This window comes from Stegostoma tigrinum, chromosome 18, assembly GCF_030684315.1.
Source record: "Stegostoma tigrinum isolate sSteTig4 chromosome 18, sSteTig4.hap1, whole genome shotgun sequence".
NCBI classification, from domain to species: domain Eukaryota; kingdom Metazoa; phylum Chordata; class Chondrichthyes; order Orectolobiformes; family Stegostomatidae; genus Stegostoma; species Stegostoma tigrinum.
Window position 1 is genome coordinate 2,072,657 of NC_081371.1, and position 144,179 is coordinate 2,216,835.

The window sequence follows — 144,179 nt, forward strand, 5'->3', positions numbered from 1 at the left end:
AAAGGTCTGTTTCCATGCTGTACAGCTCTATGACTCTATGACTCTATGACTTTTCAGTGTCATATTGAATTTTCTTTTTGCCAAAGAATTGCGCAGCTTGTCGTGAATTCCCTTGGATTTTAGAGATAGCAGGAACTGCAGATGCTGGGGAATCTGAGACAACAAGGTGTAGAGCTGGATGAACACAGCAGGCCAAGCAGCATCAGAGGAGCAGGAAAGCTTGACATTTCGGGCCTAGACCCTTCTTCAGGAATGGGGGAGGGGGGGCTCCGAAATAAATAGGGAGTGATGGGGAGATGGATAAAGGAGAAGATAGGTGGAGAAGAGACAGACAGGTCAAAGAGGCGGGGATGGAGCCAGAAAAGGTTGCAGAAACGGCAACTCATATTCTGCTTGGGAACCCTGCAGCCCAATGGCATCAATGTGGGCTTCACAAGCTTCAAAATCTCCCCTCCGCCTACTGCATCCCAAAACCAGCCCAGCCCGTCCCTACCCCCCCAACCTGTCCTTCCTCTCACCTATCCCCTCCACCCATCCCAAGCCCCACCCCCATCTCCTACCTACTAACCTCATCCCACCCCCTTGACCTGTCTGTCCTCCCTGGACTGACCTATTTGCTCCCTACCTCCCCCACCTACACTCACCTTTACTGGCTCCATCCCCACCTCTTTGACCTGTCTGTCTTCTCTCCACCTATCTTCTCCTCTATCCACCTTCTATCCTCCTCCCCCTCTCTCCCTATTTATTTCAGAAACCCCATCCCCGCCCCATTTCTGAAAAAGGGTCTAAGCCCGAAACATCAGCCTTTCTGCTCCTCTGATGCTGCTTGGCCTGCTGTGTTCATCCAGCTCTACAGCTTGTTATCCCTTGGATATTACCCTATTGCTCCATAGAGATTGTTAAACATCAAGGGCACAAAGTCATCTCTATTTGCATAATGTTAAACTTTGATTTTAAGACAAATAATCTGGTCATTCTCAGATCTGTGAAGCCTGTTTTAAACATCAAGTGAGCCATTAGGCAATGTCCAATGTGTAAACTGCTGAATTGTAAAGTCAGCTTGCTGATGAAGGAAAAGGTTCGAGCAGTCATGATACTGTAAGATCTCTCTCAGGAAAATTCCTATCTCAGAAAATTACCCAGCTCTGTAAAATCCATCTCCAAGAAAAATCCTCTTTTGCAGATTTGCTGGCTTTGCAAAATCCCTCTCTCTCTTTCTACTTTCTTCCCTCTCCCTCTACTAAAATCCCTCTGCCCACAAAATAGCTCTCTCTGCAAAAGCTCTCTCTCTCTCTGCAACAAGTCTCTCTCTACAAAATTCCTCTTGACAAAATACTTTGTCTACAAAATTCTTCTTTCCGTTATCTGCTACCCAGTATGCACTCTCTGTAATCACACATTATCTGTGCTAAACCATCTTGTATGCCACCCCAAACTGTTTATTAGTCTTTGTCCACTATATCTCTCTCACTAGTCCAATTTCTGGCTATGAAAATATCTGCTTCCTCTAACTTTTTATGACAAACTTACATCAGATAGACACCTCTGTGATAGTAGAATGCAGTGTTTTGGGTGACAAGCACACATTTTAGGAGTGCTCGCAAAGTCACAACAGATCACACAGTTTTTCAGGGTTAATGATATCTCCAAGATGCAGGGGCAATCATCACACCTGTCACTAGAAATAACATCCACTCCTGAAAATGTTTCCATTGTGCCTCCGTTTACCTTTCTTTCTCCAATTCCATTGCTTCACCTCAATATTACCTGGAGGCTGCACTGAGAGAGGGTTGGCCAGTAACAGCTCAGTTTTGAAACTGGTTAAAGAATAGAACACAGTGTTTTGGAGAATATGTAAGGATAAGAGTAGTTCATATGGCTGTTTGAGCTTGCTCTGCCAGTCAGTACAATGATGGATATTTTTACATTCTTGCTCCCCATGTTCGTTGATTCTTTCAAATGCTAAACGTTTGACTACCTTAGCCTTAAAGACATTTAATGATGGGGCATTCTCAAATACCTGAAATGGAGGATTCCAAAGATTCACAGTGAAGTTATTTCTCTTCATCTCAGTTCTAAATGATTTGTCCGTAATCCTAAACCTGTGCCTCTTTGTTCTAGTTTCCATGCCCAGGGAAACCAACCTGTTGGTGTCAAGCCCCTGACAGGCCCCTTCAGAATCTTAAATGTTTCAATCGATCACCTTTCATAAACTCAAGAGAATATCAACCCAATTAACCCATCATGATCCCCAAAGAGTTAGTGGAGAAACTCAAGAGGAAGTAATATATAAAACTTTTTAGTGTTGTACTTTTATGATTTTCGGAACTTTTAGCCTTATTTATTGATTTTAGTTCTGGATTTGTGTTTTCTATCTATACTGTAACAGTGTCATTATTATTTCCCAATTTAATAACAAGCTCTTTTGCCTTGATTTCACTTTTTGATTAACTACATCTTCCCAAATTCAGTCCATTGAATTTAAAGACCTGAAACTCAGCTGTCCTGCTCCTCTGATGCTGCTTGGCCTGCTGTGTTCATCCAGCTCTACACCTTGTTATCTTAGCATTGAATTTAAAACTGTGTTTCTTTTGCTTTTGGATTAATCTTCCTTGAACTGTTTTCAGCTACATCACAAGCTTCCTTCTGTGGTGCATGTATTTTGACATAAGAATGACATGTTCAATAATGTTGTTGATGTTGTTCAATAGCTTTGTAGCTTTTACAGTCCAATCTGGAGCTGACTTGCCATCCACATGGATCACTGAACTGGCCAGCTCATGAATCGCATCCTCACTGTTTAGCCAGTGGCATTTTTATAACGATTTACTTCAGATCACAGTTTAAAGGTAGCTGCCGTTATCATTTTTTGGGAAAGTCACCACTGATCATCATGTTGTAATCTTATATTGTTATTCTTAACATAGAACTGTCACTCTCACACTGGATAGCTAAGTAGCATAGATTCAATTTTCTTGAAAATAGGTTTACTTAATTTCTGAAGTAATTACTTAATTTTACTTAATACTGGACTTGAAATGTTAACTCAGTTTCTCTCTCCACTGATACTGCCAGACCTGCTGAGTATCTCCAGCATTCTCTCTTCTTATTTTGGAATACCAGGATTCACAGACAAAATAACCTTTGTAATTCCCTCCTTATTTCTGTTGTTGTAGTATGTCCATTTGGCTTATTTTTCATCTGAAAATTTACTATAACCTGAAAGTACAACGGGATTGCCTTGTTTTAGTTCAGGAAACATTATAAGAATGCACGTGGTTTGATGAAGAAAAGAAAATATGATAAATGAGTACTTTTTATTCAGTGATGACCAGTGAGGCCAGCACAGTCCACTGATAATGGGTAATCACTTATATTTGCAGACATTGACAGTCAGGAGGTCTGAAAACTGGAGTTTAGAAGCTAGCACAGAACAGCAATATGTAATTTTGTTATCAAACACAGGAATTAAATGGACTATATATGTAAATAAATGAAAACTTCACCTTTTGAAGCTGGAATATTAGTAAACCTATGTGAAAGACACCAAAATCAGATTACATAAATCAGGAACAAAATATTGGTGCTTTGAAAACAGTTCACATCATAAAGGAAAATGTAAAGGTGGATGAATCTCCAGCACCTGGTCTATTGTATCCGAGGATGCTGTGGGAAGCTAGGGAGGAAATTATGAGGAAATATTAATATCATCTATAACAATGGTTGTGGTGCTGGATGAGTGGAGAGTGGTTAATGTTATGCCTTTATTTAAGGGGGGGTTGTAAAAAGCCTGGGGAATGGCAGACTCTGTGAGTCTGGCTTTGGTGGTCAGTAAGTTGTTGGAAATGATACTGAAAGATAGGATTTATATGCATTTGGAGAGGCAAGGAATGATTAGGGATAGTCAGCATGGTTTAGTGTGAGGGGAAATCGTGTTTCACAACTTGATTGATTTTTTTTGAGGAAGTAACCAAGAACATTGAGGGCAGAGTGTAGACATTGATTACTTGGACTTTAGTAAAGCCTTTGACAAGGTTCAACATGGTAGTCTAATTAGTAAAGATAGATCACATGGGATTCAGTGTAAGCTTGCCAATTGTTAACAAAATTGTCTTAGTGGTAGGAGACAGCGAGTGGTGGTAGAGGTAATGGGAACTGCAGATGCTGGAGAATCCGAGATAACAAAGTGTGGAGCTGGATGAACACAGCAGGCCAAGCACCATCTTAGGTAAAGGGTTGTTTTTTGGACTGAAGCCCTGTTACCAGCAGTGTTCCCATAGGGGTCAGTACTGGGTCCACTTATGTTTGTGATTTATATCAATGATTTAGATGAGAATATAGAAGAAACAGTTAGTAAGTTTGCAGATAACACCAGAATTGGTGGTATCGTGGACAGTGAAGATGGTTATCTAAAATTGCAAAGAGATCTTGATCAATTCGTTCGATAGCCGAGAGTGGCAGATGCAGTTTAATATGGATAATTGCGAGGTATTACATTTTGCTAAAACAAATAAGGGCAGGACTTATACAAGTTAAAGTAGGGCCTTGGATAGTGTTGTAGAACAGAGAGACTATTGTTTCAGGTACATTATTCTTTCAAGCTTATGTCACATGTTGATAGGGTGTTTCAGCATGCTTGCCTTCATTGCTCAGACTTTCGAGCATTGGCGTTGGGATGTCATGTTGAGGTTGTACAAGACTTTGGTGAGGCCTCTGTTGGAGTACTGTGTCCAGTTCTGGTCGTCCTATTATAGAAAGGATATTATTAAGCTGGAGAAGGTTCAGAAAAGATTTACCAGCATGTTGTTGGGAATGGAAGATTTGAATTATATGGAGAGGCTGGATTGGCTGGGACTATTTTTCATTGGACAGTAGGTGGTTGAGGGGTGACCTTATAGAGGCTTTATAAAATCTTGAGCTGTTGGATAAGGTGAATGGCAGGTTTCTTTTCTCTGGGGTGGGGGATTTCAAGAATAAGGGGCATATTTTTAAGGTGAGAGGAGAAAGGCTTACAAAGGACAGGAGGGGCATTTTTTTTACACAGAGAGTTGGTCATGTGCGGAATGAATGTCCAGAAGAATTGGTGGATGCGGGCACAGTTACAATATTTGAAAGACATTTGGATAAGTACATGAATAAGGAATGTTTGGAGGGATATGGGTCAAACACAGGTGGGTGAGACTAGTTTAGTTTAGCATTATGGTCAGCATAGATTGGTTGGAGAAAAGGGTCTGATTCTGTGCTGTAAGACTCTATGACTGTATCAGGGCATGGCATTAATTCTCATGGTTAAACAAGCTACTGAAATCCATTGCCTTGGACAAGATTTGCATGAATGGCTAACTGCTGTGGAATACTAACCCCATATACATCAGGACAGGATCAAAGCGAATTGGAACGAGAAATGAAAAATAAGAATCATCATTAGTGATTCATTTTCTTGTAAACTTGAAAAAACTGGGCCTTTGGGGGAAGAGCTCACTTTTCTGAGAATCAGTATTGAACCATAAAGAAAGCTTTCTCCACCAATAAGGAGAACAAAAGCTGAGCATATTAATGCAAGTCCTGTATTATGACATTTTTAAAAGATACCACTGTATCCTTTTTTTTATAATCGCACTATAATCCCCTGTCTGGCAGAAATCAGAGCGTGGGGATAAAAGGCTCTTTCTCAGGATGGCAGCCGGTGACAAGTGGTTTTCTACCAGGGTCAGTGTTGGGACCACAACTTTTCACTTTATACATTAATGATCTGGATGAAGGAACTGTGGGCACTCAAGCTAAGTTTGTAGGTGATACGAAGATAGGCAGAGGGACACGTAGTATTGAGGAGGTGGGGAGGCTGCAGAAGGATTTCGACAGGTGAGGACAGTAGGCAAAGAAGTGGCAGATGGAACACAACATTGGAAAGCTTGAGGTCACGCCCTTTGGTAAGAAGAATAAAAGCATGGACTATTTTCAAAATGGGGAGAAAATTTAGAAGCCTGAAGTGCAAAGAGACTTGGGAGCTCTTGTCCAGGATTCTCTCAAGGTAAACTTTCAGGTTAAGTCAGTGGTCAGGAAGGCAAATGCAGTGTTGGCATTTATATTGAGAGGACTTGAATATAAAAGCAGTGATGTACTACTGACACTTTATGAGGCTCTTGTCAGGCCACATTTGGAGTATTGTGTGCAGTTTTGGGTACCATATCTCAGGAAGGATGCGTTGGCCCTGAACTGGGTTCAGAGGAGGTTCACAAGAATAGTCCCAGGAATGGCAAGCTTAACATATGAGGAACGTTCGAGGACTCTGGGACTATACTCAGAATTTAGAAGGAAGAGGGGGGATCTAATTGAAACTTTCAGAATGCTGAATGGCCTGGACAAATGGATGTTGGGAAGATGCTTCCTTTGGTAGCATAGAAGGGACTGGGGTCATTCTGGCGAAGTTTGCCAATGATACCAAGATAGGTGGACAGGCAGGTAGTACTGAGGATGTGGGGAGGCAGCAGAAAGATTTAGACAGTTTAGGAGAGTGGTCCAGGAAATGGCTGATGAAATTCAACGTGAGCAAATGCAAGGTTTTGCACTTTGGAAAGAAGAATACAGGCATTGACTATTTTCTAAACGGTGACAAAATTCGTAAAGCAGAAGTACAAAGGAATCTGGGAGTGTTGGTCCAGGATTCCCTAAAGGTTAACTTGCAGGTAGAGTCCATGATTAAGAAAGCGAATGTAATGTTGTTGTTTATCTCAAGAGGGTTGGAATATAAAAACAGCAATGTGCTTCTGAGACTTTATAAAGCTCTAGTTAGGCCTCATTTATAATACTGTGTCCAATTTTGGGCTCCACACCTCAGGAAGGACATACTGGCCCTGGAGCGTGTCCAGCAGAGATTCACATGGATGATCCCTAGAATGGTAGGTTTAATGTACGATGAACAGCTGAGGATCCTGGGATTGTATTCATTAGAGTTTAGAAAGTTGAGGGGAGATCTACTAGAAACTTACAAGATAATGCATGGCTGAGAAGGGGTGGACGCTAGGAAGTTGTTTCCGTTAGGCGGGGAGACTAGGACCCGTGGGCACAGCCTTAAAATTAGAGGGGGTAAATTTAAAACTGAAATGAGACGACATTTCTTCAGCCAGACAGTGGTGGGCTTGTGGAATTCATTGCCACGGAGTGCAGTGGAGGCCGGGACGTTAAATGTCTTCAAGGCAGAGATTGATAAATTCTTGATCTCACAAGTAATCAAGGGCTACAGGGAGAGTGCAGGGAAGTGGAGTTGAAATGCCCATCAGCCATGATTAAATGGCGGAGTGGACTCGATGGGCTGAATGGCCTTACTTCCACTCCTATGTCTTATGGTCTTATGGTGGGAGAGTCTAGGACCCAAGGGCACAGCCTTAGAGTAAAGGGGAAGACGTTTTAGAACAGAGATAAGAAGAAACTTCTTCAGCCAGAGAGTGGTAAATCTATGGAATTCACTGCCACAGAACGCTGTGGAGGCGAGTTTATTGAGTATATTTAAGACTGAGCTTGATAGGTTCATGATTATCAAGAAGATCGATGGTTATGGGGAGAAATTGGGAGAATGGAGATGAGGAACTTATCAGAATTGATTGAATGGCAGAGCAGACACAATAGACTGAATGGCCTAATTTCTGCTCCTAGGTCTTATGGTATATTTGTTTACACATTATACATAAAATGCTAGACCTTTGTCAATTAGTGCACTAAGATACAACATACTGTAGAAGCAATGCATGTTGACAGCATGAAATTCTGGACTGAAGTTTGTCCCTTGATTGCACCATCACCTTTATCTTGGCAGATGAAACTGCCGTGTTGCAGCCTTGAGCCTGTTGATCTTACATTATGAAAAGTTATTCATTAACCAATTCTATTTGTTTTCTAAGACTATGTAAGAAGGGAGGGAAATTGAGAAGATGAAACTATAGGCCAGTTAAACTAACAGATCAAGTAATTTCCTCTGTAAGGTAATTTCAAGAGGACAGCATGGTGGCTCAGTGGTTAGCACTGTTGCCTCACCACCCCAATGCCCTGGGTTTGATTCCATCCTCTGGCAACTGTTGGTGTGGGGTTTGCGCATTCTTCTTGTGTCTGCGTGGGTTTCCTCCAGGTACTCCGGCTTCCTGCCACAGTCCAAAGATGTGCAGGCTGGGTGGATTGGCCATGCTAAATTAACCATAATATCTAGTGATGTTCAGGCTAAGTGGATTAGCCAAGGGAAATCTAAGGTTAGGGTGTGGGATGTTCTTCGCATGGTCAGTGTGGACTCAATGGGTCAAATGGCATGCCTCTGCACTGGGATTTCAATAAGAAAAAATGTTATCAAATTTTCAAGTGAGTAGTTCCATTGAGTCTGGAATCATGTGAAAGAGTTCAATAAAGTCAGAGAACTTGGAGGGTTCTGACTCACTTCAGCTAATAGCTAAATACTCAGGAAGGTTAAATAATTAAAAACTTGGCTATAAAAAGGACACCATACTTATCACTTAGCACCCCCCTCACTCCAACTACCACTTTCTCCAGTCCCAAGCATCCACTTACCTGACCACCTCCAATTCCTAACTACCTAATACACTTAACCTTTACATACCCACCTGGCACCTTACCATCTTGCCTTCTTTCCCCACACTTACCTTCCTTCAACCATTGTCAAAGTGCCTTTGGGATCCTTATCTCCTGCAATACGACAGCAAGTGTTATGAAAAAGGAATGTGTCTCAATCGGTAACACTACTCCTGCACTGAGTGGATATCTCCACGATCAGAGGCTTGAGAGAATAATCCAGTTGGACATGCCATTGCCATACTGAGGGAGCATTGCGTTGTCGGCTTATCAGTAATGAGGAAGTGCTGTACTGTCAGAGAGGCTGTACTGAGGGAGTGCTGCACTGTTGAACAGTCAGGATTGAGGGAGTGCTGCACTGTTGGAGAGTCAATGCTGAGGGAGTGCCGCATTCTCAGATGGTCAATACTGAGAGATCATTGCAAGTCAGAGGGTCACTACTGAGGAAGTGTCACACTTTTGAAGGGTCAACACTGAGGGAGCACTGCCCTGAGATAGGGTCAGTGCTGAGGGAATGCTTAAACTGTCAGAGGGTCAGTACTGAGGTGTGCTGTACCATCGGAGGGTCAATACTGATGGACTGCTACACTGTTAGAGGGTCAGCGCTGAGGGACTGCTGCCCTGTCGGAAGGTTAATAGTGAGGAAGAGCTGCACTACTGGAAGGACAGAACCAAGGGAGGGACACACTGTTGAGGTTCAATCTGAGGGAATGTTACACTGATCGAGAAACAATAATGAGGGAGCACTACACTGGGAGAAGGGTAACATTAGGCAAGCAGGGCACTGTTGGAGAGGCGAAACTGATGTTTCTTGCACTGACAAAAGCCTGCACTGCCAGTCGTAGCACTATCAGGTGCACTACATTATCTGAAATGTTGGTGCCTTGGGTGGGCATAAAGGAGTCCTGCACCAATGTGCCATTTCAAAGAAGATCAGAGTTTTTTTGTTGAACCTATTTTTGCAAATCTACCTGATCAGAGATGTTATTTCATAGAATTTCATAGATTTCAAGGAATCCCTACAGTGAGGAAACAGGCCCTTCGACCCAACAAATCCACACTGACCCTCAGAGCATCCCACCCAGACCCATCCCCATATGACCCGCCCAATCTGCACACCCCTGAACACTACGGGCAATTTAGCATGGCTAATCCACCTAACCTGCACATCTTTGGACTGTGGGAGGAAACCGGATCAAACCAACACAGACATGGGGAGATCGTGCAAACTCCACACAGTATTTACACACCTCTGGAGCAGTAAAACTGTTCAAGTAGTCTTTTATCACATTGCTGTTTTTGGAAACTTCCTTGTACGGATTGGCTGCCATGTTTCTTGAATTACCAAAGTGATAACCTCTCAAATTCCTCGCTGGCTACAAAATAGTATGTCCCCAGATGGGGACCGGTGCTATCTAAGTGAAAGTCACTTTCCTTTCGAGGGTACATTAGAAATATATTGGAACGGTGCTTTTAAAAAAAACTGAAAGAAGCAGATCCAAGCAAGAGGTTTATTTTGGTGTAGAGAATGTTACTTTAGTTTAAAAGGTCGCCGTGTATTTTAAAACAACATTGCGGCGCGCCGTGTGTTGGCTGTGGGCGACTGTGGGCATTGAGCTGGGAGCGGCAGTGGGTGACATGCGGGTTCGTGACCAGCGGCAGGGCTGGTTAAATCCAGGCTTGGAACGCCCTATAGCTCCAGGCTCCACCCGGAAAATATCGGGTTGTATTAAAAGCCTTAGCTCAGCGGCATCCATGAGAGCGGCAGAGATGGGCGATTCAGTGGATCCGTGGCGGGTTCCCTTCTGTGATGGGAACAGCATCCCAATCCTGGGATTGGGCACCTGCTCCTTGGACAAGGTGAGGAGGGACGGCTTGGCGATGAGAGAAGCTTGTGTTTTTTTTTATTTCCCAGTCAGCTAACAAACCTCTTGTTCGTTGGAGGAAGTTACTGCAGGGATTACAAACTGTCGCAATTCTCTAGGTTAACATTAATGCTGTCTGACCAATTATACTGGATTCTCACCGCAGCTATAACTTAACAGATCTTCACATTCTCAAAGCACATTTTTAAAAAGCTGTCCTGTAGCAATTCTGAAAGGAGCGTCAAGTTGCCAGAAGCCAGGATTGCTGCTCTTGTCGTTAGAGAGCGAGAGAACTAGTAACACGTTAATTCGGGTCATGAGTTGAGGGTTGAGGTTGCCCTTCAGCGAGAGAGATGTGAGGTGTTCATGGTACCATTAGATAGTGTGAGAATTGAACTGTTGGTATCTCACTGCATTATATCAATTGTACAGCCAAAAGTGTTACCAACTCTTGCAAGAAGCTTTAGAACACCTCATTTTCTACTTGGGGACCCTGCAGCCCTCTGAACTCAATATGGAGTTCAATAATTTTAGGGCCTAAACTGTCCCATGACCCAGCTCCCTAACCCACACACCAGACCTTGTAAACAGTGATACTGGGAACTGCAGATGCTGGAGAATCCAAGATAATGAAATGTGAGGCTGGATGAACACAGCAGGCCCAGCAGCATCTCAGGAGCACAAAAGCTGACGTTTCGGGACTAGACCCTTCATCAGAGAGGGGGATGGGGTGAGGGTTCGGGAATAAATAGGGAGAGACAGGGAGGTGGACCGAAGATGGAGAGAAAAGAAGATAGGTGGAGAGGAGAGTATAGGTAGGGAGGGGATAGGTCAGTCCAGGGAAGACGGACAGGTCAAGGAGGTGGGATGAGGTTGGTAGGTAGGAGATGGAGGTGCGGCTTGGGGTGGGAGGAAGGGATGGGTGAGAGGAAGAACAGTTTAGGGAGGCAGAGACAGGTTGGACTGGTCATGGGATGCAGTGGGTGGAGGGGAAGAGCTGGGCTGGTTTAGGGATGCGGTGGGGGGAGGGGAGATTTTGAAGCTGGTGAAGTCCACATTGATACCATTGGGCTGCAGGGTTCCCAAGCGGAATATGAGTTGCTGTTCCAGCAACCTTCGGGTGGCATCATTGTGGCACTGCAGGAGGCCCATGATGGACATGTCATCTAAAGAATGGGAGGGGGAGTGGAAATGGTTTGCGACTGGGAGGTGCAGTTGTTTGTTGCGAACCGAGCGGAGGTGTTCTGCAAAGTGGTCCCCAAGCCTCCGCTTGGTTTCCCCAATGTCGAGAAAGCCACACTGGGTACAATGGATGCAGTATCCACATGGCTTGCCATTACACACCACCTGTTGTTAGTATCTCATAGTCCCCATTAACAACTCTTCACCCTCCCAGCCTGATCGTTATCATGGCCTTTGTCTGTCTAACTGTTCTCTCTCTTTAGGCTCTATACTATTGTTTACGCCCCACCCAACCCCCATTTTCTACACATTAATTGATGTTTTCCCAACCACCATCAGTTCTCAGGAAGGGTCACCGGACCTGAAACATTAACTGATTTATTTTTCCTCGCAGATTCTATCAGACCTGCTGAGCTTTCCCAGCGCCTTTTGTTTTTGTTCTTGAAAGAAATGTAGCCTCGTGAAGGTGGACTGGGTTACTTCTCCACATCTCATTTCCTCAATGTAGAGGAGACCACATTGTGAGCAGCAAATACAGTAGACTAGACTGAGTGCAGGTACAGTGGAGGGAAAGCACTGCTTCACCTGGAAGGTGTGTTTAGGCCCTTGGATACTGAGGAAGGAGGAAGTAAACAGTTAGGTGTTACACCTAGAATAGAGTCTCCCTGTAAAGACTATTTCATTACCTGAGTTTCTCTGTCTCTGTGGCATCTGTTCTGATTATGCCAACTTTGACAAGGGGGCCTCTGAAATGTCCACTTTCTTCCTCAACCAAGGATTCCACAGCACCGTCATTAGCAGCCCCCAGCTGGGTCCAACCCATCTCCTGCACTTCGGCCCTCAACCCTGTTCCTCCGTCAACAGCAATAGGTTCCTCTTGTCCTTACTGACCATCCGACCAGCATCCACATCCATGGGATCATTAGCTACCATATCTGCCACCTCCAGCACGATGCCAACACCAGACACATATTCTCCTGTCCTCCCTTTACAGCCTTCTGCAGGGACCATTCCGTCTGGAACACCCTGATCTACTCCTCTTTCACTCCCAACACCCTCCCCACAGCTCCAAGGTAATTTGTCATGTAACCGTGAAAGGTGACCTGCCCCTTTACTTCCTCCCTGCTCATGATCCAAGGGCCCAAATATACCTTTCAGGTGAAGCAGCACTTTACCTGCACTCCCCACAATCTAGTCAACTGCATTCATTGCTCCCAATGTGGTCTCCTCTACATTGGAGAAACAAAGCATGGATTGGGTGACCACTTCACAGAACACCTATGTTCCGTCCACAAAAAAAAGACCCTGAGTTTCAGTTGCCTGCTATTTCAATGTTCTATGACCAACATCTGCCTCAGACTTGTTATGGTGCTCCAGTGAACCTCAGCACAAGCTGAAAGAAACAGCACCGCATTTTCTGCTGGGGAACCCTACAGACTTCTGGACTCAATACTGAGTTCAACAACTTTAGGGCTTTGGCTGTCCGTGTCCTTATCCCTATGCCTCCACACACCAGGCCTTGTTCTTCCATTGTGTGCAATTACACACAACCCATTGCTGACCACTGACAATCCCCATTCGTAGCTGTTCATTCTCCCAGCCTGATTGTTATCCACTCCTTTTGTCTGCCTAACTGTTCTCCTCTCTCAAAGAGCTCTATCAACATCTATTATTTATTCCATACTCCTTACCCCTTACCCCCTCTGCTCACCCTATCCTCTGCATCTAAAAATTGGCATTTGCTAACTACCATCACTTCTTAGAAAGGGCCACTGGACCTGAAACATTAACCATGATTTCTCTCCACAGTTGCTGCCAGATCTGCTGAGCTTTTCCAGCAATTTCTCTTTCTCTTTCTGATTTCCAGTATCCGTAGTTATTTTTAGATGGCTTTTTAAAGGGTTTAAGGAGCTAAAGGGATTGTGTATGATATGATAGTTCAAGCAGAACTAGCAGATAAACAGTTGACTGAATGGCCTCATATCACTAGTGGTAGGGTAGTTTATGCTTTGAAATGGTAGCATTTTCAGAATTTCTTTTTTTTTTCGTAAAACCTCTTTGGATGTCTTATTGTAAAAGCAGCATTTTCCAGTAAGTCTGAGGACCCCAAATGTGGGCTTTATTGGGGATTGTGTGGGGAGGTAGCAGTGTAGTCTTCCCATGGTGTCAGCACCCACTGATGCACCTTTCTGGCACACATCCCCCTGATTCGCTGCCCTATTAAAGATCGCAGGTAGGTAAGGATTGAGCTGATGCTGGTAGAGGCAGGGGTTAACCTTGAGATGGGTAAAACATTGGTGCAAAATGGCCTTGCTACAGTAATTCTCTGCCTCTGCAGAGTGAATAGTTGACCTGGTTCCCTGTCCTCCAGAGGCACAAAGGAGAGATTGCTACCCCTACTTTTCCAGCCTCTCCAATTCTGCTTTAATCTGGTCTCCATAGGACAGGGAAACTCCAGGTCACAATCTTTTTATAAAGACTCTGACTCGTTCAAAGTTAAATAAGCTGTTGACCATGTTAATAATATAACAAGCTGTATCAATTTTTAATAATTTGAACTTTGGATTATAATCAACAGATTTTGTGTAAAATAAGCAGTGTTCAGTCTGAAGTTTTGACCTCAGTTGACCTTCATTGGTGGTGAACTCTCTAAGGTGCTTCCAGGGGATAGAATCATAGAATTACTGCAGTGTAGATAAGGCCATTGGCCCATTGAGTCTGCACCGACCCTCCAAATAGCATCCCACCTTATTACAGTAACCCCACATTAAGCATGGCTAACTGGCCTAACCTACACATCCCTGGGCAATTTACCATTTCCCCACTTTACCTAATCTATACATCTTTGAACTGTAAGAGGAAACTAGAGCACCCAGGAGGAAACCCACACAGACATGGAGAGAAAGTCACGTACGGCTGGAATCAAACCCAGGTCCCTGGTGCTGTGAGGCAGCAGTGCTAATCACCCTGCAGTCGTGCCACCCAGGAATTGTAGGAATAGGAATTGACTTAGCTCCTCAAATCTCTTTAAACATGTGGTGATACTAAGGCTTATCTGTTACCAAACTCCACCTTTTGTCCCATTGTCATGGCTGAAAGAGCAAATTAATGCCACCTATAAATGCAAGTTCTTTCTTTCCAGCAACTTCTACATATTTCATACTCCCAACATTTTAAAACCTGTGTCTGATCTATCGAGCCACTTCAGAATCTTGCGTGTGCCCTGTTGGCCCAAGACGGTGCCTAGCCCGAGATGGCCTGCTGTCTGAGTTGGGTATTCTGGCTAGGGCATCATCTGCTTTCTGTGCTGAAACTGAGAAAGAGGCCTATAGAAATGAAACAGGGGTCCTGCCCTCCTCGCAAGAAGGGGAAACTGAAAATAATTGCTGTCCAGAAATGGGGATAAAGCCTACCTGGCAAGTGAAGCCTGAACTGAATGGATGGGTGTCGCTGTATATTTTGAGTGTAGCGTTAATGGGTGGTTTGTTTTGACAGCCTGTTAAAGGTGAGACGGTGAAAGCTGTAAAGGCTGGTATTGAAATTGGATATCGTCATTTTGATGGAGCCTTGATGTATGGCAATGAGGATGAAGTTGGTGAAGCCATTCGGGCAAAGATTGCTGATGGAACAGTGAAGAGGGAAGACATCTTTTACACCAGCAAGGTATGAAGTTTGATCCTCTTTTTGTAGACAGCCACTGGTAGGTGCAGTGTATTTGGATGAACTTCCAAACTTTGACGAGACTTTCCTCGAGTGTATAACAGTTTTCAAGATGAGAAACATCGATAAGTCAAGATTTATAAACTAAAAAAGGAAGATGAAATATCTTCTCTTTCTCAAATATTATTGTGTACATGTGTTGAAAGGGAATGAGCAGAGAGGGGAAGAGATGGAAAATGCAATGGATGCATCAGAAACTGCTGGAGGGGAACATCTGGAGAAGAGTTTTCTATCAAGGCTGAAACAAATTAAGATAAAGGAAGGAGGGGGAAAGAAAGGATTGGCAGTCTGGTAGAGAGAGCTTTTATTCTTTATTAGATGTGGACATTGCTGGCTGTGTCAACATTTATTGCCCAGAGTCCAGAACCAAATGTAGGTCTGACTGGATAAAGATAGCAAGAGTTCCTTGTCCAAAGGGCATTAAAGAACCAGTTGTGATTTTTAACGATCAACTATGACTATATAGCCACCATTAGACTAGCATTTTAAACCACACTTGTACTGCTTATAAATTTAACCATCTGCCATGGGAGGGGCTTGTAGAGGGAAGTGGATAAAGAATTGGGTAACCCATTAGGGAGGAGGAAGAGGAAAATGAATCTGAACAGAAGGATAGAGAGAAAGGAAGATCAAGGAAAAAGAACTGGAAAAAGATTGAAGGGGAGAAAAGAGGAACAGGAAGGATGCAGAAAAGATTGGCAGAACCTATGAGGAGAGTAGGGTGAAGGAAGGGGTTTTGGGGTAGAGAAGATATTTAATGTAAATTCAGGCTGAATTAGTAATGTTGTGTTTTGAGCATGATATGCAGTAGTGAGAAGATACAGGGACAACCTTAAACCTGGGTAGAATTTCAAAGGATATTTTCAATCTTTCCCAACTTGTCTTATGGAGGGACTTAGGAATGGGACTACACTGTTTAACCCATCAAACGCCTTCCAATTCAATCACCACCTGGGTGATCTGTGCCTTCCAACATTTGCACACCAGAACTGAATCTTCATGGAATTTTTTTAAAATAAGGATTTCAATCTAAATCTTGAAAGAACCAGTTGGTTTACTATCCAATATTGTGGAGAGAGAGAGAATTCCAGATTTCTGCTATTGTTTGAAACCTTTTTATTTCTCTCCCTTTCCTTCTTCTTAATGTGCTAACTCTTGCTTGGGTACAATTACAAATGGCAGAGAGAATCGTAAGTTTGGCTATTTAACCCATCAAACCCAGCCTGGTTCTGTCTAATGCAATGAGTGTAGTCCGTTCTTTTTAGCCCTACAAGTGAGTCATGAAGATCACATTGTGCCCCCGTTTTTTGTTTTGAAAGGACTGTCCAGTTAGTCTCACTTCCCCACTCTTTCCCTATGGCCATTTCATTTCAGACAATGCATTCCAGGTCAGGACAACTTGCTGTAATTTCTTTGCCCTCTTGTTGCCTCTGGTTCCTTTGCCGAATACCTTTTTAAACCTGGGAGATCCTCTGGTTACCAAGGTAGTTATCCCTGACCTTTCTTTTTCTTCACTCTTCCAAAATTAATGAATTTGAATGCTTCGGTCAATTCTTGCCTTAACCACTCTGCTCTAAGGAGAAGTCAAGTTTTATTTTTTAATCCTCTGGCCAGAATTGGTCACACACTCTTTCTGGTGCCTCCCTCCCTCCGTCATGTTTTATAAATGTTCCACATATCTTCTTTATGGCAATGTTAATTTTATAAAGTCAAGAATCCCACATCTCTTTCAACAGTCTTCTCAATTTGACATGACACCTTCGAAGATCTGTGGACTTTTTCTCCAAGATGTCTGTTCCTGTGCCCTTTCAACATTGGACCTTTTACTTATTATTGCCTCTTTCTAATTGTGATGATACTATGGCTTTAAGAGGCGTATTTCGTCCTTTTTGAGAGGTTTTAAGGCAGAGGTAACGAGCTGCCTATTTGAATCCAATAAAGTAAACCGCTTGTGAGGCCTTAGGTTCTCTTTTGAAGTTGGAACCAAAAAAAAGAGCCTGAATGGGGGAGGTCAAGCTCCCCCAGAGCCAGGATTTTTCGTTTCGGTTTTTCAGTAGCAGTTGTTGGGCTTTTGAAGCTAGGCTTGGAAACTGTAATGCATTCTTTCCCAGCTTTGCTGTCTCTCGCACTCCCTATCTCTTTCGGGCTCTCACACTCTCTTACTCTCTCGCTCTCACTCTCTCACGCGCTCTGTATTCTTGCTTGGTGTTTTTTCCTCCTGGACCGGAGAATTGCATGTGAGACTATCTGTTTTACTGAATTTGCCTTTGTCAAGGGTGTCTTTATGGGATGTTATTATTATTATTAGAACAGTTACTGTTTAGTAGTTAAATAATCTGTTACGCTGTCATCTATTATCCTGTCAAGTTATTCCAATTTCTTCCTTCTTTTGTTGTATTTTAACTGTTATCCGTGAATGAAGTGTGTTTTGCTTCAAGACTGGTAGTTTGACTAATTGAATTGGATCCATAATACGTTTGCCTGGCATTTGCCTTGGAAAGTAAGTTAGTCTGGATGCTGTCTTTATCATATAATCTGAGGGTTTGAGCTGGTCCATAACACATTCTTCGCACTATTTTCAAAATGTGTTCTGATTGCTACTTGTCATTGGCAGACATTAAAATGTTTTCCTGTTTACCAGAGTCTAGGTCATTAATTTGATGTGAAGAAGAGCAGCAGTCCCTGCAGTGTGCCTCTGAGAAAGCACTGTCCTCCCATTCTGAAACACAATTGTTTAGTGTCACTCTGCTCTCTGCCCTTTGGTCAATTGTGTAACGGTACACTAATGCTCCTTCTAATCCTGTGGCTATCCAGTCAGATAATGTCTTTTTAGTTAAAACTGCCTTTCAATGTCCACATGCATGTTAACTGCAGCCCCATTAGCTCTCCATTTCTTTAGCAAATAATTGACCAAATTAAACATTAACAAATCTCTACAGGCTTTAATTTTGCAAATGCCACTCGTGTTCTCGTTTCTCAAAGCTTTCCTTCCTCCAATGTTGATCTGACTAGTTTATTAATTACTGGGTTAATTTCTCTCTCTTACTTGGACACTGTGTGTATGAAAATCTCCAGTCGTCTGCCACCACTCGTGTGTGAGGAAGAATGGAAAGTTGTGCCCACAGCCTCTGCTATTCCATCACACTACATTTTAATACCCTTGAATGCTTCCCATTTGGACAGGTTCTTCTATTTTACAGCATGCAGAACCATTCATTACTTCCTGTTCTCCATTTTTAATAGATTTCTCTACTTTCTCCGCTTGTGCTGCGACATTGACACACCCTTAGTGAAGGCAAAGGCAAAATACTTGTACAGTATCTCAGCTACAATCTCTGTTTCCACAGGAAAACCTCATTCTTAGTCCCTAATCAGACATGCCCTGAGTACCTTTTGACTAATATGTTTATGGAATACTTCTAAATTCTACGGAAGAAAAGAGAATTCTGTCACACCTTTGGATCTTGCATTCATCAGGACAAGATGACCATCCCAAATCTCCAAAGGAATAACCATTTATACTTCTTGAGAAGAGAGTGTCGCTTTGTAGGCAGTGGACTTTGAAGAGAAACTGACTTGATGCAGTTTGTTGGATTACGTGTGTTGAACCTCCATGAGGATAGTGGAAGTAGGGCAACAGGATATTGACAGGATGCAGAGCTGGGCAAAGAAGTGGCAGATGGAATTCAACCCAAAAAAAGTGTGAAGTGATTCATTTTGGAAGGTTGAATTTGAATGCAGAATAAAAGGTTAATGGCAGGATTTTTGGCAGTGTGGAGGAACAGAGGGATCTTGGGGTCCATGTCCATAGATCCCTCAGAGTTGCTACCCAAGTTTATAGGGTTGTAAAGAAGGCATATGGTGTGTTGGGTTTCTTTGGTAGGGGAATAGACTTTAAGATCCGTTACGTTGTACTGCTGCTATACAAAACCCTGATTAGACCACACAAGGAATATTGTGTTCAGTTCTGGTCACCTCATTTCAGGCAAGATGTGGAAGCTTTAGAGGGGATGCAGAGGAGATTTACCAGAATGCTGACTGGACTGGAGGGCAGGTCTTGTGAGGAAAGGTTGAGGAAGTTGGGTTTTTTTTCATTGGAGCGGAGAAGGATGAGAGATGACTTGATAGAGGTGTACAAGATGATGAGAGGCATAGAGTGGATAGCCAGAGACTTCTTTCCAGGGTGGAAATGACCATTACGAGGTGGCATAATTTTAAGGTGACTGGAGGAAGGTATAGGGGAGATGTCAGAGGTACGTTCTTCACACAGGAGAATTGTGGGCACATGGAATGCACTGCCAGCAGTGTTAGTGGAGTCAGATACTTTAGAGACTTTTAAGCGACTTGATAGGCATATGGAGAATAGTAACATGTAGGGTATGCAGGATAGTTTGATCTTTAGTAGGATAATAGGTTAGCACAACATTGTGGGGCGCGAAAGGCCTGTAGTTGCTATACTGTTCTATGTTCAAACTCAGTGGAAGACGATGCTCCCCAAATATCCCCATCCTCAATGATGGAAGAGCTCAACATATGAGTACAAAAGATAAGGCTGAAGCATTTGCAACAATCTTCAGCTAGATGTGCTGAGTGGATGATTCACCTCAACCTCCTCCAGTGGTCCCCAACATTACAGATACCAGTCTTCAACCTATTTGAATCACTCCATGTGATATCAAGAAATAGTTGGAGACACTGGATACTGCAAAGTCAATGGACCCTGAAAACACTCCTAGCACTGAAGACTTGTCCTCCAGAGCTTGCTCCTCTAGCGAAGCACCCCCAGTACAGCTACAACACTGGCAACTCCCCGACAATATTAAAAATTGCCCAGGTATGTCCTGTACACACAAAGCAGGACAAATTTTGCTGCTTGGCCTGCTGTGTTCATCCAGCTCTACACCTTGTTATCTCAGATTCTCCAGCATCGGCAGTTCCTACTGTCTCTATAACAAATCCAACCCAACCAGTTACTGCTCCATCAGCCTACTCTCGGTCATCAGTAAACTGATGGAAGGTGTTGTCAACAGTGATGTCCAGCAGCACCTGCTCAGGAATAACCTGCTCAAAGGTTTTTGAGTAAGTCTGTAGCTCGTTTGGTTGGCTCATTGAGCTGGTTCGTCGTTCCACAGACATTTCGTTATCCTGCTGGGTAACGTCATCAGTGTCGCCTCCAATGAAGTGCTGTTGTGGTTTCCTGCTTGGTATTTAAACTCTGATGTCCATTTGAGCTGGATTACCTCACTTCTGGTTTTCCTTTGCAGTGGAGTGTATATATAAGGTCTATCTCTATGTGTTTGTTGATGGCCCTCTTAGTGCAGAACCAGGCCTCTAGGAATTCCCATGCTTGTCTCTGCTTGGCCTGTCCCAAGATCCTGGTGTTGTCTGATTCGAAACGGTGGTTTTCCTTATCCATATGGATTGAGATGAGTGAGTATTGGTCATGTCTTTTTGATGCTGGTTGGTGTTCATGTGCTCTTGTGGATAATTTTCTTCCGGCTTGTCACAGTGTCTGCAAGGAATCTTGTATATAACGCTGGTTCTGTACATGGTGGGTAATGAGTCTTTGGTTCGGGTTAGCTGTTGGTGTAGAGTTGATGTGGGTTTGTGTGCTACTTTGATGCCAGTGGTCGCATGAGTCTTGTGGCCAGTTCAGATATGTTCTTGATGTATGGTAGCATAATGAGTGTGTTCAGGCATGCAGTGACTTCCTATTGTTTGTGCAACAACACACTGCAGCAACCTGGAACTGCACCAAAAAGAAGAGTACCTCCTCCAAGTATTCAAGGACAATGGATCCCCAAACAACTGGGTCAGACAATGCCTATTACACAAACATCAGTACTGGTACCTTGAGGGATCACTGTGTATGCACGTCTTGCATTTGGTCTCTACATTGTGGAGGAAATAATCACCAGCAAGCTCCCAACACTGCTTCATCTGGAACAGATTGTTTGGGGTCTTGGACAATGAGGAGAGAGGAACTGAAAGGTGGGCGTTATCTTTCTTTAATTTGTATGGCAGGGCTATTATGGTAGGAACATAAGGGTGACTGAAGAGTGGACCAGGAGGGAATGGCCCATTTGAAATGTCTAAATGCTAAACTTATTTTCCCCATGCCGTCGCTGTCTCTCCCTGGCCAGAATTCTGAAGGGATGTGAGGAGAGAGGACTTGGAGGCAACTTTTCATTTTATTCCACTCATTGAGGCCTGGGAGAACATACACCTGGGAACCCCTGTGCCCTCTTCCACATGGTTTTCTGATTCCTGTTAACCTGCACCTCCACAGAATAAAATTGAGCATGTCTGGGGCACTTTCTTCCAAGTGAATTTGCAGAGTTGGGGATTTTCATGCAAGTATAAGAGCTCAAATTTGGTTCTGTGTCAGCCACTGTGTGATAGTCCTTCGATTGGGAACTTTCAGTCTGGGTCTCTTTCTCTACCGACTCCCTTCCTGTCTCCAGTGCTCAGCGTATTGTAGCATAGCAACTGTGCCCATGCTCAGTAACTGTAACTGGATTCTTTGAATGAAAAACTTTTTATTACCTTAGTGTCTTCCATATGCCTCCTACTTGTCAAATTGATTTAAGCTGATTCTTCTATGTTTCTAAAGTGTATCTTTCACGTCATTCTCAGTCTGTCCTCCAGTCTTGGAAGGCAGCATTTTTGAAAGCAAGATTTGCATTTTCAGGATCTACATTGTTGAGATACCCTCCCTTCCCCTCACTCTCCAATTCTCCGCAGCAATGCTTGTGCTTCAAACAAGGAACATTGTTTCCGAACCAGTCATTTGTTTATGGGTGTTGTCACCCAGCACGTAAGTAGAAATCAAACCATCCAGAGTTGTGATGTTTTTGGGACAAAGGTTGTTATATATCCAGCCAGAGGCATTTCAAATTCAAACTGAACAAGCGGTCAAATATGAATTGTTTATTATCTGTTTCTTGCAGATTCTTTCTGCTGGTACATGCATGTATACTAGCCTCAAACAGAGAATACACAGTTCAATTTTCAGTATATTGCAACAGTCACTCAACTTCATGTGAAGCTCAAGTAGCACTAATGGTTTGTGAAAGACCTAGTTCTACTGTCTCTCTGTCAGATTCCCCTAAGATCCTTGGAGTGATGATAGTTAGAACGCCTTTTTCCTTATCCTTATTGATCTGCTGGCAACATAAACTGGATGCTCTAAGTAACTGGCCTTTAAGGTTACTGGGAATTTTAAAAATGATTCTTGATTCCTTATTTGGAGAAACAAATGCTTTATAGTGGCAGCTATCAATTTTACAGCAGTAATTAACAGTGCTACAGAAATTCCCTCAGCTTTATGTGTAAGTGAAGACAGTAGCAATTGCTCTTTCAATATAGCAGTAGGGAAGGATTACATTGTTCAGCAATTACATTTTGGGTTTTGACCTATCAAATAGCTTATGTGCTCACCTCGTTACCAACTTTCACAAGACAAACATCAGGTTTATCAGATGCCTAACCTTGGAACTTGTTTTTCTCACATTATCTCCTTCCTGCTCCCTATGCACTTCACAACAATCTTGACCTAGCATGTGACTGTGCCTGTAGAGTTTAATCGCCTGTCTCCACTCACATGCATGTCCTGGCTATTGCTCTGGACCAGAACTTATTAATTCTACTTCCTTTTTCCTCTATTGTTATCCGACCCTTCATCCTGCTACCTTTCTTTTCACTACCATTGGGTACACCATCCTCTCAAACTGCATTCTTCAACGTGCCTCATCTTCCATATTTAACCAGCTGTAAGCCCAAATGTAACTCTCTTTCAAAAATCCTGCATCCTTCTTCTATGCCATCCACAAAATGGATCCTTGAGGCTTTTGTTTTGTAAGTTCATCACTTATTAACTTACACTTTCTGTACTTCTCTTTCCTTCACATGGTCCATCTCTAACACTCCCCTTGCCTTCACTGCTTCCATTACTGACGACATACATAACAAATCCACTGACTCCCACAGTTACCTGACTACACTTCCTCACGCCCTGCTTCCTGGAAGGCCTGCATTCTGTATTCCCAATTTCTTAGTTTCTGTCAAATCCATTTCCACTGAGCTACTTCTGACATTACCTCCTTCCCTTCAGCCGGGAACCCCCACCACCTGCAATGACTAGCTGAATCCAACTCATTCCCTGCACTTCTACCCTCACTCATTCCCCTCCCTCCCAGAATGACATTAGGTTCCCTTTGTTCCCACTTTCCACCTCACCAGTCTGTAAGTTTAAAGGATCTCTGTCGTTTCCACCACCAAGTAAACGGTGATGTTGTGTGGCAGTCAGCAGTAGGTTTCTTTGCCCATGAGACTTTGCGAGGTCACAGCTCCCAGGGTGACTCTGTCTCCTGACTGTATATACTGCTCTGCTGCCACCTCTGGTGGGACAGGATATCACCCAGGGATGTTCATGGTGTTGGATTGAACAGTATGTAAGGTTAAGTTCTGATTCCTAGCCTATCTTTATCCTTTTCCATAACTGCTTCAAATTTAACTGAATGATAAACGGCACCAAAATATTTTCTCAGTGCCGCATCCACTCTCCCTGAGAAGGTATGGGGCAGACCTATGGTACCTCCTGTGTGTTGATATAACTGTAACGTATGGAGCTTGTGTTACACTCATGTATGGCAAAGTACTAGTCTGACTGACAATCCTAAACTAGTTGTCAGTGTAATTCTCTGCACATTATGGATCCATTGCAGACAGAATCTGTATATATATTGTTCTGAGGAAAGGTCACCTCACACAAAACATTAATTCTGATTTTGTTTCTTCACAGATGCTGCCAGATTTGCTGAACTTGTGCAGCAACTTCTGTTTTTCTTCCTATGTATACATATTGTACCTGTTTCACCACAACAAAACATGTGACAGCTATTAGTTGGTTTATTTCTTGGGCAATGCCTTGACAAATCAGAACCAAGTTGCCTGATTCAAAATTTAAACAATGTTTGATAGTTCACTGTGAGTCATCATTCATTACAGCATTCTCCATGGCAACATCTCTAACAATAAATAATCTCCTCTCATATAGTATATGAGTTTGTTTCCCTTAACTTTGGTAGTCTTGCAAATTGTCCTGATGTGTGTAACAAAAATCATGAATGATATTTTTTTTCAGCAATGCCCAAGTTGGATGTCCGTTGTATTTCAGATGGTTATTAGTTGTGCTCAATTATGGAAGCAGAGCAAAAGAAATTCAGATTCATTTAGGGCTCTTGTGGTGCAATGGTGGTGTCCCTATCTCTGAGCCAGGCGGCCTGGATTCAAGTGTTTCCTGCTCCACAGATGTGGACTAACATCTCTGAACAGGTTCAATACAAAGTGTTTGCAAAACTTGCTCTGGAAGAAGGATGGTGAATTGCTTGCCTAGAAAAGTGTTCAGCTGAATCTGCTTTTAGGCCAAACTATCTTAAACAGATTCATTCTGTTCAATATGTAACTTTCAAAGCAGAAAGCAAGTAATTCCTTGTGAGCTGAAACCCTGACTCCAGAGGGAGTTGGATCTGCCCTACACATGAGTGTAACCCCCACCCCTCCTCCTCTTTAACAATATTTGTTACTCATATAAAGCATAACTATCCTATGGACAGTCCAAATTGAGTATATCAGAGATAGTAGGAACTGCAGATGCTGGAGAATCTGAGATAACAAGATGTAGAGCTGGATGAACACAACAGGCCAAGCAGCATCAGAGGAGCAAGGAGGCTGACATTTCGGGCCTAGACCCTTTTTCAGAAATTTTTGAAGAAGGGTCTAGGCCCGAAACGTCAGCCCCCTTGCTCTTCTGATGCTGCTTGGCCTGCTGTGTTCATCCAGCTCTACATCTTGTTGTCCCAAGTTGAGTGTACTTCAGTTTTAGTAACGTAATGTTGGATCCATTCTTGAGACCCCCAGACAGCAGAATGAAATATGAGCACATTTGGTGAACAGGTTTACAATTATACTAACTGGGTTGGGAGATCAGACAATACAATCTATTAATGTACTAGCAATGGTATGAGAGCTTGGAAAACTTGAAAGGGTTCAGAAAAGATTTACAAGGATGTTGCCAGGGTTAGAGGACTTGAGCAATAAGGAGATGGTGAATAGGCTGGGATATTTTCCCTGGAGTGTTCGAGTTGGCAGGATGACATTGTAGAAGTTAATAAAACTGCGAGGGGCATGGATCGGGTTAATCCTCAAGGTCTTTTCCCCAGGGTGGGGGAGTCCAAAACTAGAGGGCGTAGGTTTAAAGTGAGAGGGGAAAGATTTAAGAGACCAAAGGCACAACATTTTCATGCACAAAGTTGTGCATTGGTGAAACAAACTGCCAGAGGAAGTAGTGGAAATTGATACCAATTTCACATTTAAAAGGCCTCTTAGAGGGGTATATGAATAGGAACGGTTTATATTGATATGGGTCTACTGCTGGGAAATGAGATTAAATGAATTTACGAAATCTGGTGGTTAAGGAAGAGTTGGACCGAAGGATCTGTTTCTGTGCTGTAAGTCTCTATGACTCTAACAGCCTAATCAGAGAATTTTAAAGTACAGAAGAAGGCCATGTACCAGCTCCCAAAAGATATTTTGAATAAAAACTGGCAATGCTGGGTGGTTTTTAGATACAACTAACAGCCCTTGTTATGTTTTGATTTATAGTTATGGATGTCCTACCTCTCTCCTGCTCTGGTCCAGAAAGGCCTGGAACTGACATTGAAAAGCCTGAAGCTGGATTACATTGATCTATTCCTTATCCACTGGCCTACAGGGTTAGAGGTAAAATAAAAATGAGCCTGTGGAAGGTGGAGCTTGTAATGCCAAGTGGGTGAGCAGACTTGTCTGTAGTGGTGTTAAACAATTGAGAATTATCAGTTTAGGTCCTCCATCTTCACTGATTTAGCTGAGCTTGATCGGGCCAAAAATCAAGGTTTACCAACTAACTTTGGAGTTCCTGTGTTTTGAATGGAAAGTTAACCAGTCATAATAGTTATCCAATAATCCTAGTGATCGCTTCACCTCTGTGGATCCCATGGTGGCTAGTTTCCAGGAATAGGATCCAAACATGGCCATCTGAAAATATATTTTGAGCCAAGGGTTGACTTGAATTTAAACACTTGATTTGTTTTTTTTTATTATAGACACAGATGTGATTAAAAATTTGCACAGGCCTGAAATATTGATCCAAAATTAGCAACCAGTCTTTGTTCAGAAAGTAATTACCACTTTGGTATTTGCAATCTTTCTTGTATTTCTTTGGCCTTTTAGAAGTGACTCTTTAAGAACTGACGTTTTCACTAATAGTTAATTAAGTTAGAGAACGGGGAGATTGTCACCACCATTTGCAGCCAGATATCAAGAGTACAGAATTATTCTGTCTTTCACCCTGAAGTAACATAAGCCTGTGGGTGAGAAAGTGCAATGGGTGTTTGTTAATTTTGTACATTTTTATACAAAATTTGAAGTAATTGTACAGTTATTTGTGTTCTATGTGCTTTTACCGAACATCTAAAATAAGTTGACAACAGAAACAATACCTGATTCCCAAAGTAACATGTTTAAAAATTATGAAGATATTCCTTCTAGAATCTCAGTCCACTATCATCTCTCCTGGCTCTGTCCCCATGTTCTCCAGAGGGTGTACACACTGCTGTCACGTGGGAAGGGTGGCCTCTGTTGGTCACCCTCACAATGCCAGTATGAGCAGAATACATGTCCCTGTGATTAATGTCCACTTCTTTGAAGCTCTGAAACATTTTTGCCCCTAAGTTTTTAAAAAATATTTAATCTTTCACCATTTCTACGAATGATTTAGACATTAATATAGGAAGTACAGTCGGTATGTTTGCAGATAACACTAAAATTGGTGAGTGTTGTGGACAATGACAAAGGTTATCTCAGAGTACAATGGGACAATGATCAGATGGGCCAGTGGACCAATGAGTGGCAGATGGAGCTTAATGTAGATAAATGTGAGGTGCTGCATTTTGGAACAGCAAATCAGGACAGGAGTTAAACACTTAATGGTAAGGTTGAGGGGAGTGTTGCTGAACAAAGGGACCCAGGGTTGAAGGTGCATAGTTCTTTTGAATGTGAGGTGGCACATAAATAGGATGGTAAAGAAGGTGTTTGGCATGATTGTCTGTCCATTGAGTATTGGAATGTCATGTCGAGGCTGGACAAGACATTGGTGAGGCCACTTCGAATACTACATTCAGTTCTGGTCTCCTTGCTATAGGAAGGATGTCAATAAAGTTGAAAGGGTTCAGGAAGGATTAACAAAGATGTTGCCAGGATTGGAGGCTTTGAGCTTGAGACAGAGGCGTAATAGGCCGGGGCTTTTTTCTTTGGATCTTTGGAGGCTGAGAGGGTGGGACTTTTTATAGGTGTTTATAAAATCATGAAGAGCATGGATAGGCTGAATAACCAAAGTCTTTTTCTTGAGGTAGTGGAGTCCAGAACTAAAGAGCTTACCTTTAAGGTGAGAGGGGAAAGATTTAAAAGGGACCTGACTTCTTCATGCTGAGGTTAGTGAGTATATGGAATGAGCTGCGAGAGGAAATGATGATGGCGGGCACAATTAGAACATTTAAAAGATGTCTAGATGGGTTAATGAAAAGGAAGGATTTAGAGGGATTGGGCCAAATGCTGGCAAATGGGACTAGATCATTTTGGGATATCTGGTTGTTGTGGACAAGTTGGACTGACGGCTCTGTTTCCGTGCAGTATAGCTACCAGGCTTTATGGGTGTAATTGCTCTTCAGCTCCCAGTATCTCCTGAACAGGGCTCAGTAAATGATCATGGAATTGGCCATTTAGCTGATGGTTTTCTGTCAACACCAAGATATTCCAGTATCGAGTTTTGAGAAGATTTGTAGCTCAGGCTGAGGTTCTGGATGTGAGTTTGCTCGCTGAGCTGGAAGGTTAGTTTTCAGACGTTTTGTCACCATTCTAGGTAACATCATCAGTGAGCCTCCGACGAAGCGCTGGTGTTATGTCCCACTTTCTATTTATCTGGTTAGGTTTCCTTGGGTTGGTGATGTCATTTCCTGTTCTTTTTCTCAGGGGATGGTAGATTAACTTGGAGCCAATGCGTTTGTTGATGGAGTTCCGGTTGGAATGCCATGCTTCTAGGAATTCTCGTACATGTCTCTGTTTGGCTCGTCCTAGGATGGATGTGTTGTCCCAATCAAAGTGGTGTCCTTCCTCATCTGTATGTAAGGATACGAGTGATAGTGGACATGTCGTTTTCTGGCTAGTTGATGTTCATGTATCCTGGTGGCTAGCTTCCTGCCAGTTTGTCCAATGTAGTGTTTGTCACAGTTCTTGCAAGGTATTTTGTAGATGACGTTCGTTTTATTTGTTGTCTGTATAGGGTCTTTTAAGTTCATTAGCTGCTGTTTTAGTGCGTTGGTGGGTTTGTGGGCTACCCTGATGCCAAGGGGTCCGAGTAGTCTGGCAGTCGTTTTGGAAATGTCTTTGATGTAGGGGAGAGTGGTTTATGGTTTCTGGGCCTGTTTTGTCTGTTTGTTTGGGTTTATTGCTGAGGAATCGGTGGACTGTGTTCATAGGGTACCCATTCTTTTTGAATACGCGGTATAGGTGATTTTTCTCTGCTCTGCGTAGTTCCTCTGTGCTGCAGTGTGTGGTGACTCGTTGGAATAATGTTCTAACGCAGCTTCGTTTGTGGGTGTTGGGATGGTTGCTCCTGTAGTTCAGTATTTGGTCCGTATGCGTTGTTTTCCTGTAGACGCTGGTTTGAAGTTCCCCATTGACTGTTCGCTCTACTGTGACATCTAGGAATGGCAGTTTGTTGTTGTTTTCCTCCTGTTTTGTGAATGTTATGCCAGTAAAGGGTATTATTGATGGTCTTGAAGGTTTCCTCTAATTTGTTTTGTTTAGTGATGACAAAGGTGTCATCCACATAGCGGACCCAAAGTTTGGGTTGGATGATTTGCAGAGCTGTTTGTTCGAGTCTCTGCATTACTGCCTCTGCTAAGAACCCTGATATTGGAGATCCCATGGGTGTACCGTTGGTTTGTCTGTAGGTTTTGTTATTGAAAGTGAAGTGGGTGGTGAGGCATAGGTCCACTAGCTTGATGATGTTGTCCTTGCTGATGAAGTTGGTGGTGTCTGGTGTATGTGTCTTCTGTTCTTCTAACGAACAAACGAAGCTGCATTAGAACATTATTCCAACGAGCCACCACACACTGCAGCACAAAGGAACTACGCAGAGCAGAGGAAAATCACCTATACAGCGTATTCAAAAAGAATGGGTACCCTATGAACACAGTCCGCTGATTTCTCAGCAACAAACCCAAACAAACAGACAAAACAGGCCCAGAAACCGTAACCACTCTCCCCTACATCAAAGACATTTCCGAAATGACTGCCAGACTACTCGGACCCCTTGGCATCAGGGTAGCCCACAAACCCACCAACACACTAAAACAGCATCTAATGAACTTAAAAGACCCTATACAGACAACAAATAAAACGAACGTCATCTACAAAATACCTTGCAAGAACTGTGACAAACACTACATTGGACAAACTGGCAGGAAGCTAGCCACCAGGATACATGAACATCAACTAGCCACAAAACGACATGACCCACTATCACTAGTATCCTTACATACAGATGAGGAAGGACACCACTTTGATTGGGACAACACATCGATCCTAGGACAGGCCAAACAGAGACATGCACGAGAATTCCTAGAAGCATGGCATTCCAACAGGAACTCCATCAACAAACACATTGACTTGGAGCCAATCTACCATCCCCTGAGAAAAAGAACAGGAAATGACATCACCAACCCAAGGAAACCTAACCAGATAAATAGGAAGCGGGACATAACACCAGCGCTTCGTTGGAGGCTCTCTGATGATGTTACCTAGAATGGTGACGAAATGTCTGAAAACTAACCTTCCAGCTCAGCGAGCAAACTCACATCCATATTCCAGTATAAAGCTACTATGAAGCACAAAGTGGATACTAATGGCCTCTTCTATTCCTGTTCTGAATTGTTTGGGAAGAGGGAGCTGGTGAGAGATATATCAGAGATGGGAAGGGGCGAGGGTCAAAATTTCAACCCTCCAGGATTTCAGGATCAATATTCAAGACAATGATGTAATACACCTTGGAAGAAAATCACTTGGATGTAAAAAAAAATTTGTTTCTTCTCTGTTTTAGTGAACATTTCTAATTCGCATATGTCAAAAATATCGAAAATGGAGAGTGGTCCAGGGCGGCTGTGATGCTGAAAGTTGGCATCATCCATTGAATCTTTGCCTTCCCATGCCAGGTCAGGAAACAGCATATTGTGAGGATGGGTGTGTTGGCCAGTTAATGGCTGGAGGACAGCAGCAGCTCTATGTGATCAAGCCTTCAGCAATACACCCAGAGAAGGCAAACCAATGACTGCTCTTTTCACCATTTTCCAAAGATTGCTTCTCCAATTTCAAAAGATGCAAAAAGTAATATGAAAATTTGTGGTTTAAAGTAGCTTGTAAAACAGTAGTTTCATAGTCTTAACATGCATTGCAGTAAAGCTGTCCACAGTAGCCTTTGTCCAGATATTCTGAAGCTCCCCTCATCAAGCTTTGTATCTGAATATCTCTGAACTTGTTTCCTGTAGACCAGCCCCCACCCCCAAACTGCACCTGAACAAATAGCAGCCAACTGTACTTTTCTGGAAACTGTAACCCTGGGGTTGATGGCAGAATTGAAGGAACATGAGCTTTAGAATTACAGTGTATGACAAAAAAGTGTCCCTGGAAATTAACTCCACAAATCTTTCTAAGCAAATTTAGGAGCAGTTCGAAGTCAACCACATTGGGCCTGGTATCTCATGTAGGCCTTCCCTGGATAAGAGAGACTGACTTTCCTAAAGGACGTTAATTAACTAGATCAATTTTAAGACAATAGATCGCAGTCATGAAACTATGACTGAGATTACTTTTCAATCCTAGATGTATTAACTAACTGTGTTTGAATTTCACCATCTCTAGTGATAGGATTTGAATTGTTATCCCCAGAGGATTAGTCTTTGGAATCACAAGACCTTACCACTGCACCAGTGTCTCTCACGGGTTGGGAGAGGAATAAACACCAGGCTACAGGTATTGACATGATGAACCAAATGGCCTACTTCTGCCGTAAATAGCACTGACTAATAATTCCACTGGTGTGATATCACACCAAGTCTGGGTGGAGAGTAACAGGATAATTTGACTATGATCATCTTTTCCACCGAGAGTCATCGATTGCCATCTCTTCCAGTCATGCTCTCCCATCAGAACTCAGGTCAGTGATACCGTCTCTGCCATCACTAAAAGTGCACACACCTCTTGTTGAAAATGGAACTTTATTGTCCTTCTTCATCTCAGTGCTGGGCAATATATCATTTGAGGCCACTAAGGGAAGCTTTTCTTCAAAGAGCCAGTTAAATTGCAGTTGATTCAAACCTACCTCCTTCTTTGACATCTCCAAGGTAATTTTGATCATCAGTCCCATCTTGTTTCTTTGATCCTTATTTTTGTCCTAACAATTGTCTGAAACAGTCCTAAGCAATTCTCTAATGTCATTCTTTGTGACCTCTTTATAGCCTTCAGAATTGATTCCATCATCCTCCTCAGTGCCTCTCGAGTGTATTCCAGCTGCATGATATTGTACTGGTTTGGTTCCATTCTTTGTCTATGTAATCATGGCCAAATGACCAGCTACGATGGCTTCTCTTCCTGCTGCCACACTATTACCATTTTAGGTCCATCAAGGATTGATTCTTTGCCCCCTCCTGTTTCTTGTTTTGTGTACTGACTTGCATGGTGTAAACTGAAGGCATCACATGAAGTCCTACTCACTCCTCTCTTGGTAAATCCTGCTCTGGGCTACGCCACTGTCTCTCCAATGGCTGTCACGCTACTTGTCCTGGAATAGAGAGAACATCCAATTAAATATTGGAAGGACTGAAGCCATGCAGTTCTCGCATCAAATTCCATTTCCATTTCATTTGGCTGTCATTTCCATCCCTAACAACAAGCTGTCCAATGTTGAGTGTAACATTGTTTTCTTTGATCCTGGTGTGAACATCTGATCCCACATTGTTATTTCATTATTATGACTGCTTATATCCACATCTATCACAGACCCTGACTCCAACCATTCCTCAGCTCAATTGCTGCTGGAAACTTCAACCACTTGCCTCGATAATTAGCTCTCCAGGCCTCTTGTCTTTCAAGCTCCCATCCAAATTGTGTTGTCCTTATTCTACCTCATTCAAAGTCTTGTCTCTGGGCAGTTAGGGATAGGCAATAATTGCTGGTCCAATGCCAACATGCCATGAGTGAATTTTAAAAACAATTAGCTCTTATGAATGAAATAAGGGACACTTTGTGGAAATGGTGCAGATGACTACAGAGCTGAGGGATGGGGTGCTGATGAGGAAGTTGAGGATGTGAGGGGTGTCTGGAGGTCTTTTAATGTGACTGAAATGTAGATGTTCTGTCCTGGAGTCACCACGCTGTCATTTCCTGCTCCAATCACTCCCCTGCGGCCAATGGCTCACCAAGAAAAAGTCTGAGGCGAGGAAGCAGCTAGGCTTAGTGTCCCTACTTCAGGCTGTCCTGAAAATAAAGGACAATGAGTCAACAGAAGGGGCAGGTCTTCAACATACGGAACAATTGTACTCGCTGACCTTTACTACCTCCCAGGCTGATAAAGAATGAAGTAGTCCATCGTTTAATAGTCCATTGTTTATATCATTTCTGTGTTTGTAATTCTGATTTTAGTGCAGCAAAGATGTTTTCTAAATGTGTTCTGGTGTGGTTTGTTGTAGCTAAGCGAAGGTGTGCTGTTTCCTCAGGATGCAAGTGGAAAGATTCTACTCAGCGATGTGGATTTCTGTGAAACCTGGGCGGTAGGTAATCGCTGTTAGTACTAAATCACGTGACAGTTGGGAATATCCATAATGTGAAAGACTACAAAGTAGAAATTAATCTTTAAATTTTGATTTACTTGTTCATGTGATGTTGGTGTCACTGAATGGGGCAGTATTTATTGCCTGTCCCTTTCAATGTTTCAGCTTTTGAAATTTCATCTTGGATGGCAAATATCATTTGTAAGTTTGCAAATATCACTCCGTTACTTACAAGGGAGTCTGAATTCAGGATGCCAAATTGCAGCAAGTTTTTAAAAGCTTTCAGACGAGAATTGAGGAGAGCCTTTCTCGTCCAGTGGGTGGTAGGCATACCAGCTGTACCAGCTCTTTGAGCAAACTCAGTTTGAAAATTACATAATAAAATGTGAGGCTGGATGAACACAGCAGGCCAAGCAGCATCTCAGGAGCACAAAAGCTGACGTTTCGGGCCTAGACCCTTCATCAGAGAGGGGGATGGGGGGAGGGAACTGGAATAAATAGGGAGAGAGGGGGAGGCGGACCGAAGATGGAGAGTAAAGAAGATAGGTGGAGAGAGTGTAGGTGGGGAGGTAGGGAGGGGATAGGTCAGTCCAGGGAAGACGGACAGGTCAAGGAGGTGGGATGAGGTTAGTAGGTAGTGGGGGGTGCGGCTAGGGGTGGGAGGAAGGGATGGGTGAGAGGAAGAACCGATTAGGGAGGCAGAGACAGGTTGGACTGGTTTTGGGATGCAGTGGGTGGAGGGGAAGAGCTGGGCTGGTTGTGTGGTGCAGTGGGGGGAGGGGACGAACTGGGCTGGTTGAGGGATGCAGTAGGGGAAGGGGAGATTTTGAAACTGGTGAAGTCCACATTGATATCATATGGCTGCAGGGTTCCCAGGCGGAATATGAGTTGCTGTTCCTGCAACCTTCGGGTGGCATCATTGTGGCAGTGCAGGAGGCCCATGATGGACATGTCATCAAGAGAATGGGAGGGGGAGTGGAAATGGTTTGCGACTGGGAGGTGCAGTTGTTTGTTGCGAACTGAGCGGAGGTGTTCTGCAAAGCGGTCCCCAAGCCTCCGCTTGGTTTCCCCAATGTAGAGGAAGCCGCACCGGGTACAGTGGATGCAGTATACCACATTGGCAGATGTGCAGGTGAACCTCTGCTTGATGTGGAATGTCATCTTGGGGCCTGGGATGGGGGTGAGGGAGGAGGTGTGGGGACAAGTGTAGCATTTCCTGCGGTTGCAGGGGAAGGTGCCGGGTGTGGTGGGGTTGGAGGGCAGTGTGGAGCGAAGTCATCAAGAGAATGGGAGGGGGAGTGGAAATGGTTTGCGACTGGGAGGTGCGTCATCAAGAGAATGGGAGGGGGAGTGGAAATGGTTTGCGACTGGGAGGTGCGACATCAAGAGAATGGGAGGGGGAGTGGAAATGGTTTGCGACTGGGAGGTGCGTCATCAAGAGAATGGGAGGGGGAGTGGAAATGGTTTGCGACTGGGAGGTGCGTCATCAAGAGAATGGGAGGGGGAGTGGAAATGGTTTGCGACTGGGAGGTGCAATCCTGCCACAATGATGCCACCCGAAGGTTGCAGGAACAGCAACTCATATTCCGCCTGGGAACCCTGCAGCCATATGGTATCAATGTGGACTTCACCAGTTTCAAAATCTCCCCTTCCCCTACTGCATCCCTCAACCAGCCCAGTTCGTCCCCTCCCCCCACTGCACCACACAACCAGCCCAGCTCTTCCCCCCCCCACCCACTGCATCCCAAAACCAGTCCAACCTGTCTCTGCCTCCCTAATCGGTTCTTCCTCTCACCCATCCCTTCCTCCCACCCCTAGCCGCACCCCCCACTACCTACTAACCTCATCCCACCTCCTTGACCTGTCCGTCTTCCCTGGACTGACCTATCCCCTCCCTACCTCCCCACCTACACTCTCTCCGCCTATCTTCTTTACTCTCCATCTTCGGTCCGCCTCCCCCTCTCTCCCTATTTATTCCAGTTCCCTCCCCCCATCCCCTTCTCTGATGAAGGGTCTAGGCCCGAAATGTCAGCTTTTGTGCTCCTGAGATGCTGCTTGGCCTGCTGTGTTCATCCAGCCTCACATTTTATTATCTTGGAATCTCCAGCATCTGCAGTTCCCATTATCTTTGAAAATTACATAAATGTTCATTGCCCGTCCTGACAACTGAATAAAATAAATCTGTCCTTATCCCATATCCAGGTGTTTAGCCTATGATTTCAAATTTATGACATTGAGTCAATAACTCTCATGCAACTTTATAAGACTTTGGTTAGTCCACGCTTAGCGTAATTGTTTTCAGTTGTGATCGCCCACATGACTGGGAGGATGTTTAGGCGTTGGAGAGGGTGCAGAAGACGCTTACCAGGTTGCTGCCTGGATTTGAGGGTATGAACTATAAGGAGAGGCTAGAAAATACTTCGGTTGTTTTCTCTGGAGTGGCAGAGGCTGACTGAAGATTTGATTAGATAAAATTACAAGCTACAAAGATAGGGTTGATGGTCAGAATCTTTAAGCCAGAGTTGAAATGCCTAAAACTAGGGGGCATCCATTTAGGGTGAGAGGGGAAAAGTTTAAAAGGGATGTGAGGTGTAAGTCTTTTTTTGCACAAGAGTGGTAGGAGTCTGGAACACACTGCCAGGAGCGGTAGTGGAAGTGTAGAATACCCACAGTGTTGAAGCAGGCCATTCAGCCCAACAAATCCACACTGATATTCTGAAGAGCATCGCAGCCAGATCCGCCCCAGTTGCTGCAGCCTTGCATTTCCCATGGTAAATCCACATAACCTACACATCCATGGTCACTGTGGGCAATTTTGCCTGGCCAATCCACCTAATTTGCACATCTTTGGACTGTGGGAGGAAACTGGAGCACCTGGAGGAAAGCCACGTAGACAGGAAGAAACTGCAAACTCCACACAGTAGCCTGAGGGTGGAATGGAACCGAAGTCCCTGACTGTGCTAACCACTGAACCACTGTGCCATGTTTACGATATTATACAATAGGAGTGTTTAAGGGACTTTTAGGTAAGCACATGAGAACCAAGTAATGGAGGGATATGGTGCAAGGGGAGGCAGAAGGGATTATTTTAATTTGGCATCACGTATGGAACAACATATTGGGCTAAATACAGCCATTACTGTGCTGTACCATTCTATGTTCTATGTATGGGAACGCTTTTTGCCCCCCTTTCTTCCTCTTTTTTTTAAAACTTCGTTACCATGAAGACTGTTTAGTTCAGCTCTTTGACTTGGACCAAAGATAAGTCTTGAACATCTCCTCACAGCTACAGTTCCTCACCACTGGAAATGTCCAGGTAACCTTTGACAGTGTGCCTTTTTCTCGGGTCTTCACCTCTTCTTTCATGCATTGTGCTGCTCAACGTGTAGTAGATGGGAGTCCTGAAGGTCCCATTGAAAGGAGTGAGTTGGTAGCTGAGTTGACAGATGATGCAGGAGGTATTGTAAACTAACAGGTAAACTCAAGGATGTGGGCCAAAGGCAGTGATATGGAGTTAGGCCACCCTCAGGGGAGTGTTGATTATTTGGAAGGTTGCAATAATATAGAAATGGCACACAGGGGGACGCACGCATTTGGCACACGAGGAGGACAGGAATGAGTGAATTTTATAGCACAGGAGGATACCATTTGAGTTATCCTCTGGTGAGGAAAAAGCTACCTTATCCGTTAGACTCCCTCACTTAGTCTCGCAATGCATATCCTTTCTAATTATCGATCAAAATTTCCCTTTGAAAGGTGTTGTTAAATCTCACAGTGGCATCTTTTCGCGTAGTTCATTCTAGACCCAAGAGCTATCTTTATACAAAAGAATTCACTCCCAAACCTTGGAACGCTTCTAACACGTGCACACACACACACTTGTCCGACATTGAGTTGTTCATTTTACCATTTATAGGTGATGGAATCCTGCAAAGATGCTGGTTTAGTGCGATCTATCGGAGTGTCCAACTTTAACCACAAACAGCTAGAAACATTGCTCAGGATGCCCAAGCTGAAATACAGGCCGGTGTGTAACCAGGTAAGACACAAGAATCATTCAAACTGTTGCTGTATGTACTAACACTGGGGCCGTTTGTTTCTGCTGCTGGATGAGGCTCTGTTACTGAGTAATAAATGAGAAAAGGCTGTAAAGTTTCAAATTATACAGCCATTTGATACCTTCCCAGATGATCATCTTTCTTGCTGGAGCCTGGACAGTAAGTTTTATAGCAGGTTGAATTAAGTGACCTTGGAAACCATCAGTTGCTAATTTAGTACACACAGCAAGGATCACCATACAGCAATGTGATACAGAGTCATAAAACATCCTTTGAACCATCAAGTCAATGCAGTTGTCAAAAACCACCTAATTATTCCAATCCCACTTTCCAGCACCTGGCCCATAGCCTTGTATGTCTTGGCATTGCAAATGCACATTTAAATACTCTGTAAATATTTTGAGGGTTTCTGCCTCTACCACCCTTACAGGCAGTGAGCTGCAGGTTTCCACTACCCTGTACGTGAAAATCCTAATGCTCACACCTTCCTAGGCTCTGGACCATGTGCAGATAAGTGGGATTATTGTACTTAAGTGCTTGTTGGTTGACATAGATATGGTGGGCTGAAAGGCCTGTTCCAAGATGTATGGCTGTCCAACTAAACCTTGTGCCCCATATCTTTTAAATCTATACCCTCCTGGCTATTGATCCTTCCGTCAAAGGAAAATGTTTTTAACCTGTCTCCTCTACCTATGCCCCTCATAGTTTTATACATCTCAATCATGCCCACCCTCAATCTGCTCTAAGGAAAACAACTCCAGTCTGTCCAACATCTCTTCATGACTGAGACTCTCCAGTTCGGGCAACATCCTTTTGCGCCCTGTGCAGTGCTATCACATCCCTCCCATAATGTTGATTCCAGAAATACGCACAGTACTCTAGCTGTGGCCTAACCAACGTTTTATACAGTTCCAACATCACTACCTTGCTCTGAATCTCTATATGCCTCCAATAACAAAGCAAGCACTCCATATGCCTTTTTATCCACCTTTCCTGATATTTAAGGGACTGCTGAACATGGACACTAAGATACATGATTTATAACCCTTCATCTTTACATGTACTGGAGATCAGATTATATTTATGAATAGCTCTTTACTACTGGAACACGTGGATTGTACAGAAAATACTAAACATAGAACAAGGAAAAAGTGTCACTTTTGAAGAGAACCCCAACTTCCAACAGCAGATGCTGCTTAGTCCTGCATAAGCATTTCCAGCAGTTTCAGTTTGAAGTGGAAGTAGGTGAATTGGAGTCCTATTTGAAATTGTTGATGTTTAAGTTAAACATACTGTGTATCAGTCTGACTCAGTCGGTAATTCTCATTTTGAGCTCCAAGCTCAGGCTCAAGTGTGTATGAACTGACCAGGATTTCAGTGCCATACAAAGGGAGGTGCATTATCTTGAAAGTGCAGGGTTGCTAAACTGAAGCCCCAACTGCCTCCCCAGGTATATGTTCAAGCTCCTAGAACACACTTTGAATTTTCCTGATGTTGGGTCTTACATTCCCACCATGTCACTGCTGTTTGTGAGACATTGTTGTGGGAAGTCTCACTGCACTCTGTTAAGTCCTTTGGTTGTTTTGAGTGGAAGGACCTTTGTGACATTTTCATCTCACATTCTTTGAAATCTGAAAACTGTCTGTCCTTTTGAAGGTTGAATGTCACCCATACTTGAACCAGAGCAAACTTCTGAAATACTGTAAATCCAACAATATTGTTCTCGTGGGCTACAGTCCTCTGGGAACATCGCAAGATCCTGCATGGTAAGTTTATGAAATCAACGAGCTGAGAGGGGACACTGCAATGTGTAAAGCATGTTGTGCTATTTCTGCAACTTTTCCCTGGGTCTGGGTAGCTAGACGCCCAGAGTGTTAAGAGAACTTTAAGATCTGTGATCAGAGGTAATGGGAACTGCAGATGCTGGAGAATCCAAGATAACAAAGTGTGGAGCTGGATGAACACAGCAGGCCAAGCAGCATCTTAGGAGCACAAAAGCTGACGTTTCGGGCCTAGACCCGCTAGGCCAGAAACGTCAACTTTTGTGCTCCTAAGATGCTTGGCCTGCTGTGTACATCCAGCTCCACACTTTGTTATTTAAGATCTGTGATATCGGTTTCATTTTAAAGGAGCAGCAGTAGATGAACTGTCCTTCCAGCCTCTTCCATTGTTCAGTGCCATCCAGGTTAATCAATGGCCTGAAATCCACTTTCCTGCCAGCTCCCTATATCCCTCATTTCACTGATTTAAGCTGTTTCCGTTCCGCCATTTAATCCGTTCTGTTTCCAATGCCCCTCTTAACCCTTTCCCCTTCCATTCCAAAGTCACCTGCACCATTACACGTTGGATTTCAAGCATTGGCTGTGATTGTCTCACCGTCTTCAGAGACAGCCCCTCTCTCCTTCGCTGTTTGCCCTCTACTGTCTCTTCAACCATGGCCTGTTTGTGTCTTGGCCCATAAATGTACTGTGCCTTATTCTCTATGCCATACCTTGATCATACTTGGAGAGTTTTCACTGCAGCTGAATGTAACAGTGATTTGAACCTGAACTGATAAGAATAACAAAGCAGCAAGTACTTCCCCCAAAGGCCAAGACAAAAATGAAGGTGACAAAGTACACACCGGTGTCAAACAGTCAACTACCTGCAGTCAGATAAAAGAAGCTTTCTTAAGTGCATAAAGTTCACTTGGAAGGCTGACTTAATTGCAGTGAGTTGTGCTTTTAATGCACATAGTTAGGCATCAAGACGCTGACCGTCAGAATGGCCAACCTGACTTTTGAAGTTGGAGAACATTTTTAAGAGATACATTTTATTTCAATGATGAGAATATGAATTCCTGACTCTCATTCAATCATGTTGACTTGCTGCAACTGTCCTAGCTTACGCCTGGTCTGGGTGTCCAGAGTTAGGAGGTCTGGGAGTAGGCCATTGTCAATCCTCCAGGTCCAGTTTATCCCATCGAGGATTAGTGATAGGTCAATCAGGAACTGTGCAGAAAACAGCCAGGGGTCCTGTCCATTGTCGACCTTGGATCCTGTAGTGCATCTTTCCTATTTCTAATGCAGGTTCGACCCAAACAATCCCATCCTTTTGAACGATCCCGAGCTGAGAAAGATTGGTGAGAAACACAACAAAACAGCAGCTCAAGTAGCCCTCCGTTATCAGATACAACGTGACGTTGTCGTTATTCCAAAGAGTTTCAATCCTGGACGGATGAAGCAAAACAAAGAGGTAAAATATTCCTCCTATAAATGATTGCTCTTTTGGTTGTTTTCCGCTGTTTTTGCATGATTGCACCTGATCTCCAAATTTTACATTGCAAAGCGTGCAGTCTCTGGGAATGAATTTGCATGGTCAAATCCGAGTACTTTTTTCTAAAAGTTGACCTATTTTTCTGATCCACCTGTTCAGCAATGTTATTACACACCCCTGGGGCAGGTGGACCTTGAAGCTGGATGTCTCCTTTCAGGGTACAGACATTACCATTACACCACAAAACAGCTGAGTGCACATTTATTTGTCTGAAGATAGCCAAAGGCAGCATCGGTTGCTGAAGTCACACACAGCTTATCAGTCTACTGTTTAATGTCTGGTTGATCACGTTGTTAATATCTTCGTGATTCAGAGAAACAAGTGGTGGATATTAATTGCCTTTAAACACATATTAAAAGAGAGCCACTGTCATTCTGGCTATATTGGGAAAGAAGCCACTGCATTCCCTCCCCAAAGAAAGGACACATGTTAATTTCTACCTTGCCAGCTGGTTTGGAATCTATTTATAAACCCCCTCGGTGTCTTTTTTTGTTCTTTTATTTAACAACCATTTGATCGGGTGATAAAAGGTAGTTGCAGACCCCCAATATGGACTTGCATTTATGTAGCCCCTTTTCCTAGGGACAGAAAACCTCAAACGTTCAACATGTGACAGAGACAAATAAATAATCAGGAGTTTGACTGTTTTGCAGCTCTTAATTTTTAGATTTAACTATAGAATCTAACATAAATAATGTTAAGCACAACAAAGAGATTGTAAATAGACTAAAATAATAAAGCCAAACCAACTAAAGCAATATTAGAGAGAATGTAAAAGGTACATTTTTTTGTTAAGATGGACCTTTTGAGGAGGAAGGAGAGGGAATTTAAGAGTTTACGGTCTTAGTTTCTGAAAGCATGGCCATTGGTGCACTGAAGGGAAGGGAGAATGCATGAGATGAGAATTATCGGAATGCAAGTTTTTGGAAGAAAGGAAGCAAGGTTAATTAATTCCTTTTATAGAAGATGGAGATTGAGGCCAGGAGAGCCAAAGCCTGAATATAGTGAAGATTTGGCTAAGAATGACAAACTTCAGTTGTGAAGCCGATTCAATTGTAGCTTTCCACAACAAGCGGATAAATTTTTTTTTACAATGTATTGTGTAACTGCGTGTAATTAGAATATGCTGGGATGGGCACAATGGCCCCTTGACCACCTCTGTATTGGATCATTCTTATCCAGGTTTTTCAACAGAATCAGTGAAGAAATTTGTTCATTCATTGGATATGGGTGTTGCTGCAGTATTTATTAATCATCCCCATTACCATTGAAGTGAATAGCTTGCCAGGGCCCTTTCAGACGATAGTTAAGAGTTAAACACTAGGTTATGGGTCTGGAGACTTGTGTAGGGCAGATCAAATAAGGAGTTCCCTTCCTAAATTATCTTTAGTGACCAGATTGATCTTTTCAAGAATGGTTATGTGTTTACTGATAGATTAGCTTTAAATTCCAGACTTTCATTGATTCACATTTCACTACTGGTTCAAATCCTACTCCAGCCATTATCCCAGGATATTAGCCTCAGTCTCTAGATCAATAACCTAGTGACAACGCCATTACACAATTACCTCGACTTTGTTAGAGGTGGTTGATATACATCACGAAATGATTCTAAACTACAACGACAAATGATTGTGGTATAATATTTAAGAAAACCCAATAATTTCCAAATATTGTTCTGAAAGAATTAATTTCTGTACAAATGCAGATTTTTGACTTCCAGCTGACAAATGAAGAGATGAAAGCTATTGATGGAATAAACAAAAACTTGCGCTATATAACTCTGAAACAGTAAGTAATATTCTGAAGCGAATTGCAGTGGTGTGATCCTTTGATGTAAGGAATTCCTACGATGAAATCATTTTGGTTGGTTGGTTTCTGGTGGTACAAGTAACATTGGGATAATGTTATTGACACTTTTTTTCATGTCGTCTTTTTATTAAACATTCTGAACTTGAAAGTTTATGTTGATGCGTAGATTTCAGTTTGTTTTATTGATTCAATCTATAGTTGACTTGCTATGCACAGGTTGAATTGCTTGTTCCAGGATCAACCACCTTCAACCTTCACCATTGACACGTCATAGTAATAGTAGCAGCAGTGTGTACCAGCCTCAAAATGCACCGCAGAAACTCACCAATGTTCCTTCAACAGCAGCTTTCAAACCTGCATCCCCTACATTCTAGAAGGACACAACTGTGGATACATCAGAACACCACTGTTCAAAAGCTCTCCTCTGAGCGCACCATCCTGACTTAGAGCAATTTCACCACAAACTTCATTGTCACTGGGTGAATATCCTGGAATTTCTGAACAGCACAGTGCCTGACCCTACACACCTAGACTGCAGAGTTTCAAGTTGGCAGCTCACCACCACCTTCTCCATGGTGACAAATGCCAGCAACACTTGCATCCGCATGGAGAAATGCTTTCAAAAAGTTCTAGTCCTGCAGTAGTTTCTGGATGAATCTTTCTGAATCACTCCTCGTTTTGTTCTGATTGTAACTTGACTCTGCACAAAATTTCATAGATGACTTTTTCTAGGTTTTAACATACTGCTTGTAAAATTCCAAACCTAGTTGAAACAAATGTGAAGTCCACACTAGATATTCCTCCTGATACAGCGTCAGTAAATGAAATAATTCTATCTCTGATTTTAAATGTTTTACTCGTATTGTCCAGTTCTGTATCCTAGGAGAGCATGAACCAGAGGTTGTAATTGTTTAGATTCTCTCCAGTGTGGAAACAGGCCTTTCGGCCCAACAAGTCCATACTGCCCCTTGAAGAATCCTACCCAGACCCATTCCCCTATAACCCACTCACCCCTAAACCCTGCGGGCAACTTAGCATGGCCAATCCACCTAGCTTGCACATCTTTGGACTGTGGGAGGAAACCGGAGCACCTGGAGGAAACCCACGCAGACACGGGGAGAATGTGCAAACTCCACACAGACAATCGCCCGAGGCTGGAATCGAGCCCAGGTCCCTAGTGTTATGAGGCTACAGTGCTAACCACTGAGCTACCGTGCTGCCTAAATGCTGACAATCATTTGCTAACTCAACCTACTAGAGCAATCTTCTACACAAAAGTACATCAATCTTTTTTGGAAAAACTGCCTGCTGAGTGATATATTGGCTGTGATTTTTGAGGCTCCATAAAGTAGGCTGATGGATATAGGGCATATAAATTGGGTGTGACGGCTGAGAGTGGAATGTCTGCCGCCTTTGGCATTTTACCAGTGGTGTACAGCACGGATTCAGCTCTTCAGTGAGTCTGCGGTCATCCCATTTTTCAGCCCTTAGCACATAGCCTTGTATGCTTTACCGTCACGAGGGCATATCTAAGTACTACTTGATTGTTTTTGAAGTTTTCTGCCTCTATCACGCTCACAGGCAGTGAGTTCCAAATCCCCACCACACTCGAAGTGAAAACATTTTTCCTCACATCTCCTCTTAAACCTTCTGCCCCTTATCTTAAATTTATGATCCCTTGGTTATTGATCCCTCCACCAAGGGCAAATGTTTCTACCCATCACACTATTTATACCTCGCATCATTTTAATCTCAGTCATGACTTCACATCCCCACACCCCCAGTATCCTGAACTCAAGAGTAAGCACCCCCAGTCTGTTCAATTTGCTTCATACCTAAAAATATCCAGCCCAGACATGTCAGTAAATCTCTTCTGTACTCCCTCCGGTGCTATCACATCCCTCCTTTAATGTAAATTTCAGAAATGCACACGTTACTGTAAGCTGTGGCATAACCAAAATTTTATATTGTTTCCTACTCTTGAACTCTATGCCTCAGCAAATACAAGTAAGTATCCCATATGCCTTCTTAACCATCAGAGATAATGAAAACCGCAGATGCTGGAGAATCCGAGATAACAAAGTGTGAAGCTGGATGAACACGGGCCAAGCAGCATCTCCGGAGCACAAAAGCTGATGTTTTGGGCTTAGACGCTTCATCAGAGAGAGGCAGGGGGAGAGGTTTCTGAAATAAATAGGGAGAGAGGGGGAGGCAGACCGAAGATGGATAGAGGAGAAGATAGATGGAGAGGACAGTATAGGTGGGGAGGGGATAGGTCAGTCCGGGGACGGATGAGGTTAGTAGGTAGGAAATGGAGGTGCGGCTTGAGGTGGGAGGAGGGGATAGGTGAGAGGAAGAACAGGTTAGGGATGCGGGACGAGCTGGGCTGGTTTTGGAATACAGTGGGGGGAGGATAACTGCCCAGGAGAATACCCCTAGTCCTCACATACCACCCCACCAACCTCCTGGATACAACGTATCATCCACCAATACTTCTGCCATCTACAGTCTGATCCCACCACCCAAGACATTTTTCCATCCCCACCCCTGTCTGCCTTCTGGAGAGACCACTCTCTCCAGGAATCCCTTGTCCGCTCCACACTCCTTTCCAATGCCACCACACCCGGCACCTTCCCCTGCAACCGCAGGAAGTGCTACACTTGCCCCCACACCACCTCCCTCACTCCCATCCCAGGCCCCAAGATGATTTTCCATATCAAGCAAATGCTCACCTGCACATCTGCCAGTGTAGTATACTGCATCCACTGTAACCGTTGTGGCTCCCTCTACATTGGGGAAACCCAGCAGAGGCTTGGGGATCACTTTGCAGAACACCTGCGCTCGGTTAGCAGTAAACAACTCCACCTCCCAGTCGCGAACCATTTCAACTCCCCCTCCCATTCCTTAGACGACATGTCCATCCTGGGCCTCCTGTAGTGCCATAATGATGCCACCTGAAGGTTGCAGGAACAGCAACTCCTATTCCGTTTGGGAGCCCTGCAGCCCAATGGTATCAATATGGACTTCACAAGCTTCAAAATCTCCCCTTCCCCCACTGCATCCCAAAACCAGCCCAGCCCATCCCCACCTCCCTAACCTGTTCTTCCTCTCACCAATCCCCTCCCACCTCAAGCCGCACCTCCATTTCCTACCTACTAACCTCATCCCTTGCCCTGTCCGCCCTCCCCGGACTGACCTATCCCCTTCCTAACTGCCCACCTATACTCTCCTCTCCACCTATCTTCTCCACTGTTCATCTTCGGTCTGCCTCCCCCTCTATCCCTATTTATTTCAGAACCCTCTCCCCATCCCCCTGTCTGATGAAGGATCTAGGCCTGAAACGTCAGCTTTTGTCCTCTGAGATGCTGCTTGACCTGCTGTGTTCATCCAGCTCCACACTTTGTTATCTCTGCCTTCTTAACCATGTTATGCACTTGTCCTGAAAATTTTACTTAAATGACTGATGGATATGTACACCAAGGTCCTCCTGATCCTTAGTACTTCCCAGAGTCCTCATGTCCTAGTGCCAATTAACCATTCTGTTCCCATTGCTTGTATTTAACAGCAGTAGTTGGGGACATCACCAGGCATACTCTGCCAACCTTTCCACGAGCTTCAGTTTTGGGTAGGGGTGGTGGCGGGTGAAGATCTCCTTCTGCGCTGGTCTCACTATGGACCCCTTGCCTCCTCCCCATCCCCCAGTGACAAATGATGTATGACCCATTTTAAGCTTACATTTTTTTTCTGTTCCATCCTAGGCTTATTGATCACCCTAAATATCCATTTCATGAGGAATATTAATGAGATCTGCAGGTGATGGTGCCTCTCACTGATGCAACGTTCCTAAGTGGATATGTCAAGAGCAAATCTTAAATACCCTGGAGAAAATATTTTGACATAAAGATCAACAAAATATAAGCATTGTTAGAAATTTCTATGGCAAGAGTTTTTATTTAATGGTCAATAAACTGTGTCATCTTGTATTGTCATCTTTTTCTATTTCTGTTCTCCCGTTCCATATCCAGAACATTCTCTGCTCTTTTCTTGCTTTCCCACCCTGACTGTACTCATTTTAGAGCATTCATGTGGATGTCAAGAAGACCACCTTTGCAACATGATTGAAATGGATCATGCCTGAGGTATAACAGACTATCATACAGCCAAAATCTGACCCCTCATTCTTGATTTGGTCTATCTTTTTTAAAAAAACTGAAAGAACTGCAAATGCTGTAAATCAGGAGCAAAAACAAAAGTTGCTGGAAAAGCTCAGCAGGCCTGTCAGCATCTGTGAAGAAAAAAACAGAGTTAATGTTTTGGGTCTTGTGACCCTTCCTCAGAATGGATGCTGCTTGACCTGCTGAGCTTTCAGAGCAACTTTGTTTTTGTTCTTGATTTGGTCGAAGTTCCCTTAAAATTAATGTTTGACGAATTTGCCTGAGTTTCTTGAGAATATATTAGGCAGAGCTGATGAAGGGAAACTGGTAAATGCAATTTGTTTGGACTTCCGTGTGGAAATAACGTGGCTAATAAAATCAAGATACAACATACAGGTAACCCATGCTTCATTTGAGCAGCCATCTACTCTGAAGGAAATTCATCAGATTGAAGGTCCTTAGGTTGATGTTTTAAGGCACTTGCCTGATTCGGCCTGGAAGACCTCCACTGTGAAAGAATTTCAAAAGGATTAAGTATCCTCCAGAATGGACTGATGACTTGATTCAGCAGGAACAATATCCTGAGCAAAGGACATGTCAAGAGACAAAAGGCCAAGAAATGTGATGACAGGGGGTGGGGATGGGTAAAGAATATGGAAGGTCGTGTTCAGGCTCTAAAGTGAACTCTATTCAGTCCTGAAAACTGAGCAGCCCTCATGTTGAAAATGAGATGCTGTTATTCTAAATTAGCTCAGCTTGGCAGGGGCACTGCAGCAGCCTTGACAACTGTTGACCAGGGAAAGTAGTGGCGTGTTGAATTGGCAGGCAACTGGAAGCTCAGTCATGTTTATGGACAGGATATAGGTGTATCACAAAGTGTTCACCTTGTCTGTCTTTTCTCTTCCCCACATTGTGAGCAGCGAATGCAATAAACTTGATTGAGTGAGGTGCACATAAATCACTGCTTCGCCTGGAAGGTGTGTCTGGGGTCTTGGATAGTGAGGAGGGAAGACGTAAATGGGCAGGAGTTGCACCTTCTGTGATTGCATGGGAAGGTGTGAATAGTTGTTGGGAGTGGAGAAGGAGTGGTGTCCTAGACCAGGGTGTTCTGGAGGAAATGGGCCCTGCGGAAGGCTGACAATGTAGGGAAGGCAAATATGTACCTGGTGGCAGCAACCTGCTGGAGCTAGTAGAAATGATGGCTGATGATTCTTTGGAATGCAGAGGCTAGTGGGATGGGAAGTGATAACTGAGCAGCTTCTTATCTGTGATAACAAGGTGTAGAGCTGGATGAACGCAGCAGGCCAAGCAGCATCGTGGGATCAGGAAAGTTTGATGTTTTGGGCCTAGACCCTGCTTCAGAATAATGTGGGAGCAAGGAGAAGGAGTGAGGTCAGTAGAATGGGAGATGGGTCAGATATGTCAACTCTCATTTTTGAAGAAATGTCACTAGACTTGAAAACTGCTGTCTCTCCACAGATGCTGCTGAGTTTCTCCAGCAATTTCTGGTTTTGTCTCAGCTCTTAAGTTGTCTGTCCAAGGTCACTGCCCAGTTTCTAACTGAAGTTGAACAGGCTGCCAAGGTGCAAAAGAGAAGTCAGACTAACACTCAAACATATTATTATAGCAATGCCCATCTGATAAGCAATCTCTTTCACATGGAGACAAGATGGCTGTACAGGATATTGGTTGGGCCACTTACGGAAAACGGTTTGCGATTCTGGTCTTCCTGCTATAGGAAGAATGTTAACATAGAACATTACAGCACAGTACAGGCCCTTCGGTCCTTGATGTTGTGCCGACCTGTCATACCAATTTCAAGCCCATCTAACCTACACTATTCCATGTACGTCCATATGCTTGTCCAATGTCGACTTAAATGTACCTAAAGTTGGCGAATCTACTACCGTTGCAGGCAAAGCATTCCATTCCCTTCCTACTCTCTGAGTAAAGAAACTACCTCTGACATCTGTCCTATATCTTTCACCCATCAATTTAAAGCTATGCCCCCTCGTGCTCGCCGTCACCATCCGAGGAAAAAGGCTCTCCCCATCCACCCAATCTAACCCTCTGATTATTTTATATGTCTCAATTAAGTCACCTCTCAACCTTCTTCTCTCTAATGGAAACAACCCCAAGTCCCTCAGCCTCTCCTCGTAAGACCTTCCCTCCACACCAGGCAACATCCTAGTAAATCTCCTCTGCACCCTTTCCAAAGCTTCCACATCCTTCTTATAATGCGGTGACTAGAACTGTACACAATACTCCAAGTGCGGCCGAACCAGAGTTTTGTACAGCTTCACCATAACCTCTTGGTTCCGGAACTCGATCCCTCTATTAATAAAAGCTAAAACACTGTATGCCTTCTTAACAGCCCTGTCAACCTGGGTGGTAACTTTCAAGGATCTGTGTACATGGACACCGAGATCTCTCTGCTCATCTGCACTGCTAAGAATCTTACCATTAGCCCTGTACTTTGCCTTCCGGTTACTCCGACCAAAGTGCATCACCTCACACTTGTCTGCATTAAACTCCATTTGCCACCTCTCAGCCCAGCTCTGCAGCTTATCCATGTCTCTCTGCAACCTACAGCATCCTTTGTCACTATCCACAACTCCACCGACCTCAGTGTCATCTGCAAATTTACTAACCCATCCTTCTATGCCCTCATCCAGGTCATTTATAAAAATGACAAACAGCAGTGGACCCAACACCGACCCTTACGGTACACCACTAGTAACTAGTCTCCAGGATGAACATTTCCAATCAACTACCACCCTCTGTCTTCTTTCAGCAAGCCAATTCCAATCCAAACTGCTATATCTCCAACAATTCCATCCTTCCGGATTTTGTACAATAGCCTATTGTGGGGAACCATGTTGTGAAACTTGAAAGGGTTCATAAAAGAATTAAAAGCATGTTGGCAGGGTTGGATGGTTTGAGCTATAGGGAAGAGCCTGAATAGACTCGGTCGTCAGAATTCTGTGCCACAGAGAGTAGTGAAATCTGGGTTATTGAACTTATTCAGTGCTGAATTAAGCTAATGTTTGATGAACAGGAGACTCAAGAGTTGTGGGAGCCAGGCAGGAATGTGCAGTCAAGGCCACAGTTAAACAAAACTTGACATTGCCAAACAGTAAATCAGGCTTGATGAGCCAAATAGTCTACTCCTGCTCGTATTATATATAGTGTTTTTTTTCGAACAAGTTCTTTTGATTGTCCTCATTTATACTTGCAGGAAGTAATCGTTGGTCACAATGAATGTTTACATTCCTATTGGATCTTACAGCGCCTTGCTAAAGAGTCTTCCTGTATAGTTTGTAGTGAACCTTGTGACAATTTTTCTGTTGTTCCACACAGGCTGTTTGCTGAACACAAAACTATCTTTAGTTGCAGAACGTTACCCACTTACTGATGTTTAACTAAGATTAACGTCCAAGACATAAACTGCTGAATTACAAAAGTCAACTTGTTGTTTTCAAAAAAGCAAAATGTAAACATTGCAAAGTAACTCTCTGCAAAATCTCTCTCAATGGCTTCCTTATTTCTGAAAAATCGCACTCTCTGTAAAAATCGATCTCTAAGGATAACCCTCTCTCCGGAAAGTCACTCTTTCTAAATGCCTGTCTCTGTTATCCTGCTACCTGCTGTCCTGTAGTATGGAGATACCCTTTTTGTTATCCTACCGTCGGCAATCTCTCTCTGTCATTGCATTCTGCAACTCTGTCAGAGTTTCAAACTCTGTCCACTGTATTTCTCTCCATTATCCCACTTTCTCCACCATCCCCCTCTCTCTTCACCATCCGTCTCTCTCTCCAACATCTCGCTCTCCACCATCCCTGTCTCTTCATTATCTCTTTCGCCGTCTCTTTTTTTCTCCTATTCTGTGTCTGCAGCAATTCGCCCACTTTCAATCAGTGTACCCATGACATTGAAATCCCATTGAGGAAATAAGCTCATTTCTATGAATCTTTGCGTTTAAGGTGGTGAATGGCCTAAGTGGAGACTATCTTGTCTTCACAGCAACATGAGGACTGTTATGTGTGGACGGGTTTGCCCATTGCGCTGTCGGTGAATGAGCTGCATCCACTAGTGTCACCATCAAGATGAGTTGTTCACACTTGGGGTTTCTTACTTCCTCTGCAGCCATGTGGCAACGTGGCACCAATTAATTTCAGTTAATAATTATTTCATTTTGGAAAAAGAAACACTGGAGAATAAATGTGTAAAAGCTACAAGATGAATGAGGAAGGCAAAGAGTTAACAGTGGTGCGTTTATCCAGCGTTAAAAGTTAGACCCTCCTTTTCTGTATCGTATGCTTGCTAACAAAACATAGTTGGTTATTTGGTCGGAACCAGGAACAGAAATGGACCTAACAACACAAAATCATCGAATCCCTTTAAATGATGGAAACAGCATTCCGATCATTGGGCTGGGAACATACTCTACACCCAGAATAGTGAGTTTGTCTTCTACTTTCAATCCGTCTCCTTTGGCTTCTTACTGCGCTCGATCTCGAAAGGTTGGACATTGCTCCATTCATTATCTGCTGGTTGTAGTTTAGCACAAGACAGAGTAAACTGCTTAAGAATCAAAAGAACTGCAGATGCTGTAAATCAAGAACAAAAACAAAGTTGCTGGAAAAGCTCGGCAGGTCTGACAGCATCTGTGAAGGAGAAAACAGAGTTAACGTTTCGGGTCCGGCGACCCTTCCTCAGAACTGATGGTGGCTGGGAAAATGTCAGTTTATATGCAGAAAATAGGGATGTGGGTGGGGTAGGGAGTGAAGGATGGGATAGAGCCCAAAGAGAGAGAAAGACAATAGCAGGCTATGTGATAACAAGGCCTGGTGTGTGGGGTGGGAGGTTGGAAGTAAACTATTTGCATTTTGACTGCGCAGATAGATGTAGAGGCAGACAATTTTCTAGCTCACTCAACTTGTCTTGGGACAAATTACTCCCAATGGCTGGATTTTCACTCTCTGGTTTGGCAAGGATGCAAATAGGAAGCAGGAGAATGCTCTTTGTGGGTAACAACTGTCCGGCAGATATCAATAAAAAGCAGAAGGTGTGCTGCCAAAGACCAGCAATGAGGTTTCATTGTGCCCCTCCACACACGCGTGCACACACACAGACACAGACTCTCAGACAGGCATACAAACACAGACACACACATACAGTGATACTGGGAACTGCAGATGCTGGAGAATCCGAGATAACGAAATGTGAGGCTGGATGAACACAGCAGGCCAAGCAGCATCTCAGGAGCACAAAAGCTGACGTTTCGGGCCTAGACCCTTCATCAGAGAAGGGGATGGGGTGAGGGTTCTGGAATAAATAGGGTGAGAGGGGGAGGCGGACCGAAGATGGAGAGAAAAGAAGATAGGTGGAGAGGAGAGTATAGGTGAGGAGGTAGGGAGGGGATAGGTCAGTCCAGGGAAGACAGACAGGTTAAGGAGGTGGGATGAGGTTAGTAGGTAGGAGATGGGGGTGCGGCTTGAGGTGGGAGGAAGGGATGGGTGAGAGGAAGAACCGGTTAGGGAGGCAGAGACAGGCTGGACTGGTTTTGGGATGCAGTGGGTGGGGCGAAGAGCTGGGCTGGTTGTGTGGTGCAGTGGGGGGAGGGGACGAACTGGGCTGGTTTTGGGATGCGGTGGGGGAAGGGGAAATTTTGAAGCTGGTGAAGTCCACATTGATACCATTGGGCTGCAGCGTTCCCAAGCGGAATATGAGTTGCTGTTCCTGCAACCTTCGGGTGGCATCATCGTGACACTGCAGGAGGCCCATGATGGACATGTCATCTAAAGAATGGGAGGGGGAGTGGAAATGGTTTGCGACTGGGAGGTGCAGTTGTTTATTGCGAACTGAGCAGAGGTGTTCTGCAAAGCGGTCCGCTTGAATATTGCTGGCCAAAAAAAGTGCTCACTGACAAGCCTCTGACTGGTCTGATCATGGAACAATTCGATCAGAAATTAAATTTATGCAAATCGACGAAAGTGGCGATTTGTGGATTAATAAGCATTCATTCATGCCAGAAGTGAAACACAGTTTTCTTCAAAAGGAATCCTGGCTGGCTGCTCGAATGTTCCGTTTGAATAAAACACGTAACTACAAAACGAAACAAACCCGAAAGAACTGAGGATACAGGAATTCAGAAACAGAAATCGCTGGAAAGCCTCAGTAGGTCTGGCAGCATCTGCGGAGAGAAATCAGACCCAAATTTTCCGATCTAGTTTCGAGTTCTGAAGAAGGGTCACTGCACTCGAAATGCTGGCTCCAGTTTCTCTCCACTCGTCACTGCACAAGGGTTTCTGTCTAGTGGCAATTACAGCCTCAAACACAGGCAGTGGGTAAACCTGTTAGATAGCAGCTTCTAGCAGCCTATCAAGGTGTCATGTCAGAACAGAGCAGAATTGTTGTCAGCCTGGATTGTGACAATGGAAATCTCCCTAGCTTGAGATTTACACAGAAAAATGTAACAAAAACAGAAGTTGCTGGAAAAACGCAGCATGTGGGGCAGCATCTTTTTTTCTATTCGTTTTTGGGATGAAAACGTCGCTGGCTGTGCCTAGCATTTCTTGCCCATCCCTAGTTGCCCTTGAGAAGGTGGTGGTGGGCTGCATCCTTAAACTGCTGCAGTCCTCCTGCAGTGGGTTGACCCACAATGCTATTAGGGAGGAAATTGCAGGGTTTTGACCCAGCGACAAGGAAGGAATTGGCGATATATTTCCGAGTCAGAATGGTGAGGGTCTTGGGGTGGGAACGGGGAGTGGTGGCTTTCCCATGTGTCTGATGCCCTTGTCCTTCAAGATGGAAGTGGTCATGGGTTTGGAAGGTGGTCTCTGAGGATCTTTGGTGAATTTCTGCAGTGCAGCTTGTAGACAGTACACACTGCTGCTCCTGAGTGTCGGTGGTGGAGGGAGTGGATGCTTTAGAATGTGGCGCCAGTCAAACGGGCTGCTTTGTCCTGGATGGCGTCAAGATTCTTGAGTGTTGTTGGGGCTGCACCCATCCAGGCAAGTGGCAAGTATTCCATCACACTCCGGACTTGTGCCTTGTAAATGGTGGACAGACTTTGACAAGTCAGGAAGTGAGTTAGTCGCCGCAGTATTCCTAGCTTTTGGCAAGCTCTTGTAGCCACTGTGTTAACGTGGTGAGTCCAGTTGAATCTCTGGTCAATGGTAACCCCCAGGATGTTGACAGTGTGGGATTCAATGATGGTAACACCGTTGAATGTCAAAGGACGGTGGTTAGATTTTCTCTTGTTGGCGATCGTCATAGCCCTGGCATTTGTGTAGCATAAATGTTACTTGCCACTTGTCAGCCCAAACCTGGATGTTGTCCAGATCTTTTTGCATTTCACCATGGACTGCTTCAGTCTCTGAGGAGTCACAAATGGTGTGGAACATTGTGTAATCATTGGCAAGCATCCCCACTTCTGACCTTATGATAGAGGGAAGGTCATTGAGGAAAAAACTGAAGATGATTGTGCCTAGTACACTGCCCTGAGGAACTCTTGCAGAGATGTCCTGGTGCTGAGATGATTGATCTCCAATGACCATAATCATCTTCCCGTGTGTCAGGTATGACTCCAACCACTGGAGCATTTGCCCCCGATAGCCACTGATTCCAGTTTTCCTGGTTCTACTTAATGCCCAACTCAGTTGAATGCAGCCTTGAAATCAAGGGCTATCACTCTCACCTCACCTCTGGAATTCAGCTCTTTTGTCCATGTTTGAACCAAGGCTGCAATGAGGTAAGAAGCTGAGTGGCCCTGGCAGAACCCAAACTGGGTGTCACTGAGCAGGTTATTGCTGAGCAGGTGCTGCTTGATGGCACCGGTTGGTGACACCTTCCATTGCTTTAATGATGGCCGAGAGTAGACCGATGGAGCGGCAATTGGCCGGGTTGAGTGTGTCTGGTTTTTGTATACAGAAGGTACTTGGGCAATTTTCCATATTTTCGGTTAGATACCAATGTTGTAACTATGCTGGACCAGTTTGGCTAGGGGAGTGGCAAGTTCTGGAGCATAAGTCTTCAGTATTATTGCCGGAATGTTGTCAGGCCCATAGCCTTTGCAGTATCCAGTGTTTCCAATCACTTCTTAATATCATGTGGAGTGAATCAAATTTGCTGAAGACTGGTATCTGTAATGCTGGGGATGATTGGAGGATGCCAGGATGGATGATCCACTCGGCCCTTCTGGCTGAAGATTGCTGAAAATGCTTCAGCTTTAAAAGTGCAAAAGATGTGCTGGGCTCCTCCATCATTGAGGATGGATATATTTATTCTCCTCCAGTAAGTTGTTTAATTGTCCACTACCATTCACGACTGGATGTGGCAGGACTGAAGACCTTAGATCTGATCCATTGGTTGTGGGATAGCTTAGCTCCATCTATCACTTGCTGCTTTCACTGTTTGGTGTGCAAGTAGTCCTGTTTAGTGTCTTCACCAGCTTGACACCTCATCTTCAGAGATGCCTGGTGCTGCTCCTGGCATACCTTCCGGCACTCTCCATTGAATTAGTGTTGATCCCCTGGCTTGATGGTAAAGGTTATGCAATGGATATGCCAGGCCATGAGGTGACAGATTGTGCTGGAGTACAATTCTGCTGCTGTTAATGACCCACAGCACCTCATGGATGCCCAGTCTTGAGTTGCAAGATCTGTGCAAAGTCTGTCCCATTTAGCACGGTGATGGTGCCACACAACACGATGAAGGTTGTTCTCAGTGTGAGGGTGGGACTTTGTCTCCACAAGGACTGTGCAGACTCATACCCATACTGTCATGGACAGATGCAACTGCAGCTGGCAGATTAGTGAGGATGAGGTCAAGCTTGTTGGTTCCCTCACCACCTGCCGCAGACCCAGTCTAGCAGCTGTGTCCTTTAGGACCCGGCCAGCTCAATCTGTAGCGATGCTGCCGAGTCACTCTTGGCGATGGACATTGAAATCCCCCACCCAGAGGATATTTTGTGTCCTTCCCATCCTCAGTGCTTCCTCCAAGTGTTGTTCAATATGGAGGAGGATTGATGCATCAGCCGAGGGAGGAGGGTACGTGGTAATCAGCAGGAGGTCTCCTTACCCATGTTTAACTTGAAGCCATAAGACTTCATGGGGTCTGGAGTCAATGTTGAGGACTCCTGCAGCAACTCCCTCCTGACTGTATGTCACTGTGCGGCACCCCTCTGCTGGTGGGACAGGACATACACAGGGATGGTGATGGTAGTGTCTGGGACATTGTCTGTAAGGTATGATTCCGTGAGTATGACTAGGTCGGGCTGTTGCTTGACAAGTCTGTGAGACAACTCTCCCAATTTTGGCACTAACCCCCTGATGTTAATGAGGAGGACTTTGCAGGGTCGACAGGGCTGTTTCAGCCGTTGTCTTTTCCGGTGCCGAGGTCAATGCCAGATCATCTGTCCAGTTTAATTTCTTTGAGACTTTGTAGCAATTGGTACAACCGAATGGCTTGTGAGGCCATTTCAGAGGGCAATTGAGAGTCAACCACATTGCTGTGGGTCTGGAGTCACATGTAGGTCAGACCAAGTGAGGATAGCAGATTTCCTTTCCTGAAGGGCACTCGTGAACCAGATTGTGTTTTTTCTGACAATCGGTAAAGAACTCATGGTGATCAGTGGATTCTTAATTCCAGACTTTATTTATTGAATTCAAATTCCACCATCTGCTGTGGTGGCATTCGAATCTGTGAAGAGAAGTCAGAGTTAGCATTTCTGGTGTGGTGACACTTCCTCAAAACTCTTTCTATCTGAGCACGCCACTTCTAACGTCTGGCCTCGGCTCCTCCTCTTGTTTTGATTCATATATCTGTGCAGTCTAAATATAATGAACTTGGAAGCATAGTCTGGGATTTAGGCTCAGACTGTTCAGGAGAGATGTTTGAAAACACTTTGACACAAAAGTTACCCACTGATCTTATTCTTCACCTGACGAAGGAGCAACCTTCCGAGCCCTTGTGATTACAAATAAACCTGTTGGGCTCTAACTCGCTCAGAGATAGTAAGAACTGCCGATGGTGGAGCTAGAGGAACACAGCAGGTCAGGCAGCATCAGGGGAGCAGGAAAGTGACGTTTCGGGTCGGGACCCATCTTCAGAGAGAAAGAAGAGTTTCAGAAAGGTCCCGATCCGAGATGTCAGATTTCCAGCTTCTTTGATGGTGACTGGCCAGCTGTGTTCCTCCAGCTCCACACTGTGTTATCTGGTGGACTGCAACCTGGTGTCATGTCACTTCTGACCTTGTCCACCCCAGATCAAGACCGGCGCCTCCACGTCACGAATTTGTGCATTCGTTCACATCCTGAAAAGCAGTTGAATGACCCACAGTTGCTCAGTGTGTCAGCAGAAACATAGAAAATAGGTGCAGGAGTAGGTCATTCAGCCCTTCGAGCCTGCACCACCATTCAATATGATCATGCAATCTCAGTATCTCATTTTGCTTTCTCCCCTTACCCCTTGATCCATTCAGCCAGAAGGGCCACATTTCGCTCCCTCTTGAATATATCTAACGACCTGGATCCAAGATAACAAAGTGTGGAGCAGGATGAACACAGCGGGCCAAGCAGCATCTTAGGAGCACAAAAGCTGACGTTTCGGGCCTACTCCCTTCATCAGAAAAGGGGGAGGGGAGAGGATTCTGAAATAAATAGGGAGAGAGGGGGAGGCGGACCGAAGATGGATAGAGGAGAAGATAGGTGGAGAGGAGATTATAGGTGGGGAGGTAGGGAGGGGATAGGTCAGTCCAGGGAGGACAGCCAGGTCAAGGGGGTGGTCTGAAGTTAGTAGGTAGGAAATAGAGGTGCAGCTGGTGGTGGGAGCAGGGGATAGGTGAGAGGAAGAATAGGTTGGGCAGGCTGGGACGAGCTGGGCTGGTTTTGGGATGCACTGGGGGAAGGGGAGATTTTGAAGTTAGTGAAGTCCACATTGATACCATTGGACTGCAAGGTTCCCAAGCAGAATATGAGTTGCTGTTCCTGCAACCTTCGGGTGACATCATTATGGCACTGCAGGAGGCCCAGGATGGACATGTCATCTAAGGAATGGGAGGGGAGTTGGAATGGTTCGCGACTAGGAGGTGCAGTTGTTTACTGCGAACCAAGCGTAGGTGTTCTACAAAGCGGTCGCCTATTGCCCCACACCCTACCTCTTCCTCCACTACATTGATGACTGTATCAGCGTGGCCTCATGCTCCCAAGAGGAGCTCGAACAGTTCCTCCATTTCACCAACACCTTCCACCCCAACCTCAACTTCACCTGGACCATCTCCAACACATCTCTTACCTTCCTGGACCTTTCTGTCTCCATCTCAGGCAACCACCTACAAACCGATGTCCATTTCAAGCCCATCGACTCCCGCAGCTACCTGGAATACACCTCCTCCCACCCACCTTCCTGCAAAAATTCCATCCCCTATTGCCAATTCCTTCGCCTCTGCCGCATCTGCTCCCAGAATGAGGCATTCCACTCCTGTACATCCCAGATGTCCTCGTTCCTCAAGGACCACAACATCCCCCCCTGCCCCCGCTCCGGAGTGGTCGAGAATGCCCTCAACCATGTCTCCCGCATTTCTTGCAACTCATCCCTCACAACCCATCCCCACAATAACCGCCAAAAGAGAATCCCCCTCATCCTCACATATCACCCCACCAACCTCCAGATACAATACATCATCCTCCAACACTTCAGCCATCTAAAATGTGACCCCACCACCAAAGACATTTTTTCATCCCCACCCTTGTCTGCTTTCCGGAGGGACCACTGTCACCGTGACTCCCTTGTCCGCTCCACACTCCGCGCCAACCCCACCACACCCGGCACTTTCCCCTGAAACCGCAGGAAGTGCTACACCTGCCCCCACAGCTCCTTCCTCACCCCCATCCCAGGCCCCAAGAAGACTTTCCACATCAAGCAGATGTTCACCTGCACATCTGCCAATGTGGTATACTGCATCTGCTTTACCCGTTGTGGCCTCCTCTACATTGGGAAAACCAAGCGGAGACTTGGGGACCGCTTTGCAGAACACCTCCGCTTGGTTCGCAACAAACAATTGCACCTCCCAGTGGCAAACCATTTCAACTCCCCCTTCCATTCCTCAGACGACATGTCCATCATGGGCCTCCTGCAGTGCCACAATGATGCCACCCGAAGGTTGCAGGAACAGCAAATCCTAGTCCACTTGGAAATCCTGCAGCCCAATGGTATCAATGTGGATTTCACAAGCTTCAAACTTTCCCCTTCTCCCACTGCATCCCAAAACCAGCCCAGCTCGTCCCGGCCTCTCTAACCTGTTCTTCCTCTCACCTATCCCCTCCTCCCACCTCAAGCTGTACCTCCATTTCCTACCTACTAGCCCCTACCTACTAACCTCATCCCACCCCCTTGACCTGTCCATCCTCCCCGGACTGACCTATCCCCTCCCTACCTCCCCACCTATACTCTCTCCACCTATCTTCTTTTCTCTCCATCTTCGGTCCGCCTCCCCCTCTCTCCCTATTTATTCCAGTTCCCTCACCCCGTCCCCCTCTCTCATGAAGGGTCTAGGCCCGAAACGTCAGCTTTTGTGCTCCTAAGATGCTGCTTGGCCTGCTGTGTTCATCCAGCCTCACACTTTGTTATCTTGAATTCTCCAGCATCTGCAGTTCCCAGCATCTCTAACGACCTGGATCCAGCAGCTTTCTAATGAATAAACATGCCAGAGGCAGATAGATACTGCTGTGAAAGAGGGAGTATAACTTGTTTCGGCTGACTGCGCTGCCTTGTAGGGATTCTGCTCGATTAAAGGGACACTGCACATTTCCAAAGTTTCCACCACAAGTAAGCGAAGAACGTTGCAGGGTAAAAATTAGTTATGACAGCAGCAATCTGACAGTGCTTCCGCTTCCGCTGCTCTCGGAAGGTTTGGGCTATAAAACTGATTGAAAATGTGATAATACTTTGTATGTTAGAACAGTGTTTCAATTGTGATCTGAGCGCTGTCACATTCCGTTTTCCAACAGACTGCCAAAGATGCGTGTTATGATGCGATAAAAATAGCGATTGATGTTGGATACCGACACATCGATGGAGCCTTGGTTTACGGTAACGAAGATGAAATCGGAAGGGCCATTCAGGAAAAGATCGCTGATGGTACCGTGACACGAGAGGACCTCTATTACTGTGGCAAGGTAAATTCATCTGCTCCCTCTCCCTCTCTGCCTATCATACTCTTCCCCACCCCTGGAGCTGCTGACCTCCATTTGCTTTTGTTTCATACATTCTGCATTTTGACATTGGCCTCCAGATATTGAGCATTACTCAGCTGTTCTACTATAAGTGATCACCGGGAGTTTGATCTTAATCTCAGTTGGCTCACGCACTTACCTGTAATCACATAGTCAGCATACACAATTACATGCAAATGTATAACTCACATGCAAACTCACAAGGCCATATATGCACATACTGTTAACATAATAAAACAATGACACGCGCGCAGCACAGACACACACAGACACACACACAAACACACACGCACACACACGCATTCACACAGAACCACTGCACAGATAACCGTAGATAGTAAGAACTGCAGATGCTGGAGTCAGAGGCAACACAGCAGGCCAGGCAACATCAGAGGAGCAGGAAAGTTGACGTTCTGACTTGGGACCCTTCTTCACAAATGGGGAGGGGGAAGGGAGCTGGGAAATAGGAGGGGTGGGTCTGGGGAAGGTAGGTGGGATGGCGATAGGTGAGTGCAGGTAGGGAGTGGTGGGAATTTGTCAGTGGGATGGGTTGGGGTCAGATAGCGGGGCAAGAAGGGACAGATTGTGTCAGGTCAAGGAGGCGGGATGAGAGCAAGGGTTGGACATGGAATGAGGCTGGGGTGGGGGAGATATTAAAACTGGTCGATTCCATATTTAGGCCATCGGACTGTAGGCTCCTGAGGGGAAATATAAGGTGTTGCTCCTCCAGTTTGTGGGTGGTGTCATCGTGACACCGGAGGAGTCCCAGGAGGGACACGTCACCCAGGGAGAGTGGGGGGAGTTAAAATGGTTGACGGGAAGGTGTTGTCGTTTGTCACGTACAGAGCACAGATGAACTACAAAGTGGTCTCCAAGTCTACACTTAGTCTCACTGATGTCGAGGAGGTCATATCGGGAGCAGCGGATACATTAGAACAAGTTGACAAATGTACAGGTGAATCCCTGTCCAGAATGAAAGGTTTGTTTTCAGCCTTGAATGGAGGTGGGGGGGAGGTGTAGGAGCAGGTGTAGTACTTCCTGCGGTTGCAGGGAAAGGTGCCAGGTTGGGGGGGTAGTGGGGCTAGTGGGGAGTGTGGAATGAATGAGGGAGTTGCCGAGAGAGCAGTCCCTACAAAAGGCAGATGGGATGGGGAGGGAAATTTCTCTGATTGTGGGTTGGGATTGTAGCTGTTCAAGCTCCTCAATCTCCCACCTCTTCCTCCACGACATCAATGACTGTATCAGCAGTGCCTCATGGTCCCATAAGGAGCTTGTACAGTTCATCAACCTTACTAGCACCTTTTGCCCCAACCTCAAATTCACCTGGACAATCTCTGATACCTTTCTTTCCTGCTTGGGCCTCTCCAGCATCATCCCTGGTGATCACCTCGAAAGTGATGTCTATTTCAAGTAAACCGAATCCCACAGCTACCCGGTCTAAACCTCCTCTCACCCACCCTCCTGCAAGAATGCGAACCCCTACTCCCAACTCCTCCATCTCTGCCACGTCTGCTCCCAAGATGGGGTGTTCCACTCCCGAACATCCCAAATGTCCTCCTATTTCAAGGACTACAACTTGCCCCTCTGGTGATGAAAAATGCCCTCAGCCACATCTCTTGCATTCCCCACACTTCTTCTCTCACACCCTCTCCTCCCAACAAAAATAAAGACAGAATCCCCCTAGTCCTCACATATCACCCCACCAACCTCCACATCCAGTGTATCATTCTCTGCTACTTCTGCCACTTACAATCTAAACCCACAACCAAAGAGATATTTCCCTCCCCACCCACATCTGCTTTTCATAGTGACTGCTGTCTCCACAACTCCCTCATCTGCTCCACACTCTCCACTAACCCCACTATACTTGGCACCTTTCCCTGCAACCGCAGGAAGTGCTACACCTGCCCCTACACCTCTCCCCTTACTACCACTCAAGGCTCAAAGCCAAACTTTCATACTAGACAGCAGTTCACTGGACATCTGTCAACTTGGTCTACTGTATCCGCTGCTCCTGATGTGGCCTCCTCTACAAACGTAGACTTGGAGACTGTTTTGTGGTGCATCTGTGCTCTGTACCTGACAAATCACAACACCATCTAGTCGCCAACCATTTTAACTCCTCCTCCCACTTGCTGGGTGACATGTCCATCCTGGGCCTCCTCCAGTGTCACAATGACACCAACCGCAAACTGGAAGAACAACACCTCGTATTCTGCCTTGGAGGGCTTCAGCCCAATGGCCTAAATTCACCAGTTTTAAAATCTCCCCAACCCGGCCTCATCCCATGTCCAACTCTTCCTCTCACTCCTGCCTCCTTGACCTGGCACAACCTGTGTTGGCACAGATACCAAGCTGTTTGCGATCCACGATTTGAACTGTGAATATAGTTGCAGTTATAGAGAAAGTTGTGAAGTCTTGAAAAACAGATTGTCACAGGCTACTGCGCTGCAGAATATGACAGTGCTGCTTCAGTTTGACAGAGTCACTTCACAATTTCAGCTGTGGAACACCTTTCACCCACCGGAACTGGTACAACCCAGCCTGGAGAAATCCCTCAAATTGTTAAAGTTTGATTACATCGACCTGTACATCATTGAGCTTCCTCTGGCCTTTAAGGTGAGTCAATGCCCTTCTTGGGGCTGTTCTTTCACCGCTTTTCTTCTTGATTCCCAATCTAATTTCTTACATTCCCCTTGACCATGCTGCCTCTTATTGCTGTCCAGTTTCTCAGACACTCTCTGTACTACACCATCTCATCCAAATCTTCATACTTCACCGGTCAGTCTAGATACTGAGCACCAGTTGGCCCTTCAAATATAGGAGCTGTACAGTTGCACTTAATGATCCCTGCACCAGAAATGAAGGGGGATCTACAGATTTTGATCAGGAAAAGAAATACATGCTAAATGAGCGCAGAAGCCAGAGTTTTCTACAGTAACTGTTGAAGTTTGGAGTATTTTATCAAATTATGGCTGTCCCTTTCCCAGGCACAGTTTGTCCTATTGAAGATGTACGCCAGAGGAAGACACAATAGTAGTTCTTGATTTGACTGGATCCATTAGGAAGGTAATAAGTAAAAAGCTGGGTCACATTAATCTGCCAAAATCCTGTCACCACAGGATCTGTCTCAAAATTAGAACTGTACAATGGAGAAGTCAACTACTTGTCTCAATGTGATAAGGACTGATGTTCCTGTCTCCACATTAATTCTGTGGGCTACTGCTCATCTCTTCTCACTCACCTCCCATTGCGCTCCCTCTCAGCACTTGCCCATGGACAAGTTAACTTTTTACAAAGTCCCTGGTCCATTGACATACCCTACGAGTGCCTGAGGTTCAAAGGAATTATTCCAAAGGGGACTTTGGTCCTCAGGCTCCTCTCCTAAGGCTGTATGCTGAGGGGCCCGATCATTTTGGTTTGTTTTTCAGGCACTGTTGAACTTGGACCTCATTAGCTTTGTTCCACCTGATTGACACAGATCTCTGCAGACTCCTCTCTGCAACAGTTCATTCTCCAGCATTGCCCAGCGATCTAATTACATCTTTAAGCAAACATCTCTGGGCAAGCTTTTAATTACCTGTCTTAATATCTCCTTCGTATTGCTCACTGTAATATTTAGTTTCATAACATCTCCATAAAGTATATGATGCATTTATGTCAGAGATGCTATATAAATGCAAATTGCTGTTGTTGTTCATTGCTTATAACTCTTTGCATTTGCCCATTGCAGCCGGGAGATGTGTTTTATCCCCGTGATGAAAGTGGGAAGCATTTGTACCATCCAACTGATCTGTGTGCTACCTGGGAGGTAAGCTGGGAGCGTCCTGAGTTTATTCACCCTCCAAGCAATACAAACTGCTTCTTGCTGAGGACTCAGAAACTGGTCAGCAGCAAAACAACAGCCTCAGACAAGAGTCACAGCCTAGCTGATGCATTTGTGAATTTATAGACAATCTGCTATATGTCTCAGCCAATAAGGTTCAATGCAATAACTGAGAGCTTCTTCTTGTATTCATGTCAGGTATAATTCAATTAAAACATCCAATACATGTCATAAAATGATTTTCTCAGAGACCTTTCAATGTTCCACTTCAAATCAGAGCAACTCTGAACAATTAATTTCATTCCTCAATAATGTGTGCAGTATCTGTTTGTTCTTCTTTGGTGAAATCCTTTAAAATTTATTCATGGAAGATTCATATTTATGTTCAGACCATATCATTAGTCAATCCCTTCCAATTGTTAGTCAGAAATTGCGCTGTCTTCATTGACCACATGGGACATTCAGAAGACTCACTGCTTGTCAGATTTCAAAATAGTCCCAATATTCAACACTCAGGTAAATGTAATGGAAGGACTATATACAGCAAAGGGTGAAAGCACCTTTAGCATGTCCGTCTTTTAAAGTACCATTATGCAATGAACTGCCCAAAGCAAAAAAGGGACGATCCCTAACATGGCAGATGATGAAACCAAATCTGAGGAAGAGGATGATTTTGTAGGGTCACAGGGAATGGGAATTCCCTGCTAAGGCATGTGATTAGACAGTATTTATCCAAATTGACAATCAAATTGGTTAGATCAATTCCTCATGATTATTTGGAATTAATTGCAAAATCTAACATTGAGCAGCTGATGGAAATAAATGATAAATGATAGAATATATTCTTGCCTCTGGACCAGGAGACTGATTCAAGTCCCACCTGTTCAGGGATGAGTAATAATATCTCTGAACAGGTTAGTTAGAAAACGTTGTTATCATGCATCCTTGTGTGTTTGCGATGGGGTCCTGAGGCACAGAATGTGTTGGAGATGAGTTAAAGCTAAATAATAAAAGAATGATTACTTATTGTCACTTGCATTCGCTGGAGTGAATAATACAGTAAAATACAGAGAAAAGCTTCAACAGTTGCCACAATCCAGTGCCATTTTGAATAGATTAAGAATAAAAAGGATGAACGATCCAACTGAAAGAGAGTCATGAGCCCCGAGTTGACTCACCAACAACACCTGCACTATCACCCTTTCTCTACCACCTCACCGCCACCCGCGCCAGCCCTACCAATGTAGGAATTGCCAATCTATAGGTGCCATCTCTTTACCAGAAGGCTCATTTCACTGCCGCTGCCAATGCTAGGTCCTGTGCTGAATCTACAATCACCCTGCAACCAGGAGTCCCCAGCTCAGCTGCTGCCCTGATAACATCAGGAGTTCTGGCTCCAAGCATATCTTGCTGCCATCACTGCAGCTGCCAACTTACCAACGCCAGGAGTCCCCACTCTGGGTATTACAACTAGAAGTCCCTGGCTCTGCTGCCAGACCATGTTGCCGTCACCATCTTGCCAAGTGTCCTACTCCAGCTTCCCTCCTCCGAGGTGTCACCTTGCCACCGCTGCCATCTTGAAATGTCCACTGCTGCCATTGCCTCAGAGCACTGGAGGTGCTTTGCCACTCCTGCTGCTACTGTCATCACCAGCCCCAACAGCAGGAGGATGTCCCTGCTGCTTCTGCAGCTACCACTTCCAGTCGCCATGAGGAGCCGTGTCCACCACCGCCTCTGGCCAGCAGTAGGAGCCGCCATTCTGCACACAGCTCCTGTAGCTGCCACATCAACTTTGAGTACTAACCTGCTGCAAAAGGTTTCACAGAAAATAGGAATGAAAGAAAAATTAATGGGTTATTAATGAGTCTGATTGAATATGATTCCACTTGCAGTGAAGACCAATGTCAGATCCTTTGACACAAGAAATGTGATACCCAGACAGGAAACTCTAAATGTGATCCCAGCTATCTGGGAGATGTCTTACACACTGGACTGCAGTCTCCTGTAAGTTTTTGTACATCCTGTTTAGCCGTATGATTAATACAAAGTGTGCAGATAGAAAACTCCATCATATGGAAATGGTTAGCCTATATGGATCTTCACACAATGAATGACTTGGTATGTAACTAAATAAAATAATTTTCACAAGATTCAGACCCAAGCTAAAATATTGCAGCTGACGCCAATGCAAAATTGAAAGTGAAAACAATTTTTATTCAGAAAACAAAAAATACTAGAACTACTCAGCAGACCTGCTGCATGTGTATCGAGAAACAAACTGAACTTTTCAGTCAATTTTTAAGTGATGGAATCTGCAATGCTTTGTTACTGTATCAGGATCTTTACTTGCTAGGCCCTGGAAGCACTGAAAGATGCTGGTTTGGTCAAATCAATTGGGGTGTCCAATTTTAATCGCAGGCAGTTGGAGCTGATCCTGAACAAACCCGGTCTGAAGTACAAGCCAGCAGTAAACCAGGTACTGTTTGTTCCAACATTTAATGGTTTAGTGTTTCAATCTGATTTATTTAAGCTGATATGGTGAAACCTGAGGGAGCTCTCTTCGACCTGATATTATGTTCTACCACTCACCTCGTTCAGACAATTGAGTGGATGTTATTGCTAATCACACCTTGGTCTGTAGCCCTCAGTCTGTAACACCTTCTCCTCCTTTGTGTATCTGTCTTTCATCAAACCTCTGACATCTCACTCAAGATCATAATCCTCACCCAAATGTATTGTAAAATTTCTCACCAAGATACCTTCACAGCTTTCTTACTGAGTAACGCTGTTGTGAAAGTGCCAATGTTGAACTGCAATGGACAACGTCAGAAGTCGTACAACACCAGATTATAGTCCAATAGGTAAAACCTTTCAGAGCACTGCTGAAGCTGAGGCTGATCCAAATCTCCATCCTGCTCATTATATCCTTTATTTCCCTGAATCCCATATCCCCCCACTAAACTGCATCCTCAAAATAAACTCTGTCTCACATTAATGACCAACTGCATTGGGCCATATGGAGCCTCAAGCCTCCTCCATCACTAGTAAACTCTTGGCTGACCCTCCATTCTATATTTTGTTCCACATCTTTTGACTGCCTTAGAATTAAACAATTCCCAACTTCTCTCTATTTTGAATCAAAACAGCCCACCCTTTATTCTAAGACTGAGTCTCCTTGTTGCAGACTCTCTAATCAGGGGACAGTCTCTAAACATCTGTCATTTGATGCCCCCTTAAATTATTTATGCTTTAGTCAGATTGTTCACATACTTCTCTAGGGTACAAACCCATCACACTTCAACTCTTATTAATAGATAATACTCTCATTCTAGATATCAATGTTCTAACCCTTTTCTGCACAATCTCTCAGGTAAGCATAATCCTTCCGCAGCAATGGAGCAAGACTGTACACAATATTTGACGGTGGTCCCTCCAAACACCTGGACAACTGCTGCAAGGCCTCAATTAAAATAAAACTAAGAACTGTGGCTGCTGGAAATCTGAAACACAAACAGAAATTGCCGGAGAAACTCAGTAGTTCTGGCAGCATCTGTGGAGAGAAAACAAAGTTAACATTTTGGGTCCAGTTACCCTTCTTCAGAACTCAGGCTTTGATTTTATACTGTATCATTTGTCTCTTTGATTACTTTCTGTATGTGTGTTAACTTGCAGGAGGTTGCCAAATCTATCTAAGTACAATATTTAGAGGTTTATCATTTAAAACATTTTGCATTTCTATTCTGAGCAAAATTCATACACTCACACTTGCCAGGATTACACTCCATCTACCAACTTTCTTTCATTTAACCCATGTATTTACCCATCTTAAAGTTTCAGCAAAATGTGGATGTATTGTCTCAGTAATATTGGTTTAAAAAGTAGATAAGTTCCTGTATTGGCCATATCACACTGATCAGAAACAAGCAACCAGTTGGCAAATAATCTTGTTTTCTGCTCTTTAACAAATCCTCATTCTATCCTTAAATATTTTCCTCAACCTTTCACATAGCACTTTGCCACATGTCTTTTGAAAATCAGAATGCACTGGTTCCACTAGCAGTTACATCCCTCAAAAAAATCATTCATTTGTAAAGTAGGCCCCTGCTTGATCATACTCTGATTTTCTAAGTGCCCTGTTGCTGCTCCTTTTTTCATGGGTTTTCTCAGTGATTAATGCCAGACTAAAACGGGATGGTAGCTCCCTGTTTGCTGCCTTCTGTAGTCATGTTACGTTTGCTTATTTATGGTTCACTGGCACTTATCTCAATTCTGAGAAATCTATTCTGGGCAAATACATGTGTTAAATATTTCTGCCCTTTCTTTAACAAGCCCACATTGATATTCATTCCTGTCCTCCACGTTTGTATATTTATGGATGCTCTGACAATCTTTTTTTTCTTGTTTTCCCCTCATTTAAGAAGTATTTAAATGTACACTGGCACAAAGCATACAAGGTTCTGGGCCACGTCCTGGAAAATAGATTGGGCTAGTTAGGTTGTTGTTTGTGATTGGTGTTACACAATGGGCTTTTACTGTGCTGTAGATCACTATGACTCAATGACTCATTGACTCTGACATTTCATTTTTCCCCTCTTTATCAATCTATGATTGTCCTTTGCTGTACACTGGTCAAAATGACAGCAACTTTCACTTTTTGTTTTCCTTCTGCTCAGATCGAATGTCACCCATATTTTACCCAGCCCAAGTTCAAGGAGTTTTGTGACTCCCATGGCATTGTCATCGTGGGCTACAGCCCTCTAGGAACCTGTCGGGATTCACTCTGGTAAGCAATCTTCTTACCTTTACCTCATTGACTCTCTAAGATGTTGACTCTTTTCCAGAATTAGAATTAACTTTATTGTCACATTTACTCACATGAGTGCAGTGAAAAGTTGACAAAGTTGGTGCAATCTGAGGCTCAAAGATACCTAGGTACAGTATCTTAGGAATAAAATTAAAAATGAAAAGTTCAGCCTTACAGTCCTTCAAGCACACCATGTCGAGCCTCACCTCCAGACTGCACCAGGTCTCACCTCCAGACCAGGTCAGGCCTTGGCCTGGACCACACCAAGCCAAGCCTCCAGGCCGCACCAAGTATCACCTCCAGACCGCATCAGGCCTTACCCCCAGACCATGCTGAGCTGAGCCTCCAGTCTGCACCAGGCCCTTCCTCCAGATTGGGTTAGGCCCCTAGCATGCCAGACTGCGCTGAACCAAGCCTTCAGTCTGCACCAGGCCTTGCTACCAGACTGCGCTGGGCCTTGCCTCCTGTCCACACTGGGACCTCACCTCATATTGCTCCAGGCCTTGCCTCCAGTGCAAACCTGGCTCCACCCCAGATCAAATTGGGCCTTGCCTCCAGTTTGCACTAGGATTTTGCCTCCATCACAATCCAGGCCTTGTCTCCAGTCCTCACCAGGCCTTGCCCCAATATTGTGGTGGGCCTCGCCCCCAATCCACACCAGCCTTCGCCCACAGACAGTACCAGGCCTTGCTCCAGCCCGTACCAGGCTTCACTCCCAGGCTGTGCCGGGCCTTGCCTCCAGTCCACATCAGGTCTTGTCTCCATTCTGAATCAAGCTCAACAGCCAATCACCCACTGAGTTCCCAAGTCCAGGCTCAGATCTATTGAAGCCAAGGGTACCCGAGCCAGGCACCGCCATCACTGCTGCTGACAACAGTCCGATACCAATCCGGATAGCTATAACAGCAGAATATGAAAGAAAAGAGAAAGATGAAGACAGAAAAGAAGAGAGAGGGAGAGAGAAGAATGCAGACTACTTGGAGCATAGGGTTCAGGAGTCCCTGTACTCCCTCCCATGCCAGCGCTACCATCTTGGTAAATGGGGCATGGTTCCAGGATTATGATTCTCCTTGTGCGAGGGCAGGACGGTGGAGAGGGCTGGGAGGGGGGATTAAGGGTGATGAGGGAGGGTGAGAGGACAAGAGGTGGTGTTTCCATTTCCCTGCCATACACTTGGCATTTTAACCAGTGATGGCTCCAGCCCAAAGGCTAATTTTGTCTTTTACGTTACCAACTAAGGACTTCAATCCACTGGTAGTTTAGCAGTGGCAGATTTGTCTATCACCACCACAAAGTGAGACCCTCAGCGGGCACAAGAGACTAGGTGGAATGTGTTGAGCAGTAATCACGTCAGAGTGGTGAGGAAGGCGTTTGGTATACTTGCCTTCACTGGTCAGTGCATTAAGTATAGGAGTTGAGATATCATGTTGCGACTGCACAGGACATTGGTTAGGCCAGTTTTCGAATACTGTGTTCAGTTCTAGGTGCCTTCTATAGGAAAGATGTTTTTAAGCTTCAAAGGGTGCAGAAAAAAAATGTACAAGGATGTTGCTAGTGCTGGAATGTTTTGGCAATAGAGAGAAGCTGAATAGACTGGGGCTTTTTTCTCTGGAGCATCAGAGGCTGAGGGGTGACCTTATAGAGGTTTATAAAATCATGAAAAACATGGATAAGGTGAATAGCCAAGGTCTTTTCCCCAGGTTTGCAGAGTCCAAAAGTAGAGGGCATTGGTTTAAGGTGAAAGAACAAAGATTTACAAAGTACCTGACGAGTAACTTTTTCACACAGAGGGTGGTGTGTGTATGAAACAAGCTGCCAGAGGAAATGGTGGAGGTGGCTACAATCACAAAAGTTAAAAGGCGGCTGCGTGTGTATTTGAATAGGAAGGGTTTAGAGGGATATGGGCCAAATGCTGACAAATGGGTCTGGGTCAAATTGGGGTGTCTGGTTAGCATGGACGAATTTGACTGAAGGGTCTGTTTCCGTGCTGTATGACTCTGTCCTGTCCCATTGTCAGGACAGACCCAGCAGAGGTGGTGACGCAGCAGCATAGTTGGGAGGGAGTTGCCCTGTGAGCCCTTAACATTAACTCTGGACCCCATGAAGTCTCATGGCCTCAGGTTAAACATGAGTAAGGAAACCTTCTGCTGATTATAACGTATCATTCTCTCCTGGTTGATGATTCAGCACTGACGGTGGCAACGGTACAAAATATAACTCTGGTCGGGAGATTTCAAAGTCTACTAACGAGTGGCACATCAGCAGCATAGATTCAGAGTCATACAGCATGGAAACAGACTCTTCAATCCAACAAGTCCATACCAATCGTAATCCCAAACTAAACTAGTCTAAAGCCTGCGCTCACCCCATATTCCTCCAAACCTTTCCTATCCATGTACTTACCCAAATGTCTTTTAAACATTGTAACTGTACCTGCACTCACCACTTCCTCTGGAAGTTTATTCCATACACAAACCACTCTCTCTATATAAAGAGGTTTACCCTCATGTCCTGGTCAGATTGAAAAGGACACTGCTGCTAGACCAGCAGGATGGCAGGGTGGCACTGTGGCTCAGTGGTTAGCACTGCTGCCTCACAGCAGCAGGGACCCAGGTTCGATTCCACCCTCAGGCTGTGTGGAGTTTGCACATTCTCACTGTGTCTGCATGGGTTTCCTCCCACAGTCCAAAGATGTGCAGTTCAGGTGGTTTGGCCAGGCAAAATTGTCCAGTGTTCAGGGATGTGTAGATTTGGTGGGTTACAGGGGGATGGGTCGGTGTGGGCTTGTTGGACTAAAGGACCAATAGGGATTCTATGAAACCGAATCTGCAGCAGGTGGTGAGGAAACCAATAAGAGGGGAAAAAAAACATACTTGACCTCATCCTTACCCACTGCTGGCAGCAGATGCATATTGGTAAGAGTGACCACCACACAGTCCTGTGGAGACAAAGTCCTGCCTTCACATTGAGAATACCCTCCAATCTGTTCTGAGGCATTATCACAGTGCTAAATGGGACAGACTCCGAATAGCAACACAAGACTGGGCATCCATGAGGTGCTGTGGGCCATCACCTAGGAGCAGAATTGTACCCCTGCACAATCTGCACCTTCATGGCCTGGCATATTCCCCACTCAACTACTACTATCAAGCCAGCGAATCAACCCTGGTTCAATGGAGGGTGCAGGAGCAGCACCAGATATAACAAAAAATGGTAGCTTCACCAGGTTGACATTTCTGAAAGGACTACTTGCATGACGAATGGCATAAGCAACAAATGATGGAGCTAACTGATCCTACAGCAATGGATCAGATCTAAACTCTGCAGTCCTGCCACATCCTGTCATAAATGACCAACAGTTAAATAACTGACTGGAGGAGGAGGCTCTGCAAATATCCCTATTTTTAATGATGGAAGAGCCCAGCATACCAGTGCAAAATATTAGGCTGAAGTACTCACCACAATCTTCAACCAGAAATGCCAAATGGATCATTCATCTTAGCCTCCTCCAGTAACCCCCAACATGACAGATAGCAGTCTTCAGTCAATTTGATTCACTCCATGTGATATCAAGAAACAGTTGGAGACAGTGGATACTGCAAAGGCCTTGACAACATTCCGGCAATAGTACTGAGAAGCAGTGCTCCAGAATTTGCTGCTCCCCCAGCCAAGTTCTTCCTGTAAAGTTACAAAATTGGCATCAAACTGACAATGTGTAAAATTGCCCAGGTATGTCATGTGCACAAAAAGCAATCCAGACAATTACCGTCCCGTCAGTAAAGTGATGATAGGGGTCAGTGCTGTGAGGCAGCATCTGCTCGGCAATAATCTGCCCCCTTCTCTGGACTGCAGTCCCCAATCCTATGAATATGTTCTCAAGCATCCTTTCTGGAGCACTGCTCCCCACCCTCACTTGTTTCATCTCAATTTCCTTTTCCCAAGTTTCTCTGGCTGGTCCTGATGGACTGACAGTGGCCCCCGCTTTGAGTGGCTGAACTAGACAATCCTAGAGGACAGGTGCCCAGACCCCTGTGTGATTGCTGTACATTTCCCTGACTGTTAATCCTAGACCCAGACTGACTGTAACTACTCCCTGGACTGCAGTGTCACAGTCTCTCTCATGGACAACACTCCAACTGGGCACCTGACCATGATCAATCCCCTGCACTGGTCTTGGAGACTGTCCTTGACTCTCTGTGCCAGGGAATCCCCCTGACGGATGGCTGCCTTCATGGGCTTTGGTGGGGACTACTGCTGTCAGACTTTAAGAGAAACCTGCCCACTTGCTGCAAACTCAATGTGTTTATGGTGTAAGCTACTGACACATGGAGTGGGTATGTGGTTGATGCAGTGGACTGCTATACAAAAAGATGTCCAACTCCTTTGACAGAGGACAGGAGGGCAGGCTGCCTGGCTATTGGTAGGGAAGAAAGGACAAGAAATGGTTGCTGTGAGCAGGCAGGTAAGCTGTAAATGAGTAAGCACGAACAGAACAAACAGGCAGTCCTGAGGTGCTGTCTAGTCCAATCCCTGTACACAAGGTGCCCTTTAAAGCAATCTTTTGATGCTAGTTGCTGGTGTGGTTTGCAAAGCAGCTCTGTACTCCCCCAGTGACCTTGAACAGGATCAGAGAGGCTCTTCACAAATATTCATCAAATAACTCCTCTCACCTCCATGTCGAGATTTCTCCATCTAGCTTGTTTGGGGTTTTGGTAAAACCGGGAACTAAGTTTTTTTTTGTTTTACCCGGAAGTACTATTATACACAACTGAGGCCACCAAAATCACAATGACTTTTCTTTTTCCATTTTTTAACTATTAATTGCCACCAGTAAAAATATCCACATAGCCAAATGGTTATTTACTAGGAAAACCCATTATGGACAATGCAAGCCATCAAAGATGAGGGCAGTGTAGGGAAAGCGGGAAGGAACTAAATCAAAACGGAGGGGAAAAAATAATTCATTATTTTAATTTTTTTAAGCAAGAGAGCTGATCATGCAATACTTACCCCGGTCTGGCAGCCAAGTGAAGATTTACAAATTGATTAACTTGAGAACCCTCCTAGTGGCACAGTGGCAGTGTTCCTACCATTGAACCAGGACACCTGGCTTCAAGCCCCACCTGCTCTAGAGGTGTGTAATAACATCTCGTCAGGCTGATTAGAAAAACAGGTTAAATTTTTAAAAAATCGATGATCAGCTTGTTAGGGACACATGCTATGTTCAGCAATTCCTGAAGCGGGACTTGAGCCTAAAGTTTCTGGCCTAGAGCTAATGTTAGTAACATTACTTAGGAAGATGGTTGTAGTTGTTGGAGGTGAATCATCTCAGCTCCAGGACATCTCTGCAGGAGTTCTTCAGGGTAGTGTCCCAGGCCCAACCATCTTCAGCTGCTTCATCAATAACCCTTCCTCTATCATAAGGTCAGAAGTAGGGATGTTTGCCGACGATTGCACAGTGTTTGGCACCATTTGTAATTCCTCAGATACTGATGCAGTCCATGTTCAAATGCAAAAAGATCTGGACAATATCCAGGCTTGGGCTGACAAGTGGCAAGTGATATTCATGCCACACAAATGCCAGGCTATGACCATCACCAATGAGAGACAATCTAACTACCATCCCTCACCATTCAATGGTGTTACCATCACTGAAGCCCCCACTATCAAAATCCTGGGTGCGTTACGTGACCAGAAAATCAACTGGACCCACCACATAAACACAGTGGCTACAATAGCAGTCCAGAAGCTAGGAATACTGTGACAAGTAACTCACGTCCTGACTCCTCAAAGCCTGTCCACCATCTACAAGGCACAAGTCAGGAGTGTGATGGAATACTCCCCGCTTGCCTGGATGATGGCAGCACCCCCAACACTCAAGAAGCTTGACATCATCCAGGACAAAGCAGCCCGTTGATTGGCACTACATCCTAAAGCATCCACTCCCTCCACCACTGACAATCAGTAGCAGCAGTGTGTGCTATCTACAAGATGACTGCAGAAAATCACCAAAGATCCTCAGACAGCACCTCCCAAACCCACAATCACTTCCATCTCGAAGCACAAGGGCATCAGACATATGGAAACACCACCATCTCCAAGCCACTCACCATCCTGATTGCGGAAATATATCGCTGTTTCTTCACTGTTGCTGGGCTAAAATCCTGGAAATCCCTCCCTGATAGCATTGGGGTCAACCCACAGCAGGAGGACAGCATCAGTTTAAGAAGGCAGGTCACTACAACCTTCTCAATGGCAACTAGGGATGGGCAAGAAGTACTGGACAACCAGCAACACCCACATCCCATAAATGAATACAGAAAAAGTAAACTGCACCACAAGATTGTTGCTCAATATTTAGCTGCCCCAGAACAGATTACCAGTCAGCTTATTGCCTTGGTGTTTGTGGGATTTTACTGTGGTCATTTTGACTACTGTATTTCTTCAACAGGGCACTTTTAAAATGTTTAATATCTGTAATTGACTGACTTGATTGATCAGTGTTCACTAACCACAGTCAAGGTAATACAGCAATCCCACATGGGCTTCAGTGAGACGATCCAAGATTCTGCACTGGCTATTTCTCGTCAGACTGATTGTTAACTAAAGATCCCTTCTGGGTAGCATAAGTGTGGGCTGACAGTGAGTGAGGATTTGGCTGTGAGACCCTCAACCGTTAAAGGGCTCTATAACCATACCCATCCTCACTCAGGGAATTGTATCCAACAAGGTGAAACATTATGAAGGGGATACAATTTAGGAGGAATCTTTAAGAAGAAATGTAGAGCATGTCTTTGTCTGCAGGGTGAACATTAAGATTCCCTCTCTGCTGGATGATCCTGTGTTAAACTCTGTGGCAGCAAAATACAAGAAAACCAGCGCCCAAGTAGCCCTGCGTTTCCAGCTTCAGCGAAACATTGTCATCATTCCAAAAAGTTTTAACCCAGAGCGTATCAAACAAAACTTTGAGGTATGAATCTGGTTAGCTGTTTTACTTTGAGCTGCGGCTTTGTTTCATTGTATTTATCGTTGTGATCTAGCTGACTGAGGTCTCACTGATCTATGCTGATGTCTCTACTCCATGTGAGCCTCCTGTCATCTATCTTCATCTAAGCCTTTCAAAGTAGCTTTAATCTCTTTCTTGCTCATCAATGAAAGGCATTCTGTAATATTCACAACAACAGTTTCTTACTGTCACAAGTTGCACATTTATAATCATTTTCTGACAAGAGGTTTTTCCTGAATTGTGATTAATTAGTCACAATGCTATTTTCATGGTTTTGGAATCTTCTCCATAAAGAATCTTCTATAGGTTCAGCCTTCCATTTTAAGAACAGCCATTCAGCCCCTGATACCTAAGCATGACAGAATATTGATAACCCATTGATCTCAGAAGGATACAACATCGATAGAGAGCTGTTTTTAACATCCCTATGTAAATAAAGAGTTCAGACTGCGATGGATAGAGGAAATTTTACTTCACATTAGGAACAGCTAGACAGTGCACGAATGAAAAGAGCAAACACAAACATTTCTGCAGTCAGGGCGCAATCCACAGCCAATTTTTGATGAGAGTAGTTAGCCCTGGTTGTCTCTAAAGCCACAGGAGATCACAGTCCAATTTGTCCTTCCTTACCTTACTCCCTTAAAAAAACTGTAGCTTGATATTCCCTTGGTCATTTCATATGTGATGTTCCAGGTGTCCTATCCAAACAGTCACTGAAGTTACATCCACAGTCATCTTTGGCTCTAATTTCAAGCCGAATATACCTGTAAGTGATTTGGGGTTAGGATCCATTAACGAGACAGTACACAGGACAGCACCCATAATCTTATTCAGCATTTTCTGTTCCTGATCATGGGGTTTTAATTATCAATGCAACTGAACCCCACCACCCAAGCCTCCTCCCACAACCTGCATACCAATCTCCATGAACGTCCAATATTTCCATTTTGGAAGTCTTCTGTTATATCCTTATCATACCAAACACGAATGGTGTCATATCAGCCTGTGCTGAATCCATTTACAAGAGTTTATCCAATTACTTAGTCTATCAGCATCTCTGTCATTCTGTCTTTTCATCTACACCGCACACAATACCACTTATTTTTGTCTCATCAACTCATTTGGATAAATGATTTTTATTTATTCCATCAAAACAATTAAGGTTCTACAACAGATTTTTGAAAGACACAAATGAATACACTCTGCCTGCTGGACTATCAGCCTGTTCTCCTATTCTCTACCTTCTGCTCCTTAGCCAATTTCCAAACCAGGTCAATATAATTTTTCTTTACAGTAATTTCATAGGTTATAAATGTCTTTAACAGTCACTTGTAGAGTCACGGAGTCAAAAAGATCTATAGTACCCAAAAAAAGCCATTTGACCCTTCACATCCCAAACCAGGTAAAAACAACCACTATTCCAACTACTTGAACCCCATTTTCCAGCACTTGGCCCTGAGCCTTGGCATTGCAAGTGCACATCTAAATACTCCTTTGATGTTATGAGGGTTTCTGCCTTGACCACTCTTATAGGCAGTGAGTTCCAGATTCCCATCGTCCTCTGTATGAAAACGTTTTTCCTCAAATCCCCTACAAACCATCTGCCCCTTACATAATCTATTTTGTCTGATTATTGATCCTTCCATCAAGGGCAAAAATTTCTTCCTGTATACCCTGTATATGCTGCTCATAATGTTATGCAGATCAATAATGTCCCCTCTCAATCTCCACGGCTCTAAGGAAATCCACGCCACTTTGTCCAATCTCTCTTCATAACAGAAATGTTCCAGCCCAGACATCCTGGTAAATCTCCACTGCACCTCCCTAGTGCTATTGCAACGGTCCTATAATGTGGATTCCAGAACTGCAAACAATACTATAGCTGTAGCCTAACCAACATTTTATATAATTACACCATAGCCTCCCTGCTCTCAAACTCCAAGCCTCAGCTAATACAAGCAAGTATTCCATCTGCCTTCTTAACCATTTTATCCACCTGTCCTGATACCTCGGGGACCAGTGGACATGGACACCAGGGTCCCTCTGATCCTTGGTGCTTCCCAGGGTCCTACTGTTCATCATGTATTACCCTGTCCTGATTGCCTGCCCAGATGCATCACCTCACATTTATCCAGATTGAATTCTGTTTGCCACTGATCAGTCCATCTGACCAGCCGATCTACATCCTCTTGTAACCTAAGGCTAAGTTCCTCATAGTTTACCAAACCACCAATCTTTGTATCATCTGTGAACTTACCAGTTAGCCCTGCTACAATCAATTCTAAATCATTTATATGATCCACAAATAGCAAGGGCCCAACATTGACCCCTGTGAGATCCCACTAAATACAGATTTTCAACCATCACCCTTTGCTTCCTGACAGTTAGCCTAATTGTGGAGTCAATATTGTGTGGAGCTGGAGGAACACAGCAGGGAGAGCAGCATCAGAAGTCCTGATGAAGGGTTCCCACCTGAAACAATGACTTTTCTGCTCCTCTGATGCTGCCTGACTTGCTGTCTTCCTGCACACTGTGTTGACTCTGACTCCAGTATCTTTAGTTCTTGCTATCTCCAAGTGACTAAAAGCCCAATTGTAGATCCAATTTGCCAAATTTGCTTGGATCCCATGGGCTTTTCCTTTGCTATTAGTCCCCTTGTGGGACATTATCAAATGCCTTGATGAAGTCCAAGTAGACTACATCAAAAGTAATGCCCTCTTCCACATGCCTGGTCCCCTTTAGAAGAAATTCAATCAAATTGATCTTACATGACCTCATTTTATCAAAACGATGCTGATTGTTCTTTACTAATCCCTGCCTTTACAAATGATCCTGTCCTTCAGAATTGCTTCCAATATATTCTGTACATTGATGGCTAGCCTGTAGTTTCCTGGTTATGCCTTGCTCCCTTCTTGAATAACAGTACCAGACTAGCTGTCCTCCAGTCCCCTGGCACCCCTTCGGCAGCCAGAGAGGAAGTAAAAACTTTTGCAACTTTCCCTGCTATTTCCTCCCTGCTTCACTTAATAACCTGGGATACATTTCATCTAGCCCTGAATAATTATCTATTTTTAAGCTTGCCAAACCTCCTTCTCTATCTATGCTAATTTATTTAATTGTATCACAGACCTTCTCCCTGGTTTCTACACCCATGCCACCTTTTTCACGAGTGAACAATGACATACAGTATTAATTTAGAATCCAACCAATGTCCTGTGGCTCCACAGGAGCTCTTAACCATCGTGGCTCTTAACAGGGTCTACTCTTTCCCTGGTTATCCCTTTACTCTTACTGCACCTACAAAGTAACTCAGGATTTTCCTTTATTTTCCCTGCCAGCATCCTTTCAAATCCACTTTAAGTTTCCTAATCTCCCTTTTAAGTTCCCTGTTGCATATTCTATACTCCCCCAGACTTCGGCTGTTTTCAACCTTTGATTTTCGCAATAAGCCTTTTTCTTTGAATCCAATCCTGACTATTCCTCAATATCTAGAGCTTACAGAATTTGGCGGTTCCACCCTTTCACTTAATTGGAACATACACCGAACTTTATCAAAGATCTCCTGGAAGTCCTTCATAATAAGATGCATAGATATTTCACTGTCCATTACTTTAGTCACATCTTCAAAATGATCAGCTTCATGAGGCATGATCTACCCTTTACAAATGCATGCTAGCTCTTCCTGATAGGCTGAAAAAATCAAAGCGACTCAAACCTTCAATAATTCCAGCCATTTCCCAACAACACATGTTGGGCTACCTGGTCTATATCCTCACATTTCCTGTCTCACTGTTCTTAAATAGCTGGATGATATGCTTTCATTTCTACAGGAATGGCTCATGTACTGAATGAACTTTGGAAGATTAAAGTTAGGGGACCCGTAGCGTTCTCACCTAGATGCTGGAATGAAAACCATCTGTATCTGGGGTGAGGTAGAGGGCTGTCACTCTTCAGCATCGTTATTTTCTTCATTATTGTTGCTTTGCTTATGCTAACCTTTTTTGAGTTCCTGTCCCTGATTCATTATGATTTCTGTTGTGTGTCTGATGAGATGCCCTTTTCCTTTTCTTCCCCTAAATTTGATCTTCTCAGGGTTCAATATTTGTTTTTCTTTCTTTCTTAGATTTTTGACTTTTCTTTGACAAGTGAAGAAATGAAAATGATTAGTGCTCTCAACAGGAATGAACGATATGTGGAACTTTTGATGTAAGTTTCTTGTTCCCTATCAGAAACATGATGTTTCACATCGAACACAGTCTCCACACACTCAATGTAAAATCCTAACTAATCCTGATGACTCATCAAAAGATATGTTCCATTTACTGCGTTATAGGTCAAGAAGGGGCTAATCTCAACCTCCAACATCACTGCCCAACGGCAGTCATTGTATAATCATCAGTAGTAAGTTGATAACCTGTTTATCCACACCACTGGCACCGAGGTCAGTTGGACCATCTTTATTGCCACTCAGCTGAGACTGACCAACTCAGCAAACCAAGACTTTCATGTGTTGGCTTCCCCTAACCGCCAGTCTTTGTTCCGTCCCTGCAGGTGGAAGGATCACCCAGAATACCCATTCAACGATGAATACTGAGCTCCAAAGTTTGTTGTCAGAGGTGGCTAGGAGCAAGAGTAGGAGAAACGCCAGATTCCTGGATGAAAAGAGATAAAACCAAATTGGAGCCAAAGTTCAAAACAAAGTAAAAGCCAAAGTACAACAGAGAAAAGTAGTTGAAAATAAAAACAAGCCTGAATGAATCTTTTCTTTTCCTACCTTGTCACATCTATAATTGCAAGCGATTAACAGATAATCCATTGAAGTGCAATGACTCTTCAAGAAACAGATTGCAAGAGTCATTTCAAATCAGACAGCAGGTTTTTCTGTACTTATTATTGCTAACTAGCAATAGAGAGAAAGTAAATTTCCATCGTCCGAGGGGAATATTTTGAAGTTCAGTTTAGTTACTGAATGTTGGCCATTTCTGACTTGCCATGCATGACAAACATGGGCAACATCACTTTGTTTTGTTGAGCATCTCCATGTAGCACTGGCTTTGTTTGTGACACGAGTTTCTTCAGAGGTGGAAGCGCTAACTTTGGCTCTTACTCTCTCTCTCTCCTCACAGACACTCCTTCCCCACCATTCCCCAAGTCTTTTTCTTCTTCTCTCTCCCCACCCCTTGATTCTCTCTGTCGCTCCTCACAGTTCGTCCCTCTTTCCAAATTTTTCTCCCTCTGTCTCCTCTCAAGATCCTATGTCTCTCATCCCAGACTTTCTCTCTTGCCCCAATCTTTCTTTCTTTCCCCAGCTTACTTTCTCAGCCCAGTCCTTCTCCCTTGCCGTTCTATCTCATTTGCCTCCACACAACCTGCTTGCCAATCTCTTTATCCTAGATCTCCCTGTTGCCCCCATTCTCTCTCTCTCTCTCTCCCTCCCGCTCTACATCACCCCCCACCCCGCCCCACCCCCAATCCCACCATTTATCTTCATCCAGTCTCTCACTGGTGAGGTTTAGAAATGGTGTGAATCTCATTCAGAATGCAATGCCGACACACCACTGAACCTTAGCATGAATGTCACAGGGAGTTGAGTCAGAATGCAGTCTTTGACTTGGGGCATGGAAATGGTGCCAACCACAGCCTTCTCTAATTGTGTCTGGGTGGGTTCCCTCCTGTGGATTGTCTTCAGAGTAAGAGCATCAGTATTTGTATTCTTTTTGCCTGGCCTGTACCAGATTTGGTATTCAAACTGTGTGAGTTCAGTTGCCCATTAGGTTACTGTCTTGGTGGATATTCGTAAGTAGCTAAATGGATTGTTGTCAGTAAACACATCAAACTCTGGGCAAATCAGAAAGTCTCTAAACTTCTGGGAAATAGGCCACCTCAAAATGATCAGATTGAGTTTCATACTGGAGTAATTCTCCATGTTCCTCTCACTCATTCAGAGACTCCAATTGACATGAGGAATAACCATTCTCTCCTGCTTGAACCTATGACAGTGCCACTCCTTGGCCAAGAAAATTGGTGGTGGTTTACAGTACATAAGGGAGTTGGAAATTCAAGCAATCAAGTCTGACTGATGATATGAGCTTCTGTTTGAGGCTGTAAAACAGTCTTCACATACTAGGCTCTAAGCCCTCTAATGCTCATGAATTATCACTCCTCATATAGCATTTCCAACAGGCTCTTAAAGCTTTTTCTTATTCATTTTCAGCAAATCATGGAATGGGTCAGTCAACCGGGCACAGCCTTGTATAAACCTCCAATAGTAACCAGCTAGACCAAGGAACCTACACTGGTCGCTCTGTTCCTTAGGCCAGGGCCACTCCTCTATCACTCAGATTTTCTCATCATCACCAAGAATGTCTTCCTTGGTAACAGCGTGCCCAAGGATTGAACCTTAAAATATTGGCACTTCTCTGGTTTGACATTCAAATTAAGCTTCAAGAAGTAGGCTAAGATAATGTCCAGTCTTACAAAGATTTCCATGAGAGTCAAGCTGAAAGTAAGTACATCACCTAGATACACAAGGAGGGAGTGGAAATTAAAGTCACCAGAAGCTTTATCCAATCCTCACATGAAAGTGGCATTCTTGTGTATTGTAAACTTCCCAATGCCTGTTGGGAATGGCTGTTTCTTTGATATTATGTTCAGCGATGAGAAGCTTATTATAACCACTAGCCAAATCAAGAGTTCAGAAACAGTGAGAATGGGTAATGCTTCCTTGATCCAAGGTGAGCATTCTTACGAGGCTTTGCATTGAATACCTGATCATTGATGTAGATGTTTGGTTTTCTATCCTCCTTCCTCATGGCAATTTAGAGGGAAATGGATGAACTTGTTGAGATCTGAATGACATCTTGTTCCAAAGGTAGCCCTGGACTTCCTCCCCAGTGATGGGCTGGGATCCTGCGGTAAGGAATCATTACTTCACTCACAATCCTTTAGCTCACCAGAGAACAATATCCAACATAATCATCATCTTTACTGTAAGTTGTCACCTACTTGTTGAGAGGGAATCAAGCTGTCTCATCTGGGGCTCCTCCAATTTCTATCTCTAAAATGAGGTTATTAATATCTCCTTCCCTCAGTCCACTGACCACAGCAGCAGCAGATTTAGGGATACCTCTGGGTTTTCCTGGTTGTTATCATCTCCTACATTGTCTCCACTTTTTGAGTAACCACATCTTTCCACATTTGATCCTTGTCCTTAATTATTTAGTGTAAAACCCACTCTACAACCCTCATAATGGGGCTGACCAGAACATTGGCCCTAGCACAATTTAGTTGCAGGCTGCGTCAGGAGTACTGGCCCAGTCTGCAATGCCAGTTCCAGCACCCCATCACCTAAAGGCAATCTCTCCGACTCAAAACATTGAGCCAGGTCTTCATCTCATTGATGCCAATCCATTACTGAAATTGATGATCGACCTAAGTGGCCTCCCCCTTTCTCTCTCTGCGATGAGGACAGCTCCCAGAGTTACATCAAGTGGGACCTCTGCTACATGTGACATGTGATGTGCTGGCAAGGCCTGACGTTGACCAGCTGGAGATTGCTGGCGTGAGATTTCAAGACCAATGATCACTGGGGCAGCGGATTTTAAAAAGCCCAATTCCCTGCTATCTGAACAGTTATATAGACATGTACATGTCAATTGCACTGAGAAAGATCAAGGATGACTGTGCCCTATATGCCAACCTTGTGATGTGCAGTCATCATACATGATTTTTAACAATGCCCAAATATCTCTTAATATATTCAACACCAACCCCATGGGTATTCTCAGCATCCTCATTTCCAATGGAGTGTCGATTGAGTCGCAATCTACCAGAAAACCCACAGTATAAACAGTGTGAATGAGAGCTTCCTATTCTTCTTAAAATGTCATACCTCTCTCAATATTCAGGATCCACTCAATAGCTAACCGTAACCATGTCCCTATAAAGTCTATCTGATCCAATTTATTTATTTGAATGTGCACAGTGTGTTCACATTGTTCTGAATTTTACACACATTCAGATACAGAGCCTTCCATTTTCTTTTTGTCTTAATTGTTGATGCAGTCTTTGCTTTTTACCTGTCTCTTCCTGCCATCCTCTGACCCTTCCTTCCCAGATGACTGTTTTCAGCTCCTATATTGTCTCCACTTTTTGAGTAACCACATTTTTCCACACTTGATCCTTGACCTTCATTATTTAATGTAAAACCCACTCTACAACCCTCATAATGGGGCTGACCAGAACATTGGCCCTAGCACAATTTAGTTGCAGGCTGGACATGTACAGATCTATATAACTGTTCAGGTAGCAGGGAATTAGGCTTTTTTAAATCCACTGCCAGTGTTCCAGCACCCCATCACCTAGAGGCAATCTCTCCGACTCAAAACAGTGAGCCAGATCTTCATCTCATTGATGCCAATCTCCAGCCTTTTCCCTTTGTTCTGATTTAAATTGGAAACTAATATCCTCCTAAATGTATCAATTGAGTCTGCCTTCACTGCATTCCAAATCTAAACTATTTCTTTGTTTTCTTCACTGCTCACAGTTAGCTTATTTTTCAAAACACAGTTTAGTGACCCTTGTCCTCAATCCTCCTGAGAGCAGGAACAGTTATTTCAGCATTCATTTGTCCAGACTCCTCATGATTTTGCAAACTTCTATCAGATCTCCTCTCTGCCTCCTCCTTTCCAAGTCTCAACTTCTCCACTCTGTCCTCAGAAGTGAATTTTCTCATCCCTGGAACCTGCCTCATCAACTTCTTCTGCAATATCTCCACTGCATTCACATTTTCATGATGATGTGTTATTGATGGCAGTCCACAATATTCCAGCTATGGTCTAACTAGTATCATAGGCACCATAAATACAGCATAGAGCTGGAGGAACACAGCAGGTCAGGCAGCATCAGTGGAGCAGGAGAGACGATGTTTCAGGTAAGGGCCCTTCTTCATGCCTCGGCACCGCATAACTTCTCTGCTGTTGTACTCAATATTTCTGTGAACAAAGACTAATAGCTCTCTACTTGTCCTGCCACCTTTAATTAATTACTACATTTACAACTAGGTCTCTCTGCTTCTGTACACCATATACAATAAGGCAATGTTTGCTGACACTGGAACTGCAGAGAAACTGTATGTGCACGCTCACTCGGAAACTCGCACGTGCATGGTTCTAGACTCGTTACATCATTGCTTCATTCTTAAAGTCTACACTGCGCACATGTACACAGAACAGATGTAACATTGAAATGGGAATCAGATGGGGGTGGGGGGGAAGGTGACAAGGAGTGCCTGGGAGTCGGGTACGTGTCTGTATATGTGTATCTTTGTCTGTTTGTGTGCTCTGTTTGCATCTATGTGTGCTCTGTTTGTACCCATGTATGTACTTCTGTTCATGTGTATCTCCAAACATGTGCAAGGGTGTTCTGTTTATATCTATCTGTGTTTGAGCATGCCTGTGTGTGGGTGGGTCTGTGTGGATGTGTATATGTCTGTTTGTATCTATGTTGTGTATGTGTCTGTCTCTGTGTTCTGTTTGTATCTATGTTTGTATCCCTCTGTCCCCCTCTTCTCAAATCCCAATCTCCCATCTTGCCCCTGCTCCCTGTATGCTCATGTATGTTTAAAACTGGCGTCTACGTGCTGGAGTCAGCAAACACAGTTTAAAACAGAGCATTATTGGAAGACTATCTCTCCATGTTCTTTGCACCAAAAACTACCACTGTTCTCTGTGCTAAAGTGCATCCTGCCACCTGTCTGCCCACTCTACCAACTTGTCAAAGTCCTTTTTGGGTTTCATACAATCCTCCTTTCATACTCCCAAACTCTGTATTATCTACAGGCTTTGAAATTGTCACCTATACACCAAAATCTAGTTAATGCATATCGAGGAAAAATTTTACTATGATGATATTTGTTACTCTGTGGTGACTGATACTTTTTCTTCAATATGACTTATCGGTTATATGTATGGAATGCACTGAAAGAGGGCACGGGGAGGATATGGCTCTTCAAGTGCACAACATACATATGGTATGGCGGCTTGCCGTAATGGCCATTTGTGATTACCTGTGCAGTGGCAGAGTTAGACTGAGTAATGTCACTGTGTTGTGAGGAGACAGAGCTACTTAGCCTTGCAGAATGAAGAAGATAGTTTTGCAGTCCTTTTCATGGTACTGAAATGTGCTGTGATTGCACCCAGACCGGAGAGTTGGTGGCATGGCCTCTTGGGGCCATGCCCCAGGATCATGATGGACCTTCTCTTGGTAACTCCATCTGTATTCCCAAGAGATGGCTGCACCTTCTTGATAGGCATTTCTGGGGTTTTGGACAGTGACGGTCACAGGTTTCTGGAAATTCTCTGATTTGCAGCAACTCTCCAGTTGGCCTATAAATGTGATACCAGCACCTTAAAATCTAGAGAGTCCTGCCAGGTTGTTTTTGACACATTCAATTTGCCAAATTACATGCTCAATGGCATAGATGATGAACTGAGTAGCAGGTCATTAAATGAGATGGCTCTCCCTGAGTATTGATGGGTAGCACACCATTTCAACCAATAATCCCCCCCCATCCTTTCTCTTCAAAATAAAAAATCATGGTCAACATTTCTCTGCTTTCATATTTCTCTCTTTTGTTTCTCCTCCTGTGTTCTTCCAAAGTTTTGTGTTTTTCTGTTTTGCTTCATTGCTGTTGGATTTCCCTTTTTTCCTCTTTCTCACTTCATTTCTCTCTTCCCAGTGTCTTTTTGTTTCTAGCTATCAGCTGACCATGGTTTCAGTTTTCTGCTCAGAGTTATAACCTCGTGCCAGAGATAATAGGAACAGCACGGGCTGAAGAATCCGAGATAACAACGTGTAGAGCTGGATGAACACAGCAGACCAAGCAGCATCAGAGGAGTAAGAAGGCTGACGTTTCAGGCCTAGATACTTCTTCAGAAATGGGGGAGAGGGAGGGGGTTCTGAAATAAATAGGGAGAGAGGGGGAGGTGGATTGAAGATGGATAGAGGAGAAGATAGGTGGAGAGGAGACAGACAAGTCAAAGAGGCGGAGATGGAGCCAGTAGAGGTGAGTGTTAGTGGGGAGGTAGGGAGGGGATAGGTCAGTCCAGGGAGGATGGACAGGTCAAGGGGGTGGGATGAGGTTAGGTAGGAAATAGGGATGCGGCTTGAGGTGGGAGGAGGGAATAAGTGAGAGGAAAAACAGGTTAGGGGGACGGGGACGAGCTGGGCTGGTTTTTGGAAAGATATCTGAGCAGAGTTACACACCAGCATTTGTCCGAATCGGGAAATGGGATGAGATTTGGTTGGACCTAAACGTCCAAGATTAGGTAAAATCTATTTCTCAAATAAATAAGGAGAGTTATTTTAGCCCCATTTCACTATTCATGAGAACAGAATATGATAAGAAAGCAGTAGGAAAAGGCAACTTGACCTCTGAGTTCACTCCTCTAACCTATAAGATCATTGTTATTTGTGGCCTCAGTTCACAATCTGCCCACACATTCTATGTGATTCTCTTGTAGATCAAAAATCTCTCTTGCTCTGCCTTAAATATTATCAGTAGCCCAGTCTCCAATACTCTAAGAAAAGAATTCTAAAGACAAGTGACAGTCTGAGAAAATAAATTCCTCCTCATATTCATTTTGAATGATGTTGGCATGTTACACCAAGCCCACATTGTTATAGCAACATGTTTTGTTGTGTGCGGTGTGGTTTGAAGCTGCGGATAGTGATAGTAGAAACTCTAAGAATCTTTCCATCAAATCACTGATGAGCTGTGCCTCCCAATCTTACCTGGCTTTCAGTGTGTGGGAAGGGTTTGAGGATAAGTGCTAATCTAGTTGGCTGCAGTATCATCATACATCAAATCTTGGGGTGAAACTCTAACCTGAAGCTACTGTCTCGAGGAGGGAGGTCATTATTTTGAAACTGCACCACATCTGCCCCCCGCCCCCCACCCCGGGGACAATAGCTGATCTCTCTCTCAAATTCTATTTATCCACATTAACTCCATGTCACTTCCCATTGAAGTCTATCAGTTCAGAAAATTTCAATAGACTCTTTCAGTCACCATAACCTTTCAAGGAAGAGAATTCTTTCCAATTAAAGGTTTTTCATCCAATCATTTCTGATCCATTGATTTCATGTCCTCAGGCCTACTTCACCCGAAGAGTCTTTGAGCTGGTTTTGTGAAAGGTTGTGTCGACTCTGGAGATCTTTAAAAATGGCAGGAGGACCTGGATGCAGAGTTACTCTCCCCATTTTGGAAGTTTCCATTTCAGTTGACAGGGGGAAAAGGCACGAGTGGTAATCTACTTTTTGACAAATCTAACTATCTTCTCCCTTTCTCAGGAGCAATAGTTTTATGCATTCCTCTCTAACTAACAGCCCTGTAGGACTCCTCAGATCAAAACTAAAACCAGAAGTTTTTTTAAGCTATGGACATTTATCAAAAATAATAAGTACATAATCTTCCAAAAGAAAGTCTAACAGAGAACACTGCGTGATTCATTTGCTTGTAAACTCTCCCAATGTAAACATTGGAGGCTATCCCTCAAACTCTTTCAAACTAAATTACCATGGCCAGAAATACGCAGAAGTTAATACATACACGTTATACTTCCATTTAATACTTACCAGTTAACACACAAAATCCTGAGCGGGTTTGATTGGATGGATGCTGAAAGGATGTTTTCTCTTGTAAGAGAATCTAGAATTAGGCATCATAATTTAAAAACAAGGGTCACCCATTAAAGACAGAGCTAGAGTCACAGTTACATATCACAGAAATTGAGCCATCAGTCCAATCAGTCTGCACCAACCACAATTGCAAACTAAACTAGTCCCACCTCCCTGCACTTAGCCCATGTCCCTCCAAACTTCTCCTATGCATGTACCTATCCACATGCACAGAAAACCAACTTGTCACCAACTTAAAATGCAAACATCCAAACTCAAAGATGAATGAGTTGATAAATGTGGAGCTAGAAAAACACAGCCTGTCAGACAGCAACCGAGGAGCAGGAAAGTCAACATTTCAGGCCAAAGGATGACAAAGGATCTCAGTCCAAATTGTTGACTTTCCTGCTTATTAGATGCTGTCTGACCAACTTTTCCAGCTCCACATTTATTGACTCTACATTCCATCATGTGCAGTCCTTACCATTTCCAAGTCAAAGATAAATGATATTGGAATATAGATAAATCACTCACCTTATATCATGTGTGAACCATATGATGTAGGAGCAGAAGTAGGCCATTCAGCCCATTGTGTCTGCTTTGCCTTTGAATGAGATAGCAGCTGATCTGATAAGCAATGTTCCTTCACTTTGCCCAAGATCCTTGATTCCATTACTGATTCAAAACCTATCTCAACCTTGAATATATTTAATGTCCCAGCATCAACAATTCTCAATGGTAAAGAATTTCAAAAATTCCCACTTTGAGAGAAGAACTTCCTCATGAATTTATTTGGAGGCTATAAGCACTATATATGGGCATTTAAGGTGCTTTAAGTGTTATGGCCTAAAATTATTTCAATTCCTAGCCTTTTAAACATTAAAAAATAGACGATAAATAGCAAAGTAATAAAAACAAACACCCCAAATTTTTGATAGGGTTTCGTGAAAGGGTTTTGTTGATTTTGGGTATGTACAAGTAAGAACTGTCATAAATGGTCAGAATTTTATCCCATTTCTCCCCACACTGTGGATATTAGGTCAACGGCTGTGCAAATGGCATGGAAGTTTCAGGTGGCATGTGGAAGTCTGCAGGCCCATTATAATCACTCCTCACACTCATGACCCCAAAACATAAAGAAAACACCCGAAAGGTTGCCTCCGTGGAGTCTGGGCAACAGAGATTGGAGGTTTTCTAACACCAGCTTTCAACCTCCACAGCAGATATCCAAACTTCGGGAAATCAACTAGAATCTTCTAGGCTATTTAGTGTCTGCAAGCATTTCATGTCAACCAAATATGATCTTACATCACCATTTTTATGTCAGGTTTTAAGCCAATTTTTACCATCGTATATTTTTGCATGCAGCTTATACCAGAAAGAATCTGAGCAAACTTGTAATGCTGTAATGACATAATATAGCCAGCAGGTGATGATGTTTTCCTTCCCTTTGAATTAAAATGCTGTCTGATTAAGGTCAATTTTCATTTCTTTCTTGTATCTGATTTTTGAACAGTGTCCACTGTAAAACTAACTGCATAATTCACAAACACATTTTCCACTGATCTATCATTTGAACCTTTGATGTCCTTATTATTCAAGGTGGGATTTCCCACACTCCCACATTTTTTTAGGCATCTCTGGCAATGCCTAGAAAAGTGAGAAACACAAACCAATGGAGTCAGCCAGTCAGAAACATGCATGGAATGTACACTGAATACCAGTCAAAACGGAGCCCGAACTATGCACAAGGCTGTGATTACATAACAAGATAAATAATTAGTGTTGTTAATAATTATTCATCTCATCAAGAACCCACCAAAAGTGCTATGTTATTAATCCAGAAACCCAGGTAACATTCTGGGGACCTGGGTTCCAATCTCACTATGGTAGATGGTGGAATTTGAAGTCAATAAAAAATGTGGAATTAAGAGTCAAATGATGACAATGAAACCATTGTCAATAGTGAACCATCTGGTTCACTAATATCCTTCAAGGGAGAAAACTGCCATTCTTACTTGGTCTGGCCATCGTGCGACTCCAGACCTACAGCAATGTGGTTGACCACTTGACTGCCCTCTGGGCAAATAGGGATGGGCAATAAATGCTGGCCTGGCCAGCCATGTCCTCATCCCATGAATGAAGAAAATAAATGGACTGAGACAGGGCAACTACAACAGAGGAACAATTGTGAAAACTTATTCTGCCTTTAAAAAAGGGAAGGCCATGCCTGATCTCATATTACAAGTCCTGAAATCATCTCCAATCTAAATATGCAATCCTTAGGCAAATTGCAGATATAAAGAACATTACCGAAAGCCATTTTTTATATTAACAAGGCCTTACATCTGTCTCGATGACAGTAACTTCTGAAATAGCAAAACAAGAAAATGAAAACTTAAAAAACACATGATGGCAACTACTTTTTTAGTTCTGAAGAAGGGTCCCGGCCTGAAACGTCAACACTGCTGCTCCTCTAATGCTGCCTGACTGCTGTGTTCCTCCAACTCCACACTGTGACTCCAGTACCTGCAGTTCTTGCTATTACCAACAGCACTAGATTTTTCCTTTTTATAGTACAAATACCACCTACAGCCGCAAGTTTGCACCTTTGAAAACAGCAGCTGTAAAGTTCTCAGCAGAGAGGTAACAAACAACGAAAAACAGAAAAAGTATAAAACTGTAATACAGATTTTTATACAGGCATCTTTAAAAAGTAAAGTTGGAAAGAAAATTTTAGCCCTTGACTGCCCGGGCAAACTGCTGGACACTCTCCGGGCTCAGGAAACCGTCCGTGCTGTCTTCCGGGTGGCATCCACCCCCCCACCCCCGTCGGGGGTACGGAGGCAGGAGAGTCCGGCTCTGGGTCAGGTTGGGGGCACGTTGTTTCCTGCTTCCCGCCTGCAGGTTCTGGGGGCTCTCCAGGGCCCCAGCGGCGCGTGGCTGGGTGTGGGAGGGAACCTCAGGACACCTCCCGTCCCCTGGAAGCGGGGAGCTGCTTTCCTTCTCAGCGGAAGTCTTCAGCTTCTGCTTTGGGCGGGTCTCCTCCGAATCTCCCTCGTCAGAAGAGCTCTTATAGCCCCCCTGTAGCTGCCTCTTCCCGCCTGATGGTTGTGGAACTGGGGCCCTTGGGCGCACCTTCCTCCTTGCCTTCCGGAATGTTGCCACCTCCTCCATCGACTCCGGGTTGTTGGCGGGGACCAGAGCCTGCAGGGGTGCTTTGCTGACCTCGGGTCCATCCTGCGGAGCTGGTCTCTCCTGCACGACCTGGCCCTCCTGCACACTAGGGGGGTCCTTGTAGGGGCCTGGTGCCTTCCTCTCCTCCGGAGGGGCTTGCCCCACATTGCCCCTGCTGGCAACCTGGGTGTAGGTGGTCCCCCACCACGGGCATGCCCTGTAGATGTGTGGTAGATAGGCTCCATGCTCCTAGAAGCATGGCATTCCAACCGGAACTCCATCAACAAACACATTGATTTGGAGCCTATCTACCATCCTCTGAGAAAAAGAACAGGAAATAACATCACCAATGCAGGAAATGACATCACCAACCCAAGGAAACTTAAACAGATAAATAGAAAGCAGGACATAACACCAGCGCTTCACCGGAGGCTCACTGATGATGTTATCTAGAATGGCGACAAAACATCTGGGAACAAACCTTCCAGCTCAGTGAACCAGCTTACATCCGGAACAAAATAAAGGCCCACTCTCTTGTGGACCGAGAAGAGGAGAGCGTGACTGTGTTGGAGGTGGAAGGAAGACATCGGGTTGGCTGTGCACCCTTGCGACCAGTGGATCTTAATGCTGGCTTCGGCCTAATGCTGGTTCAGGGGAGCAGCCAACCTGCAACGATGGCTGCGGTGAGTGCTCGTGCCCCAGGTCAGGGGGTCCGGAACACCATCCGTGTTTCCGTGAAGAAGGTGGATGAAGGTGCACCTGTGGACCGCACCTTCTTCGTGAAGAGGGTCCTGTTGGACTGTTGTGGGTTCGCTGCTGCGGACATTTACTACCTGCAGGATTTCCCCGGAGGAGGTTTCTATGATGTAACCTTCAGGAGTGCCAAGCTTTGCGAGCGCTTCCTAGAGGTTTTCAAGGAGAAAGGAGGTGCAAGCCCCCTCTCTGTACTAACCGCTGTCCCGCTGTTTGTGATGCCGGCGCAGAGGAGCCGTATGGTGACTGTACACATGCACAATCCGCATGTGCCAGCAGTTGATGTCCTGACCGTCCTCGGAAGGTACGTGAAGGTGGAAGGGGACCTAACCAACATCATGGACCCCTTCGGGATCTGGACCAGTAAGAGGCAGATCAGGGTGACGCTGAGGACGGGCGCAGACGGGAACATCATACACCCACCGTCCAGCTTTGCGATCAGCGGGAGCAAGGGCTACCTGACCTATGCAGGGCAACCTAAAGTCTGCCATGCCTGTGGTAGGTCAGGTCACGTGGCGGCCGACTGCAAAGCCACCATCTGCAGGGAGGAGGGACACCTTGCAAAGCATTGCCCACAAGAAAAAAGCTGCAACCTTTGCGGGGAAGCAGGCCACCTCTATAGGGCATGCCCGTGGCGGGGGACCACCTATGCCCAGGTTGCTGGCAGGGGCAATGTGGGGCAAGCCCCCCCACCGGAGGAGAGGAAGGCACCAGGGCCCTGCAGGCACCCCACTAATGTGCAGGAGGGCCTGGTCGTGCAGGAAGGCCCAGCCCCGCAGGACGGACCCGAGGACAGCAAAGCGCCCCTGCAGGCTCCGCTCCCCCTGCCCCAACAACCCGGAGTCGATGAAGGAGGCGACAGGTGACCCAGGGGAGTGGACGACATTCTGGAAAGCGAGGAGGAAGGTGCGCCGGCGGGCCCAGGTACCGCAACCATCAGGTGGGAAGAGGCAGCTACAGGGGGACTATAAGAGCTCCTCTGACGAAGGAGATTCGGAGGAGGCCCGCCCAAAGCAGAAGCTAAAGATCTCAAGTGAGAAGGAAAGCAGCACCCCGCTTCCAGGTGACGGGAGGCATCCTGAGGCTCCATCCGACACCCAGCCACGCACCGCTGGGGCCCTGGAGGGTCCCCCGGAGCTTTCAGGCAGGAAGGAGGAAACAGCGTGTCCCCAGCCTGACCCAGAGCCTCTCCTGCCTCAGTACCCCCAACGGGAGGATGCCACCTGGAAGGCAGCACGGAAGGTTTCCTCAGCCTGGAGAGCGTCCAGCAGTTAGCCCCGGCAATGGGCATGAAGGGACAGATGGAGGGGCTGGACCTTGGACTTGGAGAGGGTACTGTGGTCACTGCCCACAATGGGGGTACGAGTTGCGAGCATGAATGTGCTCAGCGTCAAGTCCACCGCAAGATGTGTGTCCATGTTGGCCTACCTAACCACCGTCAAGGTGGACCTCCTATTTCTGCAGAAGTGCGGGATACCGCACCTCAGCAGTTACGGGAAATGGTCCGGCGCCTGGACCTGTGGGCCTTCAATCTGGTCGGGGGGTAACGACTGTCGGTCCTCAGGCCTGGCTATCCTGCTGCAGGGGCGCAACTTCACCATCTCTCAAGTTCAGGAGGTGGTGGGGGGGGCGCCTCCTAGTGGCTGATGTCACCTACAGGAACGCTTCCCTGAGGCTGATCAACGTGTACGCCCCAGCGGTACGGAGTGAGCGGTTGGCCATCCTGCAGCGGCTTCCACCCCTGCTGGCTACGTCCAGGCCGGTCATCCTAGGTGGAGACTTCAACTGCATCATTGATGCAGATGGAAGATCCAGCGTGGGGACAGCGGGTGCGCAGAGTCAACTGGACGTCACGAAGCACCAAGCTGCACAACGTCTTCAGCACCCCTGCAGATGGAGCGCAGCGGAGATACACATGGTCATGGCCAGACGGGTCTATCCGCTCAAGGATAGACATCCTGTTTGTGTCAAGGGCATTCTCGGAAGGTCCACCAGCGTCGAGCCGGTGTTCTTCTCTGACCACTGCCTCCTGCTGGCCGACTGTCACTTACAGGACGACCAGCAGGCCGGCAAGGGGACATGGAAGCTCAACATGACTCTGTTGACCCCAGAGAATGTCGAGGAGCTTAAGCGGGAGGACACTGGTTGGAGAACCGTGAAACCCCTCTTTGAGTCTCCGGGCAACTGGTGGGAGACAGTGAAGGAGAACATCAAGAGGTTCTTTGTCCTCAAGGGTGTTCGGAAGGCAAGAGAGAGGCGGGGAAAGCTGTCGCGACTACAGAAAAGGGTGCAGAACCTGCTCCTTCTGCAGTTGATGGGGGTCGATGTCACGGAGGACCTCCGCGAGGTGATGGGCCAGCAAGCGTCGCTCTTCGCCGCGGAGGCCTCCAGGATAATCTTCTGGTCCAGGGTCCGCTCCGTGGAGCAGGACGAGACGTGCTCACGTTTCTTCTTTCAGAAGGTGCACAAAGAGAGCTCTGTGCTTAGCCGGCTGAAGGAGGACGATGGCTCGGTGACGTCGTCTCAGCCCGACATTTTGAGGATCAGCACATCCTTCTATGCTGGACTGTATGACGCGACGCCCACAGACAGCACGGCCTCTGCGTCATTCCCGTCGTCTATCACGGAGGTCTTAGACGACGGCACGAGGGAGTGGCTGAACCGGCCGATATCCCTGGACGAGCTGACCAGAGCCCTCAAGTCCTTGGAGACGAATAAGACTCCCGGGAGCGACGGCTTACCGGTCGAGCTGTATTCCGCTCTGTGGGACCTGGTTGGCCAGGACCTGCTGGAGGTGTATGATAGTGCCTTCAGGCAGGGGAAATGTGCAAGTCCATGAGGAAGGGCATCATCACCCTCATTTACAAGAGGAAGGGGGAGAGGGAAGAAATTAAGAATTGGCATCCCATTTCACTATTGAACATGGACTACAGAATCCTGGCCAAGGTCATAGCCCATCCGGGTCAGGTCTGTCCTGGAGTCGGTGATTCACCCTGACCAAACCTGTGCTGTGCTGGGCAGGAAGGTCGCTGAGAGCCTCGCGCTCATCAGGGATACGATCGCCTACGTGCAGGACAGGCGGGTGGACACCTGCCTTGTCAGCCTGGAACAGGAGAAGGCCTTTGACAGGGTCTCTCATGCTTACATAAGGGATGCCCTCTCCAAATTGGGGTTCAGGGAGAGCATCCTCAATTGGATCCGGCTGCTCTACACCAACATCATTAGCGCAGTCTCGATCAACGGGTGGGAATCGGACAGTTTTCCCATCAGATCTGGAGTCAGGCAGGGCTGCCCACTCTCTCCTGCCTTGCTTGTGTGCTGTGTGGAGCCCTTCGCCGCTTCTATCAGGAAGGACGTGAGCCTGAAGGGCGTGACTATCCCAGGCAGTGGAGGCCTTCAGGTCAAGACCTCCCTGTACATGGACGACGTTGCCGTCTTCTGCACGATCGTCAGTCAGTGAGTAGGCTGTTGGACATCTGCGGCCCGTTTGAACTGGCCTCGGGTGCCAAAGTCAATAGGGGTAAGAGCGAGGCCATGTTCTTCGGGAACTGGGACGACCGCTCCTTCATCCCCTTCACCGTCAGGACAGACTACCTGAAGGTGCTGGGTATTTGGTTTGGTGGAGCTGGGGCATGCACTAAGACTTGGGAGGAGCGTATCACCAAACTGAAGCAGAAGCTGGGCAGGTGGACACTCCGGTCCCTCTCCATCACGGGTAAGAACCTGGTTGTCAGGTGCGAGGGGCTTTCGGTACTGTTGTATGTGGCGCAGGCCTGGCCTATTCCCTGGACCTGCGCCGCTGCGGTCACCCGGGGCATCTTCCACTTCATTTGGGGGTCAAGGATGGACCAGGTCCACAGGGACACTATGTACAAAGACCTGGAAAATGGTGGAAAGGGCGTACCGAACGCCACCCTCGCCCTGATGGCTACCTTTGTGTGCGGCTGCATCAAACTGTGCGTAGATCCTCAGTACGCAAACACCAAGTGTCACTACTTACTGAGGTTCTACCTGTCCCTGGTGTTGCGAAGGATGGGTCTGGCCTCGTTGCCGCGGAACGCTCCGAGTAATTGGACCGTCCCGTACCACCTGTCCTTCATGGAGAAAGTTTTGAAGGGAAACACCTTTGACCACAAGGCCATCAGGCAGTGGTCAGCACGTAGTATCCTCGAGACCCTTCGGGAAAAGGAGAGGATGGATCCCGTCGTGTGGTTCCCCACGCAGACTGCCAAAGTCGTTTGGCAGAATGCCTCATCGCCAGAACTTTCAAACAAGCTGCTGCCGGTGCCTTCCATTTCTGGTTGCAGCAGCGGCGCGAGCGGGAGCTTGGAGCAGGAGCCTGTCGGGAAGGCGGTGAGTCACTGTTTTTGAATCTACAAAAAGCTTACGTTGTCAATAGGCGGGAGTACGGTGAGCAGGAGCCGACACGGGACTGGTGAGTGAGTGAGGTAATATGCTTGTGTGGTTGCGTTACCCAAAACGCTACGCAGGTAATGTCTCCCACCCATCCTCCTTCTCCAACCAAAAAAAAGGTTCTGTGCGCCTGATTGGTAAGGTAACAAGTTTATTTTTTATTCTTTATTTTTTAACAGTGTCTTTGGGAATTTAGAATAATGGGAACGGAGGTCAGGGCAGTTGAATGCTCCTCCTGCAGAATGTGGGAGGTAAGGGTCACCACTCGTGTCCCTGCTGACTACATCTGCGGGAAGTGCACCCAACTCCAGCTCCTTGAAAACCGCGTTAGGGAACTGGAGCTGGAGCTGAATGAACTTCGGATCATTCGGAAGGCAGAGGGGGTTATTGAGAGGAGTTACAGGGAGGTAGTCACTCCTCAGGAACAAGAAAAAGGCAGATGGGTTACGGTCAGGGGGCGGAAAGGGAACCGGCAAGCAGTGCAGGGATCCCCTGTGGCCATTCCCCTCAACAATAAGTATACCGTTTTGGATACTGTTGGAGGGTACGACTTACCAGGGGAAATCAGTGGGGCACAGGTCCCTGGCACAGAGTCTGTCCCTACTGCTCAGAAGGGAAGGGGGAAGAGGAGCAGAGCATGAGTCACTGGGGACTCCATAGTTAGGGGGACAGATAGGAGGTTCTGTGGGGACGACAGAGACTCACGGTTGGTGTGTTGCCTCCCAGGTGCCAGAGTGCGTGATGTCTCTGATCGTGTTTTTGGGAACCTTAAGGGGGAGGGGGAGCAGCCCCAAGTCGTGGTCCACTTTGACACCAATGACACAGGTAGGAAGAGAGATGGGGATTTAAGGCAGAAATTCAGGGAGCTAGGATGGAAGCTTAGAGCCAGGACGAACAGAGTTGTTGTCTCTGGTTTGTTGCCTGTGCCACGTGCTAGTGAGGTGAGGAATAGGGAGAGAAAGGAGTTGAACACGTGGCTACAGGGATGGTGCAGGAGGGAGGGTTTTGGATTCTTGGATAATTTGGGCTCTTTCTGGGGTAGGTGGGACCTCTACAAGTAGGATGGTCTTCACCTGAACCTGAGGGGTACCGATATCCTGGGGGGGAAATTTGCTAAGGCTATTCGTGTGGGATTAAACTAATTCAGCAGGGGGATGGGCACCAAAATTGTAGTTTGACTATAGAAAAGGTTGAGAGTAGGGTGGTCTGAAATAATGTTTCAGGGAAGCAAGATGGCACTGGCAAGCAAGAAGTTGGTTTGAAGTGTGTCTACTTCAATGCCAGGAGTGTCTGGAATAAGGTGGGTGAACTTGCAGCATGGGTTAGTACCTGGGACTTCGACGTTGTGGCCATTTCGGAGACATGGATAGAGCAGGGACAGGAATGGTTGTTGCAGGTTCCAGGATTTAGATGTTTCAGTAAGAACAGAGAAGATGGTAAAAGGGGTGGAGGTGTGGCATTGTTAGTCAAGGACAGTATTAGAGTTGCAGAAAGGATGTTTGGGGACTCGTCAACTGAGGTAGTATGGGCTGAGGTTAGAAACAGCAAAGAGAGGTCACCGTGTTGGGAGTTTTCTATAGGCCTCCGAATAGTTCCAGAGATGTAGAGGAAAGGATAGCAAAGATGATTCTTGATAGGAGTGAGAGAGACAGGGTAGTTGTCATGGGGGACTTCAACTTTCCAAATATTGACTGGGAACACTATAGTTCGAGTACTATAGATGGGTCAGTTTTTGTCCAATGTGTACAGGAGGGCTTCCTGACACAGTAGGTAGATAGGCCAACAAGGGACGAAGCCACACTAGATTTGGTGTTAGATTTAGAAGCAGGTGCGCACTTTGGTGATTGCGATCACAATTCTGTTATGTTTACTTCAGTGATGGAAAGGGATAGGTGTATACCACTGGGCAAGAGTTATAGCTGGGGGAAAGGCAATTACGATGAGATTAGGCAAGATTTAGGAAGCATAGGATGGGAAAGGAAACTGCAGAAGATGGGCACATTAGAAATGTGGAGCTTATTCAAGGAAAAGCTCCGGTGTGTCCTAGATAAATATGTACCTGTCAGGCAGGGAGGAAGCTGCAGAACACAGGAGCCGTGGTTTACGAAGGAGGTGGAATCTCTGGTCAAGAGGAAGAAGGCTTATGTTAGGACGAGATGTGAAGGCTCAGTTAGGGCACTTGAGGGCTACGAAGTAGCCAGGAAAGACCTAAAGAGAGAACTCAGAAGAGCCAGGAGGAGACATGAGAAGTTGTTGGCGGATAGGATCAGGGTAAACCCTAAGGCTTTCTATAGGTATTTAAGGAATAAAAGAATGACAAAAGTAAGATTAGGCCCAATCAAGGATAGTAGTGGGAAGTTGTGTGTGGAGTCAGATGAGATAGGGGAAGTGCTAACTGAATATTTTTCAACAGTATTCACTCTAGAAAACGACAATGTTATCGAGGAGAATACTGAGATACAGGCTACTGGACTAGGTGGGATTGAGGTTCACAAGGAAGAGGTATTAGAAATCCTTCAGAGGGTGAAGATAGATAAGTCCCCTGGGCCGGATGGGATTTATCCTCGGGTCCTCTGGGAAGCCAGGGAGGAGATTGCCGAGCCTTTGGCATTGATCTTTAACTCGTCATTGTCTACAGGAATAGTGCCAGATGACTGGAGGATAGCAAATGTGGTTCCCCTGTTCAAGAAGGGGAGTAGAGACAACCCTGGTAATTATAGACCAGTGAGCCTTACCTCAGTTGTTGGTAAAGTGTTGGAAAAGGTTATAAGGGATAGGATTTATAATCATCTAGAAAAGAATAAATTGATTAGGGATAGTCAGCACGGTTTTGTGAAGGGAAGGTCGTGCCTCACAAACCTTATTGAGTTCTTTGAGAAGGTGACCAAACAGGTAGATGAGAGTAAACCCGTTGATGTGGTGTATATGGATTTCAGCAAGGCGTTCGATAAGGTTCCCCACAATAGGCTATTGTACAAAATGAGGAGGAATGGAATTGTGGGAGACATAGCAATTTGGATCAGAAATTGGCTCGCTGAAAGAAGACAGAGGGCGGTAGTTGATGGGAAATGTTCATCCTGAAGAGCAGTTACTAGTGGTGTACCGTAAGGGTCGGTGTTAGGTCCACTGCTGTTTGTCATTTTTATAGATGACCTGGATGAGGGCGTAGAAGGATGGGTTAGTAAATTTGCAGACGACACTAAGGTCGGTGGAGTTGTGGATAGTGACGAAGGATGCTGTAGGTTGCAGAGAGACATAGATAAGCTGCAGAGCTGGGCCGGGAGGTGGCAATTGAAGTTTAATGCAGTCAAGTGTGAGGTGATGCACTTTGGTAGGAGTAACCGGAAGGCAAAGTACAGGGCTAATGGTAAGATTCTTAGTAGTGTAGATGAGCAGAGAGATCTCGGTGTCCATGTACACAGATCCTTGAAAGTTGCCACCCAGGTTGACACAGGGCTGTTAAGAAGGCATACAGTGTTTTAGCTTTTATTAATAGAGGGATCGAGTTCCGGAACCAAGAGGTTATGGTGAAGCTGTACAAAACTCTGGTGCGGCCGCACTTGGAGTATTGTGTACAGTTCTGGTCACCGCATTATAAGAAGGATGTGGAAGCTTTGGAAAGGGTGCAGAGGAGTTTTACTAGGATGTTGCCTGGTATCGAGGGAAGGTCTTACGAGGAAAGGCTGAGGGACTTGAGGCTGTTTTCATTAGAGAGAAGAAGGTTGAGAGGTGACTTAATTGAATCATATAAAATAATCAGAGGGTTAGATAGGGTGGATAGGGAGAGCCTTTTTGCTAGGATGGTGATGGCGAGCACGAGGGGGCAGGACAGATACAGGACAGATGTCAGAGGTAGTTTCTTTACTCAGAGAGTAGTAAGGGAATGGAACACTTTGCCTGCAACAGTAGATTCGGCAACTTTGGGTACATTTATGCGTCATTGGATAAGCATATGGACGTACATGGAATAGTGTAGGTTAGATGGGCTTGAGATTGGTATGACAGGTCGCAACAACATCGAAGGCCGAAGGGCCTGTACTGTGCTGTAATGTTCTATGTTTAAGCACAAGGACATTGCTTGGCTGGCGGTGAGAGGGGCTCTGCTAGTGAGATTCTTTATGCATGCCCGGAATCTCTGCGACACCGTACGTTGCCCTCGAGGCGGCTGCCGGGGGACGAGACTGTCGATCACCTCCTTCTGGAGTGTGCCTATGCGCAGGAGGTCTGGAAGGGGATGCAGTGGTATTTGTCGAGGTTTGTCCCGAGCAGCTCCGCGACGTGGGACTCCATGCTCTACGGGCTGTTTCCCGGGACACACACTGAGACCAACATCAACTGTGCCTGGAGGACCATCAATGCGGTGAAAGACACTCTTTGGGCTGCCCGCAACTTGCTGGTCTGCCAGCTGAAAGAACTGACCCCGACCAAATGTTGCAGACTGGCGCACTCCAAGGTTCAGGACTATGTGCTGAGGGACGCGCTAAAGCTTGGGGCAGCCGCTGCCAAGGCGCGGTGGGGAAAGACCACCATATGAAACCCCTCATCCAGAATAGAAAAAAGGGCCCTATCTGGTAACTGGGCCCAGCTGGCGCCTTCCCCAACTGGTCAGGGGGCCAACAGGGACTGTGCGGGGAGACGACTGCCGGGGTAATCTTTTTCTTTGTTTTGTTTTTTCCTTTAGTTGGTGTTTGTACCCCCTGGGTAACCCAGAGCGGCTAGAATAAATTATACTTTTTCAAATAAAAAAAAGGTGATCAAACGTCTGAAAATGAATCTTCCAGCTTAGCAAGCAAACTCACATCCAGAACCTCAACCTGACCTACAAATCTTCTCAAAACTCGCTAGGGATAGTGATTGAGAAGCTGCAAGCATCGTTCAGGATACATGGACTCACGCAGGTGTTGGTCACAGACAAACATAATTTACCAGCAAGGAATCTGAATATTTCCTGAAGTCAAATGGCATTCAGCACATAAGGAGAACTCCATACCATCCATTAAACAATGGCTAGCAGAAAGAGCGTTCTAAATGTTAGAGGCATGCTTAAAGAAGCAGCCTGCAGCATCATTTGATACCAAACTGTCCTGGTTCCTGTTTAATTATCCTGCACGCAACAACAGGAATAGCGGCAGCGGAATTGCCGATGGGTAGAAGACTCTGCACCAGGCTAGCCCAGATATTTCCAGATCCAGGGAGGGGGGTGAAACAGCTGCAGGAAAGGCAATGCTGCACATGTGCTTCCTCTAAACGACAGAGACAGTTTAATTCAGGGAACAAAGTTTGGTGTCAGAACCATGGAAATGGCACTGTATGGGTACGAGGCAAGCTTGATGCAAGGTCAGGACCTTTGATTTACAAAGTTTAGGTGATACAGTCCTGAACAAACACATGGATCACCCGAAAGCTGTTACCTCACAAGCAGGGCAATAGCAAAACCTACCTGGCCCCTCAGGAGACCAGCTAGAAACTGCAGGCTCTCTCCCGCCATCTAGCATTAAGGAAACCTCAGAGTCTGTGATGGATGCAGCCTTGATACTCTCACCGCCAGAAGAAGAGGAAGAAACTCTCCCAAAGCACTCTGGACACAAGAGATGGGCTATAATCCAGTACACGTTGCCCGTGTCAAAGTCCGAGTCAGGGGAACTGGGCTTGGGCTGAAAATGTCACAAGAAATGCTACAAGAGAAAGACTAGGCCTACCTGCTTGGATTTAGGGAGGAGGGATTTGGCTGTTGGAACCAGCTGGACTTGTTGATTACAGGATCCCTGATTGGGGTTATTAACCTAGGCCAATCAGGAAAGCCCTGGCTGACCTATATAACCAAGAGACTAGAATCACCTTAGTTCAGGGGGATTAACTGAGTGACCCGACCCGACCTGACCCACCATCTTCAGCAGTATGTGCCATGCTTTTTAATGTAAACATCACTGAATCAGATTGGGTTCTCTCCATAATCAACAACTGTATAATTGTTATTGTCAGACCTATAAATCCAGACTTCTATTGAATTCAAATCCATGATCTGCCTTGACAGGATTCAAAATCAAATCCTGTGAAAATTGTGGTCAGAGATAATGGGAACTGCAGATGCTGGAGAATCTGAGCTAACAAAGTGTGGGGCTGGATGAACACAGCAGGCCAAGCAGCATCTTTAGGAGCACAAAAGCTGATGTTTCAGGCCTAGACCCTTCCTGAAATGTCAGTTTTTGTGCTCCTGAGATGCTGCTTGGCCTGCTGTGTTCATCCAGCCCCACACTTTGTTATCCTGTGAAAATTGGCTGAGTGTCTAAATTAACTGCCTAGAAATAATACCATTAGGCCATCAGCTGCCTACATACAAGACACATTGTGGCAATTCACCAAGACAGCTTTGACAGATCTCTCAAAACCACAACCTCTTCCACCAAGAAGGAAAGGGCAGCAGAAACGTAGAAGTACTACCGTCTTCAAGTCTTCTCCAAGCTACTCACCATCCTGGCTATTTTTCTATTGCTTCACTGTAACAGTCAAAATCCTGAAGCGCCATAACAGCACTGTGGGTCTATTCTCCACATGGATTGTCACAGTTTTCCAGTCTCCCTGCCTGTATTCTTTGAACTCCTCTTCAGTCACCCTGAACTAAGTCACCTCAGTTTCTGCTGCCTGCCAATATCCAACTTGTTTTTCAGAAGCAATCTGATGATTTTACTGCAAGTAACCAGTGGTTAAACTTTCTGAGTTTCCACTGCAATACAGACTGAAGGTTACCACAACATCTTGTTGAAGTGGTTATTGGTGTTTTAGGAATGCAAAATGCATTGTGTTTCCCAAAACCAGTCCAACCTGTCTCTGCCTCCCTAACCGGTTCTTCCTCTCACCCATCCCTTCCTCCCACCCCAAGCCGCACCCCCATCTACCTACTAACCTCATCCCACCTCCTTGACCTGTCCGTCTTCCCTGGACTGACCTATCCCCTCCCTACCTCCCCACCTATACTCTCTCCACCTATCTTCTTTACTCTCCATCTTCGGTCCGCCTCCCCCTCTCTCCCTATTTATTCCAGTTCCCTCTCCCCATCTCCCTCTCTGATGAAGGGTCTAGGCCCGAAACATCAGCTTTTGTGCTCCTGAGATGCTGCTTGGCCTGCTGTGTTCATCCAGCCTCACATTTTATTATCTTGGAATTCTCCAGCATCTGCAGTTCCCATTATCTCTGCATTGTGTACTGTCTGGCTTTCTAAAGTCATGTGACTTCTACCTCTGCTACCCAGGTCTTTGTGTGTGTCATCTGTAGGAGTGATTAAACATATATCACTTTGTAATGTGACATCAGGAGGGATGCAGCTAAAAATGTGCAGATTTTCAGAGCTGTAAGAGAGGCAGCTAATAAATGAAAGAATAACCTGCAACATTAAATTTCTGCATATACTAAACGGTTGTCCATTTTCCAGTTCCTTCTTTGAAAATGAAAGGAGATACAAGAGATTTCTTTTCCCCATTCTCAGCAGTAAAACTAAGGAAAAGGAAGTAAATCCCAACACAAAAATACCAAAAAACTGTGGATGATGGAAATCACAAACAAAAACTGAAATTGCTGAAAAAACACAGCAGGTCTGACAGAATCAGTAGAGAGAAAACAGTTTAATGTTTCGGGAGCAGTGACTGGGCTTCAGAACTTATCAACCAAGCAATACTGTCCTCTCATACAGTATAAATGTTGGTTTTCCACTCATTCATAATTCCTGTGAACTGTACTGATATGTGCAAGACAAAAAGTTTTGCTAAAATGTGTTTGTTTTTCAGTAATACTCAAGGTTCAATACTACTAATGACTGTATGAAGAAATATTTACAGAAAAGTGAGCAGAAGAATTGAGGCCAGAGGGCAGGTTGTAAATATTGTCAGGGAGATCACACAAAAAGAGGATATGTCTAGTCTGGAGATAATATAGCTCTAACTAGAAGAAACTAAACTACTTGATGTACTAGTGTCTGACTAAAAAGAAGAAAAACAAGTCAATGAGAATGTGCAGATTCTACTGGTGCATGCGGGGGAACAAAAAGAGCATGAGTTGTGAAGGGTCTAGGCCCGAAACGTCAGCTTTTGTGCTCTAAGATGCTGCTTGGCCTGCTGTGTTCATCCAGCTCCACATTTGTTATCTCATGAGCTGTGAGGTTCAGGCACATTAAGAGTGCATTCACAGCAGCTGTAAAGGGACAGTAGCACTGCACTTGGCAAACGTGGCTCACAGGAAATTAAGTTGGCAGCATCGCCAAATGAGCTGTCATGGTTCTCTTCCACTACCCAAGGATTCTCTCCTCCTAGCAGGTAACACAATGTATGTGGAGTGTCAAACTCCCCGTAATGCCACTTCCCACTGTATTGTGGGGTGTTTTCTCTTGGGGTGAGTCAAAGGAAGGGATTGAGTGAGGTGTAAATGGGTGTCACAGCTGTCAGTGTTGGTGAAAATGGGGGTGGGGTGGGGCAGGGATTGGGGAGTGAGATGCCCAGAGTGAGGGAGTAGGCAGTGCAGGGGGCATGCAAAGTTACGAATGTGGGGAAGATGGGTGGTTAACAGATTAACAGCAACTGAGAGTAGATGGTGCATACAATACTGAGAGTATCAAACTTTGGTGGGAAGTGGGTACGTTGGCGAGTCTGGAAGTGTACGGTAGCAGAGAGAAGTTGCTGACGGTCACTGCGGTGCAACAGAAAAGGTCACTGACCTTTTTGTGGTATTTCTGGCCATTTCTCCAGACCACTAACATTTCATGGCCCTCTGATGGCAACCAGGCTAGCATGAGCTGGTCGTATGGTCTCCTCTAAGGTCCTGAGGGAACAGCACAGCCTTCCTCTACAAATTCTCTCCACCAGGACCCTCGGTGAAGCGGGAAGCTAACTTGTCTCTGGTCGCTATCTCTAGGGAAATTCTTCACATACAAAAACTGTGCAGGGCAGCTGTAGACTGACAGTACTTGACCCAGTATACAACTGCTCTTTAAATATGCTCCTGTTATTAGAGATCCTAGGAAGTCTCAACAGTTGCGAGTACATAGGCAAGAGTGAAGTCAATATCAGGTTGCCACAGAGGCATGATACGTAAATAATTAGGCCAGTTTTCATAGAATTATAGAATCCCTACAGTGTGGGAACAGGCCTTTTGGCCCAACTAGTCCACGCTGCCCCTTCAAAGAGCATCCCACCCTGAGTCATTCCCTTCCCCTGCATTTCCCTATGTCTAACCCACCTAACCATGTATGATGTTATTGCTGTTACTGAGACTTGGTTGAGGGAAGGGCATGATTGGCAACTAGTTGTCCCAGCATATTGATGCTTCAGGCAGGATAGAGAGGGAGGTAAAAGGGGTGGAGGAGTTGCAATACTGGTCAAAGACGTTATCACAGCTATACTGAAGGAGGGCACTATGGAGGACTCAAGCAGTGAGGCAATATGGGCCAAACTCAGAAATAGGAAGGGTGCAGTAACAATATTAGGGCTGTACTACAGGCCTCCCAACAGCGAGCGTGAGATGGGGGTACAAATATGTAAACAGATTGTGGAAAGGTGTAGGAGCAACAGGGTGGTGGTGATGGGTGATTTTAATTTTCCCAGGATTGACTGGGGTTCACTTAGTGTTAGGGGTCAAGATGGAGCAGCCAGGAGGGTTTTCTAGAGCGGTATGTATGTAATCCAACTCAGGAAGGGGCCATACTGGGCCTGGTGTTAGGGGATGAGCCCAGCCGGGTGGTTGAAATTACAGTAAGGGCACTATTTTGGAAATAGTGACCATAATTCCGTTACATTTACAATACTCATGGACAAAGATGACAGTGATCCTAAAGGAAGAGTTCTGAACTGGGGGAAGGCCACCTCTACCAAAATTCAGCAAGATCTGGGGAGTGTAGATTGGGAGAAACTGTTTGAAGGTAAATCTACATTTGATATGCGGAAGGCTTTTAAAGAGAGTTTGATTAGCATGCAGGAGAGACATGTTCCTGTGAAAATGAGGGATAGAAATGGCAAGATTAAGGAACCACAGATAACAGGTGAAATTGTGAGACTAGCTGAGAGGAAAAAGGAAGCGTACATAAGGTCTAGGTGCCTGAAGACAAACTAGGTTTTGGAAGAATATCGAGAATTTAGGGTGAATCTGAAACGAGGAATTAAGAGGGCTAAAAGGGGACATGAGATATCTTTAACAAACATGGTTAAAGATCCCAAAGCCTTTTATTCATTTATAAAGAGTAAGAGGGTAACTATAGAAAGGATTGGCCCATATAAGGACAAAGAAGGAAAGTTATGTGTTGAGTCAGAGAAAATGGGTGACATTCTTGAAGAGTACTTTGCATCGGTTTTGCATCGGTATTCACCAAGGAGAGGAACATGACAGATGTTGAGGTTAGGGATAGATGTTTGCTTACTCTAGGTCAAGTTGGCATAAGGAGGGAGGAAGTGTTGGGTATCCTAAAAGTCATTAAGGTGGACAAGTCCCCAGGTCAGGTTGGGATCTATCACAGGTTATTGAGGGACGTGAGAGAGGAAATAGCTGGGGCCTTAACAGATATCTTTGTAGCATCCTTAAACACAGGTCTGGAGGACTGGAGAATTGCTAATGTTGTCCCCTTGTTTAAGAAGGGTAGCAGGGATAATCCAGGTAATTATTGACTGACGTCAGTGGTAGGAAAGCTGCTGGAAAAGATACTGAGGGATAGGATCTATTCCCATTTGGAAGAAAATGGGCTTATCAGTGCTAGACAACATGGTTTTGTGCAGGGAAGGTCATGTTTTATCAACTTAATAGAATTGTTTGAGAATGTGACAAAGTTGATTGATGAAGGAAAGGCTGTAGATGTCATACACATGGACTTCAGTAAGGTGTTTGATAAGGTTCCCCATGGTAGGCTAATGGAGAAAGTGAAGTTGCATGGGGTCCAGGGTGTGCGACCAGATGGATAAAAAACTGGTTAGGCAACAGGAGACAGAGAGTAGTAGTGGAAGGGAGTTTCTCAAATTGGAGACCTGTGACCAGTGGTGTTCCACAGGGATCTGTGCTGGGACCACTGTTGTTTGTGATATACGCAAATGATTAGGAGGAAGGTGTAGGTGATCTGATTAGCAAGTTTGCTGATGACACGAAGATTGATGGAGTAGCAGACAGTGAAGGGGACTGTCAGAGATTACAGCAGAATATAGATAGACTGGAGAGTTGGGCAGATAAATGGCAGATGGAGTTCAATCCGGGCAAATGCAAGGTGATTCATTTTGGAAGATCTAATTCAAGAACAAACTAAACAGTAAATGGAAAAGGCCGGGGGAAAATTGATGTACAAAGAGATCTGGGTGTTCAAGTCCATTGTTCCCTTAAGGTGGCAACGCAGGTCAATAGAGTGGTCAAAAAGGCATACAGCATGCTTTCCTTCATCGGACGGGGTATTGAGTACAAGAGTTGGCAGGTCATGTTACAATTGTATGAGACTTTGGTTCAGCCACATTTAGATTACTGCGTATGGTTCTGGTCACCACATTACCAAAAGGACATGGATGCTTTGGACAGGGTGCAGAGGAGGTTCGCTAGGATGTTGCCTGGTATGGAGGGCGCTAGCTATGAAGTAAGGTTGAGTAGATTAGGGTTATTTTCATTAGAAAGACGGAGATTGAGGGGGGACCTGATTGAGGTCTACAAAATCATGAGGGGTATAGACAAGGTGGATAGCAAGAAGCTTTTTCCCAGAGTGGGGGACTCAATTACTAGGGGTCATGAGTTCAAAGTGAGAGGAGGAAAGTTTATGGGAGATATGGATAGAAAGTTCTTTACGCAGAGGGTGCTGGCCAGCAGAGGTGGTAGACGCAGACACAATAGTGTCTTTTAAGATGTATCTGGACGGGTCATGGATGGGCAGGGAGCAAAGGGATACAGACCCTTAGAAAATAGATGGCAGGTTTAGACAGAGGATCTCTGAAACGTCTGAAAACTAACCTTCCAGCTCAGCGAGCAAACTCACATCCAGAATAGAGGATCTTGATCAGCACAGGCTTGGAGGGCCAAAGGGCCTGTTTCTGTGCTGTAATTTTCTTTGTTCTTTAACCTAAACATCCTTGGACACCACGGGCAATTTAGTATGGCCAATCCACCTAGCTGGCACATCTTTGGACTGTGGGAGGAAACTGGAGCATCCGGAGGAAACCCACGCAGACAAGGGGAGAATGTGCAGACTCCACACAGACAGTCGCCCGAGGGTGGAACTGAACCCGGGTCCCTGCCACTGTGAGGCAGCAGTGCTAACCACTGAGCCAATGTCAGATCGTTAAAAGTATACCCGTCCGGGATTGCCTTCGTTAAGTACGAGCATTCATAAATCAGGGAACCCCTGTCATCTCTCTGATTGAGACTGGTTTCCATTGGCTCGCAAAATTTTTTTGAAACTTTTGGCTTTCATTACAGGCTTTCTACCAGAAAGAAATTTAGAATGTGAAAGAAAGTTCATGGTATTCATTTTACCAAGTTCCTTAGATTCAGGAAGGGTTCTATCAGACTTGAAAGTAGCAAATATAACCCCTCTTTTACAAGAAAGGAGAGTTGTAGAAAATAGGAATTTAATTTTGTGATTAATACTGAGTCTGTTCAAGCAAACATCACGCACTCTTTATTGTTCCACCAGTGGGAGGGAAATTTCAACGGGCAATCCCAATGGGCAAATTAGGGGACTTTGTCCATGATAGAGTTTCAAGCAGTTTTTCTTAAGATTTATAATTTCTTCTACTTTACAAGTGTTCATAGAAAGTAGTTTCTGCACTATCCTTTTCTATCCAGAAGCCAACTTCCTTACTGGAAAAGCCTAGCTATTTCTTTATTCAATCATCTGTCCGGACATGTTCCAATCTGGAATGTGTAGGACTTGAAATTTTTAAACAACCTGTTCAGAGATGTTATGAGTGCATACATGGAGCAGGTGGGGCTTGAACCCAGACCCCCTTGCTCAAAGGTAGGGACACTATCACTGTGCCAGAATATTCAAAATTTTGAAATAAAACTGTTCAGATGCATCTCTGGAGCATTTGGGTCTCCTTTTAGGGGAAAACTCACCATCAAATCACTCAACTAACCAAATAAAACCCAAGCCCACAGATACTTACTTAACTGGCACGTGGGACTTGAACCCAGGCCTTCCAGTTCAGACATCAGGATACCACCACTATGTCACAAGTCGGTAAGGCTTAAAGTGACCGGAACCCTACCAGATTATAAACCTGCTCTCTCATCAAAGAGAGACAGACAGAGGTTGGTGGTAGTTTAACATAACCTTCACTACACCTCAAGCAAAGAGGAGAGGTTGAGAAGGAGAGACCTTCAGGGTCATTTAAGGCAGTGTCGGGATTGAATCCATGTTCCCAGTTATTCAACCAACAAAGCTAACTGACTCCCTGATATTCTGTAATCACAGTGTTGCTTTACAAGAATCAGCTAATCTAAAATCATTGTCATAATCAATAAACCCAGGCAGCATCCAATCAGCCCTGTTATACAAGGAACTAAAATGGTTTATGTAAAGGTCAGTTTGGAGCTAGGAATACCTAGTGTTGCATAGTGACTGAAACCAGGTGGATCTTGTTGATTATGAGATCCTTGATTGAGGTTGTTAACCTGGCCCTGGCTGACTGTTATAAACAGAGGATTTAGAGTCTCCTCAGTTCAGGAAACTGACTTCAAGCTGACTGTCCACAAGTAAATAAAATATGACTTGGTGACAGGGTACCAGCCTCTGTGCAGTTATTTCAGTGGCAACGAGAGAGGGATTAACGATGTAAATGTGCAGAAGCGCCTACTATCTGAAGCCCAACTGGACTTCAAACGGGCACTACAACTGGCTTAGTCTTTAGAAAATGCAATAGTGGAACATGGGAGCTACAGGGCATCCCAAGGAAGTGGACTCCCTCACTTATCCATTTGAGCTTCGGGAGCACCACTTGAGTGGAGGCAATCGCAGAGCCTTGTGCAGAGCACATCCTGACAGAGGGACCCCAGGCAAGCCCACAGCAAAATCCCACATCAAAGCTAGGCCTTTACCAAATGGCTAAAACCTTTTGTAGGATCTAGGCCAACATGCCATTGTAGTTGCTGCCAGTATGTGGATTCAAGACAGAAAAGGAGTCCTACGAAACCTGACTTGCGTGGGGCAGAACACAGGAGGGTGCACGCCCTGGAAAGTCTCCCTACATGTGAGTTGGAACAATTAGATTGCTTAGTGACATCCAAATCAAAAACGATTAAAATGAATGTTTGGTTAAATGACCATGCAGGTCAATACCAGGGTAACTGTATTTGTGGTTGCAGAATCTACCTTTACCAAAATTAGCTCAGGTCTCCAACCCTTAAGTTTGTGCAAAGTCTCAGCCAGACTGACAACGTACCCTCGGGAACCATTGCAGAATAAGGATACGACTTTGATTCCAGTCTCCAGAAGCAGTTGGTGCAGTTAACACTTATGATAGTAAAAGGCTCAGGTCCAAGCCTATTGGGACTGAATTAGTTGAGAAAGATTCACCTAGATTGGCAACATTTTTGGATTAGAAAATGGCTGCCTCAGTGAAGCGCTAGTGAAATACCCAGGAGTTTTCAGGAAGGGCTTGGAACTATCAAAAGGGCCAAAGCCACTTTATATGTTGACCAGGAAGCAATTCTGCAATTTTGCAAGGCCCGCCCAGTTCCATTTGCCTTGCGGGCATAAGTACAGGTAGAAATCAGGAGGTTGGAGAGCGAAGGAATCATTAAACCAGTGTAGTTTGCAGAATGGGCAGCAGAGGTTTTACCAATTGTGAAGCTTGATTGCTCAGTTCAACATTGTGGGGATTGTAAGCAAAAGGTTAAACCTCTTCTCGCAGCTAGATAAATACCCAATCCCTCGCATAGAGGACTTGTATGCAAATTGTACCCCATTTAGAATACTGTGTCCAATTTTGGGCCCCACACCTCAGGAAGGACATACTAGCCCTGGAGTGTGTCCAGCAGAGATCATCCAGGATGATCCCTGGAATGGTAGGTTTAACATACGATGAACGGCTAAGGATCCTGGGATTGTACTCATTAGAGTTTAGAAGGTTGAGGGGAGATCTAATAGAAACTTACAAGATAATGTATAGCTTAGAAAGGGCGAACGCTGGTAAGCTGTTTCCGTTAGGCGGGGAGACTAGGGCCCGTGGGCACAGCCTTAGAATCAGAGGGGGTAAATTTAAAACTGAAATGAGGAAACATTTCTTCAGCCAAAGAGTGGTGGGCCTGTGGAATTCAAAACGTTAAATGCCTTCAAGGCAGAGATCAATAAATTCTTGATCTCACAAGGAATCGAGGGCTATGGGGAGAGTGCAGGGAAGTGGAGTTGAAATGCCCATCAGCCATGATTTAAATGGCGGAGTGGACTCAAATGGCCAAATGGCCTTACTTCCACTTCTATGTCTTATGGTCTTATGGTCAAAGTTGACAGGGGAGCTGTGCTTTACAAAACTGGACATGGAGCCATGCCTACCCACAATTGCGACCAGAAATACACCACAATTAACACCCAGGAGGGTTATTCCAATATACAAATCTGCACACTTGTCCAGCAGGCCATGGAGAACATTTGACAAGAGCTACCCCAGGTTGCCATCTGTCTGGATGATGTGCTAATAACAGGGCAGACCAATAAAGAGCACTTGGAGAACTTGGACATAGTGATTAAGTGTTTCTCCGAGGCAGGTGTATGCCTTAGAAGGGAAAATGATCTGCTTGGGTGACAGAGTTGAGAAAACAGGGTTATACCCATTGGAAGATAAAGTGAGGGCACTCAAAGGAGCCCTAGCTCCCAAGTCGATAATGGAGCTCAGGTCTTTCCTTGGGTAGTGAATTATTACAGAAAGTTCACACGTAATCTGGCCTCCATCTTGCCACCCTTATACCTACTACTGAAAAGCGGTCAGCCTTGGAATTGGTCATGTAGCCAAGTAGACTTTAGGGAAGTGAAAAGGCAGCTATCGTCATCTAAGGTTTTGGCCCACCACGATCCGAAGCAAGAGGTAATGCTGTTATGTGATGCTACCCTGTATGGCATCCGGTTAGCGTTGGCTCACCAGTGGTCCGACAGAAAAGAATGTCCAAAAGAATGTGCTTCCTGGGCTTAGCTGATGCTGAATGCAAATATGCCCAGATAGAGAAGGAAGGTTTGGCGGTCGTCTTTGGTGCGAGGAAGTTCCACCAGTACCTTTATGGAAGAGAATTCGTCATAGTAACAGATCACAAACCCTTGCTGGAGCTACTGAAGGAAGACGACGCAATGCCACCCATAGCAGAATTTAGCAGCAAGCCCTTTTCTCAGCGAATACAAGTACAAGTTGGAATACCATCCAGGAAGACAAGTGGCTAATGTGGATGCCTTGAGCTGACTCCCACCGGCAGACACTCCACCGGTGGTGCCTTTCCTGAAAGAGTCCGTTTTGGTTTTAAACTTCGTGGGCATCCTTCCAGTCACTGTTGATAATATCCAATTGTGGACACAAAAAGATCCTATCCTAGTGAAACTGAAACAGCTGGTGATAAAGGGAGAAACCCAAAGGCCATCACAACCAGGATTGAAACCTTACTGAACCTTACGAGACCAGATCACCATAGAAGTCAGCATATTACTGTGGGAGCAAGGGTGATTGTCCTGAGTAAAGGTAACTGCCAGATACTGGCTAAACTCCACCGCCATCATCCTGAGGTTTCTAAAATAAAGATGCTAGCAAGAAACTATGTCTGGTGGCCAGAGCCGGATGCCAACATAGCTGTGTTGGTGGGGCAGTGCCCAGAGTGCCAATAAGGACACAAACATCACCAGCAATACCTCCAAATTCATAGGAATAGCCAGGTAAACCCTGGAATCAGTTGCATGTTGACTATGTCGGTCCTTTCGTGGGCTCAATGTTCCTGATCAATGTGGGCACACAATCTAAGTGTTTGGATGTGCATAAATTTCATTTGACAAAGTCAGGGATGATGACTGAGAACCCACAAGCATCCTTCTCGATACACGGACTCCCAGAAGTAATAGTCAAGGGCAATGGAATATCATCTGCCAGTAGGGAATTTGAGTATTTCCTAAAGTCAAAAGCCATTCGGCGAATAAGCACACCTCCATACCATCCATCGTCTAATGGTCTAGCGGCAAAAGTGGTCCAAACTTTGAGGAGAGGCTTAAAGAAGCAGCCTAAAACATTACTTTGACCTGGCTTCTGTTCAATTATAAAACCACCCCACATGCAACAACAGGAATAGTTCCAGCAGAGTTGCTGATGGGAAGAAGACTCTGCACAAGATTAAACCTGATATTTACAGACTTGGTGGGGAGGGTGAAACAGCAGCAGGAATACCAAAGCCAGCCACATGCCTCCTCTAAGCGAGAGAGATAATTTAATTCAGAGGGTGAAGTTTGGTGTCAGAACCATGGGAATGACCCAGTATGGGTACGAGGCAAAGATGACAAAAGGTCAGGTCCCGTGACATACAAGGTTCGAGTAGGTGAGTCAGTCCTGAACAAACATTTGGATAGGTACATGGATGGGAAGAGTTTAGAAGGATACAGATCAATTGCGGGCAACTGGAACTACTTGAGTGGGCACCATGATCAGCATGGGCCAGTTTGGGCTGAAGAGCCTGTTTCCTTGCTGTATTACGCTATGACTCTATGACTAAACATAGATCACCTGAAAGCCGTTAACTCATAAACGGGACAGGGGCAAAAAATACCTGGTTCCCCAGAACAGCCAAAATGCCTGTCAAAAACCATAATTTGTCTCCCTCTGTCTAGTGCTGAGGGAATCCCAGAGTCTGAGATGGACGCAGCAGCGATACTGTTACCACTGGAAGAAGAGAAGGAAACTCCCCCATGTCAGGGTCTGAGTCAGAGGAACCAGATGTAGAGCATAAACATCGCAGGAAAAGCCACGAGAGAAAGATCAGGCCTACATCCCCGGACTTTATGGGGAAAGATGCAGTAATTAGAACCAAATGGATCTTGTTAACTGTGAGATCCTTGATTGAGGTTATTAATCTGGGCCAATCAGGAAGCCCCGGCTGACCAACAAAAACAGAGGATATAGAGTATCCTCAGTTGAGGCCACTGACTCCGAGCTGGCTGGCCACAGTGCACAAGTAAATAAAGGATGGCTTGGTGACAGAATACCAGCCTTTGTTAGAGATAATGGGAACTGCAGATGCTGGAGAATTCCAAGATAATAAAATGTGAGGTTAGGTGAACACAGCAGGCCAAGCAGCATCTCAGGAGCACAAAAGCTGACGTTTCGGGCCTAGACCCTTCACCCCTCTGATGAAGGGTCTAGGCTCGAAACGTCAGCTTTTGTGCTCCTGAGATGCTGCTTGGCCTGCTGTGTTCATCCAGCCTCACATTTTATTACCAGCCTTTGTTATTTCACTTTAATGTATGTTCTTAATTATTAAGTGCCTGTCCAGAACTGATTGGTAGAGTCAAAGTAGGTGGATAGAGTCATCAGTCATACAGCATGGAAACAGACCTTTCAGTCCAACCAATCCATGCTGGCCATGTTGTCAAACTATCTAGTCCCATCTGCCTGCACTTGGCCCTATTCCCTTCAAACATTTCTTTTTCATGAACTTAGCCAAATGTCTTTTAAACCTGCTACCATCACTTTTTCTGCCAGTTCATTCCACACACGAACCACTCTCCATCTGAAAAGTTGCCCCCTCATATCCTTTCTAAAACTTTCTCCTCTCACCTTAAAAATATGCCCCCTAGTTTTGAACTTCCCCCACCCTAGGTAAATGACCCTTGTCATTCACCTTATCTATGCCCTTCGTGATTTTATAAACCTCAGTAAGATCACCCCTCAACATCCTACACTCCAGAGAAAAATGTCCTCACCTTTCCCGTCTATTTTTATATCTCAAACCCTCCATTCCTGGCAAAATCCTGGTACATCTTTTCTGAACCCTCTCCAGCTTAATGATAATCCTTCCTATAACAGCCCATTAGAAGTGGCCTCACCAATGTCCTGTACAACTTCAACATGACATCCCAACTCCCATACTCAGAGGACTGAGCAATTAAGGTTAGTGTGCTGAATGCCTTCTTAACCACCCTGTCAACCTGGGACACAAATTTCAAAGAATTATATACCTGAACCTCTAGGTCTTTCTGTTCCAAAACACTACCCAGGGGCCAACCGATAATTGTACAAGTTCTGTCCTTTGTAATGCCAAAATGCGATACCTCACATTTATCCATATTAAACTGCTTCCGCCACTCCTCAGCCCATTGACCCAACTGATCAAGATCTCTTTGAATCTTGGATAACCTTCTTCAATTCCATCCCCTATTCCCAATTCCTCCGCCTCCGCCGCATCTGCTCCCACGACAAGACATTCCACTCCCGCACATCCCAGATGTCCAAGTTCTTTAAGGACCGCAACTTTCCCCCCACGGTGATCGAGAACGCCCTTGACCGCGTCTCCCGCATTTCCCGCGACACATCCCTCACACCCCGCCCCCGCCACAACCGCCCCAAGAGGATCCCCCTCGTTCTCACACACCACCCTACCAACCTCCGGATACAACGCATTATCCTCCGACACTTCCGCCATTTACAATCCGACCCCACCACCCAAGACATTTTTCCTTCCCCTCCCCTGTCTGCTTTCCGGAGAGACCACTCTCCGTGACTCCCTTGTTCGCTCCACACTGCCCTGCAACCCCACCACACCCGGCACCTTCCCCTGCAACCGCAGGAAATGCTACACTTGTCCCCACACCTCCTCCCTCACCCCCATCCCAGGCCCCAAGATGACATTCCACATCAAGCAGAGGTTCACCTGCACATCTGCCAATGTGGTATACTGCATCCACTGTACCCGGTGCGGCTTCCTCTACATTGGGGAAACCAAGCGGAGGCTTGGGGACCGCTTTGCAGAACACCTCCGCTCAGTTCGCAAAAAACAACTGCACCTCCCAGTCGCAAACCATTTCCACTCCCCCTCCCATTCTCTTGATGACATGTCCATCATGGGCCTCCTGCACTGCCACAATGATGCCACCCGAAGGTTGCAGGAACAGCAACTCATATTCCGCCTGGGAACCCTGCAGCCATATGGTATCAATGTGGACTTCACCAGTTTCAAAATCTCCCCTTCCCCTACTGCATCCCTCAACCAGCCCAGTTCGTCCCCTCCCCCCACTGCACCACACAACCAGCCCAGCTCTTCCCCCCCACCCACTGCATCCCAAAACCAGTCCAACCTGTCTCTGCCTCCCTAACCGGTTCTTCCTCTCACCCATCCCTTCCTCCCACCCCAAGCCGCACCCCCCGCTACCTACTAACCTCATCCCACCTCCTTGACCTGTCCATCTTCCCTGGACTGACCTATCCCCTCCCTACCTCCCCACCTACACTCTCTCCACCTATCTTCTTTACTCTCCATCTTCGGTCCGCCTCCCCCTCTCTCCCTATTTATTCCAGTTCCCTCCCCCCATCCCCCTCTCCGATGAAGGGTCTAGGCCCGAAACGTCAGCTTTTGTGCTCCTGAGATGCTGCTTGGCCTGCTGTGTTCATCCAGCCTCACATTTTATTATCTTGGAATCTCCAGCATCTGCAGTTCCCATTATCTCTAACCTTCTTCACTGTCCACTAAACCACCAATGTTGGTATTATCTGCAAACTTACCAACAGTGCCTCCGATATTCTCATTCAAATCATTTACATAAATGACAAATAAAAGTAGACCCAGTACTGATCCCTGTGAAACACCATGGGAAGACTACTGGCTAGCAGAAAACAGTCTGAATAAATAGGTCATTGTCTGATTGATAGAATGTGATCAATGGGGCCCTCCATGGGTCTGTACTATGGCTTCAACATTGTACAATTTATATAGTCATAGAGTCATAGCGTCCTACAGCATGGAGACAGACCCTTCGGCCCAAATGGGTTCATGCCAACCAAAACGTCCATCCATGCTAGCCACATTTCCCTGCACTTGGCCCATATCCTTCTAAATCTTTCCTATCCATGTATTCATCTAAATGCCTTTTAAATGTTGTTAATGTACCCGCCTCGACTAATTCTGCAGGCAGCTCATTCCATATGCGTACCACCCTGTGAATAAATAAATTTCCCTTCAGGTTCCCATATATTCTTTCCTTTCTTACCTTAAACTGATGCCCTCTAGTCCTCAATGCCCCAACCCTGGAAAAAAGACTGAGTGCATTCACCCTATCCAAGCCTCTCATGATCTTATACACTTCTATAAGATTCTCCATCAGTCTCCTGTGCTCTAGAGAAAAAATCCTAGCTTATCCTACCTCTCTCAGACCATAGCCCCTTGAGTCCTGGCAACATTCTTGTAAATTTCTTTTGCACTCTTTCCAGTTTAATAACATCCTTCCTATAGCGAGATGACCAAAACTAAACACAATACTCCAAGTATGGCCTCACTAAAGTTCTGTACAACTGCTGTACTCTCAATGCTCTGACTGATGAAGGCCAGTGCACCAAATGTTTTCTTCACTGCCCTGTCTACCCTTAACTCCACTTTCAGAGAACCGTGCACCTGCACTCCACGGTCGTTCTGTTCCACTACACTCCTTAAGGCCCTACCATTCACCATGAAACTCTTACCTTCATGTGTCTTTCCAAAATGCAACACATCACACTTATCTATACTAAACTTCATTTGCCAATTCTCAGTCCACTTCTCCAGCTGATCAAGATCCTGCTGCAATTTCTGATAGCCTTTCTCACTGTCCACAATACCATCTATTTTAGATCAATGACCTGGAAGAGGGGAGCAAAATATGGCAATTAAGTTTGCAGATAACACAGTATTAGGTAGAATGGTGTGTTATGAAGGAGACATAAGAAATTTGGACACAAATAACAGTGGATACTAGAAATCTGAAACAAAAACAGAGAATGCTGGAGAAATTCAGCAAGTCTGGCAGCATTGGTGGTGAGAGAGACAGGTAACATTTTGAGTCAGGTGGCCCTTTGTCGGACCCCTGGATACTTCCATGTCTGGCTCTGATTTTTTTTAAGGTCTGTGTAATTTATCCATCTCAGTGAAAATCCAGCTCAGAGAATAGCACAGAAATAGAAGTGAGTTGGACCAAAGGGTCTGTTCCGTAATATGATTCTATGAGTTACAGGAGGTGACGATGGGATCAAGTCTCATGGTATAGAAGTTTTTATCTTTTACAAAATGTCATACTTACAATATTATGATCCATGAGTTACAGAGTCCAAATTAGCTCATTCAAGATGTTGTTATGCTTAATGAGGTGACTTATTTGTGTTGATTGCAGATTTTAACTGGTACTGTTCCATAATAGTCATAGAGTCATACAGCATAGAAACAAGTTATTATTGGAAATAATTACAGATTTAATAGGTCTAAAACAAAAGTAACAATTAAAGCAAAGGGATCTTTTGTTCTTTTACTCCCACTACCAGTTAATCAAATCCAGTGAATCAAGCATCAGAATGTTGCTTTGATTCCAAGAAGTACACATTTTGCCAACATTCAGCTTAAATACATTGAATTCTGATTGTTCAGTACTGGATATGAACAGCTCCTATGGTTCTAGGTTCTTTACCCAAAGATCCACTGATCTCTACTGCTCTGAGACCTCCTTCTGACAAGGAGGTCTTCTTGCACTCCAACTGCAGTACAGGTCATGATGTGTTCAATCGTGCCTATCTGGAGAGGATGGAGTTTATTATATTAACAAGCCATACTATCTATGACACTTCTTTTCAAGGTGCAATGCTCACTTATGGCCTGTGGTCTTAGTTTAATAAATGATTTGGCTCTGTTCAGAAAATTGACCATCTTTCTTTTGCTTTCTGCAGTAATTTTCCATTGTCTGAAGTTCCTCACAGTAAGTTTCCAGCAAGACATGTTTACATTTTGTTGCAATATCTTATCTCAAATCAAGGCCTAGTCTTCAGAACTAAAACATTCATATTCATTGGCATGTAAACTCTGTTTTTTCAATGGCAGCATTTCATTTTGTCTCCTAGATGTGAGGATTCTTTCAGACTGTCTGTACAAAAGTTGCGTGCTCGGTCCAGGTCACTTTATTGCAACATGTGGTGGGCAGCCTCAGTCAGTGATTGCTTGTTTTCAAGTGTTTAGTTTTATCTACAAATTAATAGAAGCTGTGAGTGAACTGTAAAGATATAAAATACCCTCAGAGCCAAATACACAAATGATGTAGCCTCAGATCTTTGAAAATGCTGGGCTCTGTCGCCCGGTCAAATTTTGTCTGCTCTTGCACCTGATGAATATTAATAATCTTGCAGTAAAAGTATGAGAAGAATTTAAGTAAACTCACAAAAGCACAAATTAGCCCATTTTGGGAATCCCTTTGCTACAGAATAGTCAAACATTTAGAATAATCCCCAAAAGCCTCCCTCATTCTATAATTCCACAAGTAATGGCTCAGTGGTTAGCACTGTTGCCTCACATCACTAGGGACCTGCATTCAATTCCAGCCTCGAGTGACTGTCTGTGTGGAGTTTGCACATTCTCCCAGTGTCGGCATGGGTTTCCTCCCACAGTCCAAAGATGTGAAAGGTGAGGTGGATTGGCCGTGCTAAATTGGCTATAGTGTCCAGGAATGTGTAGGTTAGGTGGATTTGCCATAGAAAATACAGTTACATGGATAGCACGGGGGTTGAATCTGGGTGGGATGCTCACCAGAGAGTCAGTGAGGACTTTTTGGGCACATGGCCTGTTTCCACACTGTTGGAATTCTATTTTACGTTAACCTGATAATCATGGCCTCTGTCTTGTTCAGGCTATTTGCACAACTGATACATTATGACTTTTCGATTGGTGTTTCATCCTGTCCAGTCCAATCCAATCCAATCCGGCTGTTTCCCTCCACAATGTTCCTCATTCAACCAAAGAACCAGAGTTGGAGTGCAAAGGGAGGCAGAGGGGTGTGGAGTAGACAGGAGCAGCCTGAACTGTGGGAAGGTGGATCCTGAGCAAGAGACAGGTCTAGAGTGGGGATTGTGGAGGGAGTCCGGGATGAAGCATAAACAGTGACCCTCACTTTCCCTCCAGGGTGGGTGGGAGGCACTGAACCTGCTTTGGCTCCTTGGTAGAGTTTGGAATAAAAGAGGAATATCGCAGCAGAGTTTAGAGTTCAATGGTTGCTAACCAGAAGCTGTTGGGAGTTTGTGTTTCAGCACCAGTAATTTTGAAAGCCCGAAATCTCTAAATAAGATCAGAGAGAGTAAGAAATCACAGGTATAGGAGAGGGAGCTGATTTGAGAGTAAGGGTGAAGAATTTCTACTCATTTCCAGGTTATAGTTCATCGCACCAGAGTAATATCAAAGTTAAAGTAAATAAATTAAGTTAAAAGTTTCAGATAAAGACATGGCAGGAAATATCAGCCAGCAACTGCCCATCCTATGGCATGTGGCATTCACTGGCACTTCCATGACCCAGACAAGCCCATGAATAGGTCATGTCCCCAGCTGTACCAGTTTGAGCTCCGAGTTTCAGAGCTCCAGCAGCAGCTGGAGTTACTGAGGCACATCCAGGAGGCAGGAAACTATGTCGAAAACACATTTGGGAAGTTTGTTGTATTTCAACTTAGCAGCAAGCAGTCATATAGGAAATGGATGACTCCCAAGCAATACAAGAGAAATAGGCATGCAGTTAGTGCAGGAGTCCTCACAGGTTCCATTCACAAACGAGCTTTCATTCCGCATGTAGGTGAGAGCAATGATTATTTGAAAGGTGCACAACAAAAGCTAAGCTGGTGGCACCACTGGTGGCCTAGCTGTACAAGATGGGAGGAAGAAAAGCAGAAGGTTAATCCTGAAAAGGAAAGTGAACGGACATGCATTTCTATGTTGTCAATGTGACTCCAGGCCGAACAGATATCTCCCTGGTGCTAGGATCAAGAATGTATTTTAGAGAACTAGTTAGAAAACTGCCAAGTAGAACCTCCAAAATAGTAAGCTCTGAGTAGCTCCCAGTGCCACATTCAAGGGAGTACAGAAACAGGAAGATAAGTCATTTGAATCTGTGGCTGGAAAGGTGGTACAGGATACTGGGAATGGCTCTGGAGAAGTTGGTACCTGTACCAGATGAACATCACCTGAGCAGAGCAGGTTTTGAGTTCCTAGCAAGGAACTTATTAGTGCTGCTGGGGGAGGGTATTAACTCAATAGTAGTGCAGGAACCAGGAAAAATTATTAGAAAGAAATACCAGGGTGCACAAAATACTGGAAGAGGCAAATAGCACTGAAATAATGATAACATAGTTAATACTGGTGTTGGATTTAGGAAGAAAGTAATGAAATCTAAATCAAGGTTACACAGCCTGCACTTGAAAGCATGGAGGACAGTTAATCAGAATGAGGAGCTACAGGCACAGACTGCCCTGTGGATTATGATGTTGTGGCAATAAATGAGACCTAGGTTAAGAAAAGGCAGATACAGGTGTTAAATATTCCTGGTTAAAAGATGTTCAGAAAAGATAAGAAGGGAAAGGTGAGCGGATGGCATTTTCAGTTGAGGAGAATGTTACGGTAATGAAGAAAGATGTTTCAGAAAATTTAAGAACAGAATCGATACAGTTGGAGCTAAGCTACAAGAAGGGTGCATCAATGTTGCTCACTGTAATCAATGGATGACTAGCTATTGCGAAGAATTTAGAGGAACAAATCTGAAGGAAAGTACAGAGGGCTGTACCCATTAAATGTAGTTGTAAGGGTACTATCATTACCCAGATATTGACTAGGGCAATGATAGTATAAGGGGCAGTGATAGAGTAAGGAGCAGTGAAGGGTCAGATGTTCCTAGATTGTGTATGGGAGACAGTGTGTGCCCAGTCCAGCAAGAAAGGAAGATCTACTAGACCTGGTTCTTGGGAATGAGGTGGATCAAGTAGATCAAGTGACAGTGAGGGAATATTTATGAGACAGTGATCATTGTATGATTCGGCTTAGGATGATGATTAGGAAAATTACAGCAGTCCATCCAGGGTAAGAATAATCAACTGTCAGAGGGTGGATTTCAATGGGGCAGGAACAGAGCTGGGCCAAATAGACTGGAACCAGAAGTTAGTGGGAAAATCAGAACAATGGGCTGACTCGAAAGAGGAGATGGTTTGAACTCAGTCAAAGTGTGCTCTCTCAAAGGGGAAAGGTGAGAAAAACTAATCCTGAGCTGCCTGGATGGCAAAGGAGATAAAAATTAAGCTAAAGAAGAAAAAATATATTTATAACAAGTGTCAAATGTTGTTTATAATATATACAGTTGAGAACCAAAACCAAGAGGGATTACGAAAGAAGACTGACAGTTAAACTAAAGGGAAATCCCTTTGATTCTATGAACACATCAATATTGAAAGGCTGTAAAAAGATTAAGGCAAGTTACTCAAAAGGGGTTGTATTCGTAGAGGCATGGATGAGGAGTTAGTACAGTGGAATTAATATGTACTTTATATCTGTTCTTAACTAAGGGCAGATACTGCCCTGGTCATGGTGGCAGAGGTGGGAACTTAGTCATGGAGTCATAGAGATGTACAGCATGGACACAGACCCTTCAGTCTAATTCGTTTATGTTGACCAGATATCCCAAATTCATCTAGTCCCATTTGCCGGCATTTGGCCCATATCCCTCTAAGCCCGTGCTATTCACATACCCATCCAAATGCCTTTTAAATATTGTAATTGTACCAGCCTCCACCACTTCCTCTGGCAGCTCATTCCATACATGCATCACCCACTGAGTGAAAAAGTTGCTCCTTAGTTCTCTTTTACATGTTTCCGCTCAAATCTCAAACCTATGCCCTCTAGTTTTGGATTCCCCTACCCTGGAGAAAAGACCTTGAGCCTTCACCCTATCTACGCCTCTCATGATTTTACAAGAGTCTATAAGGTCACCCCTCAGCCTCCAATGATCCAGGGAAAATAGCCCCAGCCTATTCAGCCTCTCCCAACTCAAACCCAGCAACATCCTTGTAAATCTTTTCATCCCTTCAATTTAAGAATATCTTTCCAATAGCAGGGAGACCAGAATTGAATGTTCTGAGGAAGGGTCACCAGACCCGAAACGTTAACTCTGTTTTCTCCTCCACAGATGCTGCCAGACCTGTGGAGTTTTCCAGCAACTATGTTTTTGTTCCTGAGACCAGAATTGAATGCAGCATTCCAAAGTGACCTAACCAATGTCCTGTACAGCTGCAGCAGTGATTAGAATGATTTAAGACTGATAAAGAGGAGATATTGGATAAATTGTTGGTGCTCAATGTTGATAACGTTGTATCCAAGGACACTGACAGAAGTGAAATTGAAAATTGCAAAGGTGCCAACAATAATCTTTCAATCTTTGATGAACTTGGGGAGGTGCCAGGGGATTGGAGAACTGCAACACTATTCCCTTGTTTAAAAATGTTTTTAAAGATTGGCCCAGAAATTACAGGCCAGTCAGTTGGGAATTCATGGGAGGCCCATAGTTTCACAGCAACTCTCACAAATTTACCATGTGTCTCATTTCTAATTTGATATCAGCATTCTGAACGATAAAACTTTGAAATGTCTGGATTTTGAACAATTATTTTTTGAACATGCTGTAGGCCACAACTCTGTCCTTGATCAGGATACAGCCACTCACTTGCTCATTCTCTCTACAGCCACGTGACCACAGGAAATGAAGAATATACCCAATGGCATTGACCCATGTCACTGCTAAGTGTACTTTGCCCCAGGCTGTCTCTGTCACAATAGCAGAGTACACAGAATTTCATTTCCAGCTTGGAGATCTCTCCCTTTGCATATTTATAAGCCTGGACCCCCATGTCCCCCTTCAAGAAAATAATAAGGTAAGAGAATGAGGGCTAACTACAATTTGAGCTGTTCTGTTTAATCTAAAACACGCAGCATATATTTTGAAACTTCAAATAGTGCAATCAGCATGGAATTAAATACTCATGTAGAGACAAGTTGCTGGGTAAGAAACAGATTTCAATTCAATTTGGAAACTTGTAACAATAAAGGTAAAGTCGTCATAGTTCCTACTGGACCATAGAAGTGCTCTCTCATTAGACAGAAAGACGACACCCGGTGGTTTAACCCAAGGTTCACTGCGCCTCAGGCAAGGGATAAGGTTGAGAAGAAGACTCTTTCATGTTATGACAATACAGGTCGACCACATTTCATGGATTTTCAAATATGACACAAGGAGATTGCCAGGTTGTTGTGTTTATTTAAACTGTCCCTAACATGTCCTTGTTTTACAAGTACTGAAATATGGAGACAGGAAGTCAGTTACCAGAAATAAGTTATACAACAGAGTAATAGAGGCCTGGGGGTAGTTATATACAGCGTAATCAATACCCAAAGATGGTTATATGCAGCACAATAGAGGCCTGGAGGGAGTGGAAGTAAGCTAAACAAAGTGATAAATGTTTGGATTGAGCTATATAGAAAGTTATAGGAGGCTGAGAGTGATCTATTCAGAAAGAGATAGTGGTTTAGCACAGAGTTAAACGCACAATCAGATACAGGTAACCAACTCTGGTAACCCTAGTTGACACACCAACCCTTTCCTCAAAATGTGAGATTTTTGTGCTGACAGCAGGATGAAATCAGGCACACAGAACTTATATTGGGTGGCCAAGGGGACAGGGAAATGTTGAGCTGGGTGGTGTAAAAGGCAAGTCTTGGTCCTTTGCAAATAGATCCTGTTTTCTTAGAATATTTTAGAAGCTGTAGCTCTGACCTCACGTGCCATCCCCATCCATCATTGATGTCACACTCCCCATCATGATTCCATACCAACAGATGTGGAGCTGGAAAAGCACAGCAGGTCAGACAGCATCCGAGGAGCAGGAATGTCAACGTCTTGGGCCGAGACGCTTTGCCTGGACTAACAGGAGGGAGGAAAACCCAGATGTAAATAGAGAGAGAGAGGGTGGGGCTGGAGGAAGAGTAGGTGTAATGGTGATAGGTGGATGCAGGTAGGGGGTTTTGTGATTGGTCAGTGAGCAGATAAGTGAGTAGGAAGATGGAGATAGCAAGAACTGCAGATGCTGGCAACAACGTGGAGCTGGAGGAACATAGCAGGTCAATCAGCATCACAGGAACAGAAATGGGGACGGGGAAGGGAGCTGGGAAATAGAGGGAGGGCAGGTGGGGCTGGGAAATGGTAGGTGGGATAGTGATAGGTGGGTGCAAGTAAGGGGTAGTGGGGATTGGTCGGTGGGAAGGGTAGGGCGGATGGGTGGGGGAGGAGATGGACAGGTTGCGTCAGATCAAGGAGGTGGGGATGAGAGGGAGGTTTGGACGTGGCATAAGGCCAGGAGTGGAGTGATTTTGAAGTTGGTGAAGTCAATATTGAGGCCATTGAGCTTTTAGCTCCCAAGGCGAAATATCAGTTGTTGTTTCTCCAGATAATGTTTGGTCTCACTCTGACAAAGGAGGAGGCCAAGGATGGACATGTCATCGGGGATGGGGGAGGGGAAATTAAAATGGTTGGTGACCAGAAGGTTGGGTTGGTTGATACATGCAGAACGCAGATGCTCCGTGAACCAGTCCCTGAGTCTGCATTTGGTCTCCCCTGTATGGAGGAGACCACAGTGGGAGCAATGGATACCAAACATCGGGTTGGATGAAGTGTAGGTAAAACTCTGCCAATCTGGAAGGATAGTTTGAGGCCTCAGATGGAAGTGAGATGGGAGGCATAATGGTAGCTGTTGCACCCCCTGCGGTTGCAGGGAGAGGCACCGGGTGTGATGGAGAAGTTGGTAGGGAGTGTAGAGCTGATGATGGAGTTGTGGAATGAATGGTCTTTGTGGAAAGTGGGCAGGATGGGGAAGAAAATATCTTTTTGGTGGTGGGGTCTGTCTGTAGGTGGTGGAAATGTCGGAGGATGATGCGTTGGATTCAGAGGTTGGCGGGGTGGCACGTGAGGACAAAGGGGCCTCTATCCTTACTGTTGTTGGGCAGAGGGGTTTTGAGGGTAGAAATGAGCAAAATGGAGGAGATGCACCTGAAGACATCCTTAATTACAATGTCACTGCTAAGTGTACTTTGCCCCAGGCTGTCTCTGTCACAACAGCAGAGAACACAGAATTTCATTTCCAGCTTGGAGATCTCTCCCTTTGCGTATTTATAAGCCTGGACCTCCATGTCCCCCTTCAAGAAAATAAAGCCATGATCCCTAAAGTAGGAGGATGTCTGGGATGTCCTGGAGTAGAACGCCTCCTGATGCTGCACAGGTGGAGGAAGTGAGAGTATGAGACAGCACTTTTGCAGGGGGACGGTGAGAGGAGGCACAGTTGAGGTGGCTGTGGGAGTCAGTTGGTTTGAAATGGATGTCAGTGGCGAGTTGGTTTCCGGAGATGGAGACGGAGGGGTCCAGGAACAGGAGGGAGGTGTTCAAAATAGTCCAGTTGAGTTTGAGGATGGGGAGAAAGGTGTTGGCGAAGTTGCTGAACTGCTCATGCTCCTCGCAGTAGCACAAGGCTGCACCAATGCAGTCTTCAATGTAGCAGAGAAAGAGGTGAGAGATGGTGTCAGTGTAGATGTGGAAGAATCCTACAAAGAGGCAGGCATTGCTCGGGCCCATGTGGATGCCCATGGCCATCCCTTTGGTTTGTAGGAAGTGGGAGGAATCAAAGAAGAAATTGTTGAGGGTAAGGACCAGTTCTGTCAAATGAATGACAGTGTCGGGGAAGGGGTCTGGTTGGGCCTGTGGTTGAGGAAGAAGCAGATTCCCCCCAACACAAGCCTTATCCCATGTTCAGCCCGCCCCCTCCTCCTCACCTCCATGATCTGATCTAACCTGTTCATCTTCCTACTCGTGTATCTGCTCCACTCTTCCCATTGACCAATCACAATAACCGCCTTCCTGCATCCGCCTATCACTATTGCATCTACTCTTTCTCCAGCCCTATGCCCCTTCCCAGTCCTGACAAAGGGTTTCAGCCTGAAACACTGACATTCTTGTTCCTCGGATGCTGTCTGACCTGCTGTGCTTTTCCAGCTCCATATCTATTGGCTCTGGCTTCCAGCATCTGCGGTCCTTGCTGTCTCCAAGTAATGGTTCCAAACCAACCTGATGTTATGTTCCCTGTCTTGAGCATGTGAATCACTGAATCCCTACAGTGTGGAAGCAGGCCATTCAGTCCATCGAGTCCAATCTGACCCTCCCAAGTGCATCCCACTTAGATCTATCCCCCTACCCTATCCCTGTAATCCTGCATTTCCCACAGCTAATCCATTTAGCCTGTACATCTCTGGTAACTATGGGCAATTTAGCATGGCCAAGCCACATAACCTGTACATATTTGGACTGCAGGAGGAAACTGGAACACCCAGACAAAACCCATGCAGATATGAGGAGAATATGCAAACTCCACACAACAGAGTCGCCCAACAGTGGAGTCAAACTTGGGTGCCTGGCACTGTGAGGCAGCAGTGCTGCCCACTGAACCAAAATGCTACCCAGGAAGGGTTATAGGAAGAAGGCAAAGAAATAGCATGTGGTGGTTTGCTGATTTGAAGAAGCGATACAGAGGGAATAGCCTGAATGGGTCACACTTCTATGGATCAGTTTATTCCAGAAATAAACTCTTTAAGTAATCAATTAAATTGTGAAATTGCAAACCACTGCTGAGAGCATTGTTTGAAATACAGTCAAGCATTCATATTTAACAGTCCTTAGGTAAATGTTAGCAAATGTCATTGGTGCCTTTAAGTAGGAAAGGCCTAGTGGTCTTGCCATAGGACTAGTAACCTAGAGATCCAAGATAATTTTCTGTTGACATGAGTTCAAAGCCCACTATGGCAGCTGGTAGAATTTAAATTCAAAGATAAGGCATGTTGTAGCACAGCAGTAGTCTGAGTCAGTGGTTCCATGTTTAAGTCCTACCCAGGATGTAATGGCCATGGAAGGGTATGATAACACATTCAAACAGAATGATTAAACAAACGTTCTCTTGAAATTGCACAACAGCTATGCACTGACACGTAGTTTAGGTTCACTTGGGGCCAGGTTAGCTTCTGGCTTCATAGTGTCCAAACATGGACAAAATAGCTCAATTCCAGAGGTGAGATAAGAGTGACAGCCCTTGACATCAAGGCCATATTCAACCAAATGTGGCATGAAGAAGTCCTAACAAAACTGAAATGGGTGTCGGGGCAAACACTCTGCGGATTGGAGGTATGCCTGGCACATAGGGAGGTTGAGAATTTAATCTAAAGGAAAGAAGAAACATATGTAAGGTTTAGGAAGCTAAAATTGGACAGGGCCAATGAGGAATATATGGAAAGCAGAAAAGTACTCAAGCAGGGAATTAGGAGAGCAAGAAAGAGCCATAAAATGACCTTGGCAAGGAGAGTTAAAGAGAATCCCAAGGCATTCCACAGGTATATTAAAAACAAGAGGATAACTAGGGAGGAGGTAGGGCCACTCAAAAGTAAAGAAGGGAACTTGTGCTTGGATGCTGAGAATGTGGAGAAGATCCTAAATGAGAACTTTGCATCAGTATTGACCCATGAAAAGGATAGGAGGATAGTGAGATTTTTAAGGAGCATGTTAATATGTTAGGGCATTTTGAGATCAAGAAAGAGACAGTGTTGAATCTCTTGAAGAGCATTAAGGTTGATAAGTCCCAGGGCCCAATAGTATCTACCCCAGGTTATTGAGAGAGGCAAGAGAGGAGATAGCTGGGGCCTTGACCAAGATCTTTGTCTCCTCACTAGCCACTGGAAAGGTCCCAAAGGATTGACGAGTAGCTAATGTTGTTCCTCTGTTCAAGAAGGGAAATAGGGATAATCCAGGAAACTACAGACCAGTGAATCTCACATCAGTGGTTGGGAAGCTACTGGAGAGAATTCTTAGGGCTAGGGTTTACACACATTTGGAAAAGCATGGCCTAATTAGGGACATTCATCATGGCTCTGTGCAGGGCAGATCATATCATACAAACTTGACTGAATTTTTTAGGAGGTAATGAAGGTGATTGATGAGGGTAAAGCAGTGGACATTATGTACATGGATTTAATAAGGTCACTCATGGTAGGCTCATCCAGAAGATTAAGATGCATGGTATCCACAGTGGCTTGGCTGCTTGGATTCAGTATTGGCTTGCCCATAGAAGATAGAAAATAGCGGCAGAAGGGTGTTTTTCAGGCTGGAGGTCCATGACTAGTGGTGTTCTCCAGGGAGCCGTATTGTGGCCTCTGCTGTTTGTGAAGTATTTAAATGACTTAGATGAAAATGTAGACGGGTGGGTTACTAAGCTTGCAGACGATGCAAAGATCGGTGGAGTTGTGGATAGTGTAAAAGGTTGTCAAGGGATGCAGCGAGATATAAGTCAGTTGCCGATATGGGCAGAGAAATGGCAGATGGAGTTTAATCCAGGTAAGTGTGATGTGCTGCACTTTGGGAGATCAAATGTTAAAGAAAAGTAAACAATTAATGGCAGGACTCTGAACAGTATTGATGTCCAGGAGGATCCTGGGGTTGAAGTCCATATCTCACTGAAAGTAGCCATGCAAGTAGATAGGGTGGCGTAGAAGGCATACGGCATGCATCCCTTTGTTGGTCAGGGAAATGAGTACAAGAGTCAGGATGTCATGATGCAGCTTTATAAGACTTTGGTTAGGCCACATTCAGAGTATCACATTCAGTTATAGTCATCACCTTACAGAAAGGTTGTGGAGGCTTTGGAGAGGGTGCAGAATAGGCTTACCAGGATGTTGCCTGGGTTAGAGGGTACGAGCTATAATGAGACGCTAGAAAAACTCAAGATTGTTTTCTTTTAAGCAGTGCAGGCTGAGGAGAGATTTGATAAAATTATGAAACGAATAGATAGGCTTCATAGTCAGAATCTTTTTCCCAGAGTTGAAGTGTTTAATACTAGGGGTCATTCATTTAAGGTTAGAGGGGGAAGTTCAAAGCAGAAAGCAGGGGCAACTTTTTTACACAGAGTGTAAGAGTCTGGAACGCATTGCCATGGGTGGTGGTGGAGGCGGATACAATATGGACATTTAAGAGGCTTTTAGATAAGCACATGAATATGCAAGGAATGGAGGGATATGGGCCTTTGGTAGGCAGAAGGAATTAGTTTCATTTGGCATCATGTTAGGCACAACATCATGGGCCAAAGGGCCCGTTCCTATGCTGAACACTTTGTGTTCTGTAATTATTGGAGGTCAATCATCTCAGTCCAGGATGTCTCTGCAGGAATTCCTCAGAAAGTAGTGTCCTAGGCCCAACCACCTTTAGCTGTATCATCAATAACTTTCCCTCCATCATAAGGCCAGAAGTCAGGACGTTCGCCAATAACTGCTTAATGTTCAGCACTACTCATAACTCCTCAGACACTGAAGCAATTCATGTCCATGTCCAGCGATTAAGAAAATATCAAGCTTGGTCTGAGATGCAGGCAGTAACATTAATTTCAGACAATGACCAATTCCACCAAAGCAGAATTTAACCATTGCCCCTTGATATTCAGTGATAGTTTTACAACTGAACCAAGCTATCAAATTCTGAGGTTATCATTAACCAAGAACTGAACTGGAGTACTCATAGAAATACTGTGACAACAAAAGCAAGTCACAGGCTAGAACTGCTGCAAGGAGTAACTCACTTCCTGACTCCCCAAAGCATGTCCATCATCTACAAGGCATAAGTCAGGAGTGTGATGGAATACTCCCTAATTTCCTGGATGATGGCAGCTCCAACAATACTGAAGAAGCTTCAAAACATTCATGACAAAGCAGCCCATGTAACTGAATCTAGATCCAATGCTTTGAATTGTACCTATTTTTAACACTTATATACGGTACAAGCAGTGTGCACTATTTACAAGATGTACTGCAGTACCTCACCATGGCTCCTTAGGTAACATCCAGTTTTATCATCTTTCCTTTCAAGCCCATGGGCTCTGCCTAACTTCATGAAAGCCCAGCTCAGACAGTCACAGAGAAATGAAAATGAATTATTTGCACAGAGTAAGAGATGTAGGGCTGAGTTATATAATATAGGAGTGTATTTGGCAATATAGCTTAAAGTAATGCGGCACATGGCAGGAAAAAGATAATTAAGTAATCTTTCATGCAAGAAATGAAGTGTGTTGTTAGGGCAGTACAAGGAAGTGAGGACAGGAGGTGTTTTTTTTTTCTTTTTTTTGGCCTCCAGCATTTGGTTTCCAATTTGTGCAGCAAAAAGAGCAGGTCAACCAGGGCCTTGTATTATTATTACTGCAGTGTTAAATTTTAACAATTAAGTAAATGCTGTACTGTTTTATCAGTATTTTAAGGTTTTCTGGAAATGCCAGGAACTTATTAAAAAGTGTAGGCCGTATTAATGCTTAATTAAAATTAACTATTCTTAATTAATTAACGCATATTGGGAATGGCAGGGCAAGCAACGTACTGCATTTGTAGAATGTGGGAGCTTCTGGATCGCAGTGTCACCTAGGACATGCAGCCTAGTAGCAAATGCTTATGACTAGAGGAACTTCAGTTCAAAGGTTCTTGAGCTGAGATTGAGCTGTAATGACATCAGCATGTCAGGGAAGGAATAAGTAACCCATACACCTGGTTCCAGAAAGTGGTCACATCCCTTAGGGGCCTTAGGATTTGGTTAGCGGTCACAAACAAGAATGTACAGCAGCATGATTGAGGCAGGTAAAGAGACCCAGAGGGCAGGAACACATCAGCGTCAGCCTTTCCAAACATCTGACAGGTTTGACGTTTTCTCAGCTTGTCTGGATGAGATTGGATGAGCTAACTGGCCTTGGCGCCATTCAAGCCATTCAACAGGGTGAGTAAAAAGGAGTGTGGTGGTAGCAGGGGAAACTACTGTGAAACAGATAATAACACTGTTTTTTGCAGCAAAACCATGAATCCAGACATTTTGACTGTCTAGTGCCAAAATGCAGGGTACCTGCACTGGGCCACAGCAGGCTTTGAAGTGGGAAGGGGTGAGGACAGATTCAGTGCACATAGGTAGGGCTGGGAAAGAATTTCTGCTGATGGACTACAAATACAAATAGCAAACCATCAAATGTAAAATTCTCGGGATTATTACCTGAGCCACATATAAATTGGCAGAGAAATTATTTAGATTAGAGAGTGAATGGTGAGGGAGAAGTGGGTTCTGATTCACAGAGCCATTATCGGGGAAAGTGGGGTCTGTGTGGATGGCGCGGTCAATGCCTGAACTGTACAGGGACCAGTGTTCTGACGAGATACATAGAAAGGGCAGAAAAGAGGGCTTTAAAATAAACGAGGAAGGGGCAGAGATCACGCTTGGATAAATCTAACAAATCAAGAAATAGAAAGCCAGGTAAAGACAGAAGAGCAGAATTCCTCATCAAAGATGATATTGATGGTTTGGATAAAGATGAGGAATAGAAGGCCAAAGAAGTCACTGGTAGGAGTGGTCTACAAGCCCCTGAACAGGAACCATATGTTGGCCAAAGGGTACAAGAAGAAATTCACTTTGCTCACAACATCATTCGCGACTCCTCAGACACGAAAGCAGTTCATGTTCACATGCAACAAAGTTTGGACAATATCCAGGGTTGGACTGATAAATGGCAAGTGACATTCAAGCCACACAAATGCTAGGCTATGGCCATCACCAATAAGAGGCAATCTAACCACCGTCCCTTGACATTCAATGGTGTTACTATTACTGAATTCCCCACTGTCAACATCCTGGGGGTTACCATTGACCAGAAACTCAGCTGCACTCATCACATTAACAGAGTGGCTACAAGTGCAGGTCAGAAGCTAGGAATACTTTGACAAGTAACTCACGTTCTGACTCCTCAAAGCCTGTCCACCATCTACATGGCACAAGTCAGGAGTGTGATGGAATACTCTCCACTTGCCTGGATGAGTGCAGCCCCAACAACACTCAAGAAGCTTGACACCATACAGGACAAAGCAGCCTATTTGATTGGCACTACATCTACAACCATTCACTCTCTCTAAAACCAACGCTCAGTAGCAGCACTGTGTACTATCTACAAGATGCACTGCAGAAATTCACCAACGATCCTCAGACAGCATCTTCCAAACCCACAATCACTTCCATCTAGAAGGACAACGGCAGCAGGTACATGGGAACACCATCACCTCCAAGTTCCTCTCCAAGTCACTCACCATCCTGACTTGGAAATACATCGCCGTTCCTTTACTGTTGCTGGGTCAAAAGCCTGGAATTCCCTCCCCAATAGCATTGTGGGTCAACCCTCTGGAGGAGGACTGCAGCAGTTCAAAAAGGCACTACCTTCTCAAGGGCAACTAGGGATGGGCAAGAAATGCTGACCAGCCAGCGACGCCCACATCCCATAAGTGAACAAAAAGAAAGGATGATGACAATCCTCAAAGATTTTAATCAACATATAAACTTGAAACATCAGATTGGTACGAGAAGCCTGGAGGAGGAGTTCCAGCTTTGAGTGACCATTCCTGTGGATTTTAGTATTTTCTCCACGTCCACATGAATTTCCTTCAGGTGCTCCAGTTTCTTTCCACAGTCCAAAGATGTGCAGGTTAGGTGGACTAGCCATGCTAAATTGTCCTGTAGTATTCAGGGATGTGCAGGCTAGCTAGATTAGCCATGGGAGATGTGGAGTTAGACGGATAGGGTGGGATACTCTTTGGAGGTTCACCTCCAACTCAATGGGCCAAATGCACTCTTGCCACACTGTATCAGGGATTCTATAAAAATATTTCTCTCTATTTGATTCGACAATGAGACTTGAGGTTCCTCTACCACCAGTTTATTCAAGAGTATATACTCATCATTCAACAAGTACTTTTCATGTAATATCTCATTCACTCTCCAACTGTACTTTGAGTTAGATATTTATACATCTTATTGTTTCATTAGTTAAATGGATTTCTTGAACATCAAAAGGTTACAGGAAATGTGCAATAATTGCAGGATTTCACACCTTCCAGACTCTGGTTGGTGCATTGTAAAGCTAAACATTCTGGAACCAGTGCACATTCCTTAGTGCTACCTTCCTTTGTTCTGCTAATTATGCCCCTGATGGTGTACATTCCACAATAATGGCATTCATGTGTTTCCGACAACACCTCACCCCACATTGTCAAGGCCATCATCTCATCCCCAAAATCCTTTCTTATCTACAACGAGATGCCTCTTCTGATTGTGATGCACACAGCTTTCCCCAACCCATTTATCACTAAAGTTCTTCGCTGACTTATAATGATTCCAAGTATTTGCAAGTATTCTAATCACGACGTCCCTTCTGTGTGTTAAGGTGATTAACTTTCTTCCTGGTTTGTTTACTGTAGCTAGTCTGATCTAAATTTAAATGATTTGGTTACAATACAAATTGCAGTTCTTCTATTCGCTTTGTCCTTTGTTTTCCTTATTGCGAACAGCCTGTTTTAATTTTGCCTTACTTGGTACTTATCCACTACCTCATGAACTCTTCCCTTTCAATACTGTGTAATGAGACAGGATGTGGAGCCAAGTCACTAAATACATTCAAGAAAGAGACAGTTACATTTTAGAGATAATAAGGTGTAGAACTGGATGAACACAGCAGGCCATGCAGCATCAGAGGAGCAAGAAAGCTGACGTTTTGCTTCTGGACCCTTCTTCCGAAATTTACGTGTTGAGTGTATCAAGTGACAAAGCAGGAATACGGCATTGAGATAGAGAATGAACTGTCATGGTACTGAAATGGCAGAGAAGCTCGAAAGGTTAAATGGCCTACTGCTGCTCCTGCATTTTTATGTTTTTAAGACCTCAACAGAACACTTGCAATGCTAAAGCATACAAGGCTATGGATCTACTGCTGGCAAATGAGATTTAGAATAGTTAGGTGATCGTTTTTGACCGATGCAGATTCGATAGATCGTAGGGTCTTTTGCTGTGCTGTAGATCTTTATTACTCTGTTACTCTAAAGGCACCCATAGGTAGTAATGTCACAATATCCATTTTGAAAGGGAGAAGTTTGAGTTAAATAAATAAATAAATGGTTAAAATAAATCAGGGCAACTATGTGGACATAATGGATGAATTATCTGAAATGAACTGAGATATTAGACTAGGAGATTGATCAGCAGGGAAATGATAGCAGACATTGAAGGGTGTGTTTTAGAATTTTCAGAATAAGTACATTCCTACTATAAAGAAAATTTCCAAGAGGTGGATCCAGCATCCATAGTTGATGAAAGAAGTTAAGGAAAGAATCCAGTTATAGGACAAAGCATGTACTTGTTTGAATGGCAGGTTAGATGACTGGTCAGAAATCAAAGAATGGCAAAAAATGACTAACAGGTTAACCAGGACAAAATAGTTACAGTATGTGAGAAAGTGAGCAAGAAATGTAAACTAGATTGGAAGAATTTCTATAGGTATCTAAAGAGGAAAAGAGCAAACAAATTGAATGTTTGTCCTCTAAAGGGTGAGAACAAGGAGCAAAAATTAAATAGTGAAGAAATGGCAGATGTCATGAATAAATACATTGTGATCAGAGATAATGGGAACTGCAGATGCTGGAGAATCCAAGATAACAAAGTGTGGAACTGGATGAACACAGCAGGCCATCTTAGAAGCACAAAAGCTAAAGTTTCGGGCCTAGACCCTTCATCAGAGAGGGTGATGGGGAGGGGGTTCTGAAATAAATAGGGAAAGAGGGGGAGGCAAACTGAAAATGGATAGAGAAGATAGGTGGAGAGGAGAGTATAGGTGGGGAGGTAGGGAGGGGATAGGTCAGTCCAGGGAGGATGGACAGGTCAAGGAGGCAGGATGAGGTTAGCAGGTGGGAAATGGAGGTGTGGCTTGAGGTGGGAGGAAGGGATGGGTGAGAGGAAGAACAGGTTAGGGAGGTGGGGATGAGCTTTGGGGATGGTTTTGGGATGCAGTGGGGGGAGGGGACAAGCTGGGCTGATTTTGGGATGCAGTGGGGGAAGGGGAGATTTTGAAGCTTGTGAAGTCCACATTGATACCATTGGGCTGCAGGGTTCTCAAGCAGAATATGATTTGCTCTTCCTGCAACCTTCGGGTGGCATCATTGTGGCACTGCAGGAGGCCCAGGATGGACATGTCGTCTAAGGAATGGGAGGGGGAGTTGAAATGGTTCGCCAAAGGGAGGTGCAATTGTTTATTGCGAACCGAGCGGAGGTGTTCTGCAAAGCAGTCTCCAAGCCTCCGTTTGGTTTCCCCAATGTAGAGGAAGCCACACCGGGTACAATGGATACAGTATACCACATTGGCAGATGTGCAGGTGAACCTCTGCTTAATGTGGAATGTCATCTTGGGGCCTGGGATAGGGGTGAGGGAGGAGGTGTGGGGGCAAGTGTAGCATTTCCTGCAGTTGCAGGGGAAGGTGCCGGCTGTGGTGGGGTTGGAGGGCAGTGTGGAGCGAACAAGGGAGTCACGGAGAGAGTGGTCTCTCCGGAAAGCAGACAGGGGTGGGGATGGAAAAATGTCTTGGGTGGTGGGGTCGGATTGTAAATGGCAAAAGTGTCGGAGGATGATGCGTTGTATCCGGAGGTTGGTAGGGTGGTGTGTGAGAACGAGGGGGATCCTCTTAGGGCGGTTGTGGCGGGTGCGGGGTGTGAGGGATGTGTTGCGGGAAATACGGGAGACGCGGTCAAGGGCGTTCTCGATCACTGTGGGGGGAAAGTTGCGGTCCTTAAAGAACTTGGACATCTGGGATGTGCGGGAGTGGAATGTCTTATCGAGGGAGCAGATGCGGCGGAGGCGGAGGAATTGGGAATAGGGGATGGAATTTTTGCAGGAGGGTGGGTGGGAGGAGGTGTATTCTAGGTAGCTGTGGGAGTCGGTGGGCTTGAAATGGACATCAGTTACAAGCTGGTTGCCTGAGATGGAGACTGAGAGGTCCAGGAAGGTGAGGGATGTGCTGGAGATGGCCCAGGTGAACTGAAGGTTGGGGTGGAAGGTGTTGGTGAAGTGGATGAACTGTTCGAGCTCCTCTGGGAAGCAAGAGGCGGCGCCGATACAGTCATCAATGTACCGGAGGAAGAGGTGGGGTTTGGGGCCTGTGTAGGTGCGGAAGAGGGACTGTTCCACGTAACCTACAAAGAAGCAGGCATAGCTGGGGCCCATGCGGGTGCCCATGGCCACCCCCTTAATCTGTAGGAAGTGGAAGGAGTCAAAAGAGAAGTTGTTGAGGGTGAGGACGAGTTCAGCTAGGCGGATGAGAGTGTCGGTGGAGGGGGACTGGTCGGGCCTGCGGGACAGGAAGAAGCGGAGGGCCTTGAGGCCATCTGCATGCGGAATGCAGGTGTATAGGGACTGGACGTCCATGGTGAATATGAGGTGTTGGGGGCCAGGGAATTGGAAGTCCTGGAGGAGGTGGAGGGCGTGGGTGGTGTCACAGACGTAGGTGGGGAGTCCCTGGACCAAAGGGGAGAAAATAGAGTCCAGATGGGTGGAGATGAGTTCGGTGGGGCAGGAGCAGGCTGAGACGATGGGTCGACCAGGGCAGGCAGGTTTGTGGATTTTGGGAAGGAGATAGAAACGGGCCGTGCGGGGTTGGGGAACAATGAGGTTGGAGGCTGTGGGTGGGAGGTCCCCTGAGGTGATGAGGTCGTGAATGGTGTTGGAGATGATGGTTTGGTGCTCGGGTGTGGGGTCATGATCGAGGGGCCGGTAGGAGGTGGTGTCGGAGAGTTGGCGTCTGGCCTCGGCGATGTAGAGGTCAGTGCGCCATACTACCACTGCGCCACCCTTGTCTGCGGGTTTGATGGTGAAGTTGGGGTTGGAGCGGGGCTGCGGAGGGCTGCCCGTTCTGTGGGAGCGAGGTTGGAGTGGGTGAGACGGGTGGAGAGGTTGAGGCGGTTAATGTCTCGACGGCAGTTGGAGATGAAGAGGTCGAGGGAGGGTAGGAGGCCTGGGGGTGGTGTCCAGGAGGAGGACTTGTGTTGGAAGCGGGTGAAGGGGTCAGTGGAAGGAGGGTTAGGTTCCCGGTTGAAGAAGTAGGCATGGAGGCGAAGACGCCGGAAAAACTGCTCTATGTCCAACCGTGACTGGTATTCGTTGATGTGTGGTTGTAGGGGGACAAAGGTGAGCCCCCTGTAATCATTCGCCTGTTAAGAATGTCCAGAACAATACCCCGATAAAAACACTAAAGATTGGTGCATGCGTGTGTCTACATATATATATTGGGCAAAGTCAGAAGTCACACAACACTAAGCACAGGCTGATAGTCAAGTTCCAAAATCATGAAGACAGCCTCAACCGTGATCTTGGGTTCATGTCATGCTACAGGTGACCCCACCTTACTGTTCTGTATTTGTAAAATCTTCCTTACTCTCCTGTTTTGATAGCATCACCTTGATAAATTGTTATGATCTCTCTACCTCAATTAGTTTGTGTAGTTTTGAATTTGGCATGCAATTCCAGTCATTTAATTTGTCTCCACCACCACCTTATTTTAAATTTTTCCTAATTATCTCTCTGCCTCACTTAATCAGATTGCAGGTTATCACTTCACTGGTTATTCAGCTGTTGGCACTTTACTCACTGTCTGACATTCCTAGTCACCTGAAAGACTTGTCATCTGACACACCATTCACACCAGTTGTATGAACGTTTGATCTCTCTGCCTATAAACTCTGGGTCTGTGTGTTCTGCTCTCTCACTGCACCTGAAGAACAGACTGCACTCTGCAAGCATGTGTGATTTCAAATAAACCTGTTGGATTATAACCTGGCATCTTGTGACTTCTGACTTTGTCCTCCCCAATCCAACACCAGCACGTCCACATTATAGGCATAGTGGTCATTGCAAATGGAATTACAACTTGCACCAATGTGCCTCCTGGCTTACCTTGGTAATGTGACATCCATAATCACTCATTGCCATCTCGTAGCCACTTTCAATAAGATTCATAGATCAGAGTATGGTGACAGAGTGTTACACAGTGTCAGAAATGGAGCCGAGAGTGAACGTTAAAGAACGGGAAACACATCTGCTAACAAAACAGACAGAGGAAACTTCAAACTGTAAAATCTACCTTAAGAACCTGAACAAAACTGTGAAAGAGCAAAGAAACTGGCCATACTGAGACAAGCTGGAATGTTGAGAATATAATTTGACTGAAATTATCTGAATAACGCTCTTAAGTAATGTCACTACCCCAATGCAAACGTCAAAGGAAATTTACCATAACTTGCAAAGGCAAAAAAAACTTCAGGAACCTTGATGAGATGGATCGTATTTGGCAAATAAAACTTGATGGAAGTATCAGCTTCCTACCTACATCTCAGACAGTATTCTGGATTTACAGACACTTGCACATGTGGCATTTCGACAGCTCCAGAGCAGTAACAACGTAGACAATATGAGATAATTACTGATCTTCTGGAAGTGGAAGCAATAGCAGATGATTTCTGGATGTAAGAGACACTATGGAAGAAGCCTTTGGTGACCACAGTCAAAATCTAGCGCAATTGCTTGATGGAGACCACCAGATAAAACCAAATCAGAACAAGAAAAGAACGCAAATAAAGATGTCTGAATTCAGGTAGATAGTAAAAAGTTTTCATCCATCTCCCAAAAAGGTGACAGCTGTAATTCAGGAACCAACCAATTCACAAGTATTTGCACAATTGGTTAGGCCCATCAACTATTTGCTAAAATTCTCGCCCAATTTGTGACTGAGAGTTTGTCCATCATACCCATTCTTAGTCAAGGAAGCGCAGTGGTACTGGGACACCGAACAAGGTGCAACATTCAGTAAAATCAAGCAAATAGTGATGGCAACTACCTTGCTGAAATATTAAGTGACATGACCCTGCGGTTTGACACCAACAAGACAGAACTTGGAGAACCCCTCACACAGCAAGGTCAGATAGTCGCTTTAGCATCCAGGGTACTAATACCACCAGAAACACATTATGCCAGGATTGAAAAACAGTGTCAGCCATTGTCTTTGCCTGAAAACATTTTCATCAACACTCTTGGAAGGGACAAAGTGACAGTAGAGTCCAACCAAGGACCACTCCGAAGTATTTTCCTCAAGTGGTTGCTATTTGTTCCAAAGTGTCTGCAAACTTCAGTCAGAGAGATACCATCTGATTGTGGTTATAAGCAAGGGAAGATTACAAACATACTGTCGACAGCAGCCCTGCCATTGAAGAGAGTATATGATGTATGTAATCGGCTCGATCCAATGAGAAGTAGCAGCAACAGCTCAACATGTTCTGGAATCCAGTCATCAACCTGTAGCACAGACACTGAATCTAACATATAAACTGATTGCCCACATCAAGTCGACTATCCAACAACTCTCTACATGTTGCAAGATATAAGATTAAATTTTATCAAAAATCATCTTAGTGTCTTGATATGGTGAGTTTCTTGGAGGGTCTCTCTCCAAGAGCGTAGTGGATGTTTTTGAGCTACCTTCCCAACTTGCTTCATTACATTTGCACAATGCCCTTATAATACCCTGTTTCTCCTATTCACCCACAGCAGAAGTATTCACCACAGCAGGGCATCCTGCATTCTTGGCACCATTATTAAAAGAGTGTTGTGCATCCAGACAAGCTTCTGTCAGTGTGGAGGTGCACTGCACAGTTTGTGACATTTGCCCCGTGACCATATGGCAGATAGGGGAAAATGGGTGTCCTGCTTTGCAGGAAGGATGTCAATGTCTTTCTGTGCTCTATCAATATAATTGCCACCACCTTCTGCCTGCTCCTTCAAATTCACTGTATCTCTGCTACTGCACGCACTTCCCACCAAAGATCTTGTACCACCACTCTCACTTATAGATGCAACAACTTCCCTCGCTTGCACTTACCCACCTCAAACCCCTACACTAGTAACTAGTATACAGCTCTCCCATGCCCATAAAGGTCATCTCTCAGGGCAGTCCAGTGGTGGCCAGGCTTCCCACCTCCACCCTTTGTGCCACCCTCAGTCCTGTGGGAGTTCAAGCTGAGAACGGTACACCTGACTCTAGGCAGGACACACTCTCCAATAACTGGGTGCTCTAACGCAAACGCTTCTAGGGTTGCCTGACCAAGGTCCACAGATTCCACTGTAGGGTAGCCTCCTTCTATCCTTGCTGCAGATCCTGGGGCTGCAACAAGACATAATGGGAGGGAAAGAAAGAAGATCTTCTGAGGGCATGTAGGTGCCACAGGTGACACTTCATTGTCAATACATTATCCTAATTTATTAATGTATGTATACTTTGCATCAAAGATCCTTTTCAAAGGATACAGAGGAACAAAATGGGAACAGGCTACTGAGCTGAAGATAAGAAATGATCAATTTGAATGGTGGAGCCAGCTCATAGGACCGAATGACCTACTCCCACTCATTTTTTAGATATAATGTTTCTATCATCAAGTGCATGAATGAGTATCAGTCCAGCTGCATGTACAAGAATGAAGGTAGAAAGGCCAGCTATCTTCAGCATTACACAATGTTCCGTGATGCATGGTGTGTAAGTGACCAGCTGCTGCAGTTTGTGCAGGCTCTGGGATGCTGGAAGGTGATGCTGCTTTGGAAACTGGCGTGAATCTTTCCAGGCTGCATTGCACTATATTGCTTGAACATCGCAAGCATTAGTAACATTGACTCTGAGAGTTGCAAAGTATGGTTAAAAGGGATTAGGGCCAGGATCTGTAGTCAATGTAGTAAATCAATGTCTAAGGATCACATATAGCACGCAGTGATTGTAGGCGTCTTCAACCTGCACTATATGGGTGATGCTATTGCCTGTCGTAGAGTCTCTTATCACTCAAAGGTGAAGCCCCTGTCTCACAGAACAAAATATCTACCCACCCCTCCAGGTGTGGTCCCAACCGTTTTCCCAAAATGCCCTAAAACATAGTTGAGTAGTAATGCTGCATTCGAGCTTCCAGTCCAGGGCTCATCTGCTTACTTTTTTTCCTTTCTTCTCACCTTATACTTTCGCTCTATTACTTGTGCTTTTTGTTCTCTTTAAAAGCCTTTGTCAGCATCTTTGGCCAGGTGAGAGTGGGCCCAGCCTTCCAAGCATGAGCAGGAGCAGCAATAACAGTGTCGGCTCCTCCCGGGATAATCAAGACTCGTCGGGGAGGGGAGCAAGCCATGCAGGGGGACAGCGAGCACAGCTGGTGGAGACAGCAAGTCCAGTGTGGATGGGAGAGTGAGTCCAGTGCGGTGGGGAGTGAGCCCACCATGGAGGACAGCAAGCCCTGAGGCACTGTCCGCAAGTTAGGTCAGCAACAAAAGATGGTACATGAGAACTGGTAACTTTATTGTTGGCTGGTTCCGGCACTGGCGGCAGCAAAGTGGCAGTGAGAGGACACCACTACAATGTAGACTGTGGTGATACTCTCTAATGTTGGTGTGCCTGGTGTAGGCAGTGTTGAAGGAGAATCAGCCCAGCGGCGAAAGACAACGCCTGAGGATTGGTGGCTGAGCTGGCTTGTACATAGATTGGCTTCCTTTTCAACGATATCATTTCATTTTCTCTTATTCTTAAACTATCAGAATGGCACTGGATTATGGCAACAAATGAAAATTTTTCAGAATATCTTTTTTTGTATTTCACGGTAAAAATAAATCATTCATTTATTCAGCTCCATTGTGCACTTGTTATTTACAGCACAATGGAAGTAACAGTAGTTCCTCCACACACAGTGAGTCTCATGCTCTGCCTCATGCCCTTGGTGAAACCCCTAAACGCACACATTCTCCTCTTGGGAGACTTCCCCATCAACCCTTTCAGCTTTAAACTTTCCCATTTCCCTATTCAACCCATATATCTAAACCTTTCAAATCCCTCCCCCCATGCCAAGCATTTTGAGTCATCATGCCAGATACAGTAGACCACTGTCCCCCTTCGAAACAAAGGTGTTGATGACCCTTAGACTTACATTTCCCTCTTCCCTTCAATGCTCTATCATCTCTCCCCCTGTATAGACTGAGTCGCCCTCTTCATCTCAGCATGCAGCCTGCAATCCATACAATTGAGTTACCCAGTTTCTCTCCTGCAGCAATATCCTCCTCCAGCCCATGACGTGAATATGGGCAGACCCCAGTGCTGACCCTGGCCTACTTCCTTGACTAACTTTGACAGCACTAAGTAATGAATGACCAGACTCCTGACAAAACTCTGTGCAGCTCCCTGACTGATTTCCCTCTAATCCTCAGACTGGCTGCAAGGCTGACTGTGGCCAAATCCCCAGACTGAATAGGTACTGACAGTCCCGAACAACTAGTTGATGGTACGTAAGCCCCTGGACAGTTATCAGGTCCTTGACTTACTGTGACAGGACCTCCAGACAGAAAGACATTTCTCTTACGATAACAAAGTATGGAGCTGGATGAACACAGCAGGCCAAACAGCATCTTAGGAGCACAAAAGCTAATATTTCGGGCCTAGACCCTTCATCAGAAAAACTTATTCTGATGAAGGGTCTAGGCCCAAACCATCAGCTTTTGTGCTCCTAAGATGCTGCTTAGCCTGCTGTATTCATCCAGCTCCACACTTTGTTATCTTGGATTCTCCAGCATTTGCAGTTCCCATTATCTCTGATCGAAATTTCTCTTAACTTGACTAAAGACTGTTAACAATCATAACCAGCCATCTGGTTGCTAAATAGCAAGGCAAGATAGAAATGCTGGGGCCTTTAAGCTCTAACTCAGAATCAAAG

The 144,179-nt window shown here is 45.0% G+C and overlaps 2 protein-coding genes across 4 annotated transcripts; both read left to right on the forward strand.

Annotated features, from left to right (window-relative positions):
* Positions 1-9,957: 9,957 nt before the first annotated feature.
* Positions 9,958-46,431, forward strand: LOC125460759 (prostaglandin F synthase 2-like). Of its 3 annotated transcripts, none has more exons than XM_059652264.1 (9): positions 9,958-10,434; positions 15,117-15,284; positions 26,007-26,123; positions 33,212-33,265; positions 37,182-37,304; positions 38,980-39,089; positions 40,392-40,557; positions 42,347-42,429; positions 46,209-46,431. In XM_059652264.1, the coding sequence occupies exons 1-9, from the start codon at positions 10,213-10,215 to the stop codon at positions 46,249-46,251; spliced, it is 1,086 nt and encodes a 361-aa protein (XP_059508247.1). In that variant the 5' UTR covers positions 9,958-10,212; the 3' UTR covers positions 46,252-46,431. The 3 variants fall into 3 exon arrangements, with proteins under 3 accessions (XP_059508247.1, XP_059508248.1, XP_059508246.1); XM_059652263.1 differs by having other exon boundaries at positions 9,962-10,434; positions 33,185-33,265; XM_059652265.1 differs by lacking the exon at positions 26,007-26,123 and having other exon boundaries at positions 33,185-33,265.
* Positions 46,432-50,904: 4,473 nt separating this feature from the next.
* Positions 50,905-80,236, forward strand: LOC125460758 (aldo-keto reductase family 1 member D1-like). The gene is made up of 9 exons (XM_059652266.1): positions 50,905-51,064; positions 59,618-59,785; positions 62,345-62,461; positions 63,576-63,653; positions 66,022-66,144; positions 68,342-68,451; positions 75,277-75,442; positions 79,602-79,684; positions 80,030-80,236. Exons 1-9 carry the CDS (start codon positions 50,972-50,974, stop codon positions 80,070-80,072), a joined length of 981 nt encoding a protein of 326 aa, XP_059508249.1. The 5' UTR covers positions 50,905-50,971; the 3' UTR covers positions 80,073-80,236.
* Positions 80,237-144,179: the final 63,943 nt, after the last annotated feature.

What these genes read in the sequence shown, in the direction of transcription:
- LOC125460759 (XM_059652263.1), top strand. Translation starts at nt 10,213, where the DNA reads ATGCGGGTTCGTGACCAGCGGCAGGGCTGGTTAAATCCAGGCTTGGAA. An exon ending in GCACCTGCTCCTTGGACAAG is followed by an intron (nt 10,435 to 15,116) that starts GTGAGGAGGGAC and finishes TTGTTTTGACAG; the next exon opens with CCTGTTAAAGGTGAGACGGT. An exon ending in GGATGAAGCAAAACAAAGAG is followed by an intron (nt 40,558 to 42,346) that starts GTAAAATATTCC and finishes GTACAAATGCAG; the next exon opens with ATTTTTGACTTCCAGCTGAC.
- LOC125460758 (XM_059652266.1), top strand. Translation starts at nt 50,972, where the DNA reads ATGGACCTAACAACACAAAATCATCGAATCCCTTTAAATGATGGAAAC. An exon ending in ACCTGTCGGGATTCACTCTG is followed by an intron (nt 68,452 to 75,276) that starts GTAAGCAATCTT and finishes CTTTGTCTGCAG; the next exon opens with GGTGAACATTAAGATTCCCT. An exon ending in GTATCAAACAAAACTTTGAG is followed by an intron (nt 75,443 to 79,601) that starts GTATGAATCTGG and finishes TTTCTTTCTTAG; the next exon opens with ATTTTTGACTTTTCTTTGAC.